Genomic DNA, 138,533 nt, shown 5'->3' with positions numbered 1-138,533 from the left:
ATAATATTTACCAACAGAACCCAGCAGATGCACCCAGAGATATTCCCTGTATTTAGGGTAGGAAATAACCCTGGTTTCTCAGGTACCAATGCCTGGATCTGACTGGAAAATGATTTAATTGTGCCCATTCCAAATGGAAAAGCCAAAAAGCTGCAGAAGGAGAAAAGGCTGTCCCAGCTGGAGGACAGTCTTAAGCTGGAAATGGGTGCGTGCTCCATGTCCATCTGTCAGAGCTGGGGCAGTTCTCTGCTGTCCATGGGGCAGTTTTTCCTTTATCTCTCCACAGCCAATCCTCCCTGCAGGAGATCTCTGCTGTCCATGGCCACTGAGTGTCCCTGCAGGGCTGATCCAATCCCATCATCCCATGGGGAGATGCTGCGCCCAGGGGAGGAGCCAAGCATTCCTACCTGGATCCAATCTGAGCTTTGGGACAGCACAGCAGCCTTTGCCCAGTGCATTGCCAGAGGAGCAGCTTCTGCTGCCCTGCATGGCCAGAGGGAGCCCAGGCCCATCTCCAGCAGCCCTGGAGCTGCAGAGGAAAACTCCCCCCTTGTGCAGGATCCCTGCTGCAGCAGAGCCACAGCTGGCACTGCAGGAGGGCTGAGCCCCCATGGGATGGGGCTGTGCCACCCCCTGACACACAGGGGACAGGGCATGGGCTGGCTCTGGCACTGTTGTTTTGTATTACTGCATTTTTTATTTATTTTATTTTATTTTATTTTATTTTATTTTATTTTATTTTATTTTATTTTATTTTATTTTTCTTCCTTAATAAAGAACTGTTATTCCTGCTCCCATATCTTTACCTGAGAGAATTATTATAATTTCAAAATTATAATAATTCAAAGGGAGGGGGGTTTGCATTTTCCATTTCAGGGGAGGCTCCTGCCTTCCTTAGCACACACCTGGCTTTTCAAACCAAGACAAGGACTCTTGGCTGAGCTGCACCAGGGGACACATCATGGGGGTTGGATTTATGGAGCACAAACCCCGCCAGGAACAGCAGCACGTGTGCCAGACTGGATTTCCATTCGTTGGGAATTCCACAGGCACACAGAGCACCCTCATCCTGCGTTCCCAGTTATCCAAGCTGTGCCACACCTCAGTGGCACCCTGAGCTCCACAGAGCCCTGGAACAAACACAAAATGGATTAAAACACAAAGGCAGGAGGGCTGGGAGCTGATGTGGTTTCCTAGCTCCCTGCAGGCACCAGGAGAAAGGAGCTGCTGGAGGAAGATGTGGTGGATGCAGAATTTAAAGGAGGAAGCTGAACTTCTCCCTCACTCAGATGCAGAAAATCCATCCCAGCACCTTCCTCTCCACCCTGATCTCCTTCAGCAGGATCCTGGCTGAAGGGTGTCCAAGCCCAAACCCTCCGAGCACAGCCCTGTTCCCAGACCCAGGGGAGCTCATTTGGATTCAGCAGGAGAACTCCTACAGCACTGCAGGAAGGGAGAGCTCAGGAGGGAGCTGGAAACTTGGAACAGAGATAATTCCATGGGGACATCCATCTTCTGGAGAAGGGAGCAGAGCCAGGCTGCTGCAGAGGCAGGTGGAGCTGCCCCACTGCTCCCAGTGCCCCTCGCTCTCCCCACAACTGTTCAGACCCACACCAACCTCTCCTAATCCCACCAGCATCCCAAATCCCCCTGCAACCCCCTTAGACATAAAAAATACCCCATCAAAACAACCAGGGCCAGCTTGGACGGGGCTTGGAGCACCTTGGGATGATGGGAGGTGTCCCTGCTCATGGCATGGGTGGGATGAGATGGGCTTTAAGGTCCCTCCCAGCCCAAACCAGTCTGAGATTCTGGGATTCCATGAACTCAAGTGGAATTAAACAGCGCACCCCATTGGGTTTGGTGGTTTGGGGTTGTTTTTTTTTTGAGCTCCCTGCTTACGATGCAAAAAGCCTTCAAACCCAAAATTGCAGTCCTGTTTCATCGGTTACATAATTACTCTGCTAGCACTAATTAGCAGCTGACTGTTAACATAACTTTCATCCCAGAAGACATTCCCTGTTCGGAGCGAGGCTGAAAATGCAAGTCAGGCCCTGCTCTGGTGCTCCTTCCAATGTGCTTAATAATCCTCAGCACTCGTCTGCCCATGCTCAGGAGGATTTATGGTGGCAAGGCAAGAGAAAAGCCAAACAATGTTCCATTGGAAATTAGGAGGAAAAGCAAATGCTGAGGGAAAATATGCTCGGATGGGCAAAAAAAAAGTGTACCTGGGCCAAAGAGTGACAAATTGCTCCTTTTTAGGAGACCTTTTTAGCAGAGGGAGGCACTGAAGAAATGCCATGTTCTACTCAGCAGAAAAATCAGAGATGGATGCAATTAAATCCCTGAAGGTCTGAGGGAAATGCAGCTGCAGGAATGGGAGCAAAGGGAGGGATCTGCCTGCAGATAATTAAATGTTCATTTTGGTGCCAGCGGGATTGGGGACCCAGACCTTGAAAAGTGGAAACTGGTGGGAATGCAGCGAGGTGGGGATGGAGACAGCCTTCCCTAAAAAAATAACTCACTCCCAAAAGCCCCTTTCCTTCATTTTCCATGAGGGATGGGGACAGCCTTCCCTAAAAATACAACTCACTCCCAAAAGCCCCTTTCCCTCATTTTCCATGAGGTCCTACATGGAACATGGGCTGGAACCTGCAGGAATCTCCCACCATGGAGAAGTGAGGTGGGAATGGCACTGCCAGGGATCCCACAAAAACCCTGTGTTCACACCTCCATCAACACCCCAAGAAGGGCTGAATTCCCAGGAATCGCTGTGGATCCAAGGGATAACATGGAGGAGTCATCTCATCCTGGGAAAAATGTTCCAGGGACCTCATGAAGCCTCGGCAGTGACCGGGCTCGGGGTAATTCCTGGAATCTTAAAAAAAAAATCATTGAGCAGAGGTGAGGGACAGGAGAATCCTTCTAATTAACCATTTAAATCCCAGGTGCACGACCCCAGAATTCCCTGCTGGAATATTCCCTGCCAAGCTCAACATCACTGCAAAGGGTTGATATGGTTTTTGCACCAAAAAAAGGCAATTATCCCTTAGCTTAGCATCACCCTCCAGGGATAAAACACCCAGAGTCCTGGGAGCTGGGTGATGGCATTGCCTGAAGATCCTGAATTAACCATTTCCTGAGGCCAACTTGAGCAAATTACTTCAGAACCCTTAAAAAAAAATACAAAGTTAAACCTGCCCAGAAACTTTCTGACTCAAAAGCACAGAAAATAATGTTCAAACTTCACCCAAAACTGGGAGGTTTCTTCCTCGTGCAAAATAAAAGGTTTAGGAACAGATCAAATAGAATTGATTGAAGGAAAGAGCAAGTTAATCAAATTGCTGGATTCAGCACAAATTTCCAGGAGAGGCTCCCCAGCCCCTCCCAAGGCATATCCCATTCCCCTGGATAACAACTCCAGAAGTCAAGCGGTTTTTAGGAACTGCAGTAACTTCCCAGCTTCTCCCAGAGAATCCTTGTCCTGGATTTCACCTCCAAAGTTCATTTCTAGACTGAATTTCATGGAGGTTTAAACTAATGCCAGTAGAAATTAAGATATTAATGAGAGAGGATTGCCACTGCCAAAGGGGCATTTTTGCTGGACTCAGGAAAGCCATAGGGAAAATCCTTCCTCTACCTGAGTCCAACTTTTGAGCCAAAGTGGACTGGAAGGAAATTCCCTGAGGATCAGTCATTAAAAACCACTTTGCTCCCAAAAATGGAGTCCTGGGCACATGGGATCTCCATCCTGTCCTGCTGGAAAGATGAGGTCAAGGAGCTGAACGTGCCGGGACTTCGGATGGGGAGTTCTGAAACCCCAGAAACTCCCAGAGATCCTCACCAGGCTGCTCTGCGGGGAGCTGCAAACCTGCATTTGCAATTTATGCCAGAAATTCCACCCAGAACACCTTCCCACAGCGCTGGGCACGGGGAGCAGATCCTGCAGCGGGATTTTCCCCGTTCCCTGAGCTCCAAGGACAGCGGGAGATGCTTTGAATATCAAAGGGCTTTGGGAGAGAGGCTGAGGATGCTCGGAGCTTTTCTCACCCAGTGATGCTGCCAGTGATTAATGAACCCACTCAGCCTCCTCTCCGAAGGTACCTGACCACAAGGCAGAGGTCACAAACGAACCATCCCAAAATCCCAGGAAAATGCAGATTTCTTTCCCCCTCAATGATCCAAGATGTGAAATTCCGCCCGGCAAAGGCTCGCCCAGAGCCAGGTTCTGCTTGGACTAATTATTTGCATCTTCCTCGCTTTGCAAACCTACAGAGAGAAGCCAGCTCACCGTTTTTCCATCCCAGGGTTTATTTTATTAATGAAAGCACCAGCAGAAGAATGACAAGTTGATTTTAATGATCCCAGCCCCTTAATTTCTGCGGTGCGCCGCGGATCTGCGGAGCAGCAAACGAACCTTGTGTGTGTGTGCAGCTTGTACATAGGGGCAGGAGCACTAACGAGCTTGATTTGCTGATCAGCAGATTTGGGAGTTATTTAAATTTCTCCACGGCTCTAATTTGTTTCGAGAAAAAAGAAAAATTAGGGATTTTCCCATCAGCATTTTCAGCCGACCCCTCACTCCCCTGCAGAAGCAACGGGAGAGGGAATTCAGGAGCCAGCAGGGAGCTGTGGGATGAAGATTTCAAATTTCAGGGAAGAATTAATCCCTGGAGCACCTGCACCCAGGCAGAAGCTGGAAAACACAGACCCAGCTGAGCTCCACCATCTGCCAAGGAGATTCAGCTCCTCCTTCCGAAGATGCCTCTCCCAGTTCATCCACAGCTTCATATTCCCAGTTCCTCACTCAAACCTCTTCCCAAACTTGTTCTCCTCCATCAGATCTCTAAATTTGGATATTTGGAATGTCCAAATACTCAACTTCGACTTGGAAATCTCAACTTTTTCCCCTCATGTATTTATCATTTCCATTGTGTGAGGGACGTGGCGGGCCCCGGGGCCCTGCAGAGCTCTGACAGAATCACAAGAAAAGGAAAATAGGATAAAAAGGATAAAAAGCTCCACAAGGGAAAGCTCCAACTTCCCAAACAGGCAGATTCAGTGAGGAGGAAAGTGGTGCCACTTGCAGCAGCTGTCAGGAAAACAAAAAAAGAAAACCAAAAAATATTAAAATACAGACACTGAAGAGAATGCTAACAAATGGGAAGATGTTTTCTTTAAACCGTGGTTATATTTTTTTTTCTGCTGTGATTTGTGTCACTCCTTCCTCTAGATTTATTCTCTCCCTCCCAAAAAAAGGCCAGAAGTTTTTATCAAGCAAAAGATGTTTCTCACATCCAAAGCTTTCCTTGGAAAACTTTGCTTTTCAGCCAATGTGAACTAAAAATAGCCAGGGGAGCTCGTTTCCCTTCATATGCTCAGCGTGACAGTCCCAGAGTTCCTCTGTCAGGGTTCTTCTTGGAAAATTCAGCGTTTCAGCTCAAACAGAGGCTGCTCCACCCATCCCAGAGACACAATCCCACCAGGAGCTCTCCAGGACAGGGAGATCCCACAGGATCCAGCATCTTCCACCTTCTGCACCTCCATCCCAACGCTTCTCCCTCCATCTGAACCCCCCAATTTCCCCCTCATCCTCCTCCTGCTGCTGCTGGATGATCTCCACAGGGAAGGACAAATCCCAGCCTCAATCCAGGCAGGAATTGCAGTGCCTGGTCTGCATCCCCAGGGGCTCCAGCCGTCACCTCCAAGCCATCACTCACAGCCAGCTCCCGCCTGGGGACCCCCGGCCCTTCTCCCTCAGCCTCCTCCTGCCTTAGCCTTGCTCTGAATTCCTGGAGCTGTTTCTTTTTCCCAAACATTCCTGCTGGTTTTTTTTTTCCATAATCATTCCAGAAGAAGCTGCAGAGCCAAGGTTACAATCACACACCAAGAGAAAGCTGCATTTTGGGCATTCCCAGCAATACCAACCCTGATCCGTGGTCACCAGGGAGGGAAGAAGGGCAGGGGTCCAGCACTGTCCAGCACTGAGGGGTTTGGGAAGTGCCTCATGGAAGGTGTTGCAGGCCCAAGGTTTGATTTCCAACTCCTCCATTTGGCTGAAATCCAGACAAACCAGAGGGATAAATCCCACTAAAATGCACTTGAATTGGTCTTTGCCCCGGGGGCTACACTCAAAAATGGACCATGGGTTTTCATACTTTTATAAATTGGTCCATTTGCATATTAGGACTTAATCTTCCATTACAGCTTCAGGTAATTAAGTCATTTACCCCAAGTTTGCTCCCCCCAACTCATTTTTGTTTAAATCTCTGGGGGCCTGAGGCAGTGATTGCCAGGCCTGGAGAGGAATTGTTGTGTCTGCCCAAAATGGGAAAGCAGCAGCTGACACTGGGTGTGGAGTTTGGAGTTACACACTAAAGAACTGCAGGATAAAAAATGTATGAAAGATATAAAAGCCAAAATCATAAGGCATGACAGTGTGAAAAATGCCAATCACTTGTTTTTTAAAAAATTTTAAAAGTTTAATAGTAATAAAATGGTTATAAAAATAGTAATATAATTACAGTAATAATAATTTGGAAAATTTGAATTAGAACAATATGAGACAATAGAAACAAAGAGTTACGGACATCTGGGTACCTTTTCTGGGCAAAATAAGCCTGGAAAAGGCCCCACAACAGAGGATTAACCCTTAAAAGCAACAGCCTGTTGCATATTCATACACCTCATCCATGATGCATAAATTCCGTTCAAACACAGGATTCTGTCTGGGCAGTGTCGGCTTCTTCCTCTGACTCCTGCCCAAGCAAGGCAGGAAGAAGTTTGTATCTCCTGATAATGGAGCAATAAATTCTCTTTCTCTGAAAGATTCAGGTGTCCTGTGGCTGCTGTCTCACTGCAAGCCCTTTCTTTAAAAAAACTATCCTACATAGCATAGTTTCTATTTTAACATTTTGTTATAACCTAAAACTATATTTAACACACTACTTAAGAGAATTAATACAGCATCACTTTCTAACACAACACATACAATATTCATTTGAATATTCACGAAAAGCCAATCATAAAATACACATTTTTCACAACAGGGAATGGGTGGAGCTGTGCCATGGAGGGTTATCCTGGATTTTAGGAACAGGTTCCCCTGGGAAAAGGATCACCACATGCAGAGCCCCCACAGCCTTTAGGCCTGGCCCAAACCACAGCACATCCTTTGCTCCCGTTTTAAGCCGAGCTCAGCGCTGTCACCGCTGGGGAAAGGTGGGAAAGCATTTGATTAAATAAATGATGCAATTCCAATTATGCACATGAAACATGAGTGCCCCGTGCAGGGAGGAGCAGCAGCAGCGTGTTCAGGGAAGCTGCTCTGTCAGGCTGGCTGAGGCAGCCAGGCACTGCCAGCATTCCCAGGGGAATGGCAGATGGAGAGAGCTGCAGTGTCCATCCCCATTAATCCAGCCTGGGCTCTGATCCCCACCTTCCTGCCAGCAACTGGGAGCCCTGTGAGAGGAGGCACGGAGCAGACGGTGTGAGCCTCACACGAGGAATGGCCCTGGAACACGGACGGTGAGGGTGGGAAAGCTCCTGGCAGAGCTCTGCCAGCGCCTCCCTGGCTGCTCCGGAGCTGTGACACTGCAGAGGTGGCACCTGGGCAGGGAGGGGTGAAGGGAGAGCAGCTGCACACACCCTGCCTGTGCTCTGCCCCAAGCAGCAGCTCAGATGTGAGCAGGAAAGAGCAGCTTTTCAAGCGTCTGCAGCTTTGCAGGGAGGTGTGAAGTGGACACAGAGCTCAAAGTGCTGTGAATTAATGCCCCAACACCCTGCAGGGTGAGAAGAGATGGGGAAAAGCTTTCGCTGTACCTTTATATCGTTCTTTTGTCACGTTTGTGCTGTTGGAGAGGGAACCCCAGAATGGGCTGGGATGGAAGGGACCTTAAAGCTCATCCAGTGTCAGCCCTGCCATGGCAGGGACACCTCCCACTATCCCAGACTGCTCCAAAACCATCCAGCCTGGCCTTGGGCACTTCAGGGATCCAGGGGCAGCCCCAGCTTCTCTGGGAATTCCATCCCAGGGCCTCCCCACCCTCCCAGCCAGGAATTCCCAATTCCCAATCTCCCATCCATCCCTGCCCTCTTACAGTGGGAGCCATTCTCTGGCTCCTGTCCCTCCAGCCCTTGTCCAAAATCCCTCTCCAGCTCCTCTGCTCACCCAACAGTCAAACTGGGTTAAATCTCTGGCAAATTTTTGGGCTGCTGCTCTCAGCCCCAGGTCAGCCTTTTTCCTGACAGAGCTGCCCCACACTCTGCAGAGAAGTGCTCCAGGGTCAGCTGTGAGCTGCACATTCAGAGCATTCCCATTCCCCCTCGGGAGAAAAGCAGCTGCAAAGATCCTCCTAAATTTGCTTTGAAAAGCATTTGTCAGGTTCCACATTCAGCCAAATCAATGAATCAGATTCCAGCAGAGAAACAGAGTGATGAAGGCAGGCTGATCCTGGCAGTTTCCTCCTCGGTGTTCCTTGAGGAGAAGGATTTTTCTTCACAGTTTTGTTTGCTTCAGCTTCTTTCTCCGTGAGGTGGTGACAGCCCCAGCCAGGGGTGACCCAGGACTTGGGACCATGCAGGTTCTTTGAAATCTCCCTTCAACATAAAAATATATTTCCCAAATAGCACAATTATGTCCAAAACAGCCCTGACACCGTGAGGGAGGAGGATGCCCCAGGGGCATCACTCAGGGACTGCAATGAGAGAAGGAAAACACCATCAGGAGTTTCCTGGAGTGGAAAAGGGTCAGAGGCCCCAGTGGACAGGCTCAGCTTTTGTTGCTTTAATGATTTCCTCGTTCTTTTCTTCTATTCGTGATTCCTTCCTCCCATGGAATTGTTTCTCTTCCTCGATCCAACAATGACAATATTCCTGAGACTGAGGTCTAAAAAACAAGGAAATCCCAAAGTTTGCTACTTCCTACAGTGTGGGATATCCATAGTGCAGCCTGGAACTGCCCAAGGCCAAGCTGGATGGGGCTTGGAGCTGCCTGGGATAGTGGAAGGTCTTCAAGGTTCCTTCCAACCCAAACCATTCCATGATTCCCTGATCCTGTGAGTGACCAGCAGCCTCCAATGGCTCATTTCTTAGCAATAAATAACAAAAATAAAGAGTGCCAGCAGCTTTTGTTGTCCTGTTTGTTCAGGGGTTTGAGCTCCATCTGCGTCACCGACTGCGGGGTCAGCACGATGTGTTTGGGGGAAGGGAAATGAGCAGCCTGTCTGGAATTCTTCCCTTTGCCACTTCAGTCTCATCAAGAGCACGTCCCTGCAGATGGAAACGCAGACTGGCAGGAGCCTGGGAGCTGCCACCGCTACCTTCTGTTCCCTCCGCCTTGCCAGGACGGATTCCATCCCCACACAGGCTGGAACTCATGCCAGTGGCAGACAGTCCCATTGGATTAGGCCTTCCCAGGTTCATGCCAGCAATTTGCAGGAAGATTTGCAGTTTGTTTCCCCAGTGCTCTGGGTCTGTCAGATCCGGATAAACCAGCCCACAGCAGGATGCTGGATTGCTGTTTATGGTTTTAATGGGGATGTGGGATATTAAGGTTCAATTTAAACAAGTGCTTTGACAAAAAGATCATCACATTTTCTGCAAGAAATTTCATGCCCCAAATGAGGGGCATGGGATGAGAACACTCAGCAAATAAAAGTTTATTGAACTCAACCTAATCCATCCCAAATTCCAAATCCCAGTAATTACCACTGCCTATTCCCCCATCCTCCAGCACATTGTACAAATGGAAAAATAAATTTCCATCTCCCAGCTCCAAGTGTCCTCACTAATGACCAAGAGGGAAAATAATGATCACAGCAAGGCAGCAAAACCAACATTTGGGCAGCGCTTCAACGTCGAGGGCAAACAAGGGGAGAATCCAAAAGGAGTGCAACTCCATCTTCCAGCCACTGGACTGAGGGACTCAAACCCAAAAAAAAAGGAGGAAAGTAGACAGGGAAGTGTAGCTGGTTGCCATGGAGACAGCAAGACATGAAAGCAAGAGCTGATGGAACCTTTACAGTTATTTAAATGCTTGTTATAACATTATGCAAAAAAGTGGAGGAAAGAAAGTGGAGTTAACGTGCTTAGAAGAAAAACAGTTGTTGTGGGATGAGCCAGGTAACAATTTAGGAGCCAGAAATAAGGTTTGGTTAAATGGAGCCATTTGGAATAATGAGGTAATAATGCCCTCCTAAATTAATGGGGAAATTTCGTTATGAGGAGCAGAGGAAGGAGAGAGAGGTCACTGGGCCGCAGGTTTGGGGTGAAATCATTTCTCACCAAGAGTCCTCCTCCAGCACCTCATCTTCATCCCCTCAGCCCCAGCCATCCCCAGGATCCAGGGAGACAGCTCATGGATGAGATCTGCTCCATACCAGAGTCTCACCGAGGTCCTTGGGCTTTGCATCGTTTCCCCATTTCCATCTCTGCTTTTCCTTCCAGCAGCAGCTCTGCTTGGAGCACTGGGAAGACTTGGGATGAACTGGGTCATACAGAAAGGCCAGGCAGGGATTTGGAACCTCTGAAACTCAAATTTGGTGCAGGAACTGGAGATTATCTCCCCTGTGACAAAAAGCAAACCAGGGGAGCAAGATCAGCACCCACAAAGCCCCACCGCGTCACCCTGTGCCAAAATACTCCCCCTCAAAAACTGCTCCGTTCTCACCTCTTCTGAAGGGCCTGAAGGATTTATTATCCTGCTTCCTGTGAGGTAAAAAATGGAAAAAAAATAAAGAGAGAACCTGTTCCTGCCCTGCAATTCCCCCAAACCTGGGGCAGGGCTGCCTGCTCCAGCCAGGCCGAGGGGAGTCAAGCGGAGTAAATCCCATTCCAGCCACACTCAGGCCTTTGGGCTCAGCTCCTTCCTGGAGCCGTTTGTCAAGTGCTTTTCATCTGAAACATGATTCGGGGATTCAATTACTTCACAAAGTCAATATTTTAGGTCACAGCTTATGCATCAACAAAGACATCTCATGGGATTAGAGCTGAGCGTGGTGGAGCTCTAAGTAATGTTCCCTGTGCTGCTCCAGCTGGAAAAGTCGATAAGATCAGTTTGTCTCCCCCACATTTCACCCTGAGAGGCTGCAAAAATGATTGTTCACTTCTGTAAATTTAAACCAGCGAGAAGGAGAAAATGTTTCTGGCTTCGTTATTTCCAGAGAGGTAAAACAGGATTGCTCCGGCAGATCCTCTCCGTGTGCTTGGCAAAGGCAGCCAAGAGAGGGATGAAAAACAACTCTTTGTGCTCAAAAACAATGTTAGCAAGGGAGAAATATCAGGATAAGCTGGTCCCAAACACAGCCAGGCTGGAAAATGAGGGAAAAGTCTAGAGGAGCTTTGAAAGGAAGAATAGGAGAGAGAGAGGTGTCTGCTGGGGTTTTTGGAATAGCAGAGAACTGGAGCTTCCCAGCCTCTGCTCCAGTATTACACTAAGCAGGGCAATTCTAATTATTCAGGGTTTTAATTAAAGGCTTCAGGAGAAAAACAAAAGGTTCCTCTCTCATTTGAGAAGAGGGTTTCTCCCTTCTTATGATGAAGCTTAACTCAATACTAAATTAAATATTTCAAACTGTTTTTCCCCCTGAAATCATCCAAACACTAAATTTATAGTCTTTCTTTAAGAGGGTATCTATTGATCTTTGCCAAGGCCATAGCATTTCCTAAATCTCTGCTGAAGTCAGGAAAGCATCAAGGAAAAAAAAAGGATTAGAAGTTTATACAACTCAGATCTCTTTCCCAGAAACATTTCCAAGGCCAGAGGTGTTTTCAGCAAAGAGCCCCTGTAGAAGCCTCCTGGCCCTGCTTGGGCACAGCAGAGCCCCTGGGGATCTTGAGATGGTCCAGGAGCAAATTCCTTGGTCCAAATCCAGGGATGGATTGCCAGGATGCAACACCAGGACTCACCCATGGTGGTGCAGCAACATTAAAAGGGCAGCAAAACATGTTAGATGAAGTCAGAGGCTAAAAGCTCTGCCAAAAACCCCAGGAAAGAGCTCCATGAGCAAACCGAGCCCCAGGAGCTGCTTCTGCCCCACAGGAACCTGATCCAGCCCCACAGGACAGCCCCAGGCAGCTGCTTCATCCCAGCAAAGGGAATCAGAGTCCTTGGGGTTGGAAAAACCCTCCAGGACCGAGTCCAACCATTCCCCAAGGCCACCCCTGTCCCATGTCCCCAAGTGCCACATCCACACAGAGTTTAAATCTCTGCAGGGATGGGGACTCTGATGCCTTGTGCAGGCTGCCCTAGAGCAGAGGCTGGATGGAGTTCCAGAATAAAGCAGGGATTGATTCAAAGCATCTCCTCCATGCATCCACCTTGGGCAGCACCAGAGCCCAGCCAGGCCTGCACCCAAGATGAACCAAAATGGCCCCAAAATGCACGGCCGGGCACGGGGTCTCTCCCTGGGATCAGTTCTGCTCCATTTGCACCTTGCAGTTCATTGTCCCATTCCAGCTTTAGCCCCTGCAGTCCCACCCTGCTTGTTTTTCTCTCTCCAGCCCACGGGGTTTGTGCTCTTGGGCTGAGGTTTGGATCATTTGTCCTTGGTGCCCAGCTGGAGCAGGAATTGTTTTGTCTCCCTGCCCTGTGCACAGAGCTCAGCATCCCCTGACATGGAGCCCAGACCCTCACACTAAAGCAGCACAGAACGTGAAAATAGAAAAGCTGAACCTGAGGCATCACAGCCTGGTCCAGAACCAGCAGCAGATCCCACCTGCCTCCCAAATTCCCTTCATCACATCCCAGCTCCCTCCTCATCCCAAAAGTGGAGCTCTTCCCTCTCTGCTGGTTCCATGGTGTCAGGATTTGTCCCAGCCCAGGTCATTCTCCTGCCCTGTGGTGCCATGGAAAAGATGGGAAGCCTGGTGGGAAACAGGAGGAGGAGCTGGGAACTTAGAGAGGGTAAAAGGTTCTTCCTGCAGCTCTGGGTGAGGGGTCCCCAGGAGTCAAAAGTGAGGGAATAAAGGCATCAGTGATACCTCAGGTTTGAGCTTTTCTATTTTCCAGACTCTTTAGTACTGCTTTAGTGTGAGGGTCTGGGCTCCATATCAGGGGATGGTTCTGATCGTGTGCAGTTCTGAGCTCTGGGCACAGAGCAGGGAGACAAAACAATTCCTGCTCCAGCTGGGCACCAAGGACAAATGATCCAAACCTCAGCCCCAGAGCACAAACCCCGTGGGCTGGAGAGAGAAAAACAAGCAGGGTGGGACTGCAGGGGCTAAAGCTGGAATGGGACAATGAACTGCAAGGTGCAAATGGAGCAGAACTGATCCCAGGGACAGACCCCGTGCCCGGCCGTGCATTTTGGGGCCATTTTGGTTCATCTTGGGTGCAGGCCTGGCTGGGCTCTGGTGCTGCCCAAGGTGGATGCATGGAGGAGATGCTTTGAATCAATCCCTGCTTTATTCTGGAACTCCATCCAGCCTCTGCTCTAGGGCAGCCTGCACAAGGCATCATCAGGATTTAATAGAAGCTTTAATTCTCATTAAAAGAAGGAGCTATTTAATAATTAAACTGTTTTTTATAAAATACCTAATTCTGGTTTTAGTAACTCAGGGGGAGACCCTGCAGCACATCCCAGACCCCAAACAGAGCCAGGCTTGGAACATCTGCATGAACACAGATTAATTAATCATTAATTCATCCCAGAATGTATTCCTGAGACCAGTTCCTCTCAGAAAAATCATGGATAGGTTTGGGAGCCACTCCTGCAGTATTTACAGGAATTAACCCCAGGCCCTGCAGGAATCTCTGCGTCCAGCAATGAAACAAAATAAATCCCACACCAATGGTTTGGATTGGAAAGGACCTTTAAACCCATCTCGTTCCAATGGGCAGGGACACCTTCTATTATCCCAGGTGCCCAGGCATGAGGCAATTATCCCAAAAACAAATCTGGGATACGGGAACAACCTTCAGGAAGCATCTGGATTGGGAAAACAAAAGGCTCAGCCCGAGAGCTGCAGTAAAAACCCCTTTATTCCTCCAAGAACATTTCCATCCATGCACCTTTCCAGGAGAACATCCCATCCCCATCTCCAGTGGTGCCTCTTGGAGCAAATTCCATTTTTTTTTTTTCTCCTGGCTGTGAGAACATTCCCCCCCCCCCCAAAAAAAAAAATAAATCCCCTTCTGCCAGAGGTTGTGTTTTGCCTGACAGCCCTGCCCACATCCAGAGCTGTCCAAACCCAAAAGTGCAAATGGAACCAGCAAGGAAGGGTTCCAAAATGGGAAAGGATGAATATTCATTGGAATATTTTGGTTGCATCCCATCTATCTTTGTAACAGACATTTTGCTCCAGCTCTGGCTGGAGCTCTGACGAGTGACAGCAAGAGGAAGCCTAATTAGCATAAAGGGTAATAATTAAGGATGCAAATGCAGTAGATGTCACTCGGTAATTTAACCAGGACTGGGCAAAGCACCACCAGATCCCTGGCTCAAGGAAAACAACCCCAGGAAAGGGATTTGAGGAGGGAAGAAGCAGGGAATGAACAGGGTTTTTTAAACAATAATTTAAAAAACCCCAATCCTGGAATTCAAGGAGGTTCAGGACATTTTAAAAACAGGGAATGGGTTGGAGTTTATGGGATTTTGTAGCAAAAGAGGGGAAAGAGGGAAAGCAGGAGGAAATAATCTCTTGGGAAGGCGTTTTGTGCAATACGAAAAAGGGACATCCACAGTATATCCATAGGTAAATCCACAGAAATCCCCCACACCACCAGCCTCAAACACATCCCTGAACTCACTGGGATCTCCCCAAGGGGCAGAACAGGGAGTTCAGTTCTGCTAAAAACAGCTCTGAGTTTTTCAGGATGTTGGAAGGAAAAAAAGTTTGGGTTGAGAGGGATTTTCAAGGGGTTTATTCCAACCCTACAGCCAGGGATAGGGACAATTCCCACTGGGATGAGGGATTTTTCCATCTCTCCTGTCCATCATTGATGTGGGGACAAACTTAACCTGTAAAAACCTTAAAAAATACTCAAGACATTGAATTAGGATCACAGAAAACCAGGCTGGACCTCGATCCCAAGGATCAGGGACCATTCCCAGATTATTTGCTGAAGAAAAGAATTCCAAACCTAAAATAAACAAACAGGTTCAGAATCTGCCAGACCTGGGGAAGCACTTTGAAAATCAGCCAAAATATTCCAGATTCTCTTAAACATGTGCAAAGCCTGGAACTAAAGAGCAGCACCTTTAAAATCCACCCAACCCCAAAGCCTTGTCCTATAAAAGCACTTCCCACACCATAAATGTGCTCCTGTAGGGTCTTTTGAAGCATTTTTCTTCCTATTTGTCACACAAAACGCGGCTTTTTGAGAGCACAGATCACTGATTTTTAATGTGGATTGGATTTTATGGCTCAGCTCCCAGGCTAGCACTCAGTGGTGAGGATTTCAGTGGGGCCATATTTCTGAGCACCATTAATTCACAGGAGTTCATCATCATCCCATAATGTGGAATTAGCAGCATCCAGCTTTTTCCAAGGGCTGCTAAAATATGGATCAGGCAAAGATCTGTGGCTGTGCCCCAGAGCAGAACCCCAAACAGCTTCAGTGGGGTGACATTGTTTGGGAGTGAGCTGAGAAAGGGGGAGAAAAGTTGGTGGAACAGAGGTGGAAAATGGATTTTTGGGTTTTTTTCCAGAATTGCCAGTGAGGAGTTAAATATCAGCTTGGAAAATCATGGAATTCCAGACTGGAATGGGTTGGAAGGGACCTTAAAGCTCAGCCAGTTCCACCTCCCACTGTCCCAGGCTGATCCAAGCCCTGTCCAGCCTGGCTTTGGACACTTCCAGGGATCCAGGGGCAGCCACAGCTGCTCTGGAAATTCTATTCCAGGGTCTCCCCACCCTCACAGGGAGGAATTCTTTCCCAATATCCCATCTAAACCTGTCCTCTGTCAGTTTGAATCCATTCCTCCTTGTCCTGTCCCTCCATCCCTGCAAATCCTCTCTCCCCATCTTTCCTGGAGCTCCTTCAGGCCATTCCAAAGCTTCTCTCCAGGTGAACATTCCCAACTTTTCCAGCCTTTCCTCCCAGCAGAGCTGCTCCATCCCTCAAATCCTGCTACTCCAGCAGCTCCACATCCTCCCTGTGCTGGAAGCAGGAAAAGCCAAGGAAAAACCTTGAATTTCCACAGGAAACCTTTCCATGGGAAGCTCCAGCCCCTCACTCATCCCTGGAAAATCCAGGTGCAGCTCCAAACCACGCAGATCCAGCAGCAGGGAGGGCTCAGCATCTCTTGGAAAAGTTTCTTCAACTCGGAAAAATCCTCTGCAGCCTTTCCTGGGATCCTTCTGGAACTTTATCCAGTGGGAGAAAACCCCCTCCAGTCTAGATTATCCCTTAAATGCCATTCCAAGAGGGAATCCTTGGGGAATGAAAGGCTCCCAGGACACGGGATCTTTCCAGAGGCCGGGAATCGCATCTGGCTGAGCTGGAAATGCCAGGAACCGTGAGCAAAGAGCTCCATCTACTGATCCCTGACATCCCTAAACTATAACCAAATCCTTCTCTAAAATCTCACCATCTCTGAGAATAATGTTTATCTAAGTAATAAATCATTCTTAACTCAAAAACAACCCCATCCCTTCATCGCTAACAAGGACAACACCACCAAGGAATCCTTGAGCAGGAGCATTCCCCATTTGCTGCTGCCATTTCCATGGTCCCTGCCTCCCAAGCCCCAGCCAGAGGCGTTCAGCATCCAGAGGTGCCAAACCCAGCTGGGTTTTCTGTTCTGTTTGGGGGGTGCCCCGTGGCAGGCAGGAATGATGCATCTGACCCCATGTTCTCAGAAGGCCCATTTGTTATTTTATGATCTATATTATATTACAGAATGCTAAACCAGCTCTCGGGGCTTCTGCTGCCCAGAGGGACTCTGAGATGTGTACAAGCCTCTTGTCCCAGCCCCGCAGTCAAAGAAAGAGTCAGAATTCTTCCATTTTTGTTCTCAAGGTTTTTTATTGTTTCTTTTCTATAAAATTTTAGCTCCAACCCGCCAAGGTCTGTCTGGCAGGTGGGGCTGAGGCACAGTGCCTGTCCTTGGGGCAGTGTTGTCTTTTTACACTAAAAACTACGTGTGCATTATTTACCATAACTTCCCAATACCCATCACCCATGTTAGACAGTGAGCTTCTACTCTAAAACAATCCCAAAGTGCCACCATCACAGCAGAAGATGGAAGCCAAGAAGAAGAAGGAGAAAGGACAGGACACGCCCAGATTCCTCCATCTTGGGTCCCCGAGCCCCATTAAAACCTCAAAAATCCATTTTCACCCCGTGACAAACTAACCATTGTTCTACTTAAACTCTCTCGACTTGTAATTCCTCATATAAAAATTGGTAATTGTTTTTTCCAAGGGCTAAATCAGAGGCACAGGGGTCTTGGGCTCTGTGCCAGGGTCTCTGAGCCCCCCGGGCAAGGGCTTGAGCCCTCCAGGGCAGCCAGAGGAATTTCCTGGGTTCTGATAACTATACCATACTAAAGAACACAGAAAGGATACAGACAGAAGGCTAAAAAGATAATAATGAAAACTCGTGACTCTTTCCAGAGCCCCGACACAGCTTGGCCCTGATTGGCCAAAAAGTTAACTCACATGAAACCAATGGAACAATCACCTGTGGGTAAAACAATCTCCAAACACATTCCAAAGCAGCAAAACACAGGAGAAGCAATCAGATAATTATTGTTCTCCTTTCTCTCTGAGGCTTCTCAGCTTCCCAGGAGAAGAATCCTGGGCAAAGGGGTTTTTCCAGAAAATGTGACAGTGACAATTTTCATCCCAGGCACGGCCCCTCACAGTCCCATGGGATGGGGGAGAAAATCAGGAGGGGGAAAAGTGGGAGGTGAAGATGCTTTTATAGGGAAAGGAAAAGCCAAATAATGTTGGAACCCTGGGAATTGCAGAGAATTTCAGCCTTTCTGTGCTGCCAGGCTCTGACCCCAAGAGAACACTGCACTGACCTGAGGCCCTGGAGAAGCTCCCAAAATGGAATGACAGAACTGAGATTGTGGGTGTGGGGTTTGAATAGAAAATGTGTGATATCACAGGGTGGGAAACTCAGAGTTTAAGGGTTTAGAATATAGTAATAGATATAAAGCAAGATGGAGGTTTTAGAGTGGTTGGTTCTTCTTCTTTACCTTCTTCTCCACCTTCTTCTCCATGGGTTTGGGTGGTTTTGTGTATTTGGATAAAAAAGTCCCCATTGCAGCCATGGGTGGTTGGGTATTGGGTGAAAAGTGAAAATAATTCAAGTGTAATTTCTTGATTGGACAGTTTATCCTTTAAAAGCCTTGTAGAAATAAATACAGCTCCTTTTTTTGAGTTTATTAAAATGAAGTTCTGTAGAACGCAGGGCTTGTGAGATTGTAACGTAGATAAAAACTAATAAACACCTAAGTCCAAACACAAAATACCATCTTGCACATTTAATCCCAACCCTGGCAAAAAGAAGACAAAAACTCAACACAGTGGTGCCCACATGTGAGGACACCCTGTCATCCCCCCTTTCATTCCCCCTTTCCTACAAATTGAAATCCCCACACCAGCTCTGGGGAGAAAATTTACTTTATCCCAGCCCCAGCCACACTTTCTCCACCCTCTACTCCACATTATTTATGCCAAGGCCTATCCATGACATCCTGATTTATTCCCACCACCCTTTCCATCCCTGGATGTAGCACCCCTCACTCTGTGGATCATTCCAATAAAATGTTTTAAATTCTGGGAACAGAACAAGCGTTTTGTGAGCAAATTCATGTCTGGGCAGAAAGGGGCATTTAAATATTGGATTTTAACAGAGAGAAATAAAGGAAGAAACTCTTTTTCTGCTGTGGTGGGTGAATTAAATCCATTGAAACGCTGCCAAAGCATCAAAACCAGCCCCGAACAATCTCAACAATTCCCCACCTGTCTGCTGAGCTGGAACTTTTCAAGGCAGAGCTATTTCCCAGCAAATTGTTGGATATTCCTGCTCCAGCAGCAGCAAGAGGGAGTTTGGATGAAATGGCTGCAATCCAAGGAAACACTGAAATAAGGAGAGAAAAGCAGCTGGTCCTACAAGAAGGGAAATCAGGATTTAAACCCTTCCCGTGGCAGAATTGTGGGCTGGGTTCATCCAGATGTTCCTGCTGCTCTCTGGAGCAGCTGGAGAGGGATGGATAAACCTCACAAGCAGGAAAAGCTGGGATTTTACACTCAGGAGAGCAGGAAATGGGGCTTGGAGCTGCCTGGGACAGCGGGAGGTTGTTGGGAAGGATGAGAGTTTGACAAGAAAGTCTCACAGATGTGTGTGTGCTTGGCAGAAAGATTTTTGAATGTAGAGTCTGAAGAAGGAATAGAGATGGAAGCAAGTTTTGATACAAAAGAAAAGAATTGCTGAGCCAGCCTCACTGGATAACCAAGGAGGCAAAGGGTGTGTTAGCCAGCAGTGTCAAGGCTCTGGAGAGAGTCACGAGTTTTTCATTATTATCTTGGTAAGGCTTCTGTAAGTATCCTTTCTGTAGTCTTTAGTATAGTTTAGTACAGTATTCCTTAATATAATATAGATCATAAAATAATAAATGGGCCTTCTGAGAACATGGAGTCAGATTCATCATTCCTGCCTGCCATGGGGGCCCCTGAAAATGCCACAGCACAGGAATGTCCTTTAAAGGTCCCTGTCCAAAGGACAGGCTCAGCCAAGTGTCCCCTCCTGGCAGGAGCTGTGCAGAGCCACAAGGGCCCCTGAGCCTCCTTTGCTCCAGGCTGAGCCCCTGCCCAGCTCCCTCAGGGATTCTGCAGCCCCTGCCCAGCTCCCTCAGGGATTCTGCAGCCCCTGCCCAGCTCCCTCAGGGATTCTGCAGCCCCTGCCCAGCTCCCTCAGGGATTCTCCAGCCCCTCCCCAGCTCCCTCAGGGATTCTGCAGCCCCTGCCCAGCTCCCTCAGGGATTCTGCAGCCCCTGCCCAGCTCCCTCAGCCCCTCCTCACAATTTCCATATGGAAAATATGGATTCCATAAGGAAAGAGGTGGAGATTTGCATAAAAAACCTCCTGGAATTCCTGCACCATCCCAAATCCAGGCCATGGGAGGTGGGTTTGGCCTTGCTGCTCTGTGTGTGCCTCTCCCAGGAACACCCAGAGATCCCTCCTGCCCTGAAAACCAAGCTGGGATCACTCACAGCTCAGACTCCATGATCTTGGAGCCTTTTCCAACAAAACCTGTTCTGTGACCTCACCCAGGTGGGGGAAACCCCATCAGCACCCCCTGCTCAGCCTTTTCAGGGAGCTTTCCCTCAGAATGACAATTCCTGAATGAGGAATGAGGAACGAGGAACGAGGAACGAGGAATGAGGAATGAGGAATGAGGTGAGGCAGCAGGGCTTTTACAGCTCAATCCAGGCTGAAAAGGCAGACTTGTGCCCCAAACCATCATTTTTGCATGGTTTTCCATAGAAAGAGTGATAAGGTTCTGGAGAGGTGGTGGAGTCCCCATCCCTGGGTGTGTTTAACAAAGCCTGGATGTGGCACTGGGTGCCAGGGTTGAGTTCAGCTGTGGGGGCTGGGTTGGACTCCATGATCTCAAAGGTCTCTCCCAACCCAGTGATTCTGTGAATTCTGTGAATTTTCCAGAGCTGCAGTTCCCAATCCAAGCCCAGCTGACCTTTGGCAGGGCAGGATTGCAGCTGCAGCTCCAGAAATGTCACTGATGCGCCTCATGCTGGGTTCCCATCCATCATCCCCACTGATCCCAGGGGCCAGGGGAGCACAGCCCCTCCAAGTGATCCCAGTTATTTATTCCTCATCATTCCCCTTGTTCCAGACTCTGCTAAACCCCAGCCCCTCCCTCCAGCCTGTCCTTTCCCTGGCCCTGCTTTAGGCCTGGAATTAATTAGGCAGGACCCAGCCCAGTGGCTCGGAGAGCGGCTTAGAGCAGCTTTAATTTTGATTAATATCTCCTCCTGCCTTTAAAACCATCTAGGCACGACTCCCTGCCCAGCCAGCCTTGTTAAAATCATAAATCAATCCATTCCCTTCCCTCCAGACGCTCCAAGACCTTTCCAGTTGCAGCCATCCAGCTCCTGCTGCCACAGACTTTTATTTACTGGGTTTGCTCTGCCTCTGCAGAGAGGAAAATCCACTCATCAAAGCCAAAAAAAACCCTGGAATTAGGATTTATTTTAAAGGAATTTAAGTTACCTGGTGAGGGCAGGACACTTTGGACTGGAGCAAAGAAAAGTCACCCCAGGATTCATTTCCTGAGATTTTGCCCATCCTTGGAATGTGCCTGGGAGGAAAAACCCACACCTGGACACGTGCTCATCTATTTACCTGATAAAAGTTCCCTCAGCTTTAATCACCAACCAATTCAGGTCCTCAAAATCCCATTTCAGAGCCCCAAACCAGCCCCTTTTATCCCTTCTTGATGCTCAGAGTCCTTCCCATCCCAGTCCCAGCCCATCCACTCAGCCCTGGAGGAGAAATCAGCCAGGAAAGTATGGGTGGGGACGGGAAAAACACCCAGGAAATTGTGGTTCTCCTAATTTTTTTGGTCTTTTATTCCCTTTTCTGGCACTCAAGGAACAGGTTTGGGGTTTGGACCTCCAGGTTGGGGTTTGGGGAAGGGGGGATCCCAGTTTGGCCACGCTGCAGGTGCTCTGTGGGGCTTTGGGACCTGCAGTCCCCCCAAAAGGAGAGGGGGACCCTTTTGGGGCAAAAATCTCCAAACTGGGAGTCCCATCATCTCTCTGAAGCCTCTTTGCAAACCTGGCCCTGGCAGGGATGAGCTAAACCTGCTGCTCTGGAATCACAGATTCAAAGGTTGGTTGTCAGTTCTTCACTCCTCAGCCCAAAAACTGAGTTTTTAGCCAAACTTTGATCAGTTCTCAGCCAGAAAAGGGAATTTTTGGTGTGTTTTGTGTGGATATTCACACTCTGAGCAGGCCCTTTGGGAAGGGAGGCATCACTCCCTCCTTCTCACCACCCTTCCCACTGTTTTTGTCCCAGGATTTTTGGGACAACCCCTCTGCAAACAAAACTGATCCCTTCATTTTTTTTTTCCCCTTCAGTTGCAAAGAGATAAATTAGAAATTCATGAAAGTTCAATTCCAAAGGCACATCAGGGCAGGTGTGGGGGCAGCAGGGAGCGTGGCCAATTCTGGAACAGAATGGAATCAGGGAATTCCAGACTGGAGGGGCTGGAAGGGAATTTAAATCCCTTTAAATCCCATTTCATCCCAGCCCTGCCATGGCAGGGACACTTCCCCTATCCCAGGCTGCTCCAAACTGGCCTTGGACACTTTTAGGGATGAGGAATTCTGTGCCAGCCCCTCCCCATTCCAACCACTCAAATCCAACCCAAACAACCCCAAAAATCCAGGAATCTCCCACATCCACCCAAAAACCATCAGGAGCCCAATTCCAGCAGGGGATGACAGAGCTGGGCACGGATTTTGTGTCAAACCCAAGGAATCACAGCAGTTTTACAGCTCCTGGGAGCACCCTGGTGCTCCAGACAAGGAGCCATAAACTCAGGACAGAATTCCAGAGGGATTTCTGCTCTCCCAAGCCACAGAGAATTTCCTTTCTGGGGTTTGGATGGTGTTTACCACCCTCAAAGCTGTGATGAATGATGCCTGCACACACTCACTAAAAATATTCTTTGTGTTCTCAGAGCTCAAAAAAAAATCAATTAAACCAAAAACAAAAAACAAACAAAAGAAAACAAAACAAAACAAAAAAAAACCACCACCACACAAAAGAAACCCAAAAATTAAAAACACACTAAAAATTTAAAAGATAAAATAATCCTGGGCAAAGCTAAACCCCAGGTAGGGCTGGCTCTAAAGAGAGCTAGTTTTTTTTCATGCTAGTTAAAGAGAATTAATCCATGAGATTAATTGTGGTGTGGGAGGATCCCAGGTGCTTGGTTAGGGGGGGATTTCTGCAGCACAGGTGAGATCCCAGCTGAAATCCTCCTATTTCCCGATGGAATCCCAGCTCTGCAGAGCCACCACAGGAGGAGGAGGATGGAGAGGAGCAAGGAGATGCTGCTGGAAAAGCAGAATCCCCTCTGCAAAGCAGGAAGCTTTAAGCAGGAGCAAGATTCCAGCTTTTTATGGGATGAAATCCAAGAAATCCCGGTTTTGGCATGGATTTCCCCACACCTGCAAACCCCCAGTGCTGGGGGAAGCATCCCAGCAGTGGGTCTGGAGCTGGATTCATTCACCAGCACAAGCAGGAGCTGCCAGGAGAGCAACAAGGGGCCCTCATTCCCAAAAATATCAACTTTAGGAGGCTGAGAAGCCTCTTCCAATCTCATGCCAGAAGAAAATGACACATATCCCAAATTTCCGGTTTATCATTTGATTTATTCCTTTAGCACAGTCCTTTGCTAAACTTTCCTGATCCCAGTGCTGGAGGGATCCAGAGGGAGCAGCTCAGCAGGGCTGTGGGATGAAGCTGGAGCTGCTCTGAGGGAGAGGAGGGGCAGCTTCAGCCTCTGCAGAGACGCCAGGTCCCAACAGGAGGGCACAGCCAGGAGGGGACATCCGGGCTCTGCTCCAGGGAACAGGGACAGGAGCAGAGGGAACGGCCTCAGGCTGGGCCAGGGCAGCTCAGGGTGGATTTTGGAACATTTGTCCGTGGAAAGGTTTGTCCAGCCCTGGCACAGCTGCCCAGGGCAGGGGGAAGCTAAGATGGAGTCCAACCATCCCCAGCAGTGCCAAGGCCACCCCTGCTCCGTGTCCCCAACATCCACATGGATTTAAATCCGTCCAGGAATGGGGACTCCAGCACTGCCTGCTCATCCCAGAATGGGTTGGGATGGGAGGGATCCTAAATCCCACCCCATCCCAGCCCTGCCATGGCAGGGACACCTTCTACCATCCCAGGCTGCTCCAGCCTGGCCTTGGGCACTGCCAGGGATCCAGGGGCAGCCACAGCTGCTCTGGGAACTCCATTCCAGCCTCTCCCCACCCTCCCAGCCAGGAATTCCTTCCCAATCTCCCACCTAAACCAACTCTCTCTGAGATTAAAGGTATAAATACACAGAGGCTCCTCGAGCTGGGATGATAATTCCACCATTATCCAATGCTGAGGCCTGGGAAACCACGGAAATCCTGCGGAAGGGGAAGCCACCAATTTGATTTTTAAGTTTGTTTAAAGCAGTTTTACCACTAAACAAGTAAACATTTATAACTGAATAAATACTTTTTCACTTTAGTCAAGGAGCATTCAGTGGCTGTTGGCATAAATATTCAGTTATGGAAATGTTTGGATGGAAATAGATTTTGCCATGCCATAAATAAACATTGTCTGCAAGGAACACACTCCCAACAAGAGGCGTGAATTAGAGCCACTGGTGCCTCCTGCCAGCCCTTGGGAATGTTTTATTTAGAAGCACTTCAGCCTGATCCCATCTGCCTGGATTTTCCTGGCTGTTTATCCCACCAGATTGTTAAAAACTTGGAGCAGAATCATGGAATCATCGAGTTGGAAAAAAATCTTTGGGATCATCCAGTCCCAGCTGTGCCCAATCCCCACCTTGTCCCCAGCCCAGAGCTCTGAGTGCCACCTCCAGGAATTCCTTGGGCACCTCAAGGGGTGGGGATTCCAAACCTTCCTGGGCAGCCAGCTCCAAGGCCTGAGCACCTTTTCCATGGGGAAATTTTTCCTGGAAAATTCTACCGGTGCCACACCCTGTGCTTGGGGGCTCACTCCAGTACTGGGATGGGGAAAGTCTAGCAGAGAACTGTGCTAAAGGAATAAATCAAATTATAAAGTGGGAATTTGGGATATGTGAGCATCACTGCAGTTCCAGCCTGGGGCTGGGAATCAGCAGGGGGAAATCCAGGGAGAAATTTTGGAGTCACCCCAAATCCATGGGAGTTACCCCAAATCCGTGGGAGTTACCATTCTCTGGTCCTGGATGCAGGAGATGCTTCCCTCGAGCTCAGCACAGCTTTTGGCCCCACAAAGTGACACCCTGAGTGTGACAGTCCCTGAGTTTGACTCTCCTGAAATGAATTTATGGATAAAAGCCCTGGGGGTCAGGAATATTCGTGGTCCCAGTGAGGATGAGGAGAGCTTGGCAAGGGCTGGTGAAGAAGCAGGAGGAAATCAGGGATAACCTGAGCAGGGATAAAGAGCACCTGCCTCCGTTGAGTGGGGTTTTAAACTTTTTGCCCAAAATGACAGAACGTGCAGGAGCAGAGCATGAGGGGAGGAAAGGAAAGAAAAAGGAAAAGGGGGAAAGGAAAAGGGGGAAGGAGGGGAAAAGGAAAAAGGAAAGGGGGAAAGGGCGCAACTGGAATTTTGGTTCCAGTGTCACACAGACTCAAGCAGGAGCAAGGAGAGCTCGGCTCTGCCCCAGTCCTGCTGTCCAGCAGCAAGGACACAAAATATTGGGATTTTTCAAACGAAAGCAAGGACAGGGAATCCGCAGGACAAATTCCTGCGTGCTGGGATTCACGGACACAGCAAGGAGAAGGAATCGCAGGCTGACGGTGCCATCTAGCTGCTGCTCCTGGAACGGGAATGCTGCACTGTCCCGGCGCCGGGAGCCATTCCCTGGCTCCTGTCCCTCCAGCCCTTGTCCCCAGTCCCTCTCCAGCTCTCCTGGAGCCCCTTCAGGCCCTGCCAGGGGCTCTGAGCTCTCCCTGGGGCCTTCTCCTCTCCAGGTGAGCACCCCCAGCTCTCCCAGCCTGGCTCCAGCCCTCGCTCTCCTCCAGGACAGGACTCAGTGCTGAGGTCACACCTCGGGGGCTGTGCCCAGCTCTGGCCCCTCAGTTTGGGAAGGACCTTGGGACACTGAGCACATCCAGAGGGGACAAGGAGGCTGGAGAGGGGCTGGGAACACAAACCCTGTGAGGAAGCCCTGAGGGAGCTGGGGGTGCTCAGCCTGGAGCAAAGGAGACTCAGGGCTGCCCCCATCACTCTCACAGCTCCTGAAAGGGGCCTGTGCTCAGCTGGGGCTGGGCTCTGTCTCCAGGACCTGACACAACCAGAGCACACAGCCTCGAGCTGTGCCAAGGGAAATACAGGCTGGATAGCAGGAAAAGGTTTTTACAGAAAGGGTGATAAAGTTCTGGAATGTTCTGCCCAGGGAGGTGGTGGAGTCCCCATGCCTGGGTGTGTTTAACAAAGCCTGGATGTGGCACTGGGTGCCAGGGGTGAGTTGAGCTGTTGGGGCTGGGTTGGACTCCATGATCCTCAAGGTCTCTCCCAACCCAGTGATTCTGTGAGTTTTCCCTGCTCTTCCTTTTATCACCAAGGTACTTTAGAAGTATTTTTATCACCCTTGATGGCCCAGGCCACATTTAACTCCCTCAGGGCTTTATCCTTCCCAATTCCTGTGTGCTTGGATAAATTCCCTGTATCCCCTCAGGCTGCCCGGCCCTGCTCCCACCCTCTGCAGGAGGTTTCCTTCCTTTTCATGGTTGAGTTTGTCCCGTTCATGCCCTAAAATCAGCGTCACTCCAAGCCCTAAAATCAGCACTTCAAGCATCACCTGCAGCCCCAAACCACCCCAGGTAGAGCTGGATCCCTGCAGGAACTGGGCCATGTCAGACTGGGAGGATCAGGCTGAAAGCTCATCCCGAGCTCACAGCTGGGGAATTCCTGATCCACGAGATTGGGATCTACCTGGGAGAAGGGAAAGAGCCCCAAGATCGCCCCCAGACTGGTCCCATAAAGCCAGGAGGATTCCCAGCAGGAGTGGGACTGCTTTCCTACAGAGCACCCTCAGCTTTTCCAGCCTCGGGATGAGCTCAGAAGCCAAAGTTTTCCCCAAAACCTGTGAAATTCCCTCCAGAGGCTGTGACAAGCACAGATCTTATCTGTGCATAATCCAATGCAATTCAGTGGCGTTTCAGCAGTGCAAATCCCCTATCTCAATGCCAGCACTTGGAAACTCCTCTCTCCCAAAGCACCACTATCTTTTCCTTGGCTCCGAGCAGGACATTTTTTATTTCCCTACAGGAAACCATTTATTAGTTGTTTATTATTAATACAAAGTCCTTGAAGTGGATTTTGATTTCACCTGTTCTTTGGGGGAATCAGAAGCTCTTTATAAATCACTTTGCATCCAAATAAGTTCCAGTTTCACATCCATGAACCTCCAGGGACTGGAGCCACCAGGAACAAAATGCAATTTCCACGCTGAGCTCGGGAAATTCAGGGTTTTGGCACCTCATCTTCGTTGGATATTGGGCAATAAATACCTGGTAGAGGCAGCAATGAGGTAAAAAGGAATTACAGCTTGTCCTGCACCACTTTCTCCCAGGGCTTAAATGATGGGAGCAACACAACAGGGAAAAGGCAATTGCCATTTTGTAATTTTACAAAATTAGGTGCCAACAGAGGTATTTGGATGTTTACATGGTAATTGAAAAACATATTTTAGCTTTGGTTTCAATAGGGATTTGCCTTGCAATTACCATCCCCAACTATTTGTTTTATTTATGTTTTCCATAATGAGAAAAAAAAAGTGTTCTGGCAGAGGCTTGGGGCCCAGATCCTCAGGGTAGCACAGAGAAAATTATCCCAAGTTCCTCTGACCATCAGGAAAGAGCTTTGCTCAGGAAAAAGGGACAAATATCCAGAATTCCCTCCCTGCCAGGCTTGATCAGGTCTTAGAACCCAAAAAATCCCAATCCTGCTGCCACTTCCAAGGCTCTCAGTGGTACCCAGCATGGAGAATCCTCCTGTGTCCAACATGTTGGGAAAAACACGGATTTCCCACTGGGAAGTGCCTCAGGCACCTCTGAGAGGCAGCAGGAGTTGGACAGAGCAGTGGGAGCTGCACAGACTCTCCCATCACCTTCTGCATCCTCACTGATTTTGTGTTCCCCTGAAATTTTACACCTCAGGTAAAACCCCCTAGAAATTCAGTATTTTGGTTAAAAAGGGAATGAGGGTTTTGTGGTTTTTCAGAACCACACTGAAGCCAAGCAAGCACATCCCACAGGATTCCCTTCCCTGTGTACATCAACAAAAACTGCGGAGAGGGGAAAAGCCCAAAACCACCACCAGAGCAACTGAAGATTTTTATTTTTTAGTGTAGAACCTTCACACTGAAGCACTTTCTGGTAAGGACCAGGATTTAACCATTTCTCACTCAAAACGAGAAGCCCAACCACCTCCTGGTGAGGAAAGCCAACCCTTCCCCAGGGCTCCCAGATGATGCCAAATCCTCATCCCTGTGCCAACATGGCAGGAGCTGCTTCCTCACCATCCAGTGCCCTGTCTGCCTGCCCAGGGCAGGGGACTGGAGTGGGCTTTAAGGTCCCTTCCAGCCCAAACCATCCCAAATTCTGTGATAACCCCACAGCTTTTCAGCCTTTGCTATAGGCGCACCTGGGTTTGCTCCCACTCCCTCCTCACACCTCATCTCATTGATGCCATAACCAGGGGGACAAAACAAAGGCTCCTGGGCATTCCCAAAGGATCTGCAGAGCACTCAGCTGGGAGAGAGCAGCATTTACCTGGTCAGTCCCCTCACAGCAGTGCCACTGCATAGCAGAAAAACACCCAGACACTTGGAATCTCAAAGGACTTGGAATTCCAGGGCCCTGGCACACTAAGATGTGCCTTTACCTCACTCCCTCCAGAGCAGCCATGGCTGCGCCAGATCCCCGCAAATGCCCCAGGCCAGGCTGGTCAGGGCTTGGAGCAGCCCGGGGCAGTGGAAGGTTGGGAAGCCGAGCACAGCAGGGCAGCCCCCGCACTTCGGGAGCAGCCCTGTACAAAGAACCCCCAGAGCCGCCAAAACCTGCACAGAAGGGAAACACGCACGGATCAGCTGGGTTAGGAGACCATTTATTAGGTAAGACTGAGCCGAGACGCTGCAGATGTGTCAGGGAGGCCCTGAGACGCTCCGGGAGCTCCTGGCTGTCGCCTCATCCTCTCGGCGCTCAGTCCAGCTGCAAGAGAGCGAGAGACACGAGGGGAGTCAGCGGGATCCGGCACCCACGAGCCCCTTCCCGCAGCCGCGGGGCTCACCTTGATGAAGCCGATGTCCTTAGCGTACTGGCGGAAGCACTGCCGGCACATGTTCAGCCCGTACTTGCGGATGAGGCCGTGGCGGTTGGAGCACACGCGGCTGTGAGGGAACAGAGAGAAGCGCGTGAGGGCGGGGAATGGCGCCGGGGAGGGGGAATGTGAGGGGAAAGCGGAGAGAGGCAGGGCGGTGAGACGGCAGCCACGACCCGGGGGGCGCAAGAGGCGGCACTGACCAAGAGCGAGAGCCCTGCCCGAACTTCCTGGGGTGGCTCCAGTAGAGCTGCTGGTGGCCCATGGCTGCGCGGTGCCGAGAGAAAGATGGCGGCGGCCGCCCGGCCTTATACCCCTCACGGCGCCTCCCGGCGTGCACCGCGCGGCGCCCGCTTCCCGCCCTGCGCCGCGGGCGGGGAAGCTCCGCCCACCCGTGACGTCAGCGCTGCCGAAGCTCGTATCGCTAACGGAGCAGAGTGTGAGCGCCGGGCGTAGTGGCGCGCGTCTGTAATCCTAGTTGTGGGGGAGGCTGAGTCGGGCGGATCGCTTGAGCCCGTGGTTCGGTGCTGCTGTGAGCTGTGTGGGACCTAAAGCCGGTATCGTATATGGTGACCCGTTGGAAAGGGCGCCGGGACGAGGCGCGAGCCGGCCGAGGCCATTTGATGGAGCAGGGAAGCTCCCGGGGGCGGTCAGTGAGGAACCGCACTTCTGACTAGCCACGCCAGCAAGACATGGGCAAGATAGAGAGACGACGACTCAACCTTTTGCCACACACTACTAATGAATAACACACCCTGAATACTCAACAAAAATCCCAAAACACCCCTTTCCACCCCAAACCACACACGAGCAACATACCGCCTCCTACTGAGCAAAAACCGCAACAACCGCTCAACTACACAACTCACCGCGCCGAGCAAATCTCAAACACCGATCCTACCCTCAAATAGTACATCTGCATAAACACCCAGCAGACGCCTCCCCGAGTTTGGTTGTTTTTTCTCCCAATGCCGTTTCTTGTGCTCAAAGCCCCTCATGGCGCCCACACCAAACCTGACCTGTCGCTTACCAAGCCTCAGCTGCTGCTGTCACACCCACCTGCCCTCAACTCCTGCCCTCAACGCCTCAGCTTCCCTGTCCCCTCAGCTCCTCTGTGTCCCTTCACCTCCTGTGTCCCCTCATCTCCTCCATGTCCCCTCCCTCGCACCTGCTGTCCCCTCCATGTCCTTACACAGAATTCTCTGGCCCTTCCTCTGCTTCCTCTTGCTCCTCGCACCACTCTCCCCTCTAACCCCTCTTTTCAATGCCAGCACATCACCACGTGTTTTATGCTTCAGTTGAAGTTTATGGAAAACTTTATATTTTATGTCCTCTGTGTCCTCCCTCAACTCCCCATGTTCCCTGACCCCCCATGTCCCTTCTTCACACCCTCCGTGTCCCCTCATCCTCCATGTCCCCTGACCCCCCGTGTCCCTTCACACCCTCCATGTCTCCTCATCCTCTATATCCCCTCAAACCCCCGTGTCCTCTCAGCTCCACGTCCATTCACAACCCCATGTTCTTCACACCTCCATGCACTCTCTCACATCCTCAGCAACCCCTCGTATCCTCAATGTTCCCTCAGACTCTGTGTCCTCTCATACACCCGTGTACGCTCACACCCACATCCTCTCAGGTCATCTATGTCCCCTCACACCTTGTGTCCCCTTACATTCTCTGTTGCTTCACATGCCGTGTCCCCTCACACTCCGTGTCCCCTCACACCCGGTGTCTCCTCACGCCCCATGTCCCCTCACACCCCGTGTCCCCTCACACTCTCTGTCTCCTCGCACTCCATGTCCCCTCACTCCCCGCCGCCTCTCTCCCTGTCCCGCCAAGCCGCACCAGCCGCCTCCAGCAGGAGGTGCCCGCGGCCCGCCCCGCGCGGACGGCGCTGCGCTGAGGGCCCGCGCTGGGGCTGCCCGCGGCTGCCGGTGCGGCCGCGGCCGCCGGTACACCGGAGCCACCGCCCTCCCCCCCCGCCCCGCGATCCCGCTGGCCGGGCAGCCCCGCGCCCCTCAGCGGGGAGCACCGGGCCGCGGCGGGCTGGCACCGCGTCGGGCAGGCAGCACAGCGGGCGCCTGTGCGCGCTCAGCGCGGGAGGCCCCCGGCGGCGCCGCCCGCCGTGCGCGGGCCGGGGCCGGTGCCGGTACCGGGGCCGGGCCGGGATGCGGCTGCAGTGCGAGGTGGAGGTGCTCAGCCGGCTCCTGCCCACCTGCGGGCTGCGGGGCCGCGGCCGCGCCGCGCGGGCGCTGCTGTCGCTCGGGCGCCCGCCCGGCGCTGCCGGTGCCGGGATTTACCTCATGGTGTGCACGGCGCGGGACCGCGGAGGGGCTCGGTACAAGGTGGGGACGGCGGCGGGGGCCGGGAGGCGGCGGGGGTGCCCCGGGGCGGCCGCTGAGCCCGCTGTGCCCGCAGGTGCAGCAGAACGTGGAGCGGCTCTTCACGCGCTTCGTGGAGGAGGGAAAGGCCACGGTGCGGCTGCGGGAGCCCGCGGTGGATCTGTGCCTCAGCAAGGTGGGACCGGCGCCGGGAACCGCACCGGGAACGGCGGCAGGGCCGCGGCTCACCGGGCTCTGACCCCCGCGCCAAGGCGGGAAGGGACCTTAAATCGCATCCCACCCCTGCCATGGGGACACCTCCACTGTCCCAGGCTGCTCCCAGCCCCAGTGTCCAGCCTGGCCTTGGCACTGCCAGGGATCCAGGGGCAGCCACAGCTGCTCTGGCAATTCCAGCCCAGCCAGGAATTCCCAATTTCCCACCCATCCCGGCCCTGTGGCAGTGGGGGCTATTCCCTCTTTTCTGGGTTGTGTTCTAACTCTCCTGAAATTCATTTTCATGCTTTGCTTCACAGCTTCTTTAGATAAAGCTTTTTTCAGCTCTCTGATGCAATGTTGGTGTTTGGCCTTAAATCCCGTGTTCCCTGAGCTCAATTTAATTCCCATGAAATTGTTGTTCCCTACAGTCTTTCTCATGGAAAAAAAACATGGAGAATCGTCTTGTTTTCATGGACAAAACCATCATTGTGCTCACCGTGGCTTTCAAAGCACACACAGAGCAGGGCACAGGCACCATCTCCCCTTATTTCAAATACCTCTGTATTTATTCACAGTTCCCACACTTTACAACATTTGTAAAGTGTTTTTAACGACACTAAACTCATAAGAAAAATCATATTATCACTAAATTCTCGTGTCCTTTTCTTCTGTGCCTGTTGCAGGAATCTTTTGTAGCCCTATAGGAGAGAAAAGTAAGACAGGCTTTTTATGATTTCTGAGTTCTTACCTAAAGCTTTAGAGTCAGGCTGTGTAAATAAGAGCAAATAATGTTGATTGGTAGAAAATCCTTTTTCCTTTCTGTTACCTAATTTTGAGGAAAGCAGCCTTCATTTTATGAACCTGTTAAAGGGTTAAATAGGAAGGGAGGACACCAAACCCAGTTATTTTTTTCCTGTTAGAAGCCAATGTGCTCTGTATTTTGGAAAAATTAAGGCTTTTGTATTAGATTCAGAATAACTTCTGCTTCCTTTACTCTGAATTTTTCTGTTGAAGACTGAGAAATCAAAAAGTTTATCTGAAAACATTACAGGTTCCTCTTAAGCTCTCCAACTCCAGAACCCAAACTTAAGATGTTTCATCCCTTTTCCGTAGTTTTCTGCCAGATTTTTATTGCTTCATTACAGCAAAGCTCCTTAACTCTCCAAGATGAACAAAAACTTTGTGGAAAAGAGATTTCCACAGACTGGAATATTGCTTCTGTGAAATCCCCCTGCTTGTGCTGTGCCAGGCACTGATTTGCTGCCCTCAGCCAGCTCAGGAATGGAGTTGGGAAACATCAGTGCAGAGCAGAAATAACAGATCCTGGCTGTTTTCTGGGGTTTGTTTCCCTTCAGCAGGTCTGAGCCTGCTTCCCTGGATCCACCTCAGCTCCAATTTCCTCAGAACTCTCACACTTGGGAGGCACCAACACAATTTAAACTCCTTTTCCAACATTGTCTGTGTGGCTGGGACTTCAGGCTTGGGGCAGGAAATTTCATCCTGAGCTCTTCCAAGTAATGATTTGTTTTCTTCTTTTTTCTTCAGGGTTTCTCAACAAGAGGTTTGGAGATTTCACATGGCCTTTGGGGAGGTCTGGTGGAGGGAATTGTGCTTTGTGCTTGTGAGCAAAGAAATCGTGTCTGTAACTTCATTCTGGTGTGCAGTATTGATTTCACTTGGTCCTTACAGATCTGGAGGACTTTTTGGACTTAATTCCCATTTTAGTGATCTTGGAAATGCCACAAATGAGCCTGGAATGAGGGGAAATTCTGTAGCTGAATGTGTGTGTTAGACTGGCTGAGATAATGAGGGCTGGTGGTCTCAGAATCCCAGGCTAGTTTGGGATAGAAGGGACCTTAAATCCCATCCCATCCCCCCCTTCCACCGTCCCAGGCTGCTCCAAGCCCCGTCCAGCCTGGCCTGGGACATTTCCAGGGATCCAGGGGCAGCCACAGCTGCTCTGGATAACCTTGGATCCAAAGGTGTTTGTTGTGCATCCTCCCCACCTCTGGAAGGTGGCACAGCAGGAGTTGTGCTTGGAATGCTTAAGGAAAATAATCATTCTAGTTTACACATGCAGTCAATTCAGTTTGACCTTTAATATCTTTATTTCTCCCACATTTCCATCCAGGATTATCTCCAGTATCTTTGTTTTCTTGTACTGGGTGCTCTAGTTCTGAACCCTCTCAAATTTGGTCTAAGTAAACACATTTAGGAGCAAAATTGTCTTTGAGGTGCAAAATGTGTCCCTGGGCTTGGGCAAGTGGCAGCTGGGAGCACAAGGGCAACCTCCGGGCTCTCAGTGAGTTCTTTTCCTTCTATGGTTGCAATGTGGCTTTTATTACAGAATTCACTTTCCAGCTCAGTGCCTGTCTGCTGCACATCAGCTCAAGCAGAGACTTGCTGGAAAATCTAGAAGAGAAAGATTTGGTCACAAACGTTCCTAGAAGTGAATCAAATCCATGCAACAGATGCATTTTGTTTTCTGGGGTTTTCTGGATCTTTATTTAAAATACAAATCTCTTGATACTCTGATACTGAGAGTTAGTGGGAGCCTTTAATGGCTTCCCACTGCCAGGGGGAATATGGGATGGGATATTGGGAAGGAATTGTTCCCTAAGAGGGTGGGGAGGCCCTGGGCTGGGATTGCCAGAGCAGCTGGGGCTGCCCCTGGATCCCTGGCAGTGCCCAAGGCCAGGCTGGGCACTGGGACTGGAGCAGCCTGGGACAGGGGGAGGTGTCCCTGCCATGGCAGGGGGTTGAAGAGGATGGGATTTAGGATCCCTTCCAACCCAAACTGTCCTGGGATTCTACTGCCAAACTATTGTATCCCAACTCAAGCATTATTTGGTCTTTGCCAAGAATTTGCCTCTTGCCTGCTGCTGCCACAGCCAGAGCTGTGTGTGGCCACTTCACCTGCCTTTTGCTGAATTCAACCCCAGCTTCCATCCTTTTCTTTCCTAGAAGCTTCCAGGAATTATTGCCTCAGGGTTTAGAGCTCTGCTTTCCCCATGTGTGTTTGTAACAGTCCTTTATCCTGGTGGATTTTTGGGAGCTCCCAGCGCATTGGGGTTTTTTTTCTGTACTTCATTTCCAGCTGTGGATTCAGTGCTTTGTTCCTTCCCTGGGTGCTGCAGCAGAGTCTGACCAGGACTATTCATAACAGAGCTGTTCCCCCTCCCATGAGTGACACCCACAGAACAGCTCCGAGAGTGTTAATGACCACGATAATGAACTTTTAACTCCAGCCTTGTGTTCCCCTGCAGGCGAATGTGATCAATTTAAAGACTTTCCTTTCAGCCGTGAGACTGGCTCACCAAGGCAACGACACCGGCGTCCTCCCTCTCTCACCTCTGGTCCCAGCAAAGAACTCCGACGTGGAGAAACCCAAAACCAAAATGATCATCACTTCCAGGAGGGATTATCCCCTCACCAAGAGCTTCCCTTTCTCCCTGGAGCACCTGCAGACCTCGTACTGCAAGCTGGCCAGGATCGACAGCAGGGTGCTGTGCCTGAGGAGGCTGCGCAAGCTGGACCTGAGCCACAACCACATCAAGCAGCTGCCGGCCACGCTGGGGGACCTGGTGTGCCTGCAGGAGCTCGACCTGCACGACAACCACCTGGAGGCCTTCAGCGGGGCCCTGTGCAGCTCGGGCCTGCAGAAATCCCTGCAGCTGCTGGACCTGAGCCAGAACCAGATCCAGGCGCTGCCGCTGGAGTTCTGCCAGCTGCGGGGGCTGGTGCAGCTGCGGCTGGACGACAACGCCCTGCTGCGCCTGCCCTGCCGCATCGGGCAGCTCAGCCGCCTGCGCTTCCTGTCGGCCGCGCGCAACAAGCTGCCCTTCCTGCCCTGGGACTTCAGGAACCTCTCCCTGGAGAACCTGGACCTCTTTGGGAATCCCTTTGAGCAGCCCAACCCGCTGGTTCCCAACATCCAGCTGAAGATCCCCCTGACTCTGCTGGAGTGTGCTGCCAGGGCTACAGTCAATCACAGGTAAGGGCAGGGAGGCACACCTGGCACTGCTCCTTCACGCCTGCCTCCCTCACCTGCTTCCCTCCTTTCCCCTCAGTGCCTGCTTTTGTCGTCATTACATTGCAAGGGTTCCATATTGCCAGAGTTTCGTGCCTCCTTGATGTTTCTCACGGGCAGCTCCTCCAGGCACTGACTCTTCCTTGTCCTCACAGCACCCAACTGACTGCAGGTCCCCTCAGCCAACCAATCCACTCTTGTATAACACTCTTCTTACTGGCTACAGCTGTGGCCTGTTAACATCAGGCCTGCTCCTAATCTTTAATAATCAACCCAGCTGCAACTCTTTAGGGGGTAAGATTGCTTTCTATACTATCTTTATTTACTTCTATTCTATCCACCTACATGCTTTCTCACCTATTAACTTCATGACATGAAAATTCCTTTGAATTCCCCTTGTGAAGTCATCAGGATAAGGCAGGGAATTGATGCCTTTGGAAGCATTTAAGGAAAGGCAGAGATTGAAGCGTTTTCATCCACCAAAGGGGGATGAACAGAATATTTTTGACCAACTTTGGGAAAAGAGAATCAGTTCTACAACCCTGGGCCACTTCTTCTGCAGGCTTTCCCCTGCCATAGGTTTTCCTTAAGCTCCTCATTTCCCTTGGTGTTGGAGTGAGGGTGTTCTGACTTACTCAGAGAGCCCAGCTCCTAGGTAATTTAAAAAAATATGATTTCACCAAGTAAATCCACCCTCCCAGGCTGCTGTTTGTTATCAGCTCTCTCCTCTTCCCCCATCCCTGGTCCTTCGTGTCCCAGGAGCCTCCAGGTACCAGCAGCTGCTGCTCTGGGTGGGAAGGGAGCACAAAAACAGAAATTTGGCACAGGGAGAGAGGAGAGAGAGGCTGGAAGTGTCCCTGATCTTCGTCCTGTGCCCATTCCTGCCTTGAGGGTGGGCAGTGCCCCATAAACCAGGGGTAATTGTGCAGAAATTTGCACCAAAGGCATCCACAGGCACACCCTGAAGGGAGCTGAGCCAACACATGTTCTGGCCAAATCACCCACTGCTGACCTTGCTGATTCTGTAATTAAACCCCACATGTCTCCTTTCCCAACTTTATATAAATTGCAGTGGGTTTGATGTAAATATTAAGGCTTTTTTCTACTTCTAGAAATCCCTCAGCACTGGTGAGATTTCAGTTACTGTAAAAACCTTGAGAAAGGAATGAAACAGGACAAGGTGCAAAAATAATGTTTGGAAATCAGTCTTCATTCTGGGAAAGTACCAGACTTCTTGATTATGTTTTTCCCAGAAAAAAAAAAAAAAGGCTGTTCTGAAATTAAGGTGGTGAAAAAGAAAACCCAGAGGAGTCTTAGCTGTGTGGAAAGATTTGGGAAGGTGTAGGTGGAGGCAGGATGTGAGTCAGTGGGATCTGTGCTGAGTCTGGAGTGCCAGCTGGGCAGTGTGAGCCCCACACCTCAGCCACCCCGACAGAATTCCTCAGGGGAGTTACTGACTGCGTCCCCCAAGCTCCACACTGCTCCTCTGTGAATTCCAAAAGGAGCAATTCCCCTTCCCAGCTCTGGGTGTCATTGCTGACACGGAGGATGGAGAGAGCTGGGGAGCAGGAGAACTTTTCATTTCATGCCTGCAGGGAGGGCAGTGCTGCTGCAAAAGGCTCCGTTTATCTCTCCTGCTTTCTCTGAGTTGAGTTTTAGCACTGCTGCTCCTCGGTGTAAGAGGGAGGAGTAAATGGTGGGTGCTGTGTCAGGCCAGGGTGAGGCACAGAGAGTGTGAGGGAAGAACAGAACGTGCCCAGTTGTCTCATTCTTCTTAATCTTCCTTTAGTTCTCTAATTCTCATTACTCTTAATCTTTCTAATTCCCTAGCTGGCTGTGGCCCAGGCTGCCAGGATTCTGTGAGCTCCCTGCTGGGTGTCTCCTGGAGTTCATGTCCTTAGGGCTGCCTTGGGAAGTGGCATTTCAGTCCTAAAATTGCCAATTTCATTCCTGAAATCTCAGGAAGTGGCATTTCAGTCCCAAATCTCAGGTTTTTCATGTCTGTGTGATGCCTGAAGAGGCTCCCTGGAACAGAGCTGGGCAGAGTTAAAGGAATAAAGCAGGAATTTATTAAAAGGCCTCACAGGACACACCTTGGGCAGTGCAAGAGCCCAGCCAGGGCTACACCCAAGATGGACTCAGAGTCACAAGTTTTCACAATTTTATCAGTTTTGGTCCCTTTCCATGTTGGGGTTCAGTGTCCAATCCCAGCTCCAGGTGATGCAGTCCCACCCTCCCAGATTGCTCTCCTCAATTCCCTGGTTTTACACTTTTTGGGCCTGAAGCTGCAGTGATGTCCTTGGTTCTGGGGCTGGAAAAGGATTGAGAGTGTCTGAGGAGAGGAAAGGATTGTTCTGTGGGAAAAGGATTGTTCTGTGGGACTGAGCTGTGAGGAGAGCTGCTACCACCTTATATGAAGTTCAAAGTTACATATGTGTGTGTGTGTGTATGACATATTTTATGAGTATATAATACACATATATGTGTATATATATGTGTGTGTGTGTATGTTACTGACATATTTTCTGAAAAAATCCCTTTGCCAGGATTTTTCTTCTGAGAAGCCAAGAAGGCTCAGAAAAGAAATGCAAACAATAATTATCTGATTGCTTGGAATGTGGTTTGGAGGTCGCTTACCAACAGGTGCATCTTTGATTGGTTCAGTGTGAATTGTTTTTAATTATTGACCAATCCCAGTCCAGCTGTGTCAGGACTCTGGTCAGTCATAGGGTTTTTATTAATATTTCTTTTCTAGCCTTCTGATGTCTCTTTTTCTTTAGTATACTTTTGGTATATCATTTTCATGTAATATAATATAACAATATAACACAACACAATATAACATAATATAACATAGTATAATATAGTATAACATAATGTAACAATATAACATAATACAACATAACAGATATGATATAATATAGTATAATAATATAATATATATAATATATAATAATATAACATAAAATTAACATAACATAATATAACAGATATTATATTATATAATATTATATATGAGATATAATATAATATACTATAATATAATACTATATAATAATATATCAGCCTTCTGAGAACTTAGAGTCAATTCTCATCTCTCACCTCTTCCTGAGGACCTCAAAACACCTCAACAATTAATAACCACATGTATATATTTTTTAATATGTATATAAATACTATATATATAAATACTATATATATAAATATATGTATGTATATATATATACAAATGTAAATATATATACATATATTTATGTGTATATATATAGATAGATGTGTATATATATAAAATATATACATTTAGAGATATATATTTTGTATATAGAGATACATATATATATATATATATCAAGAGATATATAGATATATGTGTATATATATATAAATATATATATATATATACTCACCAGTGCAGTGCAGAGTCTGGAAAACACAAAAGCTGAACCTGGAGTCATCGTGTGTCCTGGGAGTGGCTGGTGCCTGTGTGCTGTCCCTGCCTTTGAGTGACCCAGCTCCCTCTGTGCCGAGCTCACCCCGTCTCCTCCCGTCCCACAGGATCCCCTATGGCTGCCACCTGCTCCCTTCCCACCTGTGCAGGGATCTGGAGGTGGCCAAGACGTGTCGGTGCGGGAGCGCCTGCCTGAGCAGCTTCATCCAGATCACGGTGACCATGAACCTGCACCACGTGGCACACACCGTGGTGCTCGTGGACAACATGGGCGGCACCGACGCGCCCGTGCTCTGCTACTTCTGCTCCCTGCACTGCTACTCCCAGTTCCTGGACAGGCACCTCCAGAGCCACGGCTGATACCCGCCAGGATGGGCTGCCTGGCCATGGAGGAGCCTGGAGGTGGCACCTGCGGTGTCACCAGAGCTCCCTGCGGGGACAGATCCCTCTGGGAGGGAGGGGACACAGCCTGGCCTGGCCTGGCCTGGCTCTTCTCCCACTCTGGGAGGGAGGGGACACGGCCTGGCCTGGCCTGGCCTGGCTCTTCTGCCCCTTTGGGAGGGAGGGGACACAGCCCGGCCTGGCCTGGCTCTTCTCCTGCTCTGGGAAGGAGGGGACATGGCCTGGCCTGGCCTGGCCTGGCTCTTCTGCCCCTTTGGGAGGGAGGGAGGGGACACGGCCTGACCTGGCCTGGCCTGATCTCCTCCCCCTCTGGAATCTCCTCTGCCTGGAGCACAAGGCAGCGTTGAGCTGGAGAGAACCTTCCTTGGAATGTATTTCCCTTTTCCTGCGTGCTCGGGGCTTTCTGGGTTTGTGGGTAAGTGGTTTCTTCTTGGAAAGACAAAGGGAATTTGAATTTATCCCAGATTTCCCCACGTGAGCTCTGAGCTCTGCCAGGGCCAGCACTGCACTCCCCTCTTGCCAGTGGAGGAGAAATCACATCCAGAGCAGTTGTGGAATCCCAGGTGCTTCTTTTTTTAAAGGTTCTGTTACAACATTCCCACTCACAGCAGGGACCAGCATTGCTGGGTTTTTACCAGAACAAATGTTTGTTTTTGGGGTTTCTCTCTTTGTGATACCAGAAATGTCTTTTTTCTAAATATGTGCCTGAAACTTTGTTTCTTAATCCTTCTGTTTTAACCATTCTGGAATTTGTTTCACTGTGTTGACTGATTAAATTTTGAAAGCCTTCCATGCACGTGTGGATTGTGTTTTGTCTGAGGGGTTTTCCATCCAGCATTCTCCAGGAATTAACTGCTGGTATTTTTCTGGGGATGACACCAAAATGTTGAGCATATCCATCAATTCTTTTATTTTCTATCTTGTCAGCTGCTCCATGACTGGGAGATGGGAACAACAGGGAACAAATACTTGTGATTCTAGAATTAATTAATCTGAATTTTTGTAATTCTTACCATTCAAGAATGGGTTCATAATCCTAACCTTCCAAATCTAGAATTATTTTGAGAAGTTTTTAGGAATCCCATTCCCTGGAAGATGTGATGGCTTGGAGCACACTGAGTGCCAGCTGGGGGAGGTTTAGTTTGGATTTTGGGAAAATTTCTCCATGGAAAGGGGGGTTTGGCATGGGGCACTGATGGAGTCCCCATCCCTGCAGGAATCTGGGACGGTTTCCTTGTCTTGTTCTTGCAATTCTGGAATTATTTTACTCTTACATTAATGTTGAAAACTTTGGAGTCATTTTATACTTGTGACTCTAGAATTAATTAATCTGAATGTTTTAATTCTCACCATTCAAGAATGGGTTCATAATCCTAATCTTTCAAATCCAGAATTATTTTATTTTATTCTATAAATATTAGATTTTTTTTCTCTCAATCTTAGAGTTATTTTATCTAATTCTTTCAGTCCTACAGTGATTTTACCTTATTCCTGCATTTCTAGAATGATTTCTCACCTTATTCTTGTCATTGCAATGCTTGTCATTCCTTTTTAACGAGCTGTTTTTCAAACCTAGTATTGACTTGTTTTTTATGTTACTCCCGCGGATCCCGGCTGGTTTCCGTGTGTTTTCCTCGCATTTCCAGAGTTCTTTGCCCTTTTTTCCACAATCCCGAAGGATTTCGCTGCCCTTTCCCGCCCTCCCGTCACGCCTTGGCCCCGCCCCCTCCCAGCGCCGCCCAATCAGAGCGCGGTGCGGCTGCGGCGGCTGCGCGGCCCTCCCCTCGCGGCGGAAGCGCCGAGGAGTTGATTGACGGCTCCTCCGACCAATGGCGACGCCGCGGTCGCCGCAGCGGCGGCCAATGGGGCGCGGCGACGTGTGCGCGCGGGGCGGCGGCGGCGCGCGCGCGCTGGGAGCGGGAGCGGCGGCGGCGGCGGCGGGAGCGGCGGAGCGGGGCCGCCGCCGCCGGGACGATGCGGCTGCGCGTCTACAAGCGCAAGGTGCTGCTGCTGGCGCTGGCGCTGGCGCTCTGCGCCTTGGCGCTCTGGGGCACCGGCGGCGGCGGGCGGCGGCGGCAGCAGCAGCTGCAGCAGCAGCAGCAGCAGCAACGGGGCGGTCCCGGTAGCACCGGGGAGCCGCCGCGGGTCAGCGAGCCCCCGCCGCCGGTACCGCGCCGCCCCGCCGCCAACGCGTCGGCCGCCGTGGCGGCGGAGGTGCTGTCCGAGAACGCGACGCTGAGTTACCGCTCGCTCGTGTACCGCCTGAACTTCGACCAGCCGGTGCGGAACGCCGGGCGCTTCCCGGCGCGGCCCGACGTGGTGCTCGTGGTGCAGGTGCACGACCGCGCCGAGCACCTGCGGCTGCTGCTCGAGTCGCTGCGGCGGGCGCCGGGCGTGGAGAACGTGCTGCTGGTGCTGAGCCACGACCTGTGGGCCGAGGAGCTGAACCGGCTGGCGGCCCGCGTGGACTTCTGCCCGGTGCTGCAGGTGTTCTTCCCGTTCAGCATCCAGCTGTACCCGCGCGAGTTCCCGGGCCACGACCCCCGCGACTGCCCCCGCGACGTGGGCAAGGCGGCGGCGCTGCGGCTGGGCTGCATCAACGCCGAGTTCCCGGACTCGTTCGGGCACTACCGCGAGGCGCGCTTCGCGCAGACCAAGCACCACTGGTGGTGGAAGCTGCACTTCGTGTGGGAGCGCGTGCGGGCGCTGCGGGAGCACGCGGGGCCCGTGCTCTTCCTGGAGGAGGATCATTACCTGGCCCCCGACTTCTACCACGTCCTCAAGCGGCTCTGGGCGCTGCGCCAGCGGGAGTGCCCCGAGTGCCAGCTCGTGTCTCTGGGCACCTACAGCCCCGTGCGGGGCGGCTTCGCCGGCCGCGCCGACAAGGTGGAGATGAAGACGTGGAAGTCCACGGAGCACAACATGGGCATGGCCTTCGGCAGAGACACCTACCAGAAGCTCATCGAGTGCACGGACGCCTTCTGCACCTACGATGACTACAACTGGGACTGGACTCTGCAGCACTTGACTGTCTCTTGTCTTCCAAAGTTCTGGAAAGTGCTGGTTCCCGAAATCCCCAGGATTTTTCACACGGGGGACTGTGGCATGCACCACAAGAAATCCTGCAGACCGTCCACCCAGAGTGCCAAAATCGACTCTCTCTTGAACAGCAACCAACAGTACCTGTTTCCCGAGGCGATGAGTGTCAGTAAAAGGTACTCCATGGCTCCCCTGTCCCCTCACGTCAAGAACGGAGGGTGGGGAGACATCAGGGACCACGAACTCTGTAAGAGCTACCGCAGACTCCAGTGAGGATCCTCCTCGCAGCGCCTTTTCTCCTTGACTTGTTCCATTGTGTCCTTTGCAGGCACACACGTGTATAAACAGCATTTATGAGTTGGTTTCTGCTTTAATATGAATAAACATTCTTGTTAAAGGTGTCCCAAAATAGTAATCTCTCATGTTTGGCAACCACGTTTTGGAAACGGGTGACGCGCTGCAGCCCCTACGCAAAAAGTGACCTGCTGCTGTGTTTGCTGGGAGGAGGAGGAGGAGGAGGAGGAGGAGGAGGAGGAGAACACTTTTTAAGTGCATCTTTTTTGGTGCTTCAAAGCTCTGGTGGTGCCTGGGGTCCCACCCAGGGTCATCCCACGCCTGATCCCCGAGTCCCGGTTCGGTTGCGCCGTGTCGATGAATATATGAAGGATGAAAAGAAAATAAATCTCATTGTTTTTACTACGATGTAGATAAATATATGATTTTTTTAGTTCTGCCGAAATAAAAAATTCCGTTGTTTTGTATGCCTAGAGGAGTTCTTGATTGTCAGCAAAAAGGTGATGTCACCTCGTGTTCCTAAAAAGTCAGGATGGGAAGGAGGGGGGAGTTTCTCTTCTTTAATCCCGAGGGCTGGACCTGTGCCATCACTCCTTCCAGCAGTGTGCATTTAACTTCATTACATTTTTAATGATACTCATTAATTGAGGCAGAAAAGGGTAGCAAATTGGTGGCACAACACCTCTTTTGTTTGGATTTTTTTTTTTTTTTAAAAAGTTGTTTCAAATTAGCTGTGTGAAAACTGCTGCAGTGTGGTGGGAGCGGGGGCCACGGAGCCATCTGTGAATGCTCCAGCAGCTTCAGTGCCACTCCTCTGTGAACTCAGCTGTGGCAGAGGCACCTCAGCAGCTTTTGTAGAACACAGAAATATGTCAGAGAAAGAAAATGCTGCTTTTTTTCTTTTTCCAGGGGTTATTTAACCACAGTTTTGCAAGGTAACTGCTCCGTGTTCTGTTCCACTGGGTTGGGGCTGGTGCTGGAGCCTCACCCTCGGAGACCTCTCCCAAAAAGCTGAGGGGGTTAAGCTGAGCCCAGCAAAGCTCCAGCAGGATGTGCCACCAGGGAGGGCAGGGCAGGTGTTCTGGGCAGCTGTGGCTCCTGCTGAACTCTGAAACCACACACACAAACTGGAATGTGACAGCAGTGCCAGAGCAGCCCTGAAACGAGGCAAAATTAACTCTCCTCTAAAGCACCTCTCAAACTAAAACAGAAGTTGGTTCAGCAGCAGTGAGAAAGGGGAACAGGAAGTTTATTATTAGATGTGTTCTCCTGGTTATTCTGCTTTAGGGAGGTGAGAAATGCTGACACTCGAGGGAAACTGAGAAAAATAAATCTAAATCTGGCTAAAGAGAATCCATTTCACCAGTTGTAAATACTTCAGAGCAGACATGCACCCAGAGGATGTTCTTGTGCAATGGAATTTGTTCAGCTGGGGGATATCTGGGTGCTGCAGATCTGAAGCACAGCACTAGGATGGAATACAGGGTATAAATATTGATTATTTCTAGGAGACTAATTAGAACTTCTCTGGGTAATTAGAAATTTCATTTGATTGCTAAGAATCACTGTGAGTCTAATCCTGCAGTTATCACAAAATGAAAGGTTTGGAAAATGATGACTACTGCTCAATTCCCCAGGGAGCCATTAGACTGAGGATATATACAAATAATCCCTGAAACGTGGGAAGAGAATAAAAAATTTATGTAAACAATAAAGATACATTTTTTTTTTCCAGGAGCTCAGAGCCACCTCCAACTGCAACTCTTCTTACAAGTAAAATTATTGCAACAAATTGGGGAATTGATAAACTGTTAACCACGGAAAGTTTTGATGTTGCACCAGTTTCAGTGGGAACCCATGGCCTCCATGCCACCCACCAGCACATGGAAGTCAGAACAAGCATCAAACAAGAGAAGGAAACTCTAAAACAATGAAATCAATCCAGCTGGTAGAGCAGGGAGCTGTGGAACTGCACGGGGCAGTGCGTGCGGTGATGGCGCAGGATGCGCTCGCTGCCGTCCTCGGGGTTCACCTCCCTCAGGATGGGGCACCCTGCCCCCTGCCCATCCCCATGGAAGTCAGAACAAGCATCAAACAAGGAAGGAAACTCTAAAACAATGAAATCAATCCAGCTGGTAGAGCAGGGAGCTGTGGAAGTGCACGGGGCAGTGCGTGCGGTGATGGCGCAGGATGCGCTCGCTGCCGTCCTGGGGGTTCACCTCCCGCAGGATGGGGCACCCATCCCCATCCCCATCCCCATCCCCATGCCCAGCCCCGTCCCCACCCCCCTGCAGCCCTCCTGCTGCTCCCGGGGCTGTGGCTGTGCCTCCTGCTGCAGCAGCACTTTCTAAATCGGGCTCGGTTCTCTCAGATCCGCCGGCTGAGCTGGAGGCAGGAGGTTCAGGCTGCAAACAATGGGGTGAAGCACAGCCGGCTGCTGTTCCCATTGTTCCCGCTCTGGGAGCCGGGCTGGCTCCTGCAGCACCTCCCTCGGCTGCAGGACACTTTGTTTCTGCCTTTGTTTCGGGGTGGTTGCTGTCGGTCTGTCCAGCAAGGGCTCCCCCCGAGCTGCCAAGAGTTCCTCGTCCATCACGTTCCTGTGGCTGTCAAGGAAATAAATGAATTATTTCATAGCTGGAACAAACTGTGCACACAAAGACAGCAGAGGTTTGTTTGTCCAGCAGCTCAGCTCCACTGGGATAGTGGAAGGTGTCCCTTTGGAAGCAGATGATCCTTAAGGTTCCAAACCAGGCTGTGATTCCGTGATTCTCCTTGCAGGGTGGGTGCTGAGGTTTTCCTGCCCTTGTCTGGTGTGTGGGAATGAGGGGCAGGGAGCCCCTTCTGCTTCCCCAGGGTTTCCTGCTTTCCTTTTCAGCAGCAGCCACTCCCCACACCCAGCCTGATCCCAAATCCCCAAATCCCCAAATCCCAGAGGCCACAGAATCAGCCAGGGGATCTCAGCTCTTGCTGCAAGGTTGGAGCTTTGCAATTAGGGAAATTCCTGGCCTGTGGGGCTAATCTGGGAATTGCAGTTTGCCTCGGGAGAGCAGGAGCTGGGAGAGGTGCTGTCCAACCATTTCACCATTACTGGGAGTTTTGGCAAAAATCTGCTGGTAATTCACAGGTCCCTGTCAGGGGAGAGTCAGGATCAGGCAGGATCCACCCAAGAGCAGCTGGTTCATGGATCCAGGGACAGAGCCTCTTTCTAGCACCCCCAAAGCACAGGAAACCTGGGAAACACCAGTGAGTCCTTCCCAAACTGGGCAGTTGTCCCACAGGAACATGATCATGAGCTGGAAGGGACCCCCAGGAATCTCCAGCTCTGTGCTGCAGTTTGTATCAATGGGATGGGACTGCTGGGATGTGGGGTTTGAGTTTTATTGTGCTATTAGTCTTATGATATGGTTGAGATAATTGAAAGATGGTAATAGTTTATATCTTGTTAGTAGTGAAGATTTTTCTGTCACAGAACATTTTAAAAACTTTCTAGCCAATAGCATATTAAACATATTTTTCTACAATCTTAAAATCTATCTTAACCAAATCTAAAACTCAAACTATTACTTCATATCCTTACTTACTACACTATTATAACTTTTCTACTTTCCAACTTTACAACTAACTCTAAATTTCTACTCTTTCTATTTTTAAAGCCTAAAAACCTCCTCACCTTTACTGTACTTCCCACAAACTCAGCTCCTGGCCCCACACAGGAGCAGGAATGGGATCATTTAAGGTATCTCAGCTGCCCTAAGGCCCCCAAAGGGCCTCATCTGCTCCCCAACATTCAGAATTTCATTTTTTTGTGTCCAGCCCAGAGCAGCTGTGAAAGCTGAGCTGGATCCAGTATCTTTGGGAAGCTGCTCGTGCTCCAGCCCAGTTCCAGAGGTCATGTTCTTCCTCTGAACTTGGCTCCCAGTAACGCAGCTACACATTAACCCCAGCTGAGCCCCCAGTCCAGGCCCGCAGCAGGGACCTGCTTCTTCCTGCCTCTTATCTTCCCTTTAGGAAGAGTTTTATCTGAATTTTGGATGCAGCGCCTACCCAGGAATCCCAGTGAACGTGGGGGGGTTTATCTCACACTTTCCTCCTCACAAAATGAACATTTTGATTTCTTCATCTGCCCATCTATTTTGCCAAGGGAGGATGATTTAATCCCGTGGCAGATCCCAGAAACAGCCTGGCTTGTTCTAGGCAGAGGAAGGAGAGCCTGAATGAGGCCTCAGACTACAAGGATTGAATTTGAGACCAGTGTTTAAGATTAATAGCCTCATGTTTAATTATCTACACAACAGGAACCCACCAAGTATTCCAATACATGGACTGAATAAAGATGAGGCAGGATTCTTCCCAGACAAAACCCTCCAGGATTTCTCTACCTGTACAAGGCTGAGTGGGTGAGCTATCACTGCAAGGAAAAATCACTTTTTAAATGTCTGGAGCACAGTTCTGCACCTTCCAAATGAAACAGAGGAGGTTTCAATCCTTGGGTGACGTGAAATGGCACGAACACAAGTTTTACTTCTGAAAACTGACATTTACACTTGCAAATAACCCCAGTCCTGGGCTTCCCCAGGACAAAACAGGAACAAAGCTGTTTCAGTGGGATTTGATAGGATCTTTCAGAAGAACATAAATCAGCCTGGGCTGCTCCTGGGTCCTTACCTCCACCCTGATTTGAATTCTGTCCTCAGTAACATCCAGCACTTCAATTAATGGCTGCCTTTCCAGGGCTGATTGGGAGCAAGGGGAAGGGCACAAAGCAGCGCCTAGAAATCCATCAACGTTCTCCTCACTGACAAACAACCTCTCCTAAAGAAAAAGAGAGAAAACAGCAGGTTATGTTCTTTTTGTGCCACACTTCAGGGGTGCTGGGGCTAAAAACTCCCTGCAAAGAAAGCCAGGACAGCAATTCCCAAGCTTCACAGCACACTCAAGCCTTGACGGAGAAATTCTAAGCCAGACATTCAAAGAATGAGGTGAAATGAATTCAAACCAGTGCTTAGCTAATTTTGAAAGTACAAATCTGCATGGTATCAAATATAAAGGAAATATTTCTCTCTCTGGATGGGTGACTAATACAGAGATGCAGACTCTCTCTGGAAAATGATTTGTTGTCCCAGCCTCGTTCCACCTTCCCCACCTGTGTGAGCAGCAGGAAGGTGTCAGACTGCTGTGGGTTCGTCTCCTGGCTGCCTGCAGGAGAACACAAACACCTCCTTGGAGAGGCACTGCGGGATCCTCGCTCCAAGATCAGATCTGGAGCACTCAGGGCTGGATCCATTTCACACCCAGCCACTGAGGCTGCTCTGATCTCCGTGCAGACAAGCCAGTTGGAAAAACAAACAAAACCAAAGCAAGAAAAGGAGAGGTATCCACAGGCAGAGACACAGCCTGGGGTGTGTTTCCAGGCTGTTCATAAATAACCTCAAACGTGTTGCTACGGGTTCAGAGATTTACATCAGTTACAGGTAATTAAAGGTCCTCAAATATATCCTGGAGGGGCTGTTTGATAGCAACTGCAGAGCCTTCCCTGTCCTTGTGTTATTCACACATCATCTGTGCAGGCTGAGGGGAAGGACAGACAAAATCCAAACGGTCTGACCTAGAGGAGCAGCTTAGGTTCTGGGAATTACCTTCCTTATTTAATTGGAAATAACAGGGACAAGTTGCAAACCTTCCGCATTAAGTCACACTTTTAAATTTCTCGGTCCAGTTCAACCTTCCTGTCAATCCAATGAAAGTTAAATTCAATTATCGCTGACATCTTGCAGACCAAGAAGCAAAAAGGCAATTCTGCACATTTTTGGCCCCCTGTGGATGGAGCCTTATGCACAGCCAGATGTCACATTGTGTCTGAGGTACAAAATTTCACTGTCATCTTGAAAAAAAAAAAAAAAACCAAACAAGGATTGGAAAAATCAGCCAGAGTCCTATTTTTTCCACTAGTTAAATTAGAAATCACAATATGGAAAGTCATAACACACGAACTGTTGGTTTTCCAAGGCAGAGGATTGGATTCATTTTCTATCCAGCAAGATTACAATCCAGGCAAGGAGCCAGCACTGGATGCTGGGATGGTTTGGGGAGAGATTAAAGTGCAGCAGAGCTGCCCTGACTGAAAACCCTCTCAGAACATCCCTGCTTCTTGCATTTCTGCATGCAAAGCCTGAAAATTCTTATTCCCTGGTGCTGCATCCTCTGCTGCCTGCCAGAGAGGGATCAGCCAGAGCTCCAGGCTGTGGGAAAGCTCTGCAGAGTCCAGGGGAAGGTGTCAGAGCAAGGCAGGGGCTGCAGACACAAAATCTGTGCAGCACAGAACTCCCACAGGCTCCTGAACGCCAGCCCTGGGCAGCTCAGGAGGAGAATTCCCAGCTCTGCCCTGGACTCTTGGCCCACAGAGCCCAGCTCAGCCTCCTGGAGGAGATTTGGGATTTTGGTGCCTGCACTCCCAAGGAGAGCAAAGCACAACCCTCCTCAGAAAGAGGAGAAAAATCAAATTTTTCTCCCAGCAGAAAAATGGAAGCCAGGGAATCACAGCACAGTTTGGTTGCAGGGAACCTCACAGCTCATCTCATTCCTACCCCTGCCATGGGATGGATTTCAGGACCTTTAATTACCTTCCACTAGACCAGGTTGCACCAAGTCCCATCCTGCTTTTCCTCCATAAAAATAGGGAAAATAATCTCTTTTCCCTCTGAGTCTGCCTCTGGCACCCGTGGCTGTGTGAGGGACACCCTCTCCTCCCCAGAGCAATCAGGACTTTGCAATTTGGATACAAATGCCCTGAATCTTTCTGGAGAAATTCTTCCTGATTAAAAGCAAAAGAATTTGTTTTCTTCACAGAAAATACAGTTAAAAAAGAAGACCTGAATGGGAGGTCTATTATCAGGAAAGGTTCCACTACTCCAGAGGGTGCTGGCACTGCCCAGGCTCCCCAGGGAATGGGCACAGCCCCAGAGCTGCAGGAGCTGCCAGGGATGCCCAGGGTGGGAGTGTTGGGGGTCTGGGCAGGGCCAGGGGCTGCCCTGGATGATCCCTGTGATTCCATAATGATTTCATAATTCTGTGATTCATCAGTGCTTCAAAGGAGGGTAAAAAGGAACCCCTTGTGCTGTCGCTCCATTAATTCTGACTCACTGCACAAACCAATCTTACCAAGTTTCAGCCCAGCCCAGCACTGAATTCCCAGAAGTCTTTACCATTTCATCCCATCCCTACCCCATGGCCTGCCATAAATCATGGCCCTGGGGTGTGTTTGTTGTCAGGAAGGTGATTCTCATTAGCCTGCTCCACCAGGCACTGGAACTCAGACTTTGCATTCACGGGGAGCACTCACCGAGCCATTTATATTACTGCAGATGTTATCAGAGCACAGACCTTGGAAAAAAATGATCCAGGAATTTATTCTAAAGCCTGCTCTGCCTTCCAAGCCAGAGCAAACAGAGGACAACCATCTGCAGCTGATTTCAATGACCCTGTAAAATAATTCTTCAATTTAAGCCGTTTATTTTCTGGTATTTATGATGCTCTCTTAGCAACTTCGAATTTAATTTGTTTTTCCCTGCACACACTGTCATCTGCTGTTTGGTACACATTCATTCTTCCCTGTGACTAAACTGAGACCAAATTAACATAAACCTTAGCAGGGATGACTTTGGTTTCTGGAACATTCATCATTCAAACCCGTCCCTGTGTCTCCCAGCACCGGGAGCTCCCCTCCCGGCTGCCCCCAGCTCTCAGATGGGCTCATTCTGCTTTCATTTCTCACACTGAAGACACTTTCCATCCAGAGTTACCTCCCACGCAGCCTGCAAGTTTGAAAAGCAGGACAGATTTCAAGCTTAAATTATTTTGGTGGTTCCTGTAATGAGTGGATCAGGGAATCTCAGAATGGCTTGGCTTGGGAGGGGATTTAAATCCCATAGAATTCCAACCCTTCCACTGTCCCAGGCTGCTCCAAACCCCATCCAAGCTGGCTTTGGGCACTTCCAGGGATGGGGCAACCACAACCTCTCTCATCCAAACCCAACAACTGATGGGAAAGGACCTGGATTTCCTGACCTCTGCATTTGTGGGATCCCAGCACAAAGCAGCTCTGAGAGCTGAGAATTTGAAAGTACCCGGAGTGAAATGAAAACTTTTCTGAGGTGCTCATGACTGCAAAGATGAAACAGCTCCAAAGAAGCTTTGATGAGCTTCATCAGCAGGTTAATAATGTTTCCTGACATAACTGTTTTGTGTAGTCATGGTATTCCCAAAATGCAGCTACCAATTAAAGACTATTCAGAAATTAGTTTGTTTTATAGCAGAAGCAAACTAATTATGGTCCTTAATGTAGCTTGGGAAAGGGATTACTTTGAAAAATGTGAAATAATAAGTTTGTTGTGTTCTCCTTCTTTGTCCTTCTCTGACCTCCCAAAAAAACTTGCCAAGAGTCTTGAAATGCTGAGCACAGAATTAACTGAACCAAAAATAAACTGTTGGAGGATTACATTCAACAGCCCCAGTTTCCAGCAGCATCTTCTTAGAAGTAACCCCTGACTATTACAATAAGTCTTTATAGTAGCTTGGAAATGGAAAATTATAACTCCAAATAGCTTGGAAATGAGAGCAAAGCAGCTCTCCAGGATGGATTTCTCCATGAAAGGTGGGAAAGGTTTAAAACATCCATGTCTGACACGTCCCAACACAGCTCTCAAGGCTTCGTGCTTGGCTGACTCTCCAACCAAGGAACACTTTCACCCACAAGAGCCCAAATTCTGAGCACAGCAGGAACAAAAGGACAGCCCAGCATGGCCCAAGGGGACATTTCCAGCCCTTGGGGGCACATCCAGCCCTTGGGGGCACTTCCAGCCCTTGGCCCTTTCCACATGGGCCCAGTGCCAGGAGCAACAGAACTCTGGCACCTCCAGCCCCACACAGGTGATGTTGGGAAATGTAGATGGGATTTTGGGAATTGGGAATTCCTGGCTGGGAGGGTGGGCAGGCCCTGGCACAGGTGCCCAGAGCAGCTGGGGCTGCCCCTGGATCCCTGGCAGTGCCCAGGGCCAGGCTGGATCAGCCCAGATCACCTGACCAGGCCTCAGCCTCCTCTAGGGGCACTTGTCCCAGAATCCCAGAATGGTTTGGATGGGAAGGGAACTTAAATCCCACCCAGTGCCACCTCTGGGACACCTCCCACTGTCCCAGGGTGCCCCAGTGTCCAGCCTGGCCTTGGGCACTGCCAGGGATCCAGGGGCAGCCACAGCTGCTCTGGCAATTCCAGCCCAGCCAGGAATTCCCAATTCCCAATCTCCCACCCATCCCTGCCCTCCGGCACTGGGAGCCATTCCCTGTGTCCTGTCCCTCCATCCCTTGTCCCCAGTCCCTCTCCAGCTCTCCTGGAGCCCCTTCAGGCCCTGCCAGGGGCTCTGAGCTCTGCCTGGAGCCTTCTCCTCTCCAGGGGAACATTCCCAGCTCTCCCAGCCTGGCTCCAGCCTTGGAGCAGCTCTGTGGCCTCTCTGGACTTGCTCCAACAGCTCCACTTTTTTTTTTTACCAGCTGCTTTCTGAAGGAAAAAGCACCAGGAGCCTCCAAAGGGTCTCCTTCCCAAGGCACTGGTGGCTGTGCCCAGCAGAAAAATCACATCCCTGTAGAACACCCTGCATGGAGGCCTCAACACTCCCAGAAAAGTTAAACAAAACTTCCCTATCTCTGAGCAATTCCCATTTGGATCCCTCACACACAGCCTAACTCAGACCCAGCTCCAACCATGAACTCCTCAGGAATGTTCAATATAATCTTTTTCAGCCTGTAAATGTGAAAAAAAAAAATGCATAGGAAAGCAGAGGAAATATTTCCTCTGTTTTCCTCTGCTCCCTGCTGCTCTCTGGAGCCCCGGGGGGGGTTTGTGTGAGTTAAATCTGAATATTCTCCACAAGATCTGAAGGGGGCTTTTAGGAAAGGGATGGGCTGGCTGCAATTCCCTGCCCAGCACGGGGGGGAATGGCCAGAGGAATGAGCACACATCCTCTGAACAAACCCACTGCAGGCCCCTGAGAAGGGCAGGAAGGGTGGGGATCAGCCCAAACGGGAATTCCTGCACGAACCAGGCTTTTTCTAATCCCATGAAAACGAGCAGACACGACCCCAAAACTGCAGAATTCACTCCCTGCCAGTTGTGTTTCACATGCTCCAAGAAGTGAGCCCCCAAGTCTGAGCAGCTCAATACACCCCCAGAAAACTGCTTTTTATTTCTGTTAGGAATGGAGCATTTAACCCCAGCAGGCCAAACACTCCCAGACATTCCAAGTGCTTTCCAAAGGCACAATTTCCATAATTGCCCAGCTCCAGCACTACCATAAACCAGGACACACTGGGACGTGTTCTCAGAATCCCTGCCTGGCAGGCTTACAAATTGTATTCATGGTTATTTAACTCCCAACCCTTCTCCTTCGTCATTTTCTCCCCAGGCTGTGTTGTCTGGAAATGAAAGGGAAATTCTCTGATGCAGGAGTTTCCCAGGCCTGAATTCCCAGGATTTAAGCACAAGGTGTAGAAGGTTATGGAGGGTGAACTGCAATGAAGAGCAATGGGGAGAGCACAGCCCATGGCTGGAATTTTGAGGCAAAAAGCAGGGATTTTGGGAGTGGGGAAATCAGGCAGCTTCCTCAGGTTAGGAAATTATTCCCTGGAAAAAATGGGCCTGAAGAAGGATCAGCACTGTGGTCTCTGCTGCAGTGACTGAGCAGCAGGGCAGTGACAAAAGGTGGCTTTTAGACCCCTGAAATGTGTGACCCTACGCTCACAACGCTCACAGTTATGGAATCTTTCTTCTTTAGAGGATTTCTGGTCACCATAACCAGTCATGGAACCAAGAGGATGGAAAAGATCTCCGAGATCATCAAGTCCAGCTTTAGCCTGGACATTCTGCTTTGGCCAAGGAGGCCAAACTGCTCACAGTGAAGGTCCAGGGAGGAGCAGGGCACTGTAGAGATTTCCTGGAAAGAGGCACTTGCTGGGGTGGGAATTCCAAGTGCTCAGCATCCCTGGAAACTGAGCTCTAAATAGATCCCTCTTCCAGCACAGGGATTCAGCCACTGCTGACTGCAAAAGGAAAAGCAGCTCCTCAAGTTCTGTTTCAAGCATGGTGCTCTAAGGATGAGCCCAACTCATTCTTCTACCAGCACGTGGATCAGACCAGATTCCAGGGAGGAACTGGAATTTAATGGGAATGATCTGGGCAGGCACTAAAAAGCCATCATGGCATGGAAGAGCAGCCTCTGAACTAAGCCAGGGAGGGATCTGCTCCATGGAACAGCACAGCAACCCCCAGCCTCCACCAACCTCCCAAAATGGAGCAGAGCAGGAATTCCAGAGCTGTTAAAAACATTGGACAGGACTTGGAGCAACCTGGGACAGGGAAAGGAGTCCCTGCCTGTGGAAATGGTTGAGCTTTAAGATCCCTCCCAACCCAAACCACTCCATGATTCACTTTTGCCAGGCACCATCCTCTGGAGAGAGGAGATGGCCAACAAGCAGATTGGGAGGTGCAGGATAAGATTTCTGGATCCAGGATAAAATTCCCGCTCCAGAATGAAATTCCCACTCCAGGATAAGATTCCAGATCCAGGATAAAATTCCTGCTCCAGGATGAAATTCCTGCTCCAGGATGAAATTCCTGCTCCAGGATAAAATTTCTGGATCCAGGATAAAATTCCTGCTCCAGGATGAAATTCCTGTTCCAGGATGAAATTCCTGCTCCAGGACAAGATTCCTGCTCCAGGATAAAATTTGTGCTCCAGAATGAAATTCCTGCTCCAGGATAAAATTCCTGGATCCAGAATGATTCCTGGTCTAGGATAAAATTCCTGCTCCAGGATAATATTTCTGCTCTAGGATAAAATTCCTGCTCCAGGATGAAATTCCTGCTCCAGGATAAGATTCCTGCTCCAGGATGAAATTCCTGCCCCAGGATAAGATTCCTGCTGGCCTCAGCCCCAAAGCTCCTTCAGGCCCTGGCACTGCTCTGCACTCTGCAGTGACTGATGTGACTCCTTACAGGTCTCAGTGCAAGAACCACAGCTCTGATTTATAGAATGAGACTCGAGGCAGGAAAACCCCCAAGGTGGCACCAGACAAATTGAAGGAATCAACTTAAGTAGAAGAAAAGCGACCAGGAACAAATGGTTAATGGCCAGAAGGCAGCAAGTAATAGTGGCTCTAATTAAATATTCATTTTTCTCCCTTCACTCTGAGCAGCTCTCAGGCACTTTGGGGAAATAGCACAGATTTAAAAAGAAAAGCAAACAGGACAAATTGCTTCAGTTTATTTCTCCTGCTTCAGTTTGCAGGCCCAGTGTCCAACAGGACTGGAGGCCAGGAGAATCTCTTGGAGTCTGCTGTGAATGAATGGCCAGGAAGCTGATGACTAATGCCCAACCTCTTTCTCCTACTCCACCCAAAACATTTTGCAATATATAATAAAATCAGCACATTCAAGGGGTTTTTGTAACTCACAAAGCCAAAAATCTCATTACTGGGTGGCCTTTTAAAACCTTTCAATCACAAAATGTTCCTCCAACTGCAATAACAAATCCATATCCCAAACTTGCAGCCTCCACCATGCTCACCACTAACCCATGTTCTCAAGTGCCACATCCACAGGTTTTCTGAGCATTCCCAGGGATGGGGACTCCACCAGTGCCCTGGGCAGCCTCAGGACCTGCACAGAAACCAGGCAGGAGTTTACACAGTGGCTTTTCTGACGTGGCAGCAGCAGGCAGTGCCAGATCACAGCAGTGAACAGCAGCACTGAGTGTTCTGTGGCCCCACTTGCACAGACTTGCAGGCTCCTGCTCCGGTAAAAGCAAAGGAAATGCTCTGCAAACAGCTCAGCGTGGGTGGCTCTCCATAAATTCATCATCTTTGATACTTTCCCCGAAATGATCAGCTCCTCCTTCACAGGAATTGGTGCTGTAGAAGGTGTGTGGCTGCTAAATGGCAAAAACTCGACGTGGTTTCAGCTGCACTAACACTAATTGGATAAATATCTCTCAAAACCATGCACAAGCCATTTCTAGTTGGAGGGATGGAGCAATTAAGCTGCTCCAAGCCAAGTCCATCCCAGTGGATGTGCCTGAAGCCTGCCAGCTTCCTGGACGTGCAATCCCGCTGCACGTGATCCAGACTGCAGAGGATTTTATTGCTCTCAGCTCCAGCCAAACTCCAAATCCCATGGCTACAAGGTTGCACAAGAACTGTGCAGCTTTAATCCCTGCTCATGAGGAACTGTCTGCAAGTCTGAGCTCACAGAGGAACGTGGCTCTCCACAAAACTTCTCTGAGTGGCTCTGGACAAAGAGTGTCTCAAGGTGGGCATCCCTTTGGGGACACTGGATGCAGCCACCTCACTTCCTCCCACCACGGGAGCACCACTGCCCAACAACCCATAAAATCTGAAAATACTAAATTAGAATCACATTCAGACAGAGGTGGTGAAGATTTATCCCAGCAAAGTGGGACAGCTCATAGCTGCTGCTTGCTGTTCTTCTGCTCTGGTTGAACTAATGGGGGTTTCTGTGGCTGTAAATGGGAATTCTGTCCCAAAACACAGACACAGGGACACTCCCCCTACACTTCATGATAGTGTGTGTAAGCCTGGTGGATCATAAAGAGCTTTCTTTGTGTGAACAGGCTGCACGAGCAATTTACAGGGCTTTAAAAGCGAGCACTAAGGACATAGAGGACAGAGGCACCGTTTTCATTCATCACCAGAATTTCCCTTAGAAAAAAAGAATTGTATGGGAGGCAGAAGTCATTCCAATTCCAAGGATGAAGGTGTCAGCTCCGCGGTGTGACCTTGTACAAGACTCGCACAAATCAGGTCACGGCACTGACATCCGGGAGCAGCTCTGGGAGGAAGCAGCAGCTCCGAGCTGCTCCTCGCACCTCCGTGAGCCAGCGCTCGGCAAACAGCAGGCACACCCAGCCAGCATCGGGCAGTGACACCCCACGCGTTACCTGCAGAGCCGAGGGCTCGGGGCCGAAGCTGAAGCTGTCCCAGAGCCCGGTGCTGCCGGGGGCCTTGGCCAGCCCCACCACGGCGTTGTGGGCAGAGATGCTGACGCTGCTCTCGGGGCTCAGCAGCGCTGCGGAGGGAGGGAAGCGCAGGAACAGGGCGAAGGCAGCGCCGTCGGTGCGGAAGCGGAGACTGTAGTGGTGGGTGCCCAAATCCCCGCGGAGGCTCTGGGGCCGAATGCCGGGCACCAGCAGGAGCAGCGTGAGGGACACCTCGTCCTGCCGGGCACGGAACGGAGGGCATGTGGCCGTCTCCATGGGAGGGCCCGCGGAGGCCGGCGGAGAGGGGTCCCCGGTGGGCATGGCTGGATCGGGGATGGCGATGGGGGAAGCGGCACCGGAGCAAGGCAGGGCCGGGGGCTCGGTGGGGGATTCTGCGGGGGGATCAGCGGCGGTGAAGGGCTCAGAGCGGGGGTCAGAGGTTGGACCAGGGGCAGGTTCAGTGGGGGCTTCAGAGGTTGGATCAGTAGCAGGTTCAGAGGTTGGATCAGTGGCTGGTTCAGAGGGTGGATCAGTAGCAGATTCAGCGGGGTGTTCAGAGTTTGGATCAGTGGCAGGTTCAGAGGTTGGATCAGTGGCTGGTTCAGAGGTTGGATCAGTGGCAGATTCAGCGGGGTGTTCAGAGTTTGGATCAGTGGCAGGTTCAGAGGTTGGATCAGTGGCTGGTTCAGCGGGGTGTTCAGAGTTTGGATCAGTGGCAGGTTCAGAGGTTGGATCAGTGGCTGGTTCAGAGGTTGGATCAGTGGCTGGTTCAGCGGGGTGTTCAGAGTTTGGATCAGTGGCAGGTTCAGAGGTTGGATCAGGGGCAGTTTCACAGGTTGGATCAGTAGCAGGTTTAGCAGGGGGTGCAGAGGTTGGATCAGGGGCAGGTTCACCCGAGGGTTCAGCGGGTGGGTCACAGAGTGGCTCTAGGGGTGGTTCAGCGAGGGGCTCGGCAGACGGAGCAGCGGGAGGATCACCAAGTGGGTCAGGATCAGCCGGGGGTTCGGTGAGCGGATCACCGGGCTCCCCGCCGCCACACGTGCCCCGGGCCGCGCCGCCAGGCCCGAGTTCCGGGGGAGGAGCCGCTCCACCGCCCGCCTCTGCCGGCCCTGCCTCCGCCTCCGCCGGCCCCTCGGCCTCCTCCAGCCGCTCCCCGGCCGGGCCCGGCGGTTCCCGCGGGCCGGGCGGCAGCACCACGGGCAGCGTGACCTGCAGCTGCCGCTGGGCCCGGTTGAAGGCGGCCCGGCCGCCGCTCTCGTTCACGTCGTAGGGGAGGCGGAGGCGCAGGCGGTAGGCGGGACACTGCGAGTCCAGCCGCAGCTCCCGCCCGCGGATCTCCAGCTCCGCCTGCTCTGCGGAGCGCAGCAGCGGCAGCTCCACCGTCACCACCAGCTCCCGGGGCACCGGGCTGGGCGCTGAGTCGCGGCTGTGCCGGTAGTCCTGCAGGTCCACGTAGGAGCGGTGCCGGATGCTCCAGCGCGGCGTGGTGGGGCCGGAGGGCGGCGGGGGCGCGGCGGGCGCGGAGCCTCGGGCGGCGGCGGCGGGCGGCGGGGCGGCGGCGGGCGGGAAGGGGAAGGGCGGCAGCGGGGACTCGCCGTCGTCGGGCGGCTTCGGGGCGCCGCCGGGCAGCGGGGAGCGGATGACGGGCGCCTGCGGGATGCCCTTGTAGGAGACTCCTCGCAGGACGGCGGCGTTGTTGCGGTCCAGCCGCACTCCGCACTGGCTCTCCACGGCCTCCAGCGCCGTGTCGCGGAGCAGGCGGCGGAAGCGGGCGCTGCGGGCGGCCAGGCGCAGCGCCGCGGGGTGGAACACCACGTCGTACAGGAGGCGGCGGCGGCCGGCGGGGCGCAGCTCCTCGCGGCCCGGGGCCAGGCTGTAGGGCAGCTCCCAGCGCTGCCCGCCGCGCTCGGCGCGGGCCCGCGGCTCCCCCATCAGAGGGTTGCTGCAGACATTGATGTAGCAGCGGCGGGAGCCCTCCTGGCTGGTCCTCAGAACAAAGCCCGGCGTCGGGTGCACGAAGCGCACCTCCACGCCGCGCTCCCGTTCCAGCGCCGCCACCTCCTCCTCGTACAGCCGCCGCTGCTCGGGGTCGGTGAGCTCGGCCGCGAACTCCGCGAACAGAGCGCGGAACTGCTCGTCGCGGAAGGCGCGCCGAAGCCGCTCCGCCTCCTCGGCGCTGAGGTCCAGGTCGTGCAGCCGCCCCGCGCTCGCCATGGCCCCGGCACGGCTCGGCTCGGCCCGGCCGGGAGCGCTGCTATGGGGACGCCGAACAAGATGGCGGGCGTTGCCGTGGTGACGGTAAACAATATGGCGGCGCCGGGGCGGCGGTTGCTATGGAGACGGCAAACAGCATGGCGGGCTGTCCCTCAGGGCCCAGGCCTCGCCGTCCCGGCCTCGCCTTTCTCTCCCTCAGCGGCTTCCAGCCAGCACCCCTGGCATCAGCAGGGCTCGTTTCCCACCGTCATCTCGTCATCCTTCTGCAAAGTGTATGTTCCTCCCCATGCCACAGCTCCGAGCTCCACTGCCATCCCCTCACAGCAGTTTTAAATCCTCAGCAGGCCCAGCTTCCCTCAGAGCCCGTATCCTGCTGAGCCTCCTCCTTCCTGCTGTGAAAAACCAGGTTCACTCTCCTGGTAAAGTTCAGAAGTTTCATACAGGACAGTAGGATACAAAAATAAAGCAAAGGTAACAGCTGTGTGCTTGGCATTCAGCCAAGAGCACTCCTATTTTGGAGAACCCTTTACTATTATACTTTTACTATAAACCTTTTCTGTTGCATCAGCCTACTGCATATTCAGCATTATGCATATTTAAACTTTTCCCCACAGTAGTTTACATGTTCTAAGAAGTGTTTAGCATCGGGTCCACCTTTTTCAGAGCATTTCTTGGCTGTGGTTTTAGTCCATTGTTATCATCACCTCAGTCTGTATTTTGGTCTATAATTTTTACAGGCAGGTGTTGATAGCAGTAGGGGTCTTCATCACACATTCACTGGGTGTTATCCCAACTAAGTAGGCAGTTCAATTATCACCAGCATAACTGTGTCAGCTGTTTCACTACCATGTCTAAGTTTAGTTAATAGCACAATAAAAACTGTATAGCAAAGTTACTTTCAGATTATACATATAGAATCCAATTAAGTATTAGTGAAAAGCCAATATTATGATATGTATTTGTAACCCTGCCCTGGGCAGTGCCAGCACAGCAGGCAGGGCTGTGACACAGCTCCTGTGCCAGGGGTCCCCTCTGTGGGCACTTTGGGGTGCCCCCCCTGCTCTCCATGCCCACAAACACCTGGAGCAGGTTTGGGCTCAGTTTCACTCTTTTCCCCCACCAAGATTTCCTCCTCCCAGCCTTCTCCAGAAATTCTAAAGGATCATGTCCTTGATTTTACCACTCCTTGTCCTGTCTGCATAACAGCATCCCCAAATGGCTGCTGCTATAATAAAACACCTCACAGATCTGGCCTGGGCATTTCCCAGACAAGGAAACATCCTACTCCCATTTCCAGGCTCCTTGCAGATAACCAGCTATCCAAGTTCTCCTTATCTTTAATTCTTTTTTTTTTTAAATGCTCCTTTCCTGTTTGATACAGCTTGTTCCTCCATTTAACCTTTTTTTAATGCTTTGCCAGTTATTTTTCACTCTGACTTTACAATTTATCTAAACTGACACCAGTGTCTTTTCCTGTAAAAGTTTATTTGTGTACAAAACAAATCAGTTCTGACTTTTGACATTCTTTATAAAAAGTCCATGATATATCACAAAACTAAGGCATGTAAATAAAAAAAAAATACAGTTGGCTTCCCATGGGTTCACTGCCTTTTTCAGTGCCACAGAAATTCAGAGTCCTTGAAGCTTGCTGAAAATACCAAAGAAAAACAGTATTTTAAAGGTTTATTTTAAAAATAGTTCATAATGTTCCTCTATTTCTTTATCTAGGAAAGCCTTGATAATGTTTTGAACTATTTAAAGACCTAAAGTATCTCATGGTGTAGTATTTTTTATATTCAAATAGAAGTTAAATGGGCTGACCCATTATTAATTCCCTGAGAGGGCTTCTCCAACAAGGAGAAGATAAATTTATTCTTTTCCTAATGGGTTATACTATCATTATTTCAAACAGGTAAATTTTCGTCCATTTTAAGCCCTTTGATACATTTTAATACTTTTTTGGTGTTGCAACTGGTTTTTCTCCAGTCAGTGGAATGAACAAGTGCAGATTTAAAAATATGTGAAATCCAAGCCTGAAAGTGGCTCCTGGGCTTGATGATTATCACAAAATGAAGCAAAAACTGGTCCTAAATTTCATTAATTTATGTAACAACCATCATCCCCAGAAACAAATCTGCTCCCCAATTAGTTCTCTATCACTGAAAATCAGGCAGTGCAATCATCTCCTTTCACTTCTGAATTGTGCTTCCCATCACTGATATTTGAAATTTCTCCATTTATTGCTTTAGTTCTGGCCATTTGGATTTGTTGCACTGCCTAAGTATGAAGTGTGAGTTAAGCTGCTGGAACATTCAAATATTACAAATTTTATGTGGTTTTTATCTTATTTTTATGATAATCAGAAACTCAGCACATAGGAAAAACCCATTTACCTGTCTTCAACTGTCTTGTTGGAGGGGTAGAACACCTTGAAGCAAAACCCACTTCTGGGAAACGAGCCCTGTGAAGGAAAAAGCGGGGGAAAAACCCCCATTAGCGTGAGGGGAAAGGCAGTGCAGGGCTGAGGAGGGCGGCAGGGCTGCTCACTCACGGGGTTGATGCAGAGGCAGTCGCTGCTGGTGACAGTGAAGGGGTCGTGCTTGTCAGCGGTGACCAGCAGGTCTGGCAGCGGATAAACCCTCAGGGCGTAATCGTAGGCCCAGAACACGGGGCTGACGAACAGCGGCAGCGGGCTCAGGTGGGCCTGGGACAGAATGGTCTTCACAAACTGCAGCAACGAAAACATAACCCATAAACGCTTGGTTAGAAACATCACACCTGGCATAAAATGGGCTTCACAAACTGAAACAATGACAACATAACCCACAACCGCTTGGTTTGAAACATCACACCTGGCATAAAATGGGCTTCACAAACTGAAACAATGACAACATAACCCACAAACGCTTGGTTTGAACCATTACACCTGGGGTAAAATGGGCTTCAAAAACTCAACAACAGACCCACAAACGCTTGGTTTGAACCATTACACCTGGGATAAATGGGCTTCACAAACTGAAACAATGACAACATAACCCACAAACGCTTGGTTTGAACCATTACACCTGGCATAAATGGGCTTCACAAACTGAAACAATGACAACATAACCCATAAACACTTGGTTTGAACCATTACACCTGGGATAAAATGGGCTTCACAAACTGAAACAACAAAAACATAACCCATAAACATTTGGTTTGAAACATATGAAGCATTTATCTCCTGGGATAAAATGGGCTTCACAAACTGCAACAACAACAACAACAACAACAAAAAAACGAAATAAAAACGGAAACAAAAATAAAAACCAACCAAAAAAAAATCTCAAAAAAAACCAATGACAAATACTTGGTTTTAAGCATTATGCCTGGGATAGAATGGTCCTCACAAATTGTAACAAAAAACCCCATAAACAATTGGTTTTAAGCATTACTCCTGGGATAAAACAAGTCTTCACAAACTGCAAAAAAAACCCCCCACAAATATTTGGTTTTAAGCATTTTAAGCATTACTCCTGGGATAAAATGGTCTTTACAAACTGCAACCAAAAAACAAAAACAAAAGGAAACAAAAAAATAAACTAAAATACAAACAAAACAAAAAATCCAAAAAAAACCAACAACAAACACTTGGTTTTAGGGATTACACCTGGGATAAAATGGTCCTCACAAATTGTAACAAAAAACCCCACAAACACTTGGTTTTAAGCATTACTCCTGGGATAAAATGGTCTTTACAAACTGCAACCAAAAAAAAAAAAAAAAAACCCAAACCAAAAGCAAACAAACCAAAAAAAAAACCAAAACCCCAAAAAACCCCAAAAAAAATCCCAAAAAAACACAATGACAAACACTTGGTTTTAAGGATTACACCTGGGATAAAATGATCTTCACAAACTGCAACAAAAAAAAAACCCCAAAACCAAACAAAAAATAAAACAAAAAAACCCCAACCCCACAAACACTTGGTTTTAAGCATTACCCCTGGGATAGAATGGTCCTCACAAATTGTAACAAAAAACCCCACAAACAATTGGTTTTAAGCATTTATCCCTTGGGATAAAATGGTCTTCACAAACTGCAACCAAAAAACAAAAACAAACAAAAAACCCCATAAACACCTGGTTTTAAGCATTACCCCTGGGATAAAATGGTCTTTACAAACTGCAACAAAAACAAACCCACAAACATTTGGTTTGAAACATATGAAGCATTTTTCTCCTGGGATGAAATGGTCTTCACAAACTGCAGCAAAAACAAACAAACAAACAAAAACAAACAAACAAACAATTAAAGAAAAACCCAAAAAACCCAAACACTTGGTTTTAAGCATTACCCCTGGGGTAAAACAAGTCTTCACAAACTACAAAAAAAAAAAAACCACCCACAAATATTTGATTTTAAGGATTACACCTGGGATAAAATGGTCGTCACAAATTGTAACAAAAAACCCCACAAAGAATTGGTTTTAAGCATTTATCCCTTGGGATAAATTGGTCTCTACAAACTGCACCAAAAAACCCCACAAACACTTGGTTTGAACCATTTGAAGCATTTATCCCCTGGGATGAAATGACCATCACAAACTGCAAATAAAACCCCACAAACTCTTGGTTTGAAGCATTTGCTGCACGCTCAGTTCAGCCCTGCACCTGTGGGTTAATAAGGAGCCTTTTTGAACCTGGAAATGTTTGGGGGTTTCTGTATCTCATTCCTGCTGATCATGAATGATTTCTGGAGTAAAGCAGTGAGCTGCTCTTTCCCTTCTTCAGTTGGGAGGTTTTGAATACACAAAAGCCTTTCTAAAGGCCAGCATTTGAAGATGCCACAATTACCTCCTCAACCAGATTCTCCAGGAGAATCTCCTTACCTGCTCCTCCAGCCCAGAAAGTACCAACACTGCTACAACTCTCATTTTTTTGTTTGTATTTTCCTTATTGCTTTCCAGTTAACCACAAGACTCACATTTAAAAAGTCTTTTCTCCCTGAACTGAAGAAACAATTTGATTCCCAGATGATTTTCCTTTCTTTGTGATAAAATTTCCCTCTTTCTTGTTTGTTTTACACTGATGGCTAAATTAAAATAGGCAAAAAAGGCAGAGCAAAAGTGGAGTATGCAAAAAACAACCAGCAGAAATTGCTGCAATTCTACATTTCCTTCCTGGAAAGCCCTGGACGAGGACAGGGAAGTGTCAGGAATGCAAATTCCACAAAACCAAGGTCCCTCAGTGTCCACGGGGTGCGCACAGAGACCCTGAGCTCAAACACCTTCCTGAGGCAAACAAACACCAAAACTCCTGCAAAACAAATAAAACCTGACTCCATCCATCACTGCAAGGAGCCAGCACCACCTGGATGGTTCTCATCCCATTATTTCAGCAAATCCCATCAGCTCCTGCTGTGCATTCCTCTAGTGGAACCACAACCCTGAGCTCACTGCTGATGGCTGAGAAGCAGAATTTCAGTTTCAGCTGAGGAGACAAAACAAGCAGGTGAATTTTAGAGCAAGTGAGGAAGTGACCTGCTGCTTTACTGCAAATGGCACTGGGTAACCAGTCAGATCTTGGAAAAATGGTAATTTCCATTAAAATTTGCCTTTAGGAATCAGTGATTCTTGGCAGGACATTGAGGGCTGGCTGCTGCTATGAAGTTCTGTGTTCAAGGGCAGCTCCAGTGTGACAGAATGACCCCATCCCACCTTAAACTATCATGGTTTGAGTTATTTTGCTGTCAAAATGTAAAGAAAAATAAGAATACTAAATGCATAAATCCTTCTTACAGCCCCTCTGGGTTACTCATGCAGTGTGGCACAAGAATGAAGATCAGAGCCCCCAAAATCCAGCCCTGCTGATCAATAAAATCAAAAATCTTGGCAAAAATTGGTGAATTCAGCTCACTCACATGGTTGGGAATGTCCATGGTGCTGCTTGGGAAGCGAACACAGTTCCTGCACATTTTGTTGACCAAATCTTCCCGAAAAATAATGATTTCTTGGGTGCAGTACTGAACCCTGAGTGAAAACAGCAGTGAAATTCATTAAGGTTAACCCAAAAATGAGGAAGATGCATTAGAAGGTTGATCTCCCTCTAATACAGACAACTGAATGAAAATAATACTTTCCCTTAAGATGGTTTTCAGCAGGATTTTTATATTAAATATCCTTTTTTTAGCACTACTTCCTTTCTTCACTGATTTTTTCATGTCTTAGTGTATTTAAAACTAGTTACAATTCATGCAAGTGAAGAATTCTATTAATCTGAAAAATTTAAGGCAAATTTTCCCCAAAATCTGTAGGCTTTGAAAATTATATTTGCACATAATTTAGTTTAAAAAGATTAAAAAAAAAAAATAGCAGTTACATGGTTACCTGCAGGGATTTGTGGTGAAAACTGAAAATGGCACCAGCTGTCTGAATTCCTGAGTGATATTTTCAGCCAGGGGAGGTCTAAAATAAATAACAGAGGTATCAACAAAGACTCTTAACATCTTTAACTCAAATTTCACTCAAAATTCCAAGATGTGAGGAAGGGAAGCAAACTGACCTTGGTAAAATAGAACCAGGCCCAGGATCTTCAGGGCCAGGGACAAACACAAATCGACTACTGCAAAAAAAACCCAAAAAAAAGAAGTTTAACAAATCTCCTTTGTATAAACTGATCCTAAAAACTGGGTCTGATGTTCTGAATTCAGAGAGCAGGAGCCAGGGAAGTATCCCAGGGAGAGACCTTGGCTCCCTCATTAGCACTTTCCATGCCCAAGCTGTTTTAGATAAAATCAAACTCACCCTGCTCCCAAACAAACCTGCAGGCCTGTTACAAAAGCAGCTTTTTATCTGATCACAGCTGCCTCACACCACAGAGAAAATAGGGTAACTCTCAGCTTCTACAAGCAATTAAAGGCTTCACAAAATAAACAGATTCCCCCTTGCTCTGTACCTTTTGTGGATGCTGGGATATTCACATATAATATCTGCCAGAGCCTTCAAAGAACCTGGGCAAAACAGGGCACAAGACCTGGTTAGAAATGAACACACCTTGGGTCAACCCCCCCTCTGCTGCAGTGCACTTAAAACAAAACAAAAAAGGATTTATTTTCTGCTCTCTTCATTTGTTTGCCATCATTATTTTAATTCAGTGCACAAGGACCTCACCTTTCAGGGACTGGATTTGATTTTTGCCATATGGTGCAGATGAAAAATTTCCACAGAAGAAAAAGCAGGTGGGAGGTGCAGAGGAATAACCTGGGAAAAGAGAGGATCTGTGAGTGTACCCATCCACTCCAGCACCTCCCAGCACTCAGCGCATCCCAGGAAAAGCAGGAACTGAAACAGCACTTCAGGCTCTGCTGCTATTCATACACCGGACTGACTTTCTTGATCCAGGCTGTTTTTAGCTCAGGAAGGGGATGGCAATGTACAAATGTCACTTTGAGGGAGCCCTGTGGCATTTACAGGCTGAGCTCCAGCAGTGTTTGTGTGCCTCCAACTCCTGCCCCAGCCACAGAATTACACCAAGTGCAATTATAAGAAATAATGCCATTTTTAAATGTATTATTGCCTTCAAGAGGAAAACAGCAAGCAGGCAGCACTGGGTTGCTATTAACCTCCCTGATCATTCCAATTTAAGGACTCTCCCAACATCCAATTCCCCCCCTGGCATTATAAAGCAACAGTAACTGGAACTGCCTGAGCAGTTTGAGAATCTGATGAGTGCTCACAACCTCACCCATTAACTGCTTCAAAGCAAAGTGGGGGGAAAAAAGAAACCTGATTCCCATCCCTGAAATAAAAATAGAAACAGCTACTCAGGCATTCATCTCACATCCCAGTTCCTCTCCATTTTCCTGACACACAGAATCACACTCGGATTTACTTCACTGCTTTTCAAAGGGCTGGTAAATGGAACAGAATTGCTTATCCCAGAGAAATGGCTCATCAATATTTTTTTCCCTTGCTCTCCCCCACAGCTGCTCGTTTAGCTGATAATTAAGAAGGTTATTACTTGCCTGTGAAAGTCTCAAAATAGCAAATGCAAGGTGTGCACCTCTGCCAGGTGAGCTCAGCACACAAACCTCCCTGACCAAGGTCCCTTCCTGCCCCCAGCACCTGCAGGCCTGGCTCAAGCCCCGTTTGCCCAGCTCTGATCCAGACACTGAACTGGTTTTGTAACTCCTGCATGACTCTGCTCATTTGTGTCCAGCTCCCTTTTGGTGAGGAGCAGCTTCCCACCCTGAATTCTGGGCTGTTTTTAAACTCACACTTCCACTGTGCCCCAGGCAGGAGGGACAAGCTGTTCCCAACCTGCTGCAATGCAAAGGAGCCATTCATAAATGCTCCTTTATGTTGCATAAATGTTTTATCCAGTGCTGTCCCCATTACTGACCCCAGGATCCTGGAATGAGTTGGGTTGGAAGGGACATTCAATCCCATCCCATCCCAGCCCTTTTCCATGGCAGGGACACCTCCCCCTGTCCCAGGTGCTCCCAGCCCTGTCCAGCCTGGCCTTGGGCACTGCCAGGGATCCAGGGGCAGCCACAGCTGCTCTGGCAATTCCAGCCCAGACCCTCCCAGGCAGGAATTCCCAATTCCCAATCTCCCATCTGGCAGTGGGCAGCAATGCTCATCTCTCTGAACTAAGGAATTAGCCCAGGAGGAACTTTCAGGAGCAAGGGAAACATTTTTTATCACAGCCCAGAAAATGGCTCCTGGTCTAACCACTGTTTGTATTGAGAATTTATGGAAATAAATCAGGCAGACAAGGTTTAGAGTGAAAGCAGCTCTCACCTACCTGAAAACATCATGTGAAGCTTTTCCAGCACCTCTGCTTGGTCCAGCCACACGTCAGACACAAACACAAACATGGCATCCTCATTCTCTTCCTCCAGCTGCTTCAGCTTTGCAGAAGCCTTCACTGATGTTGAGGAAGGGCCTCCAAAGAAGTTGATGTTCCCATAGAAGGCTCTGCATCATTAAAATGCTCCAGTCAGGATCCCAGCATGGTTTGGGTTCAAAGGGACTTTAAAGCTCATCCCACTCCAGTGGGATGGGATCCATTCCACTTCCACTGTCCCAGGGATCCACTCTCTCAGCAACAAGGAATTTATGATTCCCGTGGAACAGTTACCTGGCTTGGCCATTGAGAAGGGTTTACATCCCAATTTCCATGAATAAGCACAACCCAAAGGCTTTTGGAAGGGTTTTTGTGCCAACACTGCAGTGCCTCTGAGCCCAGAACTGCTTCCTTAAAGTGGTATTTATTTTAAAGCATTTGGGGAGGAGGAAGAACAACATACTTGAATGTCAGAGAAATTACAAAATAACAATGCTCTCACTTAGAAAGCCCTAGGAAAACATGGAGTGAGGCTGCCAAAAGTCACTTTTGTACCTGGTGGTAGCAGAAGGCTCGGTGGGCGGAAATCCAAAAGCGTTCACATGAAAAACTTCATCCTCATACCAGCCTAGGAGGTTTTGGAAGAGCAGAACAGCAAAAGAACCCTTGAGTTTTTCTAACAGCCTCATGTCCTAGACATTACTCAGAGCTGGCAGCCCCAGCCTCCATCAATCCCTCTCTTGTGGCAGCTCCACACAACCAGAGCAGGGAATGGGCTGGGTGGAAAAAGGGCTGAGAAGGAAAATCAGCTTTTGTTTTAAAGCCCAGCCACTTCTGTGAGTGGATTTGGTGCACAGCCACAGAACAAGCCCCTGGAGCACACAAGGACTGCCTGAGTTTGCTGGCCCCATCCCACTGCTCCTTGTCTCAAACCCCACTGTTGAGAACAGAAGGAACTTGGTGATTTCTTTCTTTATTTATTTATTCATCCCCGCTCTCATTTCTGCTCCCAACTTCTTCTTACAAGCATAAAACAGCCCAGAAAACAGACTGAGACTGTGCATCTTGCACAGAGGAACATTCCACATACAGAAATAGCCTTTTTTTTTTTTTTTTTTTGCTAAAACAAGGCTCCAGAACTGCAAGCTCTTACATCATCCTAATGAGAAGCCTCATTAAAAAGCTTTGCCAGCACACAGCAGTATTTTCAGATCATTAAATCATTTCTCTGCTTATTCCAGGCTGTCTTCCTAATCCAGTCATAACTTCTCCAAGCGTGCTGGGGCCAATCCTCAAAGCTGCTCACGTTCCCCAAAACCCCCAGATTCCTCCTCTCTGCCTCCAGAGTCACAGCAAAAGCTGCAGGCCAAAAATCTCAGTCCCAAACTCACTGTTGGTCACCGAAATGAGACCTCTCTGCTCAGCCACAGCTTGAACAGAATAATTTATTACAAGCTAAAAAATAAACCCAGGCTGCTTTACCTTCTGCCAGAACAAAGGAGGATTCAGTGTATAACCCACTGTGGAACTGGTGCAGGAAGGTTAAGGAATGGATTTTTCTTAGATTCAAAGTAGGTTTTTGAACCAAAATTTGCTTTCCAGCTGGTGTAACAGATTTGGACAGCACTGAAAGTTCACAGGCTGCCTGAAGAGCCTGGAAATTCCCTGGTCCCTGAGCAGGTAAGCCCAGAGAGAGCCCAGGAACTGGAACAGGCTCTGCTTCCATGGGGAGGGAAAGTCACCATGTCCAAGGGAAAGGCAGGACAAGGAATTGCAAACAAAGGAGAAAGCCAGAGCTGCAGCTCTCAGTATGGAATTCTGAATGGCCAGCACTGATTTGCTGTTCAATTTCAAATCCTGCAGGTCTACAGGAAACTCCTCCAGCTCTTCCCTCACAACAAAAGGATATTGCTTTACTAAGGTCTAGCTGGACCACTCCTGTGGGGTCTTCTAGGAAAAATTTCCCCTACAAAACAGGATTCATTAATAAAGCAAAATATACCAAACACACAAATGCTTCAATCACAAACATCTATCAGGCAGCATTTAGAAATGTTTTGGCTGGGTTTAATGTTTTAAGCTGGCAAGAACTGAAAATAATGTCATTTATAGAAAATGTATCTCAGCAGCTTCCCTGGGAGCTGCTGCAGTCGGGATTGCTGGTGCTCCCCTCCCTAAAATCACAGTCCAGGGCATTGGCAAGTCCAAACTCAGCCACTGGAAGCCCCAGCCCCTCAAGAAGGGACAAGCCAAAAAACCCTAACTGCTTCTGGTTGCTGACATAAAAATTTTATAGTGGGAAGGCAAAGAAAGACATTTCCACACACACTGGCACTGAATGCTTGTGGAAAAGTCTCTCAGAATGGGTCAGTGTGAGATATTTAAGTTTTCTCATTTTTAATGTATTACAGCACTGAATGAGCAGTGATGAGAGACCCCACAACAAAAAGGACCTCACCTCCTTGAGCTGAGTGATCATCCCAAGCACAATCACTTCTCCCACTTTAGCTGGGCTGCCCAGGAGAGTCTCTACTGTCTTCAGCTGGGGTCAAAGGCAAAGAATCCAATCAGAGTCAAATCAAACTGTCCAAACTCAAACTCCCCTGCTTGCTTTTCCCCCCAGAGCCCCACACAGGACATGGCTGTACATGAACACACAGCTGAGCCAGAGGATACAGGCTCATCACCAAAATCAGAGCCTTATTTCTGAATGTGCCTGAGGAGAAGGTTCCCAATAGTGGCTGCTAGCACAAAGAACTGCTGTCATTATTTGGGTTAAAACTGGAAAGAACTCCCATTTTTTTACCTGGAATTTGTTCTTGCTGTCATCAGGATGAGCATCAATTGGTGAAGGAGTGAACAGCTCATGTCTGTGAGTCCTCTGCACAAACCAGAATGGAAGTGATTCAGTTTAAAAAGCAATGAGCACTGCCAAAGAGCCAGTTTGCTACAAGCACTAAGCAAAACACTTCAGAAAGTTCTTACTCCATCCAACAACTTTTAATAATTCAGTCCTTTCGACAAGAATTTACTTCCAAGAAACAGATGATCAATAACACCAGATCATAAAACTAAGCCTAAAAAATACACCGGGTAATAAAGCCTAAAAAAAGTGTCATGGAAGCATCTGTAAGGCTGCTGACGAAGTTATTTGTGACAAGCTGGAAGGCAGAGGGTTTCTGAGGCAGAGAGCAGGGTGTATTTTTGGAAGGAGAAGCGGGATCCATCCATCCCTGAGGATTCCTGACCTGCTGCAGGATGGAGTAGCGCTCGCGGAACAGCTCGGCCTTGTCCCGGGCAGTCCCAAATAAACTGGGCCTGGGCAGGTCAGTCATGGGCAGGCTGCAAGGAAATAACACAAGCACAGTGTCAGAAGGGACACTGCCCACATCAAGATGAGTTATTGATCTAAAAACTCTGGGAGGCTGCAAAAGCTGCACCATGATTTAGGTACATTCCTGCTCAGGATCCTGTGCTTCTGCATTTCCGCCTCCATTTCACTCCCCTCTAACTCCCAGGCCTTGAGATTTATCTTTCCACCCAAAGAGACCTCTGCAGAAATCCATTTTTAAAAAAACAGTTATGCCTTTAAGCAGTTGTGGACAAAAGCATTATTCCTCCAGTTTCTCACCAGCTGCTCCTAATTTTTCTTTGTTACTGTTTGGAGCTCTCCTTAGAAACCCCCCAGGGCTTCAGGGAGCTGCAAGATACAGACTAAGAAATAAATACAGGCAACAGGCAGATCAAATTTATTAAAAAAATAAATTTAAACAGCCCAATGTGAGAAAAAAATAACCCCAAACTACCTTTGGTGATGTATGACCTTAGCCTTGCTGTCTTTTTTATTCATTAGGTGGAATAAACTTGGTTTATGGTCTTAAACTTTTATTACTTTTCTCACTCAGGCTTCAGCTGAACAGAGCCAAGAGGGAAAGATTAAAACCAGACTTATCTTACAGAAATAGAGGCTTTGTTCTTAAAACAGAAAGTGCTTGAAATTTAAAATATGGGGGACTTACGGCAGAAACTTCTTTCTTTCTGAATTATAAATAAAACGTGGAATGTCAAAGGCTCCAATAATGTTGAAAACATTTTCTCTGAAATAAGAACAGAGACAGCATTGAGTGAATGTTACCTTCCAAGCAAAACCATTCTGTGATTCCATGAAGTGGGTGAAACAAACTGACAAATATGTTGGCTAAAATGACATTTTTTTTGTTCAGTATCATCACCATTTCTCTTTCTATTTTATATTCTATTTTCTAGTCTATTTTCTCCTTCATCTTTTAGTTAAATAATGACAAAGACTTGTCCCTGTGATCTGAAGAGCGTTTCCCTTCAGGACCCAGCACTGAGAATCTGTACATATGGATTTCTCTTCACTTCTGGAGCAGAAAATACCTACATTAAGTATAAAAAAGTACCACAAGGAAAAGCCACACTCACAGCATCTGCATCATAAAGATTCCAATGGCAAGAATTAAACCCAAATTTTCTTCACCCTGAGAGGCTGGGGGATGACAGGATCTAATTGACATGCCCAGCAAACAATCTCTTTTCATGCTTGGCATCAATGATGTGAACAGGAAAGGAAACACATCCATCAGCATCACCAAGTTCTCAGAAACTCCAGTAATTGCTCCACACTTTGTTATCACAGAAGGGAAATCAATCAGGGCTTCAAAAAACTAAACAAGAAAGCAGGAGCAGGCACCCCAGAGGAAAACTCTTCCAAAGTGCTCTCAGAAAAGAAAGGAACAAAAGCAACTTGAGACAACTTTCATCTAGAGCAAAGCAAATAAAGCATGGCCAGAAGTGCTGGTTAATATTCCACCTGCAGCACACCCAACACACAACCCCAGCAGCTGAATTCCAGAATTCCAGAATTCCAGGTTCTGTTCAGGGCCCCCTGGAGGCCCAGCCATGAGAACAAACACTCCAAGGAGCAACCTGGTGATGCCTTGTGCAGGCTGCCCTAGAGCAGAGGCTGGATGGAGTTCCAGAATAAAGCAGGGATTGATTCAAAGCATCTCCTCCATGCATCCACCTTGGGCAGCACCAGAGCCCAGCCAGGGCTGCACCCAAGATGAACCAAAACGGCCCCAAAATGCACGGCCGGGCACGGGGTCTGTCCCTGGGATCAGTTCTGCTCCATTTGCACCTTGCAGTTCATTGTCCCATCCCAGCTTTAGCCCCTGCAGTCCCACCCTGCTTGTTTTTCTCTCTCCAGCCCACGGGGTTTGTGCTCTTGGGCTGAGGTTTGGATCATTTGTCCTTGGTGCCCAGCTGGAGCAGGAATTGTTTTGTCTCCCTGCTCTGTGTACAGAGCTCAGAACTGCACAGCATCAGAACCATCCCCTGATATGGAGCCCAGACCCACCCACTAAAACAGCACAGAACCTGAAAATACAAAAGCTCAAACCTGAGGCATCAACTCCACCCCTGCCCTGGGTAACTTTTCCATGAAGAAATGTTCCCAATATCCATCCAAACCTGCCCTGGCCCAGCCTGAGGCCGTTCCCTCTGCTCCTGTCCCTGTGCCCTGGAGCAGAGCCCGACCCCCCCGGCTGTCCCCTCCTGACAGGAGCTGTGCAGAGCCACAAGGGCCCCTGAGCCTCCTTTGCTCCAGGCTGAGCCCCTGCCCAGCTCCCTCAGGGATTCTGCAGCCCCTGCCCAGCTCCCTCAGGGATTCTGCAGCCCCTGCCCAGCTCCTCAGCCTCTCCTGGGGCTCCCTGTCTCAAGCTGTGCCAAGGGAGATTCAGGTTGGATATCAGAAGAAGTTTTTTACAGAAAGGGTCATAAAGCTCTGGAATGTTCTGCCCGGGGAGGTGGTGGAGTCCCCATCCCTGGGTGTGTTTAACAAAGCCTGGATGTGGCACTGGGTGCCAGGGGTGAGTTGTTGTCTCCCTGCTCTGTGCACAGAGCTCACCATCCCATAATGTGAAGCCCAGACCCACCCACTAAAGAAAGCAGCACAGAATGTGAAAAATAGAAAAGCAGAACCCTGAGGCATCACTGGAGCAAAGGCAGCAGCGGGAGGGCAAAAGCACAACAGAGCAATGACTGCAGACAGTGCCTGGCACTCCTGTCCCCAGGAGGAACAAGGAAATGCCAGCAGCTCCCAGAAGTCCCCAGATCATTTCTAATGTCACCCTACATGGCCTCATCCGGGGCCCGGCTGCATTCCTGGACCGCTGCTTCCACCAGGGGCTGCTCAATCATGTTGGATGACACTGGAAAGAAAAATCCCAAGGATTAAACCTGCAGCAAGGAAGGAAGTGAGTCTCCAGTATTTCACATTAAATGGCTGAGTCTCCTCCCAGGAACACACACAAATAATTCATGTAATGAATTTTCTGTAATGACACACAGATGGATCACTTAATATTGCCACCAAAAGGACACATTCCTGGGGAAAAAATACCCCAAACATGGAGAACAAGACAATTATAGTTGATGCAAAGCTGCCAAATATATCACAAATGTGTTAGAGCTGAGCTCTCACATTCTGGAGGTTAATTTGGTTCCAGAACAGTATCACAAGGATTGCTGCCTTAAGTATTCCAACACAGTTCTGGAGACAGGCACATTGTTGTTTTCATTAATTTAAACTGATAACTGAAATGAGTTTGAAGGCTTCCCCGTCCTAACAGGTAAAAATTCCTTCCAAATAGTCCATCAAAATATTCCTTCAAAATTATTCCATTAAAATATTCCTTCGAAATATTCCTTCAAAGTCTCCCATCCATCCCTGCCCTCTGGCAGTGGGAAGCCATTCCCTGTGTCCTGTCACTCCATGTGTAAATAGCCACTTCTCTCCACTTTAACATTTAAAATTACAGTTCCAACTACAAAGATGTCCAGACAAACTTTTAGTAACTGTCACTGAGAAATGTCACTACTCTTGGAAAAGTCAGGATATTCTGCACTGCCAGCTCTTTATATGGCACAAATGTGTGCTGACAATGAAAACCTCAGTGTTTAACCAAAATAAAAGGCCAAAAAATACATTTATCTCAGTCAACCCTTTACACTACCAAGACACCTCAGTGCCTCTGCTGCCAGTCACTGTTTTTGTCTTGATGGCATCAGGAATGCCAGGAAAATTGGCTCAAGAAAAAGAAATTGTTTACTTACAAGGCTGTTTTTCAACTGCATCGATGACATTTTCAATTATATCATCAAGTTCTCCCTCACTGGTGGACTGGAAAGCTTCAGTGAGATACTTCAGGGCATCCCTAATCCCAGAGGAGAAAGCACAAAAAGCAATTAATGTTCAATAGTTGACACAAACTGTGCTGATTTTAGCAGGTGTGCACATCATCACCACATGGTTTGTGGTTAAAAAGCAGAAATAATTAGCTCTGCATAATAGCACCTTGGTTCAAGTCAAAGAAAAAAATCATTGGGATTGAAAATATCAGGGAAAAGATGTGGAGAACCTCAGCCTCACACAAAAAATTCCATGTGGGAAGGGAATTCTGGAGACCCTGTGGTTGAACCTTCTCCTGAAAGCAGGGTTTGGGTTGCGCTGTCCAGGGCCCTGTGCAGCCAAGCCTTGGGAGCTTCCAGTGGGGGAGATTCCAGCACTTCTCTACTCCATCAACTTCCAAGTTTAATTACAATTTCAGTGAAGAATTAAATGTCTCTTGTCCTGTCACTGTGCATCCTTGAGAACACTTCTCATTTTTAGGAAAACTGGGATTAGCTCCTCATGAATTTTCCCTTCTTGAGGCTAAATCAACCCAAATCCTTCACATCCTCCCCATGCCAGGTTCTCTGACCTTCTAATCATGGAATCCCAAATTGGTTTGGGTTGGAAGGGTCCTTAAACCCCATCCCATTCCAACCCCCTGCCATGGCAGGGACACGTCCCACTGTCCCAGGGTGTCCCAGTGTCCAGCCTGGCCTTGGGCACTGCCAGGGATCCAGGGGCAGCCACAGCTGCTCTGGCAATTCCAGCCCAGCCAGGAATTCCCAATTCCCAATCTCCCACCCATCCCTGCCCTCTGGCACTGGGAGCCATTCTCTGGCTCCTGTCCCTCCATCCCTTGGCCCCAGTCCCTCTCCAGCTCTCCTGGAGCCCCTTCAGGCCCTGCCAGGGGCTCTGAGCTCTCCCTGGATGCTTTTCTTCTCCAGGTGAACATTCCCAGCTCCCCCAGCCTGGCTCCAGAGCAGAGGGGTCCCAGCCCTGGAGCAGCTCCATGGATTCCTCTGGACTCACTCCAGCAGCTCCACATCCCTCATTTTGGACTCCAAATCCGGGTGCAGCCCTGAAGCTGGGATGTCACCAGAGCAGAGCTTCCAGCTCTTGCAGCCCCTTGTGCTTCCCCACAGCCTCTAGCCCAGGACCACCTCAACAGCCCCCACAGGACCTGCTCCAGTTTAGCAATATATTTGAAATAGAAGTTATTTTAATTCTCAATAACACAAGATTTGGAAATCCAGTTCTCCCCTCAACCTTAGACAAGAGTCTCACATTAAAGATAACAATTTTCTTACTCATGTTATCTGCTGGCCAACCAAACTGGCATTTTGGTGATCAGCCTGACCTTCAAAGTGTCTCAGCTCATGGAACTGTGGAGTCAGGAGTTCTGCACTTGTGCCCCTCTCTAATGAAAGTATCAGGGCACTGTCCAAAATAATCACATTCCCATCCATGACAGAGAGAGAATTTAATTGATATTAACACACACCAGAAAGAAAGGGAAAGTAAGAGCAATGGGAGACCCAGTTACTTATAGATCATGACACCTTCCACTGCAAGCACGAATCCCTTTTCCTTGGCATCCCTAAATAACACATCCTATTATACTGGAAATACACCATTCCTGTCTTTGGAAATGCCATTCCTTCCTCTAGCAAAGAGTGCTGAGCACAAGACTGGCAAGTGGAACTCAGATCCCAGGGCTGTCAGGGTCAGAGGCTGACAAAAAACCCCAACCAAACACCCGGCACCAGCATCAGGGAGGGCTCCAAGGGGAGACCATGGGCAGCCTTTGGTGGCACCCAGGGTCATGAGAGGGACGGATGGACGGACGGAAGGACGGACGGATGGAAGGAAGGGGCCCGCAGCAGCAGGACAGGCTAAAGATAGCTTTGGAGGAGCCCTCAGAGGCCTCGATGCGGGGGAAGGAGGAGGAGGTGGGAAAGGCAGCCCCGGCCGCGAGGGACGGGGAGCGGCCCCGGCCCCATCCCGCACCGGCGCTCCCCGGGCCCGATCCCCGCAGGTCCGCGGCCAGAGCAGGGCCCGGGACCGGAGCAGGGCCCGGGGCAGTGTCCGGGACCGGAGCAGGGTCCAGGACCGGAGCAGGGTCGGGCCCGGCGCTACTCACGGGCGCAGGACGAGCCCCCGCAGCCGGAACGCGGAGCTGAGGCGGCGCCGCAGCCGCTCGGGCTCCATGGCGGCGATGGCGCCAAACGCGGCCGGGCCGCCCCCTCAGACCGGGCCGGCCCCGCCGCGGGAGGAGCCGGGCACGGCCCCGCTCTGCCCGGCTGGAGACAGCGCCAGAGCCGGACCCGGCTTGGAGCAGGGATTCTGCCCTGAGCTGGCACTGATGGGCACCGCCGGTCCTGAGGGCAGCTCCGGGTCCCTCTTGACAGGAGACATGGAGGGGCTGGAGCGGGTCTGGAGAAGGGAGCGGAGCTGGAGCTCCAGGAGAGGTTGAGGGAGCTGGAAAGGGGCTGGAGAATCCCTGAGGGAGCTGTGAAGGGGCTGGAGAAGTCCTGAGGGAGCTGGGCAGGGGCTGCAGAATCCCTGAGGGAGCTGGGAAGGGGCTGCAGAATCTCTGAGGGAGCTGGGCAGGGGCTGCAGAATCTCTGAGGGAGCTGGGCAGGGGCTGCAGAATCCCTGAGGGAGCCGGGCAGGGGCTGCAGAATCCCTGAGGGAGCTGGGAAGGGGCTGCAGAATCTCTGAGGGAGCTGGGCAGGGGCTGCAGAATCCCTGAGGGAGCTGGGCAGGGGCTGCAGAATCCCTGAGGGAGCTGGGCAGGGGCTGCAGAATCTCTGAGGGAGCTGGGCAGGGGCTGCAGAATCCCTGAGGGAGCCGGGCAGGGGCTGCAGAATCCCTGAGGGAGCTGGGCAGGGGCTGCAGAATCCCTGAGGGAGCTGGGCAGGGGCTCAGCCTGGAGCAAAGGAGGCTCAGGGGCCCTTGTGGCTCTGCACAGCTCCTGCCAGGAGGGCACAGCCGGGGGGGTCGGGCTCTGCTCCAGGGCACAGGGACAGGAGCAGAGGGAACGGCCTCAGGCTGGGCCAGGGCAGCTCAGGGTGGGCACAGCAGGAATTTCCCCATGGAAAGGTTTGTCCAGCCCTGGCACAGGCTTCCAGGGCAGTGGTGGAGTCTCCATCCTTGGAAAGCTTTAAACACCGTGTGGATGTGGCATATGGGGACATGGGGCAGTGGTGGCCTTGGCAGACTCCACATTTACAGAGGGCTTTTCGTACCTCAACAATTCCCTGATTCCATAAAACACTTGCTGTGACTGACACAAGTTACAATTATCCACACTATCACTTTGTTCCTTTGTAGCTCACAATATTTCTCCCTGCTCTTTCCCTGTAGGCTCAGCACAGGCTCCTCTGCATCTCCAGTTCTCCAGAGTCTCTCACTTCAGATTTTCTTGGCACAAAACATCCATCAAACACATCTGACTGTGAATTGGTTCTGTGAGCACAGGATGCTCTCCAGGGCTGTTTTTACATAATCACAGCATCCCAGAATGGTATGGATGAGAAGAGGTTTTAAAACTCATCTCATCCCACCCCCTGCCATGGCAGGGACACTTTCCACTGTCCCAGGTTGCTCCAAGCCTCATCCAAGCTGGCCTTGGATACTGCCAGGAATCCAGGGACAGCCACAGTTCCAGGATTGTGGAGCAGCTGCCTTCTCTCCAGATGGAAAACACCTGATATTTCATTCAAACACTCATCCCCATCTTTCAAAGTACAGCTTTGATTCCACAGAAGGCTCACAAAGCAACTCTTGAAAGAGTTTGATCGAAAGACTGCAGGGATTTGAAGACAGACAGAAAATGTCAGCTATTTTCTGTAGCCCATTCTCAACTGCATAATTTATAATTGCTCCTCATCGGGGAGTGAGCTCATGGGTGAAGCTGCTGCTACTCTCTTCAGACAAAGAGCTGCCATCTGACAGGTCTCAGCTATTTTGGCAGGAAATATGATTCATTTTTTGTCACAGGCATGCAGCTAGGTGCACATTATAAGCCCAATTCTTACATAAGTACCTTCATTTGCTAAAATTACTGCTTATTCTCCTTCTAAGAAAACCTGATCCTGCCATTCAGCTCCTGTCTCGCCACATGAAGGAAGGTGCACCTGGAGAAGGGATGTGCCCCTTGTCCAAAAATAGTTTTCTTTGAAGCTATGACCAACCAGGGAATGCAAAGCACACTCCTACAGCATCCTGCTGGATTTGGGGGCTCTCTTAGCTTGCCTGGAGCCTCCCACCAGAGATATAAAAGTATTCCAGCGTGAGCTGCAGCCTTGTGTTCCACTGAGCCATCTGCAGCTCTGCAGACCATGCCCAGATCTTTGTCTCTGTCACCTCCTGTGGCTTTGCTAGACATCACAGCAGCTGGAGAGGGACTGGAGGGAGCCCAGTGCTCCAGGATCAGCCAGCATGGATCTGCCTGGATCCATGGAATTGTTTTGTTACACTGACAAACAGCTCATTTCCAGGTCTGTCACTGCTCCACTGGCAAAATCCCATCTCCTGAGACAGCACAAGGCAGCTCTACCTGACCTAGAGATCTGTGGATAGGGTTTGTCTGCTTCCATGGCTTTTTTACCTCTTCCAAATGCTGACTCCTGCATTTTAACCACCATCCCAATGCACCAACAGTAGCTTGCCTCATTTTAAGAGTTCAGGACAGGTCCTGATCTCTGTGTCACCACTGACAGAATACCTGGAGCTGTGCCAGGGCAGGTTTGGGTTGGATTTCAGGAAAGGTTCCTCCCCCAGAGGGTGCTGGCACTGCCCAGGCTCCCCAGGGAATGGGCACAGCCCCAGAGCTCCAGGAGCTGCCAGGGATGCCCAGGGTGGGAGTGTTGGGGGTCTGGGCAGGGCCAGGAGCTGCCCTGGGTGATCCCTGGGGGTCCCTTCCAATTCAGGAGAGTCTGTGATTAATATTACCAGTTTATCAATGTGGATAATTAACATCTTCCCTCCTAGATCCAACAGAGGATGTGTGTGTCCTACTCTCACAAGAAAATCCTGACAATTACTTTCTGATGCCCTTTTATAAGGTGCTAAAGTGCGCGTTTCTCCCAAGTTCTACTCTACTATTTCTTAAGAGCTGTGCCTGTTTTATTTTGAAATCCATTCATTCAGCTGGACACAGAGTTCAGCTGGAACTGACTCAGTTGTTGATAAAACAGAGTAAGAACTGGAACTGTCCAGCTGTTTAATTACTATCAGGTACTATTTCATAGCTGCCGCTTCTGGCTTGTCTCACCTTCAGAGAGACAGGGAGTTCTGCTGTGCTTGCCTGATCACAGAATCCACAGGATCACGGAATGCTTTGGGTTGAAGTGGACATTAAAATCAATTTCATTCCACCCCTGCCATGGCAGGGACACCTCCCCCTGTCCCAGGTGCTCCAAGCCCCAGTGTCCAACCTGGCCTTGGGCACTGCCAGGGATCCAGGGGCAGCCACAGCTGCTCTGGCAATTCCATTCCAGAACCTCCCCACCCTCCCAGGGAGGAATTCCCAATTCCCAATCTCCCACCCATCCCTGCCCTCTGGCACTTTGAAGCCGTTCCCCCTTGTCCATCACCCCGTGCCCTTGCCCGGAGCCTTAAACCCCGTCCCGCTTTGGGACCCAGCTCCTCCTTCCCTTCTCGCCCTGTGGTTTGCGTTTAGCTCTCCTATTCCCGGTGCTTCCTTCCTCCTCTCGCGCCCATTATTCACATCCTCCCGCATTATTCACATCCTCCCGCACGGTTTATTCCGCCTCACGCCTCAGCCCGGCACGGCCGCCCGGCACCGGGGCCAGCGCGCTCTCCCCGTCCGCTCCCACCCCGACGCGCGCCGGGTGCCGCCCCACACTTTGGACCCTCCTCGCTTCCCGTCCGCCCCAGGGGAGCGACCGGCGGCGGAGCCGCAGCTTCACCCGGAGGAGGCGGTGGCGGGACGCGAGCCCTGAGGCGGCCGAGCCGCTTCCTCCTCCTCCTCCCTCCTCCTCCTCTTCTTCCTCCCCCCCAAGATGGCGGCGGACCCAGCGGATCAGTTCTGCGTGGCCGAGGAGCGCAGCGGTCACTGCGCCGTGGTGGACGGCAACTTTCTCTATGTGTGGGGAGGATACGTGGTAAGGCGGGCGGCGGAGCCGGCAAGGAGCGGCGGGAGCGGGCTCGGGGCGCGGGGAGCGGAGCTCCGGGCGGGGCAGGGCAGGGCAGGGGGGGTCCCCCCGCCGGCCCTCAGCCCTCGGCGGGCGCCCGGGGCTGTGGCGCGGGCGCTGATTGGCTGCGGCGGCCGCGCGCCGTTCGAATGGCGGCGGGGACGGCGCTGAGGGGACAGCGCTGAGGGGACGGACGGCGCTGAGGGGACGGACGGCACTGAGGGGACAGCACTGAGGGGACAGCACTGAGGGGACGGACGGCGCTGAGGGGACGGCACTGAGGGGACGGCGCTGAGGGGACGGACGGCGCTGAGGGGACGGACGGCACTGAGGGGACGGCGGGGCCGCTCCGATCGCCTCGTCCCGCAGCCTTTCCCTGCGCGATCAGCGCCCTCCTCCTGCCCCGCTCGCCCGTGTGGGGCAGGGCTGGTGGAGCCGGTTCGCTCCTTCCAAGCCGCCCTTCCTTCGCTCCTCAGCGCGTCTCCCTTCAAAGTTTGACGCTGTAATTTGCGGCTCAGTTTTTCCAGGGTGTCATTCGTGTTCTCGCTGCTGAGTCCCCGTGTTTTTTATTTTTTAGTAGTTGTGTGGTGCTTACAGCGCGTTTTCCTCCCGTAGAAAGCGCTGCTGTCACCTCAAAAACAAGCTGGTGGCAGGCTGAAACGCACCCACAATTTTATTTATTTTTTTTTTTTCATAAAAAGAACACTTCTGGTTCTGTCATAAATAAGTTTAACTCTATGAATACGACCCAAAAAGGAGATAAGAATGATACTACATCAAATACGTCCACTTAGTTTTACCTGTTGTTTTTCTGTTTATATTTATCTGTTCATCTTGCCTGGCTGTGCACATTGGCCATGAAATTGCAAATACCTGTGCTTGGTGTAATTCCTGGTCTTGATCAGGTGGAAACTGTTATTTCTGTAAAGAGATTTCATATTCCATATATATTCTCTCAATATATAGAATATATATATATTGAATACTTAATATTCTATTTATAAATTTTCTATAATATTTTATATATCTATTCTATATAAAATATCCTATATATATTTTTCATGGTCTAAGGTAACTTTAAAGTGTTCAAAGTTTATCCTTGCGTACTCAAGCAAAGAACTCTAGTGGGAAACTCCTGGATTGAAACTCCATAATATTCTGTAGAATTAAATATCCCCATAATCACTTTAATCTTTAGTAGTTTTTAGGCTCTAGTCTTTAAAACTGTGCTCATTTGAGCTAATGAGCACAATGTTTTCAAAGGTTTTCTAATACAAAATTGTGTATTCGTGGCACACTCAAAACAGAAAGCGTACATGAAGTTTAGCAGAGAAACTTTACAAGTGTTCTTAGTAGTTTTACATGTTTATCTATTGAAAATATTATGAAAATTGTTGCTCTGTAAGCAGCCCTTTCCCCAGATAAATAATTTTTCTCGTGTTGCTGCTGGACTCCTGCCCAGCAAACTCTATTTTTGGCATCAGTGTGTTTGCTCAGGGCTGGTTCAGGAGCAGGTGCTCGACCTCTGACATCTGCAGATGAAATTGAGACAACTTGTGCTGCTTGCAGAGGCTGCCAGGGCCGTGCAACAGCAGAGCAGAGGTGCCTGGCACAATAAATCACCAAAAATAGGATGAACCTGGCACCTTTCACAGGGAGGAATTCATAAACATCATGTGCAGGCAAGTCATCAATATCAGTAGCTGGATTGTCACTAATTAAGTTTCAGTTTTGTATTTAACTTGCCCACATTGGTTTAATTTTGAGCCCGTTTTTATTTGTTTACTGGCTCTGGCTGCTTACTCACTGCCAGGCTTTCATTTCCTCCTGGTGCCAAGGCAGTAATTAATGCTGTAGTTCTTACTCACTGCATTTTTTTGGGCTTCCTCTACTCTTTGTTGTTTTTCCTCATCATTATTTCCCAAATTATTTATCTTTCTTAATGACCTCTGTTCAGGACTCTTCATAAAGCTTTTTTTCCACAGAAGAATTCATTTTCTCCTTTATATTTGACACCTTGGTCTTTCAAGTTACTGCTGCAAGTAACTTTTTGTGTTTCCAGTCCATTTTCATATTCTATTTTCTATTTTCCTCTATGCCAATGGAAATAGCTCCTGATAAAAAGTACCTAAATGAGTTTTAATTCAGGAGCTTCAAATCTGCTTGATGTTGTTACACATCTTTTCTTGGCAAAAATGTGAAGCTGTTCAATGTGTGCCTTTATTGAGAGGTCCTGAGGAGGAATGAGCTGTTTCTTTTTAACATAAATTGATTTTCTGATCACAGCAGGAACACTGGGGTGTGACTTCTGATTTCCTTGAGATCCTTCAGTGTTGCCAAGTAACCTGGCTTGGCATTTCATGTGCAAACACGCAGAGCAGAGCTGATTGAACATTTGAATGTTCTCCTTTCAGTCCATTGAAGAAAATGAAGTTTATCTGCCCAGTGATGAGCTCTGGATCTATGACATGGACAGTGGGCTGTGGTGAGTGCACCATTTATATGGAATTACCCCCTCAAGGTGATTTCTGTCACTGATCTGCAGGGAAGAGCCTTCAGGGCCCTTGGTCATGTTAAACAGCAGCTGCTGAATGTCAGCACTGAGGGACAGCCCTGGCTGGCAGGTGAACTCCAGGACACAAAGCCCTGCTGAGGGTTAATTAATGGTGGTGTGCAAGGGACTGGTGGCTCCAGGCTCTGTCAGCTTGGGATTTTACATTCACTTTATGGTAGAACAGTCAGACACTGGCTACTCGAGCTCTTATCCAGTTACAGTTACACATTTGTTCTTTTTGGTATTAATTCCATGTACACTGCAACTCAGAACTAACTCAGAACTTCCCCTTTTGCTCTTTGCTTCCACTTTCTTTTTTCCTCCCAAAAATAACTCAGAACTTCCCCTTTTTCCTTCCACTTTGTTTATTCCTGCTTTTTTTCTCTTTCCCTCCGCTTTCCTTCATCCCCCCCCTTTTTTGTTTTCTTCTTCCCCCCTTCTTTTGTTTGTTTCCTTCTTTTGTTTGTTTCCTTCTTTTGTTTGTTTCCTTCTTTTGTTTGTTTCCCTCTTCTCTTCTCTTCTCTTCTCTTCTCTTCTCTTCTCTTCTCTTCTCTTCTCTTCTCTTCTCTTCTCTTCTCTTCTCTTCTCTTCTCTTCTCTTCTCTTCTCTTCTCTTCCCTCCCCTCCCCTCCCCTCCCCTCCCCTCCCCTCCCCTCCCCTCCCCTCCCCTCTCCTCTCCTCTCCTCTCCTCTTCATCTTCTCTCCCCTTTTGCCCCTTTCCTCTCCTGCCCTTTCTTCCCTTTTCCTCCATTCTCTTGCCCCATTTTTCCCCTTTCTTTCTCTTGCCCCATTTTTTCCCCTTTCTCTCCCTTGCCCCATTTTTCCCCTTTCTTTCTCTTGCCCCATTTTTTCCCCTTTCTCTCTCCTGCCACTTTTCTCCCATTTCTTTCCCCCTATGACCACAATTTGCTTTTTCCCTTTTTGGTTTTCCTTCCTGTGCTCCCAGGGATCAGGAACAGGATCTGGGTTAAACAGAATTTTCCAGGTTCTGTTTAACCAGAATCTCCTGGCCTGCCTGAGCTCTTCTCAGTTTTCCATTTCTGCCCTCCCAGCACTGCCAGATTCTCATTTCAGCAGTTCCTGGAGTTAATAATATTTCCACATTCTGAATAATCAATATTTCAGCTCTCCTGAAGCTCTCCCAATGTGAATCTCAGCTCCAGAAAAATCAAGATACTTTAGAAAACACAATATCCACCTGGAAGTTCTCTTCCACCACAGGAGCCCAGCTTCACCTGCAGCTCCCACTCCTACTCCTGGCCCAAACTGTATTTTCACCTTTAAGTCTAAAATTTCTGAATAAATCCTGTTGGGATTGTTACAGTTGGGCAGGTTGGAAGGGGTTTCATGTATTTATTTTCTTTTAATTGCAGGACAATGCACCTGATGGAAGGGGAGTTACCCACCTCCATGTCAGGCAGCTGTGGGGCCAGCATCAATGGGAAGCTGTACATTTTTGGGGGATTTGATGATAAAGGATACAGCAATAGGGTATTGTAGTCTTTTTTCCCCCATAACACTGTATTTTAATAAGTACTAATACTGTTTATCTGGTGTGGTTTTATTGGAATTAAAGAGAAATTTTTATTTATTTAAACCTCCTGTATTTATGCCACTGCTTTCCCAATTGGTTTTTAAAAATATTTTGACAACCTTAATTGAGACCAATCTCTGAACATCACTTTTCTTTTTGCTCTTTGATAGCAATTCACTGCTTTAAGTGATCAGGTAATAATTCAGGTTAAAATAGAGCTGCCAGCTTTTCTTAAAACTGAAAACTGAATTAAGGAAATGGATTAAATCAGTTGTTTTATCATTGAATATAAATGAAGTCAGAGTTGACTCCTGACTAGAAAGTCTGGGAAATGGAGCCTCTGCTGAAACTTTCTGCCCATTCTCCACTTTAACTTCATTTTTGTGGTGTATTTCCCATTTTAAACTCACTGCCACTTCCTCTTTTACCTCCAGGCTTCTGGGGGTGGTGGGTTGTTTTTTCTGGTGATGATTTGTGGTTTTTTCTGAAACATTGTCATTTTTTCTTTCCTTTCAAGCTGTATTATGTCAATTTGAGAACAAAAACCGGAACCTACAGGTGGAAAAAAATCACAAATTTTAAAGGTCAACCTCCCACACCTCGGGACAAACTTTCCTGCTGGGTGTACAAAAACAGGTACAAAAATATTGAAAATATTACAAAGATTTAATCTGTGTTCATTGCAGAGAGAAGAGGTTAAAAAGTGAAGAGAACTCAGGTTTGGGATGGAGGAAACTGATTTTTAGCTTGACTTGCTGGGGGATTTTGTAACTTTGTACAGGAGTTTCCTCACATGTGAGCTGAACTAATGGTAAATAAAACCCCACTTTAGGAGAGGGCTGGGAGATTTGGGCTAAATTTGTGGAATGTTTTATACTTTAGAAAGCAATCACCCATCTAGTATATGATTTTAACCCATTAAAAACAGTATAAAATTACTTTCTCTGCCATATTCATTATTTTAAGCATTAAATTTACCTGCAATAAATCCATTTGGTGGATTCCCAAGGATTTGAACAGTTGCAGAGGCATTTCAGGGATTATCTTTATCTTGCCAGGGCTGAGTCAGCCTGGACATTTGTGTTGGGAAAGTGGCTTAAGTGTGTTTAGAAAACAGAAATACCCCAGGTTTCCTGTTTATGATGGCAAATGTCTGGGTAATGAAGCAGAAGTGATCACAAGCAGTGATTTGTTATTAAGTGTGTTACAAACAGGTCAGAGTGTGATTCATGGTCAGATGGAAATGATTCCTTTCTCCCTGCACTCCACATCTAAAGAGCTTTTGCATAAGCTGTGCAATGGCCCTGGGTGCCAGATCTTGGGTTTGGAATTCTAATTTAACTTCTAATTTAACTAAGAGATAGGAAAATGCAGATATTTGAACAACTGCCTAGCTGTTAGCACAAGATTATTCAAAATTAAATGCATTTATTCAAAGCATTGTGTCACCTGCATGCTGAGAAGATCACCTGGGTTAGATGATAAAATGGAACCTTTGGATGGGAAAAAGATCCTTTATGAATAGCCCTTTCCTGGGTGGAATATTGGCCTGGCAGGTGTGTGAGGATCCTTCAGTAGTGCTTGGTTGAAAATTTTTATTTGAAGCCAAAAAAGAGACTTTTTGTGTCCTGTGGGACAAAGCTTGGGAACATTTCTTGCCAAAAATTGGACACAAAAGGTAAAAAATGCAGCAGGAGCACAGGAACCTCACTAGGGAAGGGCAGAGGAGGAGGCATTTCACTGCCCTGGGTTTTATTTCCCATTTTTGCCTGAAAACAGCCCTGGAAATAAACTTCTGGGGAGAGGAGCAGGGCCTTTGAAGTGTCTTGAATCATTTCCTTGCGTGGGTTTCAGTGGGGTTTGCTGAGGGCTGTGACCTTCACCTCGTTTGGGTTTGCATCATCAGGTGCAACACAAAATATTCTCATTGCTTGTATCACTGCTAGTGCAGCATGACCCAAAATATTCATTAGTGCAGCTTCTTGGTTTTCATCTTGTTTCCAAAAGAGTGAACTGCTTTTGTTGTTCCAGGCTGGTTTATTTTGGAGGTTACGGCTGCAGGAAGCACAACGAGCTCAGTGATTGCTTCGATGTCCACGATGCATTTTGGGTGAGAGATTTGCCCCCATTCCCACTGATTTCTGATTTAAAACCAAAAAAGATCCTTTGTATCATCCTTGATGAGCATGAAAATCTGATTTTTCTTTTATTTATAGCATCAGCAGAAATGCAAATTTGGAATCTGTTTAGGTTGGAAGTTCCAGATGCTGCACGTTGGGAGTGGTGGTTGTTCCAATATTCCAAGTTCCCAGTGCTGGCCTTGGAGTGCAGTGAATTAAATGCTGTCAAAGCAGCAGAATGCTGGATTTTATTCTGAAGGCATATTTTAAAGCTGAAAATCACAGAAAATTTATTTAAATTTCATAATTAAATGTAATAATTCTTATAGTTCATTTTTTGAAGAAACATTAGGGAATTTATAACTTCCCAAGTCTGGCTGACAAAAACTCTGAGTGAATTTATTGAGTTTATTTTCCAGAAAGATGCCTGGATTATCAGCTTTCCTACAGTAATTTCTTATAATTAATACAAAGATGATTGAGCAGAGCATTGACAGGAAGCTCCTGACATCAAATGCTCAAGACTGACACCCAAGAATGGTTTTTCACAATCTCTTAATTTCCCAGTGTGTTACAAGGAAATTTAGAAGGTGAAATTTGCTGCAGTGTCTGATGTTGGGGCCCAAAGCCAATTTTCAGGTGTCACAGCCTGAACATCCCTGGGTGCTGCTGACCTTCAAGTGAATCTAAGCTGCTGCAGCATTCTTTAAAAATCACCCCACATTTTCATGAAATTGGTGTATTTGGTGTATTTTTGTGTATTTTAGTGAATCTAAGCTGCTGCAGCATTCTTAAAAAAATCACCCCACATTTTCATGAAATTGCTGTATTTGGTGTATTTTAGTGAATCTAAGCTGCTGCAGCATTCTTTAAAAATCACCCCACATTTTCATGAAATTGCCTATTTTACTGCATTTTCTGTTTGGACAGATTCCCTTGCAGGTTTGTATCCTTCAATAAGCAGCGAGATTTTAAAATAAAAGATGTATTTCTAAATATTTCTTCTTTTTTTTTTAGGAAGGACAGATATTCTGGGGATGGCACAATGATGTTCATGTTTTTGATACAACCACACAGACCTGGTCTCAGCCCACAATTCGAGTGAGTGGTTTTTGATCTCACATCCTGACACAATTGGGATTTTACTGACTTTTGAATCATTACTGTGCTCCAGAAACTGGGGACACCTCCCCCTGTCCCAGGCTGCTCCAGTCCCTGTCCTGCCTGGCCTTGGGCACTGCCAGGGGCAGCCACAGCAAACCTGGGAATTCCCAGTTCCCAATGTCCCACCCATCCCTGCCCTCTGGCACTGGGAGCCATTCCCTGGCTCCTGTCCCTCCATGCCTTGGCCCCAGTCCCTCTCCAGCTCTCCCTGGAGCCTTCTCCAGGTGAACATTCCCAGTTTTCCCTGGAGCAGAGGGGCTCCAGCCCTCTGGAAATCTGTATCCATGTATAATTCCCATGGAAAACCTCTCACAGGAGGGCTCTGCCTTATTGAGATGAAAATATTCTCTAAAGTTCCTAAAACCCAGGTGAGTTTCTGTAAGGTTTTTCTAACTCAGCAGAAGTTGTATGTTTTAAAGAGTGTCTGGCAGCTGTTTATGGTCTGTACAAGATGTTCTAAAATCCCTCTAAATGCAGAATGTAAAACGACCATTGCAAAGTAACAGCCAGCTTGGCCACCTTCAGTTCTGGTTTACACAGGGAGGACGTTTTGGCACTGGATACAACATCAAATTTTAAGATGTGATTTCCAGGGGTTTCAGTAGCAGTTCCTGATGATTTGTAGGTCAGGAAACCAAAGTGGCCAGGAGGTTTTGTGGTGTTCTGAAGGATTCTTTTGGTTCTTTCAGGGTGGAGATCCACCTCAGCCTCGAGCAGCTCACACCTGTGCTGTGCTGGGAAATAAAGGTTACATCTTTGGAGGACGAGTGCTGGTAATTCAATATTTTCTTAGCAGTCATATTATTCTCTTGGCAGTTTTGTTTTTCTTTTTTCTTCTCATTTTGTAGTAAGAAAAAAAAAAATCCCAAATGTTTTTGGCCTAACCTGGATGTTCAGGGCTCTGTATCCAGCATGCTGCTTGTCATCACCCTCTCCAAAAAGAAGAATATTTTTGTCTGTAATATTAATGATTGTCCCAAAAAAGGTAAACCACAGATGATTGTGTGGTAAATAACAGATTTGAGTTGGCTTTCTAATTGAATTTTTCCACTTTTTGCACATAAGTGACTGAAGTAGAGATGTCTGGAAGAGGTCATAGACAAAAGGATGTAATCTGTGCATAAATAATTTAGGGCTGGATTGTGCCTGTGTAATTTTTACTCTTCCTGACTCTTTTTAACTGAAACAAGCCAGAGGCACCACCCCCCTGATTAAAGCAGGGAGATACTCAAACCTCTCAGCAGCACTTGGAATTTCTCCAGTGCTAATTAAAGGAGATTTTCTCCTCAGTTCCTCTCTGCTGAAGCACTGATGTGAGAAACAGATCCTGTAAGGCAAGTTAAAAACCCTCCCAATTCCAGTGACTGTGCACTCTTGTGTTTTATTTTAATTGAAGTTTTTAGCTCTTTTCACTGCAGCTGATTTAGATCCTTTAATCCTACTCAGCTAGAGGATGAGCCTGGATGTTTTCTATCTCCAAAACTGACAGTGAAGAAGCTTCTGAGAGCCCCCAGTGCTGTGTTCCTGTAGTTGTGGTCTGAAAAAGAGAAGGAATTAGTTTGGGAATGAACATATTCCAGCTCCAGCTTGGAAAGCTGCCACAGCCTCAGCCCTGTAATCCCAAATCCTGGCAAACAAAGCAGTGTAAAACTGCACTTTGTTCCCCATTCCCTGATCTTCCTGCTGCAACATTCCTTTGGCTAATCTGCACCCCTTCCACTCCTGCTGCTCACATTGACCACACCATGGCCAGCCACTTCCCCACCTGCAGGAAGTTTTTATTTAAGTGCCTTTCCAGAGCAAACAAAAAAAGAAAAGAATTCAAATGGCCCCTGTTTGTTCCTGCCATGATGTGAGCTTTGGTTCAGGATCTCTGGAATTGTTCCTCAAGCCTGAGAGAGCTGCACTCAGCACCTCCCAGAGCTGTGGGTTTGATAAAGTGGCTTTGCAGATACCTGAAGGAAATCAAGAGATCTGAGGGGAGTGGAAGATCAGCGTTATGCACACCCTGAGTGAGCCCTGTGCCCTGTCCTGTGTGCTCACAGCTGACCACAGCCAAGTCCTGCTCCTCCCTCAGGGAGCTGAGAGGGAAAAGCCCCAATGTGGGGGTGTCAAGGTCCCTTGGATGGTTTGGTGCTGCCCTGGCAGTTCCTCCTGAGCACACAGAGCTCCTTGCCCAGGGCTCTGCCAGGGAGGGCTCTGTGCCCACCTCTGTGCCCCTCTCAGCCCAGCTGGGCTCCCACGCAGCCTCTGCCACTGCAGTTCCCATTTAGCTGCAGCCCAGCTCTCATCCCTGCACTGCCCTCTGAGGAGTTACCCTCAGCCTTCTGGTTAACTCTGTTTGACTGCAGCATTCTGATCTTAAAAGGGTTTTTTTTCTCCTTCAGCTTCCCTAAAATCTTGCTAAATTTCAGTGAAACCACTTGGGAAGCCGTGTCAGAGAAGAGTGAAATTGTGGAAAAAGCTGTGTTTAATTCTGTAGGAGAGCAGCAAGTGTAATTTTCATTATTGATCCATTTTCTGTCCTAGGAATAAATGGAAGGAAACATAAAAAAGGTGAGGGAGCATTCAGTGGGGTTTGAGGAATTAATGTAAGTCATGAAAAGAAAAAGCTAAAGACAGCAGAAAACCACTCAATTTCCTGACGCCAGGAATAATTCCTCCCCAAAGGATGAAGTTTTGCTTTTCTCCAGAAATTGAGGAGCAAACACGGGGTTGCTCTGCTCCTCCTTCTCCTTCTAGTTCACCATAATACAAATCTTCCCAGGGAAAAGGCTCTGCAAGGAACCAGAAAGGGCCAGGAAGTGTCATGAGGCTTCTCCTATTCATCTTTCTGGGAGGAAAGGGCACCTTTTTCCAAACTTGGAGCTAGAACTGGTAAAAGAAGATGATGATGATGATGGTGATGATGATGATGAGAATCAGTTGTACCAGGAATCATTTGAAAACAGGCTCAGAAGTGTTATGTGGACTCAGTTCCTTCAGGTAAGCCCCTGGAAAAACAGAAATGGGAGAAAGTGGGAAGGAAGGAGAGTTAGTCCAGAAGTTGATGTGAGTCTTATGTTTGATTTAAGTGGAAAAGTTGTGTGTTGAGAATGAAGTGAATAAACCAAAGTCTTTGCAGCAGCTCTTCACACATCTGGTGCCTTCATGTAAGCATGTTTGTATTTCCTGTCAGCAAAGCTCAGAAGATCCATGGAGCTGCAATCCTTCTCTTGGCAAAGCTTGGAGCTGGAACAGCTTTTGCTTGTAAATCCAGGAGGCAGAGCTGCAGAGTTCCCTGTGCCACAGGGAGCTGGGAATAATGGCACCCTTAAAGCCTCTCTCTGTGCTAATCCTGAGACCAAGCAGCTCCTGCCTAACCTGCCCTGGGCTGCCAAGAAATCAACTTGCAGAGATGAGCAGAGTGTCTCAGGAGCCCTTGGAGCTCCAAGGGAAATTCCAGCCCTCTTAGGAGGCTTGGTGCTTTTAAGCCAATTAAAAATCATTTTAGGATTGGCAGCAGAATGATGAAATCATAGAGCAGGCCAGAGAAGCCATGAGGAGCTGCAGGAGAGCTGTGGCAGGTGATGCTCCTGTAGAGCTCTGTGTGCTTCCAGCTTCCCAGGGAGGGCTGGGCCAGAAGGGTGCTTGTATTTGTTCAAGGCCTCAGTCTTGGACAGTTGATGGTGTTTTGAATTCAAAATGAGGTTGCTGTAATGCTGCATCTGCCCAGCTGGTGAATCATGAGAATGCCAAGATTTTTTGATTTCCCAGGGAGCAGGAAAGAGAATTTCTCCATCTTCTGCCTAATGCCCAGGAAAGGAAAGTCAGCGAGGAGGTTTTGAACAGGATCCTCTTGAAACCTTAATTTTCACCAGAACAGCAACTCTTTGATAGATATCCTTTATATCCAATTGTATTACTCCAACAGGATTGAGTATTTCCAGTTGTAGAGGCCAGGATGTTGGGTTTGCCCCCAGAAGATCCCAACTGCATTTTTGCTTTCTGCTTGGATGATTTGATCCCCTCTTGATTTCAAAGGAAGGAGTAGGAAACTGGAGAGAGGAGTCATGAAGACAGATCTGTTCCCCTGGCTGTCACCTGGACCACACTTGGTTGGTTTTAGGTTGTTTTTAGGCAATGTCTCAAACCCTCACAATCTGCTTGTGTTGATCCTGTGTCCCTCCCCAAAATGCTGCTCCCCGTTCCCCTCCTAGCCCAGCAGGGTTAGCAGTGCTTGGCAGAGGAGGTTGTGGCATTCCTGAAATGCCTGGGAGACTTCCAGAGCTCTGCTGGGCAGCTCTGGGGTGTCTCAGCCTCCCTCCTTCCAGCCTAGCTCTGCCTCAGAGGATCTGCCACCTGGAGAAAAATCCTTTTGCTAATAGATCTATGGACTGCCCAGGGAGAAAAGGAGTTGGAAGGTAAGGCAAGAAACATTTCCCTACTTCCCAGCTGGTTTTTGTAGTTCCCAGGGGAATCCCAGCTCCCAGGCAAGCAGAGAAATCCTTTTCTCAGCTTCTGCACCAGCCCCAGGCAGGCAGAGAGTTCCTCATCTCAAACCCAGGCAGATGAGCAAGAGCAAAGATTTCCCATTTGATTTGATGGCAAATGCTAAAGGGTCCTGAATAAAACCTTGCTGGTGGTCACTGTGAAAGGAAAAGAGGGAAAAGCACAAATGATGGACATTTCTGGGAATAGCCAGAGTACAGCACTACCAGGATACTCCAAGGAGTAGTGACAGACAGGAGGATCCAAACTTCTGATCACAAAGCCAAGGAAAGGAACAGCAGGCAACAATAGGAGAGTAAAACACCTTCTGCACTGCCCTGCCAGGAGTTCTGTGGATGGAAATTAAAAACATTGGCAGGAACTGGATAGAATCCCACAAAGTTCTTCACTTTTAGAAGCTAAAATTGGCCCCATAGTGCTGTTGCATGACTGGAAATATTTCTGCCAGGCACTTTCCTGAGTGTTGCATGGTTTTTGTGAGGAGAAAAGCTTTTCTTCTGCCACATAATTCAGATTTATATTAAGGCAAGTGGGTACAGATTTCTTCAAACTATTGGTACTTGGAATATTCTGTCCCAAGAAGGCCTCACTGAAATATTTTGTTTATTGTTTGCTCAAAATAACCCGAGTGGGATTTTATTTCTTTGTTTTAGCAAACCAGAATGAATGATTTGCACTGCCTGAATTTAGACACTTGGACTTGGTCTGGAAGGTAGGTTTGCTTTTGTAACACTTCCAACTGAATTTAGAAGATGGAAACATATTGTGAAATAGTTCCAGAGCTATTCCTGCAGCTTTTCCAAGAGGAGAATGAGGGTTTGGGGAGCCCTGACAGCTGCTGGCTTGTGATTTCAATGGAATTGAATTTTGATAGTGGTTACTGAGCTTTTCCTGCTCTGCACCAGAGCTTTGATGGTGCTGTTTAAAGCACAGCATGGAGTGATTTAACACCCTCATTTTCAGCCTGGCTCCATTTATCCAGATGGAATTCCAGATTTTAGGGCTTTTTGAATGCTGGGTTTAATGTCTGCAGTTACAGCACAAATTGGGGAAAGGTCTCTTCCATAAAAGGCCATGAAATCCTTAAAAAATGAAGATTTTTCCAAAATTCAAGTTATTTCCATATTGTGATCCAAGAAAAGCTCATAAGATTTGTCCATTATTTAGTATAGTGTGTGTGTGTGTGTATATATATATATATATATATATATGTATAGGATCACTGTACATTTATATATTAAATATATAAACATTCATATTTATATATTGAATCACTGTAAATTTATATTTTAAATATATAAATATTTATATACTTATATATTGGATCACTGTAAATTTAGGAATCTTCTGTTCAGCTCTTGCAGCACCTCTGCAGAGTCTTTTAGAAACTGAAAAAAAGACTCAGATATTGGTGGAAAAAAAAAGGGTTTTCACAGGGTCTGCTGCTGTTGGCACCTCACAGGAGATAAAATGTTTGTATTTATTCACTCTCATTTATTCCTCTGATCACAGAGGGAGCCAATGATTATTTATTAATGAATAATGATTGTATTTACTAAACAGTCCAGTGTTTTCCCTTACCCAACTCTGCCCAGCTTTCTTAAGGAATTGCAGCAGATGAACCTGCTAACCCAGGTTAGCATCCAGCAGAGATTGCAAAATCCATTTCAGCTGCCACTGCCCAGAAGTTGCTTTCCCTGCCTTGAGCTGTGCTAAACTCATTCAGTATTTGGTTATTTCTGGTACTGAGATCTTTCCTTGTGCATGAAAATTGAAATGTTATCAATTATCAGTATCTGTGTGATATTTCTTTAACCATCAAAGGCCAGGCTGCCCCTTGGCCAATTTTAGAAGCTTCTTTTCTTCACTTGGATTCAAACAAATCTTGCAGCTTGGCCTTGAGTGCCAAATTGAGCAGGGCACTCTGCAATCCCTGGTTAATTCTCTCTGATCAGCTGGGTTTGGGATATCAGGATCTTTACTGTTCACATGCTCAAGCAAACCCAACTAAAATAAAATCAATTTCAATACAGCTCAGCTGAAACAGATTTCAAATGAGATTTTACCAATAATAAATTTCCATCTGTTCTGTACTTAAGAATTCCCCTTTTTACTAATATTTATTCCAAAGTCTGGGTGAGCCCCAGCTTGAAGAGGTGGTAGCTTTTGGATCAGAGGTAAAGCCACAATCCTTGTGTCATTTCAAATGATTTTCCTTGGAGTGGAGAGCCTGGAGCCCCTCAGGATTCATCAATTTGATCCCAATTAACCATTTCCCTACGTGTACATGGAATTTATTTGGGTATTTAATCTCTTTTTTCCCTGGGAAAACACCCAAGGTGGTTCTAGGACAACCTGAAATTTTCTGCCAAATTCATTTAAATGAAACAATTCAACAATTTCAGCATTGTTTGAAGATTTGGGGGTTTTGTTTCTTTGTTTCCCCCAGGATTAATATCAGTGGAGAGAAGCCCAGAGATCGCTCCTGGCACACGCTGACCCCCATAGGGGAGGACAGACTTTTCCTTTTTGGAGGACTAAGCTCTGATAATGTTCCTTTGAGTGAGTAATTAAAAGTAAAAATGTAATTCTAATTTGTAATTCTAATTCTCTTGTGCATTTCAGGTCACACAAACAGGGGCTGGGGTGGCTGACAGGAGCTGCTTTTGTAGAAAAGGCAATTTTTTCCATGAAAAAACCTGAACTTAGCAAAAATAATTTGAAGATAAACAATAATTTCACAGACAAATCCACTGGGAGGAGATGATTTCCTCAGTTTACCCAAAAGAAAGGGACTGGGGGTGTTTTAACTCCAGATTCCAGTGCAGGGAGGGTTCTGGGACAACATTAAATCACCAAGAGTGAAGAGATGCAGCTTCATGGAGTGCTGATGTTTCTGCTACCTCATAAACATGCTCTTGGAGCTGCTTGTGTGAACACAGAGTGAACTTTTTATCCCAAAAGTGTCGGGTCTGTCTGTCTGTCTGTCTCTGCCCCGACACGGGTAGGGTGGTTCTTGGGTGGCACGCGTTCCAAAGGACGAGTCTGGACTCTTCAGCTTTTCCATCTTCACATTGTTTATTGTTTCTTATCTACAGAATTTTCTGTCTGCCCAACAGAGGTCTGATCTGCAAGGCAGCCAAGGGCACTCTGACCACCCACGAGGCGGTCATGTCTTTTTATACTAAAATCTATTACATGATATTTACCTTTATTTTCCAATGCTTTTCACCCATGTTAGCAAGTGCACCTTCACCATAAACCAGGGGCAGTCATGTCTTTTTATACTAAAATCTATTACATGATATTTACCTTTATTTCCCAATACTTTTCACCCATGTTAGCAAGTGCACCCTCACCATAAACCAATCCCCAAGTGCCAACATCACCACAGGAGATGGAGGACAAGAAGAGGAAAGAAGAAGGACGAGACACGCCCTGATCCCTCCATCTTGTCTCCATAACCCCCCTGTACCAAAAACCTTAAAGTCTATATTTCACCCTCTAAATGTGTCCCTTTTACACCCTTCACTCTAAAGTGATTCTCATGTCCTCAAACTCTTGTTATTTCTGTGGATGGATCAAAATCAAGGCACCAAACACTCCTGGCAACATTCCAGGATTTCCGAGACCCCCAAGGGTTCTCCTGGCATCTCTGGACATCGGGAGCGATGTGCTGAGATCCCACACAAAAGCCCCACCAATAGGCTTTATAATAATAATTATTATAATAATAATAATAATTCTGCCATTGCAGGTGATGGTTGGATCCACAGCATTGCAACAAATGGATGGAAGCAGCTCACCCACCTGCCCAAGAGCAGGCCCAGGTACACAAACTGAAATCCTGAAATGGAATCCTTCCTCAAAATGAACCAGTTTTTCAAGTCTTGAGCAGTAGTTTTACAGAATATTTTAGAATATTCATGCAGTGTGGTTGAATAGTTTGCTTTAACACCTTTTTTGCTTTTATACCTCATTTTAATTTCTGTATTTGATGCTTATTTTGTTATTTTGTGGTGAAGGATCTGGGTGTCCAGCTGACCTGGGACTCTGTAGCCAAATTATTATTCTATTAAAAAAAATAGAAAAATTGGAGGAATAAATAACCAAGGAGAATAATAAAAGCTCATTAATATCTATAAATTATTAGAAACAGGGGAGACCATGAAAAACTTGATTCCTCTTTCAGGGTTCAAAAGCAAAATTGAGTGTTAACCCAGTGTTTGAAGCATTATCTGTGTTTCTAGGTTAAAAATGATTGAACTGATTTGCTGAAGATAATAAATATTCAGATTTTCATTGAATTCATTCCCTGCATTCACCCAGGAACTCCCAGCACAATTTTATATCATAATATCAATCACAATGGGCTTTTTTATTACAATATTTATATTATAATAGATCACAATTGTTCATCCTTTTGTTCTGATACAGAAATGTCCAGTTCTGCTCTGCTCCCTGTCCTGTTACTGAATTAATTCATTTTCTTCCTGTGTATCCTATTCTGGGCTGTCTCTCAAACACAACAGCCACAACCAAAGCAACTTTTCTGCCTTTTACCCTTCAAACTCTTCCAAGCCCAAATAACCTCAGCCCTCAGCCTCAGCAGATACTCAGTTTATGATCACTGATATTTTTATGCTATTTCAGCCCTGAGGAGTCTTTAACCACAGCCCAGCAGGAGCAGCCAGGGCTCTGGGCTCAGCTCTGGAGTCTCCTGAGCCTTCCCTGGGCTGGGAGTTTTGCTGGGATGTGCTGGAATATTCTTCCCTTCTGTGCTGGGAGGGGCAGGGATCCCTGAGCCCAGGGGCTTTTGGGATTTGGGCTCTAGGGCTGAGGACCTTTCCTGAACCTAAATCTTCCTAAACTAAAGGGCCTCCCCTCCTTCAAGCAAAGCCCAGAACTTCATGGATTTTTCCAGGAAACCATGGATTTTTCCAGGAAACCATGGATTTTTCCCAGGAAACCATGGATTTTTCCAGGAAACCATGGATTTTCCCAGGAAACCATGGATTTTTCCAGGAAACCATGGATTTTTCCAGGAAACCATGGATTTTTCCAGGAAACCATGGATTTTTCCAGGAAACCATGGATTTTTCCAGGAAGTCCCAGAATTGTTAGGGTTGGAAGGGAGCTCTGGAGATGCCCCAGGGCAGGGCCACCTGCAGCAGGTGACACTGGGATGTGTGGGTAAAAGGAGCCTCACCAAAAGCCTGTCCATACACTGAACTGTTTAAGGGTCAAGTATTTGTGCCATAACTCTGTTTTCTGCAGCAGGAAAAGCTTTAAATCAGTCCAGCTGCTCTTCAAATGCAGAGCAGTAACACATCAATATATCTGTGTGTACTTCTGTTATTCCTTTCTCTTACTTTGTAATGAAATTTATTGGTGTCTTTTCCTGATGCTTCTGCAACTCTGATTCCCTCCCTAAATTCTGTAGAGAATAATTTCCTTCAACCTTCACTTTTAGCAGTTTCTTAAAAATTGCCTTCTCAGGTGATCCTGAATTGGTAGAAAATGCTATTCCTCCCTCTGTCTAGCAATTTTAGTTTTGCATGCTGGGTTGAAATAAAATACAAATTTTAACCCCTGGGTTCCCAATGTTTTCATTCCCATAACTGGTAGAAAATATTGTTCCTTTTCCCTTTTTTGAATACAGTTCTATTCAGCCAATATTTTGCATGTTGGGTTGAACTAGAGAACAAGTGTTTAACCTCTGGATTCCCCATGTTTTCATTCCCAAAATTGGTAGAAAATCCTGTTTCTCCCTCTATCACTTTTAGTTGTGCATGCTGGGTTGAATAGAGCCCAAAGTGTTTAACCTCTGGATTCCCAATGTTTTCATTCCCATAACTGTAGAAAATTCTGTTCCTTTTCCTGTCCATTAGTTTTATTCAGCCAACGTTTTGCATGCTGGGTTGAAATAAAATACAAATTTTAACTCCTGGATTCCCCATATTTTCATTCCCAAAATTGGTAGAAAATCCTGTTCCTCCCTCTATCAATTTTAGTTTTGCATGCTGGGTTGAATTCCTGGATTCCCCATATTTTCATTCCCATAACTGTAGAAAATCCTGTCCCTCTCTCCATCACTTTCAGTTGTGCATGCTGGGTTGAACAGAGCCCCAAGTGTTTAACCCCTGGATTCCCCATGTTTTCATTCCCAAAATTGCAGAAAATCCTGTTCCTCCCTCTGTCCATGAATTTCAGTTGTGCATGCTGGGTTGAACAGAGCCCCAAGTGTGTAACCCCTGGGTTCCCAATGTTCCCGTTGCCATGTGATGCTGTTGCTGTGCTGGAAGAGCCCTGTGTGATTGAATAACATGCTTTGTTAGAATGTTTAGGTGATAAGTTAGAGCAGCCCATGGGAGGCCAGGAGCTCTCAGGCAGTAGGAAAAGCCTCAGGTTTCAAGCTAGGATGTCAGCAGAGCCCAGGCAGGAAAGGCTTCCCCGTGTTCTCCGTGACCAAGCCCAGATTTCCCTAATGCAGAGCAGGCAGAGACAGATCTGGCACAGGTATGAGGAAGGGAAAAGGTGAGGAACCTGCTAAGGACTGATGAGAGAAAGTGGGAACGTTGATTTTTGCATGAAACTTCAGTGGTGTGTTTGATTTTGCTTCAGTGGCTCTAAAGTCCATCAGCAGTGGTGACAGAGCAGAAAAATCTAATCCTGAAAAATCAAATCCCCACCCAGGGGTGGCTGCTGAAGGGGCAGGATCTTTCTGAAAGTTATAAAGTCAGGATTTGGTTCTGTGGGGTCTTCATGATAAAACTTCCTTGGTGTGCTGGAAGTTACTGACTGACAGAGAGTGATCCCAGTGAAGGGTAAGACTGGAACAGGAGAACTGGAGATCCAAGTGGCAGCACTGAGAACCCCCCAGGCTGAAAGCCACGAGCAAATTGTACTTCTGAACCAAAGAAAGTGGAAAATTGCAAAAGGAAAAGTTGGCAAAAGCTGGGTTTGTAGAGTTGCCAAAAAAATTTTCCACTGTGGTGATAAATAAGACAAAGTTGAAATGCCCAGAATACAGAAAAGTCAAATAATGCCAAAATATATTGGTCTGTATGAAAATAACTCTCATGAGCTGGGGAGTTAGATTGCTCTCTTATTTTATATTACTGAACAAACAAGTAATAAATGTTAAGGTGTTATTTTTTACCTCTGAAATCATGGTTTTGTCTTGCTGCTTGGGCACTCACTGTGTCTGTGTTTGATTTGCAGGTTGTGGCACACAGCCTGCCTTGGGCAGGAGGGAGAGGTGATGGTGTTTGGGGGCAGCAAAGATGATCTGCTTTTTATGGACACGGTCAGTAAACTGAGAAACAAATCTCATCCCTGGCATAATTATAATTAATATCAAATGATGGGATGGTTGCAGCTGGGAGGGGCCCTAAAGCCCATTTAATCCACCCCTGCCTGGGCAGGGACACCTCCCAATATCCCAGGTTGCTCCAAGCATCATCCAGCCTGGCCTTGGACACTGCCACAGATGGGGAGTCTAAAACCTCTGGCCAAATAAATAAATAAATAAATAATATATTAATAAATCTATTAATTGAAGAAAATTAATTGAACTTGGAAGAAAAAGCTGCAACATCACCTGGTCTCTATAGGAAAACTTCAGTGTATAAATATATTAATTGATTGATTTAAATTTTTCAATTAAAATTCAGTTTAAAACCAAATCAGATTGAATTTGGCTCAAACAATTTGCTCAAATTGGTAACTGAAACCATTACAAATTACACACCACTGAGGAAATCATTATAATTTACACAGCTCAGATTATAAATTAATTATAGTTTACACACTACTGAGGAATCCCCACCTGAGGCTTTCTTGACTGACAGAATAAAAAGGAATTTGTAATTCAGGTTCCTTATAAATACTCAAGGAGAGTGTTTCTAAATGATGCACGTGGCAGTAAATGTGACATAATGTGGAGGATTGCTGAGGTGGGGAAGTTGTTTGCCATTCTCATGGCTCTTTCCTTCTCTTGCTCAGGGTCACTGCAGTGACTTGTTGATATTTCAGACTCAGCCTTACTCCCTGCTCAGGTGAGTTGGAGTTACAGAACCCAGGGTGGTTTGGGCTGGGCTGAAATCCCATCCTGTGCCATGGGCAGGGCACCTCCCCCTAGCCCAGGTGTTGTTTCAGCACCTGCTCCTGCAGAAATGGGGTGAAATTCCCAATTTCCTCCTCAGGAAATCCCTGAACCCTTCAGTGTGTGGTGCTGTGTAATTCCCTGCACCTGTAATTACCACCTGTAATTAATGCACATCAGCTTTTGCTAGATGTCATTTGTTAGAATAGAAACCATTTACTTGCATTTTTTAAATTTTTTTTCCTATTTCCCTTCCTCAGGCTGTGTCTCGACTGCATTGGGAAGAACGCAGCTCTCTTGGAGAAGCAAATTCCCTGTTTGCCACCCAAACTTGTGCAGGAAGTGCTGAAAAAAATCACCTTTTGGGCTGCCATGACCCACAGGCAGGAGAGGAAGGCTGAGACTGAGAGACAAAGCCAGCTGCACTGCACATGAGGCAGGGCAGGGACACCTCCCAGGCTCTGTTCAGAGCTTGGTGCTCTGCTGCATTTCTGAGGGAAGTTAGACAACAAATCCTTTTTTTAGGAATCTCTCCTTTCCTGCGTTGTGGAAAACTGACCCAACTTCATTTCTAGATAATTGTTCACCTCTGCTCTCGTGGTTTTGGCCACACAGCCCTGACAACCTTTTGTTCTTTTGGAAGGATCCATTTCAGCTGGATAAAATATGGTTTCAGTTTAAAAACCCTCCTTGGCCTTACCTTCATCAGTCTTCCCAAAAAGATAAATTCACCTCGGTGTCTTGGGGACATTCACACTTTGTCAGTCTCAAAGGTAACAAATTTACCACCCCCAAATGTTGCTTCCACCAGGCTCTGACCAAAATCCAACCCTGGAGCCTCACACCTCACTCTCCAAGTAGGAAAATCCACCTGGGAATTGTGGAACTTGGAAGAAGAAGCTGCAACATCACCTGGTCTCTATAGGAAAACTTCAGTTCATCACCTGCTTTGACTGGTTCTGTCATCAGGAAATCCTTTTGGAAATAAGCTGTATATTGTATTTTGGATGTGCAAAGTTTATATTTCATTCTTGTTAAAAAAAACAACAACAACAACAAAGTTGCTTATTTATTGTTTAAAAACAGAGCAAATGTAGTACTGGTTATTTTTCTGTTTCAAATATTTACTTAACAGGAGCACAGTCATTAAAATTTTATAGAGAGTTGAAGCAAGAGGCATTTGGACACATTTCTGATGGTTTTAAAGTCTGCAAAAATTAATTATTTGGGGAAAAGAGCTTTGTGGGGAGCAAATTTGTTTCAAAAAGGAAGTTTGGTGATTTGTTATTTTAACAGCCTCATTTTATGTGCTGAACTCCCCTCCTTTTTGGGAGGGGGAGTTCAGATGCCCCCTGAGCCCCAAGGTGTGATTCTGGGGGACTCAGGGTGCCCCCCAAGGTCTGATTTTGGAGGTTTGGGATTGGCTTGGTGGATTCAGATACCTCCAGGGTTAATTTGCAGGGGCTCAGGTGCCCCCCAGGGTTCATTTTGTTGGCTTCAAGTGCTGCCAGGGTTAATTCTGGGAGGGCTGAGGTGCCCCCCATGGTTCATCTGGGGCTTTCAGATGCCCCCTGTGGGAATTTTGCTGGGTTCAGGCGCCCCCATTGTGAATTTACAAGGTTCAAGTGCCCCTGAGGTTAATTTTGGGGTGGTTCTGATGCCCCAAGGTAAATTTTTGGCGTGGTTCAGGTGCCCTCATGGTTGGTTTTGCTCCCAGTGATGATTTTGGGAGGTTCAGATGTCTCCAGTGTAAATTTGGGATGGTTTGGGATGTTAATTTTGGGGTTATTCAGGTGCCCCCAATGTTCATTTGGGATAGTTCAGATACCTCCAGTGTTCATTTTGGAATGCCCGTGTGCCCCTAGGGCCAATTCTGGGGTTGTTCAGGTGCCCTCACGGTGATTTTGTGGTGGTTCAGGTACCCCCTGGGTGAATTTTTGGGTGCCTGGTGCCCCCAGAGTAATTTTTGGGATGGTTCAGGTGCCCTCAGGGTGAATTCTGGGGTATTTCAGATGCTCCCCGTGCTAATTTCGGGGCGGTTCAGATGCTCTCAATGTTAATTTTGGGGCAGTTTGGGTGTTCCAAGGTGAATTTCAGAGTGCCTGAGTGCCCCAGTGTTAATTCTGGACCGGTTCAGAAGCTCCAAGGGTTAATTTTGGGGTGCCCTCAGGGTGAATTCTGGGGTATTTCAGATGCTCCCAGTGTTAATTTTGGGGCGGTTTGGGTGCCCTCAGGGTGAATTTCGGCGTGCCTGGGTGCTCCAGTGTTGATTTTGGGGCGGTTTGGGTGCCCTCAGGGTGAATTTCGGCGTGCCTGGGTGCTCCAGTGTTGATTTTGGGGCGGTTCAGACGCTCCCAGTGCTAATTCTGGGGTGTCCGGTGCCCTCAGGGTGAATTTGGGGGTGGTTCAGGTGCTCCCAGTGTTAATTTGGGGGCAGTTCAGGCACTCGCAGCGTTAACCCTGGGGTGCCCCGTGCCCTCAGGGTGAATTCTGGGGCACCTCAGACGCTCACAGTGTTAATTCCGGGGTGCCCCATGCCCTCAGGGTGAATTCTGGGGTATTTCAGATGCTCTCAGGGTGAATTTTGGGGCACCTCAGGCACTCGCAGTGTTAATCCCGGGGTGCCCGGTGCCCCCGGGCTGAGTTCGGGGGTATTTCAGATGCTCTCAGGGAGTATCTGAACTGTGGGGTAGTTCAGATACTCCCAGTGTTAATTTTGGGCCGGTTCGGGTGCCCTCAGGGTGAATTTCAGCCTGCCCAGGTGCTCCAGTGTTAATTTAGAGGCAGTTCAGACGCTGCCAGGGTTAATTCTGGGGTGCCGGTGCTTTGAGGGTGAATTGTGGGGCACCTCAGGCACTCGCAGCGTTAATTTTGGGGTGCCCGGTGCCCTCAGGGTGAATTTGGGGGCACTTCAGACGCTCGCAGTGTTAATCCCGGGGTGCCCGGTGCCCCGGCCTGGGTTCGGGGGTATTTGGGGTGAATTTGGGGGCACTTCAGGCACTCGCAGTGTTAACCTCGGGGTGCCCGGTGCCCTCAGGGTGAATTCTGGGGTATTTCAGATGCTCTCAGGGGGAATTTCGGGGCAGTTCAGACGCTCGCAGTGTTAATCCCGGGGTGCTCGGTGCCCTCAGGGTGAATTGTGGGGTATTTCAGATGCTCTCAGGGTGAATTTGGGGGCAGTTCAGACGCTCGCAGCATTAATCCCGGGGTGCTCGGTGCCCCGGCTGGGTTCGGGGGTATTTGGGGTGAATTTGGGGGCAGTTCAGACGCTCGCAGTGTTAATCCCGGGGTGCCCGGTGCCCCGGGCTGGGTTGGGGTATATTTAGGGTGAATTTGGGGGCAGTTCAGACGCTCGCAGCGTTAATCCCGGGGTGCCCGGCGCCCCCGGCTGGGTTCGGGGTGCCGGAGCCTGCGCGCTGCCGCCGGAAGGTGCCGCCCGCCCGGCGGATGTTGCGCCGGGGCCGCGGCTGAGGGAGGGAGGGAGGCAGGGCCGGCGGAGCGGCAGCGGCGGGGCCGCGGTAGGAGCGGGACGGGCCCGGGGCCGCGGGGGGCTCGGGGGGCTCTGAGGGGACGCGGGGCGGGCTCGGGCCGGGCCGGTAACGGCGGCGGGCGGCGCTCGGACGGCCGTGATGTCGCGACAGTTGAGCGTGTCGTGAGGAGCCCGCCGGGCCCACCCTGCGTTCAGGCATGTCGCGACAGGAGAAGGTGTCGTGAGGAGCCCTCGGCTGCGGTGTGTGAGGGCGGTGGGCAGAGCCGCACGGCTGAGGGGAGCTGAGGGGGAAATGGCCGAAGGGACGCGGCCCAGCGTGTCTGAGAGGCAAAATGAATAACAGAATATTGTACATACCTATTATAGATAAATATTATATCGGTGTTATTTCTCCGAGGCGGTGAAGACACCGCTAGCTCGAAGCAGGCAGGTTTCACGGGGTTGTGGGCAAGGCTTGCTAATCTAAATTAGAAATCGTAATTAAAGCTCACAGATAACCCCCCGGAGGTGGTGCAGCGTCTCCGTGGCGGGAGTGACTAAAATTAAACAGCAAAAACCCCTCAGGAGCGGTGTATGGGAACGGCAGAGTATCCAACCTGGAGTGCAGGGTGTGATTGTCCCACTGAGGTCCTTTTCCCTGGATTTGGATGCACAAATTTGGGCTGTTTGGCTTCCCCGGGCTTTGGATCTGTGTTTTCCCAGCAGTGTCTGGGGTTTGGAGCAGGGACATTGGCTCTGTGGGATTTTGTGTAGGACGGGTGACACTGTCCTGCACTGTGCCGCCGTGGGAAGACACTGAAAAGCTCCAGAATTTGCTGCTATTGTGGGCAAAGCTGTCAAATTTATTCCCCTTTGGATTGTTTTTTTTGACATCATGGGTTTTTCTGACATGGTGTGGGTTGGAAGGGACCTTAATGCTCATCTTGTCCATGGGCAGGGACACCTTTCACTGTCCCAGGCTGCTCCAAGCTGGCCTTGGACGCTTCCAGGGATCCAGGGGCAGCCACAGCTGCTCTGGGCAAATCAATCTTATCTTATAGATAAGATTTTAAATATTTTTGAAAACGGACACTTTGGCACACTTTGGACACTTTGCCACACTGGCAGCTGTAACCATTACAAACCGTGCACCATTGAGTCCCTACGTGGAACATTTCTGATTCCAGCCGTGTGTAGCCCATCCTGGCTTTTCCAAGCCCCACGCTGTGTCAGGGGAGGGTCAGGATCTCCGGGAAAGCTCCCACTATTCCAGAGGGTGCTGGCACTGCCCAGGCTCCCCGGGGAACGGGCGCAGCCCCGAGGCTGCCAGAGCTGCAGGAGCCTTTGGGATGCGCGGGGTGGGATTGCCGGGGGTCTGTGCCGGGCCCTGGCTGACCCCGCGGAGGGAATTCCGTGTCGCTGTGCCTGCAGCACGTCCCGACATGGCCGATGAGAACGAGGAGCTGCCGGCGGACGAGGAGCTGCCGGCGCCGGCCGAGGAGGGCTTCGAGCAGCTGGAGAACGACAGCCCCGCCGAGCGCAGCGGGCACGTGGCCGTCACCGACGGGCGCTGCATGTACGTCTGGGGAGGATACAAGGTACAGCTGCCCCAGCCCGGGAACCGCGTCCCGTCCGTCCACCCGGGCCGCACTCCGGGCAATTATTCCTCCCCCGGAACGCGGCAGCAGCCCCAGCGAGCAAATTTGTAACGCGCGGCCCTCGGGGGTGTTTTGCAACGCCGGGATAAATCACTGGGTGTTAAAAGCTTGGCAGCTACACGGATTTTTGGGGTGTCGTTTGCCTTTGGCAAAAGGTGAAGGGAGTATTGTCTGATTGGAGTTGTGCACCCTGGGAGTGGTGATTTTATTTGCACAACTGTATTTTTGGGTGGTAATTGGTAATTTGTAATTACGTTTTGTAATTGTAATTTGTACTTTTGGGTGGTAATAATTTTTTGGGGCGGTAAGGATGCCACGTTTGTTGTTGTCACACTGTGTGCTGCAGCACCACAAAATCATTTCAGTGACAAAATGAACTCAGTAAATAAACTCCTGTCATGGAGGGGGTGGGGGAGGGAAAAAGGAGCTCTTGGCTCATTTCTGCTCCCTGGCTCAGGCTGTAAAACAGAGGTTTAACCTCCATTTAGCCCTGTGTGGCTCTGTGGGAGCTGACTGTCCCCAGCAGGTGCTGAAGCAGGCTGATTGCTGCTCTCCGTGCAGGTGGGAGGCACAGGAGTGTGGGAAGTACAGGCACTGCTCCTGCTGTGATCTGTGCTGGGATTCTGTCCCAGAGGGGGTGCAAACCTTCCCAGGAGTCTGAAATTCCCTGTGTCAAACACCCTTCTAACCCTGCCTTTCCTTCTGCAGAATGCCCAGGTCCGGGGCTTTTATGACTTCTACCTGCCTAGGGATGAAATATGGATCTACAACATGGAAACTGGAAGATGGTACAGTAAATCATTAATTTGGGGAAGAAATCTGATAAATCCTTGAATTGGTATGGAAAGGGCCTGAGCAGGGACAGAATTCCCTGATCTCTTTGTTCCCAGCTATCAAACTCTTGCAAAAGTGGGTCAAATATTTCAGGTTTGGGGTCAAATATTTCAGGTGAAAGCATCCAAAATGTTTTCCCAGGATGAAGTAGGAGAGGCAGCTGAGGCAGGCAGCCTGGACAGGAGTGTGGGTTGTTTTGGGATTCCTGGGACAGGACAGAGCAGCTGGAACTTGTGTTTGTACCACTTTTGATGCCCGTGCTGGTCAGGGAATCCCTGTTGAGTTCAGGAGTTGTTTTTCAGGGCTGATGCAGCCAAAGGAGCTGCTCAGTGCTGTGCAGGAAATGGGATTTCAGGTGTGCCCCAGCCCTCCCTGGGGTCAGGGACAGCCTGGGGCACGGGCTGGAATCTCCTCTCTGTGGTTATGGTGTTTGCAAACAGGAAAAATCCAGGAGCAGAGTGGAAACCTGCAGTTTACACAGGTGAATCCTCTCTGCCTGAGGATTCTGAGCATTCCAAACCCCTGAGCTGGGCAGATGGGATTCCTAACCCCCAAAAAAACCCATGTATTAACTAAAGTGCCTTTTCCTCACCCCTCCATCATAACAGAGAATAATTCTGTGAATTATTACATCTGAAAAGGTGGGAGGAACAGGCTTGAATATCCACAGTGAGCTGTGGTAACCAGAACCCTCCAGGTAAGGCCATCCCTGCTGGCTGGGAGCAGGTGAAGGATGCCAGCCTGGTTTTGCAGGAAGAAGAGCAAGACTGAGGGAGATGTTCCCCCCTCCATGTCTGGCAGCTGTGCCGTGTGTGTGGACAGAGTTCTGTACCTCTTCGGGGGGCACCACGCCCGGGGCAACACCAACAAGGTCAGCAATGCCTTTCTCATGGAATAACACAGCACCAGAATCATCATCATCATCAAATAGAATCCCTTCCCGTGGGCTTGTGCCCTGGAGGCTTCACAGCACTGCAGGAACAGCCCGAGCTGGCACCAGCTGTGTCCTTGTGCAATTCCCCTCAGCTGCTCGATTGTGTCCCTGCCTTTGAGTTTGCTGATTTTAAAAGATGGGAGTTGCCAGAGTTGCCTGAATAATATCAGGAGCTGATCTGGAATTGATCTGGGGTGGCTTGAAGTGTTTCTGTTCCCTCGAGTCTCTGGTAATCCCAGAATCCCAAAATCATTTAGGTTGGAAAGGTCCTCCAAGATCACTGCCCCATCCCCACCCCTTCAACTAGAACTAATTAATGATCTTTTCTGATAGTCTGGCAATGGGGTTTATATTAAGTAGTTTTGGTCTATATAAATATGTAGTTTATGTATTTGAATATAAGATCATCGATTTCTCATGTAAATATAAACTCAAAGGAGTTGGAAGGAGCTTTTGCAGACAATTTGAAACAAACCTCATTGTAAGGTGTGATTTCTTCCCCTCCTGCTGTGGCATTCTTACATTTCAGTTTTGGGTGTAAGTGCAGCAGCTGGTTCTCTTCCTGTACAATTATATAAATGCAGAGAAGGGGTAATCCTGTAAAAAAAGTCACTTTGCAAACTCCTGAACAATTTTTTAGTTGTAAGACAATTGTGCTCTGTACACACCTTCAGTGTATCCCACAGCAGCTTTTGGATGCTGAAGCTCAGTGCCCAGAACCCTGTTAGTGCTGCAAAAGGTGTTTGAGTCTGAAAAAGGTCAGGACTTTTTGATTTGTGAATCCATCTTTTGTTACAAAATATTTCCAGTGCTCTTCTTTTCAGCTAGGAAAAGAACTTTTCAGTTATTGCTATTTCTATACCAACACATGTTCATTTAAAGTTGCTATTTTAACAGCAGATTTAAGCTCGAAGCTGATGATGTGAGTTTAAAAAAACCTCTTTATTTTCCCAGTTCTACATGTTAAATGCCAGATCCACGGACAAAGTGCTGCAGTGGGTGAGAGTGGAGTGCCAGGGGGTGCCCCCCTCGTCCAAGGACAAGCTGGGGGTGTGGGTGCACAAGAACAGGTGAGGCCCCAGCGAGGCTCTGCTCCCTCTTGGCTTCTCCCTCCTCTTCCTCCTCCTCCCTCTCCTTGGGGAGAGCTGGGAATGCTCCCCTGGAGAGGAGAAGGCTCCAGGGAGAGCTCAGAGCCCCTGGCAGGGCCTGGAGGGGCTCCAGGAGAGCTGGAGAGGGACTGGGGACAAGGGATGGAGGGACAGGAGCCAGGGAATGGCTCCCAGTGCCAGAGGGCAGGGATGGATGGGAGATTGGGAATTCCTGGCTGGGCTGGGATTGCCAGAGCAGCTGTGGCTGCCCCTGGATCCCTGGCAGTGCCCAAGGCCAGGCTGGACACTGGGGCACCCTGGGACAGTGGGAGGTGTCCCTGCCATGGCAGGGGTGGCTCTGGGTGGGATTTAGGGTCCCTTCCACCCAAACCATTCTGGGGTTTTGGAGTTTAACTCTTGTGCTGCCTTGGCCACTCCATGGAGGAACTCCCAGCTCTCTCTGTGATTTGCTGGGGATTTGCTGCAGAGACTCAGGGAATGTGGGAGCCCCTGAGTGTCCCTGCAGCTGGGGATGCTCCCTGCTTCTGTGGCCTTGCCCTCAGTGCTGCCTCTTCAGCTCCTTGGTGTGGGGAGTGAGCTCCTCATCAGCACAGCCGACAGCATCAGCTCAGCTGGCAACCCGTGCAGGGCTGCACCTGTGGGTGGTTAATGAGGTGCTGCACCTTGGTTCTGGCACTCCATAATCCTGTAGGAATTTCTGGCAAAGCCCTGCCAGTTCCTAACACAGGCTAAACCCCAAAGGCAAAACCTGGGGGTAATTCCCACTTCAGCTCCAGGAGAACAACGTGGCAAAGGCCAAAGTGCAGTGACCGGGCTGCACATCCTGCCAGCCTCAGAGATCTGCAGGTGGAGCAGAGCTTGGGAGCCTGAGGCTGGAAACTGCTCCAGGGGGATTCAGGGGGGCAGCAAACAGAGCCCTCTCCTGGAAAACCAAAGGAGCTTCCCTGGTTTTCTGAGCACAGAATTTACAGTTCTGGTTATATTTATATTTAAAAATTATATTTAATAATTATATTTAATAGTTATACTTTATATTTATGATAGCAGAATTTCTCACAGCTCTTGCTCCATGTTTTCCTGCAGGCTGATATTTTTTGGAGGCTATGGCTATTTTCCTGAAGGGAAGCAACGTGGAACATTTGAATTTGATGAAACTTCTTTTTGGGTAAGTAACCCTGGAAGCCATTTCTGCTTCAACTTTTAATATTTCATCGCTGCTTGTTAAAACTTGTTGCTTCTTTGTGTTGTTGGTTTTGGTTTTTTTTTAAGAATTCAGGCCTTCCTAGAGGATGGAATGACCACGTGCACGTTCTGGACCTTGAAACTTTCACTTGGAGCCAGCCCATAACTACGGTAATTAATGCTTTCCTGTCATTTAATTAAGTCACAGCTCAGTAATGGTATTTAGGAGTGTTCATTTAGACAGTGGATCTGTCTAAATGAATTTAAACTATTCATTTAGACAGATCCACTCTGCAAAAAGAGGAAATTTTGATTTGTTTTATTTTGATTTGTCTTCATGCATTTTTTCCTGTTGCTTGCTTTGGGTGATGCTGCAGCTGCAGGGCAGTGGGGTTTGCTGTCACCCTCAGTGCCAGGGCATGCCTGGTTCCTGTCCCTGGGGGGCTGAGTGTGCTCAGGAGACAATGAATTAAACACTGCTAATTGCAAATACACACATTTGGAGTGTGCAGGAACAGGGAAATGGGCTGGGGTTGCCACAGGGTTGGGGGAATTGAAATGTGAGACGAGGAGCTGCAGATTGCCAAAGAATTGCTCTGATTGCTCCATTCAGGTCTCATTGGTTCAGAAACTCAAGGAAAATGGAAATGGTGTTTAATGGGATCCCAGAGTGGTTTGGGTGGGAAGGGACCTTAAAACTCATCCAGTGCCACCCCTGCCATGGGCAGAGACACCTTCCTCTATCCCAGACTGTCCACCCTAGCCTTGCACACTTCCATGGTTTATGAATTTAAGGATTTATTATGTCACTGTCTCATTTACAGTTTGTCTTCTGTGGCTGAACCCTGTGCTAAAAGCAGAATTTATAAACCCCATTTTTAATGAGTTCCCTGACCTTCCATCCATCAAAAAACCGCACACAGGGGGATTTACTGGCTGTGTTTTTTCACTCTGATCCTTGCTGGCCTTAAATCTGAGTTGAGCTGGGGCTCTCTTGTCCTCTGGTGCCTGATCTGTGCTGTCCCCGTCCCCTCCCAGGGCAAGACCCCGTCGCCCCGCGCCGCCCACGCCTGCGCCACGGTTGGGAACAGGGGCTACGTGTTCGGAGGCAGATACAGGGTAAGGCCAGGCTGCCCCAGCTGTGCTGAGCCCAGAGCTGAGCAGGGCCTGAGCTGTGAGCCACGCTCTGCTCTCTTGCAGGAGTCCAGAATGAACGACTTCTACTGCCTGAACCTGGACACGTGGGAGTGGAACGAAATGTGGGTGCTCAGGCTCGATTTCTTCTTGTGACTGAAGAAATTCCTGTTGTCCTTGGGTCACTGCAGTATCCTGCAGATAGCTGATCAGGAAACAGAGAGGGATTTTGCTGTCCCTGTGGTGATTTGGGTGTTTTTCTTGCAATCCAGACTCACCCAAGGCATCTGCCCCGTGGGCCGATCGTGGCATTCCTTAACACCAATTTCCTCGGATCACCTCTTCCTCTTTGGAGGCTTCACCACGAACAAGCAGCCCCTGAGTAAGTCATTCCAGAGGGATTTGGTGGTGGCTTTTTGTGCTCTGGAGCAGCTCTGCACAGGAGCTTTCATGATTGCCTTGAATTCCTTCTAAATTCCTCCAACTCCTCGTTCCACAGAGCAGGAGCTGCTGAGGGTGTGGAGACACCACAACTTCCAGCAACTGATCTGCTCTAAAATTGTATCTAAAAGTGCCAATTGCAATTGGTGACAGCTTTACAATTCTCCACCTTCACCCCCATAAATCTCTGTTACATTGAACACCTGTTGTCAAACAGGAGCCAATGTTTTATAAGGTTTTTCCTAAAATATTTGATTTATCTAAGGACAGAAATAGGATGTGCTACACCAGAGTATTTGTATATTGCAGCAGCTTCCAGAACTGACAGAATCCTGATTTTATCTGGGATTTTCAGGTGATGCCTGGATTTACTGCATCAGCAAGAACGAGTGGGTGCAGTTTGAGCATAACTACTCTGAGAAGCCAAGGTATGGCAGACAATTCCCTGGAAACGGGGACAGAGGGGCTGTGGAAGCACCTGGTGGTGGCTGTCAGGGAGGAGCCTGGTTCCTCCTCCCTGCTCTCCTTTCACATGCCCCAGAGTGCAGTGGGTGTGTGCCCCAGAATTCCAGGGCAGGCAGCCTGGGAAACAGCAGGAAGCACAGAATTGAGGGTTTGATCCTCAGATTTGGGGTTTGACCTTGGGATTTAGGGTTTGACCTCAGGATTTAGGGTTTGATCCTCAGATTTGGGGTTTGACCTCAGGGTTTAGGGTTTGATCCTCGAGATTTAGGGTTTGATCTCAGGGTTTAGGGTTTGATCCTCAGGATTTAGGGTTTGATCCTCGGGATTTAGGGTTTGATCCTCAGGATTTAGGGTTTGCTCCTCGAGATTTAGGGTTTGATCCTCAGGATTTAGGGTTTGCTCCTCGAGATTTAGGGTTTGATCCTCGGGATTTAGGGTTTGATCTCAGGGTTTAGGGTTTGATCCTCGGGATTTAGGGTTTGATCCTCGGATTTAGGGTTTGATCTCAGGGTTTAGGGTTTGATCTCAGGATTTAGGGTTTGACCTCGGGATTTAGGGTTTGATCTCAGGGTTTAGGGTTTGATCTCAGGGTTTAGGGTTTGATCTCAGGGTTTAGGGTTTGACCTCGGGATTTAGGGTTTGATCTCAGGGTTTAGGGTTTGATCTCAGGGTTTAGGGTTTGATCTCAGGGTTTAGGGTTTGATCTGGCTGCAGAGGACTCCGAGCTGCGCGTGCCAGCAGCAGAGCTGACTGGGGCCGGTGTCCTTGCTCTGCCACCCCCAGGCAGGGGCTGGTGTCACCAAGGCCCTGCCCGAGGCTCATCCCGTGCACACCCAGGGCTGTTCTTGGCTTCCTGCTGTGGAACAGGGGTTGGTGACCTGCAGTTTGAAGCCCCTGTGATGCACTCATGGGGAACATGAGTCTTCCTCCCTCTGCTCAGGGAAGTGCCCTGAGCCAGGTCAGGGGGTTAAAGCTCTGCTGCTTCCTGGTTTTCTCCTGGCCTGGCTGGGATGAGGAGGGGCCTTCCCAGCGCTGGGGTTTGGGTTAATGCAGGGCTGCTCTCTGTTCCCAGGCTGTGGCACACGGCCTGTGCCAGCGAGGAGGGCGAGGTCATCATCTTTGGGGGCTGTGCCAACAACCTGCTGGCCCATTCCAAAGCTGTGAGTTGGTTTTGAGCTTCCCCTTCCCGTGGGGTCTGCACTGCTGATCTCGTGGGGATCACAAAGGTGCAGGGACAAAGCCTGAGGGGGAAATGCTTTGCTCCTGCCCCAAGTCCCTCAAGGCTGGGAACCCTGAAGGCTTCCTCCAGCATCCCTGCCCAGGGCAGGCTGGAATGGGATGAGCTTTGAGCTCCTTCCAGCCCAGCATTCTGGGGTTCCCTGGTTGTGTTCCCTGGGCTGCTCTGGCTCCTGCTGGGATCCCACAGAACCAATTTTCTATCTCTGTCCTCCTTCAGGCTCACAGTAATGAAATCCTGGTATTCTCCCTCCAGCCAAGATCTCTTGTAAGGTAAGAGAGCAGGAGTTCAGCATGGAACTGTCTGTCCCAGCTTAGCTGGCAGGGGGACATTCCTGGGAGGGTGGGGAACGGCTGTGGCTGCCCCTGGATCCCTGGAAGTGTCCAGGGCCAGGTTGGACAGGCCTTGGAGCACTGGGATGGTGAGAGGTGTCCCTGCCCATAGAAAAAGGGTGGAATGGGATGGGATTTAAGGTCCTTCCAACCCAAACCATTTTGGGATTCTAAGACAAATGAGGCAGGGGTTACCATTAGACCTGTTCATGTTCCTAAAATACTGGAAACCATTTCTGCCTCCAAACGCTGCCAGAGCAGCAGCCAGGGCTGAGCATGGAGCATTCCCCTCCCTCAGCACCTCTGGCACGAGCTGCCAGTGCAGCCTGTCCCTGCTGACAGAGCCCCAGGATCCCAGTGCAGCCTGTCCCTGCTGACAGAGCCCCAGGATCCCAGTGCAGCCTGTCCCTGCTGACAGAGCCCCAGGATCCCAGTGCAGCCTGTCCCTGCTGGCACAGCCCTGTGTGTGTTGGGGCTCCCAGTGCAGCCTGTCCCTGCTGGCACAGCCCTGTGTGTGTTGGGGCTCCCAGTGCAGCCTGTCCCTGTGTTGCAGGCTGTGCCTGGAGGCCGTCATTTGCTTCAAGGAGCTGTTGGCCAGCTCGTGGCACTGCCTGCCCAAGCACCTGCTGCACAGCGTGAACCAGCGCTTCGGCAGCAACAACACCTCGGGCTCCTGAGCCCCGGGGCACGGCCCGTGCCCCACCCTCTGTGTGTAGGTAGTTGCTTCTCGCCCTCCCGTGCATGTGAATGGCCTAGAGAGAACCTATTTTTGTGTGAGATGTTCCAATAAATGTGTTTGATGCCAGAGGAGATGAGCCTGAGCTTCAGCTGTGACCAGGTGTGGGGTTGTGCACCCCGAGAGCAGGGGGGGATGTCCTTGGGGGCAGAGCTGGGAATGCTGAGCACACCACGGCTCTGAGTGTTGCTTTGGTGGTGTTTAGCCCACAGCTCCACGTTTTGCCACAGATGTTTCAGGTCAGAGAAGCAGGATGTGGAAGTTAGGAGCAGGATCTGGAAGTTGTCCCGTTGTCAGTTGATAAACTGTCGTAAACCTAGAGATGTTAAAGCACCACTACTCTCTGCTTGGCTGTAGTTTGGTTTTGTTTTTGGTTTTGTTTTTTTTTTTTTTTTTTTTTAATTTTTATGTTGTGGAACTTCAGTTGTGAACCTTAGGTAGCAGATATTCTGCCCTGTGAGTGTAACTGGGAGTGTTTGTGCCTGTTGCCAGCCCTGTGGAGCTCCCCTGCCCCTGGAGCAGCCCCAGGGATGTCCCCTGGCTGCAGGGACATGGAGAGGGGACACGGGGGACAGGGCCAGGCTGTGCTGCTGTGGGGAAGGGGGGGGAATCATGTTTTAAGCTGTCTTCAAAAACTGATTAAAAACGTTGACTTGTAGAACAATTCCTGTGCTGTAATTCCTGAGAGACCCCGGGGGTTTTCCTGACTCCCAGCCCTGCTTTTCCTCCCCTCCACAGGGTCCTGGCACAGCTGGGCTGGGGGAAACTGGGCCTGCACCTTCCCTCTCTCCACAGCCAGGGAATGTCTGGGGGAGACAATTCCACCTTCCCAAAGGAAGCTTTCTCCACTGGCACAGCCCTCCTGGAGGCTCTGGGATTGAACCCCCTGGAATTCCAGAGCCTTGGCCCAGCAGTGGGGAACGAGTGCTTGAACAGAAGCAGCAGCAGCAGGGGAGGACATTCCTGACCAAATGCCAGCAATTTAATTCCACATTTATCTGCAATTTGTATCAGAGTCCAGCTAAACCACCAGGAATCTCTGGGTGCAGGGATTCAGTCCTGGTTGTGGGTCTGTGTCCGTCTGTCCCAGCCCCTGGTCCGGTCTGGGCCCAGAGACCCCGGCATGGAATCACTTCCTCTTCATGTTCTGGAGGTGAGGTGCAGACACTTTCACCTTCCCAGGAATATTTCTGGACAGATCAGTGTCCTAGGGAACATGGCAGAGGAGAGGGTGACCACAGCAGCAAAGCCTTTCTGGAGCACTGGGATCATCCTGTCCTTGGCCCTGGTGAGCACCAGGACAGCTCCAGCCTCAACTCCCAGTGCCAGCTGAGGCTCAGGTTCTCATGGTCCCTCCCAGCCTGGGCAGCAGAGCTGGGCAGTGTCCAAGGCCAGCCTGGATGGGGCTTGGAGCAGCCTGGGATAGTGGGAAATGTCCCTGCCCATGGATTTCTAAGATCCTTTCCACCCCAAACCATTGCAGGACTCTCTGACCTTCCCCAGGAGCACAGACAAACTCCACTGCTCACAAACCAGCAGCAGCCTCAGTCTGGCAGCATTTCCTCCCACAATGGCACCTGGGGACCCTGCGGGCCAGGCTCACCTTGACGCTGCGGAACAGATCCTTCTCTCGGGCACTGGCCTCCTTGGACTGCATGAAATTGTGCAAGGCAATCTTGGCAGCTGGAAAAAGCCAGGGAAGAGTGAAAGGGCCTGGAAAGCACCCAGGCTGCAGCAGGCAGAGCACAGCAGGGGACTCGGGGCTCTCACCCTACCTTTGCCCTTCTTCTGGGTGCCCGGAGTGAGCTTGACTTTATACCTGCCCAAAGGAAAGGGTTCTGTCAGTGAAACAAAACCCCAGCACCTGCCCTCCCAGGAAGGGGCTGCCACTCACTTGTAGTTGGTCATGGCTGTGTAGGGAGCACAGATGGGGACAGCAAAGAGCAGGATGTCCTCGGGATGGGGCTGGCCCGTCAGGGAGTCCAGCAGGGCCTCGCTCTCCTGGGACACAGCAGAGCTGCACTGGGCCTGTGCTCAGCCCTGCTGGAGCCACAGGGCGTGGGGACAGGCAGCCTCGAAGGGCCCTTCCAACCAAACCATTCCAGGGTTCCATGAGCATGGAACTGCCATGGGATGCCCAAGCCAGGGTTTGTGACTGATCCTGTTTCATCACTAAAATCACATCCTTGGCTGGATCTTGGTTTTGGGCCAAGGGTCACCCAAAGCTCCCCCAGCAGACACCCTTATCCTCCTCCATGGAGGAATTTAAAGGAATTCACTTACTCCCAGCCCTGGGCAACACCCACAGCCTGTAATTACACAGAAGTAATTACAGAAAAGTTTGAAGCAATTTGATATGTAAATAAACTTCAAACTAAAGAAGAACCTGCACTGCTCACTGTGTCATCCTCCAGCCCAGAGCCACCAAGGCAAAAACCAAGGTCAAACATCCTTGGAGCCAGCTCTGGGTTTATGGAGGATGTGGAGATGAGCTGAGCAGGCATGGAGGTTAATTTTAATGAGATTAATTTTTAAAATACAATTAAGGTGGGTTCAAACAGTCCTGGAGGGGTCCCCCATGTCCCAGTCCCAGCAGGAGCACAGCCCCACCTCAGCCCTTACAGAACTGAGCTTTACCTCCAGTCCTGGCTGCTCCTGGTCCTGCTCCTCCTGCACACACAAAGAGAGACACATCAGGCCTGCAGAAACCAGAGCTGCTCCTGCCTCCCCTGGCCCCGAGAAACTCTCTAAGGAGCAGCCTCAGAAAGCCCCATTGTCCCTGCACAGAGAACCGAGCTGGTTTCACAAGCAAGGTGAGAGCAGCGCTGCCGTGGGTGGGAGGGTGGAGGTTTCTTTCCAACCTCTCATTTGCCTGGCACACGCCGAGCTGGGAGGAGGAGATTTGCTCCGAGATAGCGAATCCCAGCAGCAGGGCTGGGAGCTGGGAGCTGGGCACGCCCGGTGAGGGGGCGGTGCTGGGTGAACCCGAGCCTCGGGGCTGCGCCGAGCCCCAGTTCTGCCTGTGCTGGCAACAGGACGAGCACAGGGATCGCTGCAGGGCTCTGGGCTGCTCTGGGAATTCAGTGGGATCCCCGAGCCCTGGCAGCAGACACAGAGCTCTCTCTCCACTGTGCCCAGGATCCAAGGGGAGCTGCTCAGCCTCCCGGGCGGGAGAGCTACACAGAGCCAGGACAGACACATGGGAGAGCTGCTCACCTTCCCCTGCTGCTGCTCCACCCTCCCATCCCACTGCTCACCTTGTCCTCCTGCAGCTCATCCAGGGCTGCCTCCTGTGCCTCGTGCAGCACAATTCCTGCTGGCAGGGTCTCCTTGCCCCCTCCTGCTGCACGACGCTGGGGTTTGGGTTTCTGCTGTTGCTTCTTTGCTGCCTCTTCTTTTGTCTTCCCCTTCTTCCCTTTTTTCCCTTTGTCCTCCCTGTTGGAGCCTGCAGACTGTGGTGGCACAGGTGGTCAGGGCTGGTGAGCAGAGCCCCCACACCCCGGGCAGGGCACAGCTCCCCCCTCACCCCCAGCAGCTTCATGATGAGCTCCCTGTCCTCCTCGTCCTGGTCCCTGTACTTCTCCTTCATCTTCTTCATTTTACTCTGCAGGAGGAAACACCAACAGCTTCAGAAATGACAACTCTTAGCAGAGTGTTTGCAACCACAGATGCTCCTTCCTTCCCAGTATCCCAGACTTTCAGAGCAGGTCACCAGTAAGCAAGGCACTGGTTCTAACTGTGCTAACCCCCAGCACCACCATCTGAGACTGCCCAAAGCACACAAGGCAGCCATGGGTGTCTGGGACGTCTGGCATTGCTGTCCCTGTTTCCATGGCCCCTGGTCCCTGCCCACCTTCTGGCCCCTCTTGATGGGCTGAGGGGCTGGAGCTGCCTTGGGGCAGTTGGGAGCAGCCACAGGTTGGGTCTCTGGCTCTGCCTCCTTCTGCTTCTCCTCAGACAGCTCCGAGTTCTCAGAGTTGTTCTGCTGCTTCTTTTTCTTCATTTCCCTAAGGAGAACAATCCCAGCACCCCCGTTTGTTGTGATGAGAGAGGCTGCTGCTCTCCTGACAGCATTCCCAGGACCCAGAGCAACACTGGACACAGCCTCTCTCAGAAAAACCTCCCCAGCCCAGCAGCACAACTGTTCCCAGGCAGCATTCCCAAAGCCCAGGGGCAGCACCTGCCCTGGAAATGCAGGATGGACAATGGGCAGGGACTGGGTACAGATGTGCCCAGGACATGGGGAGGGAATGAGGAAGAAGCATCTACCCAGAGCAGCTGTGGCTGCCCCAGGGCCAGGCTGGACAGGGCTTGGAGCAGCCTGGGATGGTGGAAGTGTCCCTGTTCATGGCAGGGGTGGAATGGGATGGGATTTAAGGTCCCTTCCAACCCAAACCATGCTGGGATTCCCTGGAACAGCCAGTGGCTCTCACCTCCTCTCCTTGGCAGAGAGATGCCTCCGGCCCTGGGCCCTGCTGTCACCCTGAGGAGGCAAAGGCAGTTCAGGGCAGATCCTGCCCAGCAGCTCCCACTGCTCTGGGCCACCCACGGCAGCTGGGACCTTACCAAGCTGGGCTCCTCCTCTTTGGGGATGATTTTCTGCAGGGATCTGTGGGGAGATGCAAAAGGAGCTCACCATGGACACACCAACCGCTTCAGACTGCCCAGACTTCAGCAGCCTGGCCCTAACTTCCAGCTTTCAGAGCTTGGCAATCCCAGCTTTGCTGACTGGAAAAGGCAGGAACCCTGGGATTCACTTTAGAAAACAATCCTAGCCTCTGCCAGCTCCTCTCTCACACACACAAGCACCAAACACAGCCTGGGCACTGAGGGAGCCCCAGTGTGCAGCTTCCCATGAGCCTCACCCAATGCCTGCTCCCTGCAGCCTCCAAGGAGTCCCAGGCACTGCAGGGAGCTGAGCTCATCCCACAGCCCGAGCAGAGCAGAGGCAGCTCAGGCTCAGCTTCTCAGCATTGCCACTGCTGAGCATGGAAGGAAGGGAGGGATGGCAACACATCCCAGCCTTGTCCTGGCAGTGTTTTAGGAGACCCTCAGGTGCCCCAGCTGCTGCTTCTCTCACCTCTGGGGCTGAAGGTGTGACAGGTCGATTGTGGTGTCTGGATAATTCACCTCCTCCTCCTTCACTTCCCCCTTGGGCTCTGGATGCTCCTCCTCAGAGTCTCCATCGTCCTCCTCGGAGTCAGCCTCTGGAGCAGGAGTGTTCCCTCCTCCCTGCTCACCCTGGGTGCTCTCAGCTGTGGCTTCCACATCCTCTGCGGCTTCCACATCCTCTGCAGCTTCCACATCCTCTGCAGCTTCCTCACCTTCTGCAGCTTCCTCACCTTCTGCAGCTTCCACATCCTCTGCAGCTTCCTCACCTTCTGCAGCTGCCTCAGCTTTTTCCTCCTCACTGCTGCTGTCTCCTCCATCTGGGGCCCCCAGGGCAGGGAAACACAGGAACACCAAACTGATCCATCATCCCAGGATGGTTTGGGTTGGAAGGGACATCAAAGCCCATCCAGTGCCACCCACACCTCCCACTGTCCCAGGCTGCTCCAAGCCCTGTCCAGCCTGGCCTTGGGCACTGCCAGGGACCCAGGGGCAGCCACAGCTGCTCTGGGCACCTGTGCCAGGCCTGCCCACCCTCCCAGCCAGGAACTCCACCCCAGTATCCCACCCATCCCTGGCCTGTGTCAGTGTGAGACCATTCCCCTTTGTCCTATCAGTGACCCAAACTGGGATCCCCCAGCAGCCCCCAGTGTCCCCCTGTACCTAAGAGCTCCAGCTCCTCAGCCACCAGCTCACTGGCACTGCTGGAAACCGTGTCCAGCTCCTCATCCTGGACCTTGACCTTCCTCTCCTCGCGGTGCCTCCAGACACAGCTCTCATCCACCTGGAAATGAGGAGCCTCTGGGTCAGGCCTGGCAGTGCTCACACAACACCTCCCTCAGCTTCTCCTTCCCTTTTTAACACTTCCTGCCATCAAAAGGCAGGAAAATGAAACCAGAGCCAAGTGTGCCAAGCCCACAGAAACGTTCAGATTCCAAAGAGAGCTGGGAGGGCAGCCCTGGCAGAGGCAGGAAGGTGCAGAGTCTGTCTGGAATGCAGACACAGCACACTGCTTCCATTTCCATCTCTGCCCTGAGTCATTATCAGCAAGAGGCTCTTTATGGGATTTTTCCCAGTGGGAAAAGAAGTAATTGGGAATATACTGATAAGCAAGATGCAGAAAATAAACCTCCTGCAGCTCAAAGCAAATTACAAAAGCCAGCAGGAGCTGCATGGGAAAAGCTGTACCTTAAACAAGAAGCTGAAGCCCATCATCAGATAGGAAGGTGGAAGGAAATTCTTTTTCCCTGAAAAACAAAGGGAGAGTCTCATGAGGAGGTTTAGCAGCCATGCTGCAGGATGTATTTCCAAAATTCATTTTTATTAGAGGCTTTAGGCTACCAAAAAATTACACTGGGGGTTTTTATCTCTGGGATGAGAACAGGAGAGCTCAAAACAGCTGAGTTAATGAACTTCTGCCCAGGGCTCAGCTCAAACTGCTGCAGCAGCTGCCTGATACTCAGACTGAGCCATTCCCAACAGATTTCTGGGAGAAGGGTGGGATCTGCTGCCACTGCAGGACACCCCAGCACCTTTGGGAAAACATCCCACTGCCACTGCTCCCCTGTGCCTCACCTCGGATCATGAAGCTGCCAGTAGTGAGATATTCTCCCGTGGGGGCAGTTTTAGAAACCTAAAAGAAAACCACAAGAAACTGTAAAAAATCTCTGTGACAGAATGCCAACATCAGGTGACAACAGCACCAAGAGAAACACTGGCTCAACAGGAGCTGAACTCCTGGGAACAGCTCTGCAGGACTCCCTATCCCAGGGGCTCTTCCTCTCCTTTGCAGGGAGTTTTCCTAAGGGATGCTTCAACCCAATCACACCCTACCAGCACTGAGTTTTAGGAGTCCTGGGTGAGCAACCCAGGAAATAAATCCAGGATCTACTCAGGAGCATTCAGGGGACAATGATGCCTTGTGCAGGCTGCCCTAGAGCAGAGGCTGGATGGAGTTCCAGAATAAAGCAGGGATTGATTCAAAGCATCTCCTCCATGCATCCACCTTGGGCAGCAGCAGAGCCCAGCCAGGCCTGCACCCAAGATGAACCAAAATGGCCCCAAAATGCACGGCCGGGCACGGGGTCTGTCCCTGGGATCAGTTCTGCTCCATTTGCACCTTGCAGTTCATTGTCCCATTCCAGCTTTAGCCCCTGCAGTCCCACCCTGCTTGTTTTTCTCTCTCCAGCCCACGGGGTTTGTGCTCTGGGGCTGAGGTTTGGATCATTTGTCCTTGGTGCCCAGCTGGAGCAGGAATTGTTTTGTCTCCCTGCTCTGTTCACAGAGCTCAGAACTGCACACGATCAGAACCATCCCTGATATGGAGCCCAGACCCTCACACTAAGGCAGCAGAGAATGTGAAAATACAAAAACTCAAACCTGAGGCATCAACAAAACCAGCACACCTTTGGTGTGATCTCCACACCCTCACACAGAAGTCTGACCCACAGCCATGGGCTCGTGTCTGGGGTGCCGTGCCAGCCCCCTGGGCCCTGTGCCAGTGCAGCCTGCAGTGCTCACCTGGCTGTGGGACACCCACCAGGCGCTGGTGACCACGCGGGCGTCCCAGGCAGCGCTGTAGCACAGGGCCATGGTCCCCGCCTCCGTCAGCGTCCGCGGCGGGATGGGCTCACCTGGAACACCCAGAGCCGTCAGATCCTGCCCTGAGCCAGCCTGGCAGCCTCCCAGCAAGGACTGATACCCATCCCAAGGGAAGGCACTGCCAGCTCCTGTCCCCAGGGCTCCACAGGTACCTGAGGGGTTCTTGATGACGCAGCTGGTGGCTCCGTGCAGATCCGCGTGCACGTAGATGTCCCCTGGCAAACAGAGAGTCCCCTCAGACCCACACAGCCCTGGAGCCAGGGAATCTCTAAGGTTAGATGGAAATGCCTGCTCTGGCTGCAAGGGGCAGGGTGGGGACACAGAAGTGTAGCCATGAAATTTTCTGAAAAATCCCTTTGCCAGGACTTGTCTCCTGAGAAGCTGAGAGGCCTCAGAAATGAAATGCAAACATTGATTATCTGCTGCTGTGGGATGCAACAGGGGCATCTGGGATTGGTCTCATGTGATTGTTTTTAATTAATGGCCAATCACACTCAGCTGGCTTGGACTCTCTGGTCAGCCACAAGATTTTATGATCATTCTTTCCCTATTCCTTTCAAGCCTTCTGATGAAATCCTTTCTTCTATTCCTTTAGTATAGTTTTAATATATCATTTTCTTTTCATATAATATATATAATAAAATAATAAATCAGCTTTCTGAAACATGGAGTCAAGATTCTCATCTCTTCCTCATCCTGGGACCCTGTGAACACCAGCACACACCCTTTTAGCCCATCCCTGTCCCAGGGGGAATCAGCTCCTGAGGGGAGCCCATCCAAGCTGCTCTCGCCCCATGGCCCCAGAGGAACTCCCACCACCAAAATTCCCTCTTGGATCCAAGGCCCAGCTCAAGGACAAGGCAGAGGGACCTTGCCCTGTCACTCCTGGACACTGCCAGAAGTGGGACAGAGGAGGAAGCCCCCCATGGGCTCACCTGGTTTGAGGTAGCGCTTCACGATCAGCTCGTTCTGCTGCTGATCCCTGCCAGCAATCACCAGGTAATTCTCAGAGCTGATGAACCACAGGAACTTCTCAAACCTGCCAAATTCCAGCAAATCCACAGTGTGAGTAACACCTGGAACTAACAGGACATTGCACAGGTGGTTTTTGATACCAAACTCAGAATATCCCCCTCAGCACCTACAATTTATGAGACTGAAAATGTTTTTACTTCCATCCACAGGCCTGGGACATAAAAACAAGGCATGGGACAACTACAGCATCCCTGGCAGGGAGATCTGGAGATGGAACAAGAAGCACAGTCCTCCTATTTGTTTTTATTTTAATAATTAAAAGCATTGAGGTTTTGTTTCATTTGTTTGTTGCTTTTTAAAGCACAGAAGCCCAGAATGGTCTGGTTTGGAAGGGACTTTAAAGATGATCCAGTCCCCCTGGACCACACCTTCCACTGTCCCAGGCTGCTCCAAGCCCCATCCAGCCTGGCCTTGGACACTTCCAGGGATGTGGCAGCCACAGCTGCTCTGGGCTGCTGTCCCTGGGAACCATTCTGGGATCCTCTGACTCTTTAGGAGACTCCATGCAAAGTGCAGAGCTCAGAAATCCCAAAGAGCTCCACTCCTAAACCAGGGGAGAAGGACAATGGAGCTGTACTTGCCAATAGACCTTTCTGGCCTTCTGGATGGTGGTGACAGTCTGAACTTCCCTCAGGGTTTGCTTTGTCTTCTTCTCAGCTGATTTAAAAGCCTGTTTGGACAGAAAGCACCCTCACCAACCTGCAGGAATCCCAGAATTCCCCACTGAACACTGGGAAAGTTGGGAGGAAATGGCCTGGACTTGATCACAGTGCAGGCTCCACCCAGCCCTGCTCTCAGAACTCCACCCTGGAGAGCTGCTCCCTGCAATGATCAGCCCTTGGATGGGAAGGATTCCCACTGATTTTCCCCTCTCACTCCTGGTCTGTCAGTGCCTCCACCTGCTCTGAATATTCCCAATGCTACTGGAGAAGGAGGATCCATCAGGGACCTGCATTCCTCCACGAGCTCCAAATGTCAGGAATAAAACAATTCTGGGTGATTGTTTTTCCCTTTCATGTTTTGTTAGGGCTGCTCAGATCAGCTCAGGATTTCCCACTGAGGAGTAGCAGGGATCTTCCTTTTAATTATCTTCTAAAATCCAAGAGAAAAAAGTACCTTTTCTGCAGCTTCCACTGTCTTCTGAGTTTTCTTGGCCGCGTGTCTTTTGTGGTCATAGTACCTGTGAAAAACAAGTGTGTGTCCTGAAAGCCCAGCAGATCCACTCCTCCATCCCCATCCCACTCACCCAGGCCTCTGCCTTTCGTTCCATGGGCAGAACTGGAGAATTCAATCAGTGTGAGCCACAGAGCAGCTGCTCTGCAGCAGGGAATTCCCATCCCAGAGCTCAGGACAAGCTGCTATTTCAATTTTTAACTCTTATTTTTTACAACACATCCCAAAACCCTTCCTCCTGCAATATTATCACCAACAACTGCACACCCAGAGAAATTTCTGCTTCAAAAAACAAACATTTTTTTACTGAAAAATCTTACTTTTTGGCATTGGCATAGGCAGACAAATTGAGATCAACATCAATCAATAAGGGTTTGTTTTTCTGAGGTTTCTTCAGCTGTTTGGTTTTATTCTTTTTCTTTTTTCCCTTTGGTTCTTCTGTTTCTTCCTTCTCTACATCAGCATCATCCTCCTCCTCTTCCTCTTCAGATAACACATAGGGGTTCCTAAAAACACATGAGATCATAAGATTAAGGTAACAGAACTGGTTCATTTTTAATCCTTGGTGCAATGTGCTCTTCATTTCATTCTCTCAGAAGTTTACAAACGGCCCAAGGAGCCTCTGAGCCATTCCCAATTGGAGACACAGGAAGCTTCGTGTGCCAACCCTTTTTTGTCCTGGAGTCAGCCAAATATGGGGAGAAAAAGAAACAAAAGCAGAAGATAAAGAGCCCAATTCTTCCAATCCAAGGAACTGACTGAAAACAAGTTTATTCTATAAACTGCTACTTCTGAAAGCGAGGGAACCAAAAATTCACTGATTAACTTTGCCACGTCCCAGCTTTTACACCACAACTTCTGGGTACAGAAAAGCTGTTTTGGGGTATTTTTAAATCTCTGGGCTCCTGCTGCAGTGCACTCACCTCAGCAGCATGGTGATGTGGTTTGTCTGCAGCTTTAACTCTTTGATTGCCGTGGCCACGGGGTCCCCGTGGGCCTGGGCCTCCTTGACGATGGCGCCGATCTCGCTCCAGTCGATCTGGTTGGCCAGGGCGCTGCGCACCACCTGGATGGCCCTGTCCACCACCTCCAGGTTCATCTCTATCAGCTCCCCCTTCAGCTTATCAGCTTCCTTGGGAAAGGAGCAGCTTGGAGCAGTGCAGCCCAACACTCGGCTCAGTGCTCAGCAGGAGGTGTTACAGAAATGGAAGCAGCGGTGAAGAAATGCAAGGAGGGACTGGAGTGGTGGCACGGGAGAAGGTCCAACCCCAGTGCTGCCAACCCCTGGGTGGTGGAAGGTGTCCCTGCCCCTGGAGCTGGGTGGGATTGAAGTCCCCTCCCAAGCAAACCATCCCATGGTGGTGTGATCATGCACCTTTTTAATTAAAACCCAAAATCTGCCTTACCTGAGCCTGCTGGAGAGCTTCCAGTCTATGCTCGTGGTCCCTACGGACATTTTCAAGTTTCTTCAACGCTTGTTTCTCCTTTTAAATAAAAGATATAAGTAAAAATATTTCTATTAAAATATATTTCTATTAAAATATATTTCTATTAAATATATTTCTATTAAATATATTGATATTAAAATATATTTCTATTTCTATTTAATCTTGCAGTGATTATCTGATGCCATTACCAAATGGCATCAGGTAATCAGTGGAAGAAGCAAGAGAAGCCTCTGGAGATGTGGGAGCCATCCCAGCTGCCCAGCCTGGATCAGGACTCACCTGCTGCAAGGCCTTCAGATCAATCTTCTGCCCCTCCAGCTTGGAGTAGAACTCATCTGTAGCCTGCAGGAGAGAGTCAGGCTGGAGAATCCCCAGGCTGGCCCGACTCAGGGCAGGCACAGGAGGGGCCCTGCAGAGAAGGGGCTGCAAAGCACCAAAAGAGGCTGAAACACCTCCAGGAGCTTTCCCCATTTCCCTTCCCATGGGAGGAGTCCAGCAGGACACTCAGGGCTGAGTCTCACTGCAAACACAGAAGGAAAAAGTGCCCAAGCAATGGCTCACCTGCTTTGGTAAGGAATGATGGAAAAGCTGCTTTGGTTCAGATTAAATGGCTGCACAGGCAGATGTGTCTGCCCTGAATCCCTGCTGCTTCACTGGGTCAGTTAAACAAGCACAAAGACCCAGAGTGCCAGAGAACTGCTCCTGGTGTTCCAACTGTGCTTAAAGCACGAGGTGAGGAAGGTTTGGGGCTGTTTAGATCATCAGAGGGACTGGGGACAAGGCATGGAGGGACAGGAGCCAGGGAATGGCTCCCAGTGCCAGAGGGCAGGGATGGGTGAGAGATTGGGAATTGGGAATTCCTGGCTGGGCTGGAATTGCCAGAGCAGCTGGGGCTGCCCCTGGATCCCAGGTTGGACACTGGGCTTGGAGCAGCCTGGGGCACTGGAAGTGTCCCTGCCATGGCAGGGGTGGCACTGGGTGGGCTCTGAGTCCCTTCCACTCTGGGGTTCTGTGATCACTGAAGGAAATGACAGAAATTCAGGCAGGAAGCAGGGCAGGAGCGTGGAGTGGGAATTCTGGAGCTCAAGGTCAAGAATAAGAGGCAATTAATGACTCCAGATGTTAATGAGTCGAGGAGCAGAGAGGACAATGCCCAAGGAAACACCAAATAAGAGGCCTGAGGCTTGCAGAGCAGGAGCAGAGGTGTAAATGTGATGTCTGCCACAACTGTTACTCCAGGCACAACTCAGACTCCAGCTCTGCAGAACAAAACATTTGGGGTTCTCTGAGAGGAGCCTCCACCTCCCTCACTGCAGGGCCTGAGCTCAGGAGCCAGCACTGCCCAGCTGCAGCCCAAAGGCCCTGCTGGGGGTGGCTTCTTCTCATCAAGCATTCACCCATGAAATGATTCATCCCTTCCAGGGTCTCTGCTTCCATTAACAAGCACCTGTTTTAATTACTGCACCATGTTTGAATTACTCTTTTTAGCAGCAGTCAATTCAAGCACTCAAGTACAGCATCAGCAAAAGCACTGTACCTTATTGAATGAGTCAAATTCCAAGTAGGGACATTTTGAATGTTGAGAAAACAAGAAAGGATGAAATTCCTCATATCTGTAAAATACACATTTGATATTATCACCTGAAAACTAATTTCTGTCATGCAGACTAGTAGAAATACTTCAAATATTTACGTGTAGATATCTTCTGCTGGTTTGTCTGGTTTCAGACTGGGCTTTTTCTCCCTTTTCTGGATAACATAACCCTGCAAGAAAACAAAAATATCATTTGTCTGTGGAAAGGTTTAGGTATCAATAAATAATTCCAGCAGGGAACATTGTGCCTGACCCACTGGCTTGTCTTGACTCCAATTCCTTCTGGAAAAAGAAGTGAACTTCTTCCAACCCTCAGGACTATCCCATAAATGCAGAGTTTCTGTGCAGGATTTATTGCAGAACCTACTAAAACCCAAGTGCAAATCTCCCAGGATTCACACAATCTGCCTGTGCATTATTCAGTTGCTGCCCAGCTTGTGGAAAGAAGCAATTTTAATTCCACATCAGCATCTGACACCCAGGAATAAAATGCAGAGCTGGGAAGAGCAGGAATTGGGAATTCCTGAGGAATCCCTGCTTGCCAGTTTCACTCTGCAATTCCAAATCCCTGATAACCCACCCAGACCCACCTTTCCACTGAAGTTGTCAGTGAGGGCCATGTATTCTTCTGCTTTCTCTAGAGCTGAAAGAACCTTTTCAAGGTTTTCTGAAGAGAAAACAGCAGAAATATTTCATCCCTGCAATTACTGCTCATTTTCAACAGGAGGCTAAGTTTACATCTGGGAAATTTTTAATATAAAAATTTATTTAGATGCTTTTAGCACATAATTATTCAAGTTTCAGGAGGAAAAAAAAGACCCCACAAATATCAGCACTTTATGAAATTAAAGCTGCAGAGGTAAAGCATAAACCAGAAGCTGTGAGAAGTTATTTTTTACTGCACAGTAGGAAGGAAAAAACCCTCTGGATTTATGGGAAATATAAAACACATGAGGAAAATAAGACTGCAGGAAAATATTTTCTGATTTTATTACCCAAATCTTTAATTTCCCAATAAATGTAAAGCTGCTGCTTTACCAAATCCCCAATGTTTGCTACAAATAAAGACTTGGATATTAATTCTTCTTGTCAAGCACCCAGAACTCACCTCATGGGTGAGGTGGTGTCAGTATAAAATTATTTAGATACAGGAACAATCTGACATTTTATCTCTAATTTATGCACAAATCAACAGTTTTAATGCAAACAAGGATGGTCCCCAAGCTAAAAATATTAAAAAATAAAACCACATGGTCAGAACCACAGGTTCACTCATCGCTTTGGGAAAAAAAAACCACTACAGAGACATAAAACTCCCCATGTTTGTGGCCCAGCCTTTAAAATATTACACCTTTATTTTCCAGATGTTGATCTATTTTGACAGCTCCAGAAAATCCAGCTTCTATAAGGCAGTGCTCAATGAGAGTGGCCCCATAAGCTGTTAAAAAAAAAAAAAGAAATAGTGAAGGATCATCTGTAGAAAATATTCACAATTTGCATTAAAAAAAACCCAACAAAACTGGACATAAGAGTGTGAGAAGAGGGAGAAGCACCAAAAATCAGGGAAGGGGCAGGAGGGATGGGTGGGTAAGGAGGAGGGTGAGAAACAGCCAAAATTGCCAAAAAGGGGAAAATGGTGGGGATTTTAGTGGAGTAGCTGTGCCTGGTGACTGGATCAGTTACACCAAGTGAGGCCAAGGTTTCCTACACGACAGGATCAGAAACACCAAATTCCAGCATGGATACAGCACAACTGGGATCAGTGGGGGACACTAATTAGCAATTATACATTATTACTACTACTATTATTAGTATTATTCATTATTATTATTATAATCATTATCATTTAGAAATTATTTAAGAGAGCAGGGTAGAGAAAGAGAGAGAAAAGGATGGTGAAAAAGAAAATCAAGAGATGGGGAAAGTCATGCTCAGGTGTGATTTGAGCTGCTCAGGAAATTCTCTGCTTGAGCAGCATTGGCAGGTCAGGAGGAAATCCAATTTTGTTCTGATGACCTCAAACATGACAAATTTGGTTCTGGGCTCAGGAAAACCTGACTTGGCACTTGCAGCTCCTGTGTGGTACCAGGATGGTGCAAAATGCCCCAAGGCAGAGCCACTGCCAGGGCTCATCACTGCACCAGGGCAGGCTCAGCTCCGTGGAGACGCCTTGGAATCACCAAATCCCCGTTTCCCAAGGCAGCCTGGCAGGGTGGAAGGTGTCTCTGCCCAAGGCAGGGGTGGAAGGAGATGATGGGATTTAAGGTTCCAAACCCCAGCCAAACCACTCCAGGGTCTGTGATAAGTTATTGTCCCAGATTGCCAGGCAAGATGTGTCCTATCACCATCTGTGTGGCAGTTGGCTTCTGTTCATTGGGCAGTTTTTCCTTATCTCTTCCACACTCACTCCTCCCTCTGGGGACACACCTGCTGATAAGAGCCATGGAATGTCCCTGCATGGCTGATAAGAACTACAGCATCCCATTGGGAGATGTGAGCCCAGAGGGAGGAGCCAAGCATTCCTGCCTGGATATAATCTGGAGATTCTGGAACACCAGCACGGCTTCTGCACTGGATTGCCCAGAGGAGCAGCAGCTGCCTCTCCTTCCCCTGGATCTGCAGAGGAAGACTCCACCCTTCTCCAGGATCCCTGCTCCAGCAGAGCCACCCCTGGCACTGCAGGAGGGCTGAGCCACAATTCCAATGGGGCTGCTGCCAGCACCCTGACCCACAGGGTGTCAGGCTGGGCTCTGACTCTGGCACTGTTGGTTTGGTCACTGCATTGTTTATTTTACCCTTTTATTTTCTTCCCTATTAAAGAACTGCTATTTCCTGCTCCTATATTTTTGCCTGAGAGCCCCTTAATGTAAAATTTATAACAAAGGGGGGGGGTTTCACATTCTCCATTTCAGGGGAGGCTCCTGCCTTCCTCAACAGACACCTGGCTTTCCAAACCAAGGCTGTTATTGCAGTTTTCCAGCATGGCAGAGCACACACTGAGTGACCTCACCCCATCTCCTGACAAAGGCCAATCACTTACGAAGGAGTGGGTTGAGAACCCTCTTCAGCTGCTCCCCTTTGGGTGCATTTGATATGATTTCAGTTAACCTGCAGGAGAAAATAAAAAGTTGCAATTCCAAAGAATAATGTGTTTTAAAACAACATTGCATTGCTTAGAAGTTACAAAACATTTCCAGCCTTAAAAAAATGAAACTAAAAATGGTCTGGAATAAAATTCCCAGAGATTTTCATAGCTCTGACAAATTGGATTTGTCCCAGTAAATACACAATTTATGAGCTCTGAAATTCATGGGGATTTTTGAAGGAGTTTTGAAGGAGTTAGAGATGGGACCTCTGAGATTTTAGATTCTGTGATTTATTTTCCTATCTTGTACAGGAAGGGTGAGTTGGGCTCACATCTTCACTGCGTGGCTCAGAAGGTCACAAGACCCCCAGGTACAAGACCTTTTAAGGATTTATTGACCAATAAAACACCACCAACAAGGATCTTTATGTTTTTCACCCAATCCTTAAATATTTCATCTTATGGACCCCTGCTACACTGTGAGCTTTCTTAGCCACTCCTGTTATGGCACACAAACCCACAGTGCTGCATTCTAAACTCCTTGTTTCCTTCTGGAACTACTTTTATTTTTATATCTTAAACTCTAAAACTCTAAACTTTCCTTTACTTAGCTTAATGTGTCTCTGCTTTAAACTACAAATCCACATTCTCACTTCTAGCACCTCAGTTTGGGAGCCTTTTCCAAGGCCTCAGATGAAATCCTGTGTTTAATTCTAAACTTTGCCTTACAGGCTCAAAGTTCTGAGAATTCCCTGCATTTCAGATTCCAACAGTAATTGGAGTTACCTGTCCAATGTGGGCAGGGGCACAGCAGCTTTGGCTCTGGCCACAATAAATATATCATTTATGAGTTGTGAAATTGGAATTACCTGTCCAAGGTGGGCAGGGGCACGGCAGCTTTGGCGCTCTCCACCGGGTACCGCTCCCTCACGGCAAACCGGACGTCGTCGGCGCCGTCGGTGCGGAACCTCAGGATGTTGAGGATCAGGTACTCGTGGTCGGTGAGGACAACGTTGCCCTGTGAGCACAGGGACCCTGAGCAAGGCCAGCACGGTGTCCCTGCCCCGGGGGACACTGGCAGCCTGTGGGAACCCAGGAAATTCCTCTGGCTGCCCTGGAGGACTCAAGACCCAGACCCCTGTGTCTTTGATCTAGCCCTTGGAAAAAATTACCAACCTCATATGAGCATTTACAAGCCACTAGAGTTAAAGCAGAATGACAGTTAGTTTGTCACAGGGTGAAAAGTAGATCAGAATGGGGGCTCAGGGTCCCAAGATGGAGAAATTTGGGCGTGCCTTGTCCTTTTTTCTCCTTCTTCAATTTTTTGGGTGATGGTGGCACTTTTGGATTGGTTTAGGGTACAGATGGACTGTCTAACATAGTGATGGGTATTGGCAAATTATTGTAAATAAAGTACACGTAGTTTTTAGTATAAAAAGTAGTAGGTTTAGAATAAACAGTAGTAGGTTTAGAATAAACAGTAGTAGGTTTAGAATAAACAGTAGTAGTTTTTAGTAGTTTTTAGTATAAAAAGACAACACTGCCCTGAGGGTGGGGAGTGTGCCACTGACTGACCTGCTGGACAGACCTCAGCAGGCCAGGGAAAGGACGTTACAGAGCACAGAAAATGACCTTGAGAAGCAGAACAGAAGAATGCAGAGCGCCGAGAGCCCGAGGGCAGGCTGGCTCACCCTGTCATAGAGCTCCAGGATCAGGTGGTAGGCAGCCTGCTCGCTGCCGAACTGCAGGTCCACGATGCGATCCACGCCCAGCTGCCGCACGCTCACCAAGCGCCGCGTCCTCAGGTGCTTCCGGCACTGCGGGGAGGCGCAGGTTGGAGCTTCCGTGGTTTTCAACTCAGGCCTGCCTCAGGGGGGAACTCTACAACTCTCTCAGCTGCTGCTCCCTCCTGCTCTATGCAGATAAAATGATTCCACTCTAGGCCTGAAACTCAAGGATGCCTCACTGGCTCAGGGCCCGAAAAACGTAACCAGCAGTGAATGAATAACAATCAGTGAATTATTTTGTTGTTTAATATTGTTCTTTTTGTTTGTTTGGTTTTGTGCTGGTGAATGCTTTGCCTGTGAAATAAACAGCTTTTTCCACTTTTCTCCAAGGAAGTGTTTTTCCTGAACCGCTTGGGTTGAATTGAATCTGCTTTTTGAATCTGCAATTGAATCTGCTTTCTATAGAAACCTATTGAGAGGTTCTCTCCCAAATTTGCCCTAAACCAGGACAGGGGGCAAACTTGGAGTAAGTGACTTCATTACCTGAAGGTATAACTGGACAATTAACCTCTGATATGCGAATGGACCAAACTTTCATCTGTCTGAAAAACTCGTGATTGTTGTCCCACCTGGGTGTGGCCTCTGCAGGACTCCTGCCTGCCCAGGGTGTGCCCTTTGAAAGCCTTTCAATAAATATCGACCTTCATCCTTTAACTCTGTCCAGCCTCTGCTCTAGGCAGCCTCTCCAGGCATCAGAGGAGTGAGGAAAACATCTGGGAAACATCTGAAAACACCTGGGAATGGCTTGGCTATAGAGCCCTCCTGTGGCACCAACTGCTTCCCATTTAACTCAAATACCACAAGAGTAAAAATGCTGGTGCTCATCAAACAGTTCATTGTTATAATTATAAATATAATTGAGCCCAAATCTTAACATTAAGATATTTTTTCCATGTTGTTTGTTTAGCTCAAAGGAGCAGCTGGTTCAAATTCTAAGAGTTTATTTGTAAAGAGAACTGGGATTATCCCTGCATTCATCTCTGCTGTGGAAAGCCACCCTGGAAATCGCTGCTGAGTCACTTCTGGCTGCACCCAGAGGTTAAAGAGATCCATGGGAGTCATCCCAGGCTGTATCCCCATGGATCCACCCATGGATGCACCTGCAGGAGCCCAGCCTAAGAGCCTGGAGCAAGGCCTGAACCCCCAGAGCTCAGCAGACTGAACAGAGAACTCTTGAGCACAGGGTGCTGCATCCTAAAAATTCACACAATCCAACTGGAATGACAAGGACTTCACCGGGGCAACATTCCAGAAGGAATTTATAAATAAAGTTTATAAAAAAACTATAAGTAAAGTTTATTAAAAGTCTATAAATATTGACTCTTTCAGGCACTGAACACAGTGATGTGAGCCCAAGCCCACGTTTGCTCTTCCCTTGTCCTCAGCCACCTGCAGGACCAGGATTCACTGGGATAACCCTTCCCTAATTTCCTGCCTCCAAGGACAGAAGGTGAGCACTCCTTCCTGATGTGCAGACACTTTCTAAAACCCAAGCCCTGCAGGACTCACCTTCATGGCAAAGCTGGATGGCATCATGTTCTTTGGCCACTCAAACTCCGTCAGGTGGATGCGGATCCCCGACTCCAGCAGCAGCGTGGCCTTGCACTCTGGCCTGGGAGACAAACAGGGCAGCTGCACCCCAAAACCCCCAGCTGCACCCCGAAATCCCCAGCTGCACCCCAAAACCCACAGCTGCACCCCAAAATCTCCAGCTTCACCCCAAAACCCCCAGCTGCACCCCGAAATCCCCAGCTTCACCCCAAAACCCCCAGCTTCACCCCAAAATCTCCAGCTGCACCCCAAAACCCCCAGCTGCACCCTGAAATCCCCAGCTGCACACCAAAACCCCCAGCTGCACCCCGAAACCCACAGCTGCACCCCAAAACCCCCAGCTTCACCCCAAAACCCACAGCTGCACCCCAAAACCCACAGCTGCACCCCAAAACCCCCAGCTTCACCCCAAAACCCACAGCTGCACCCCGAAACCCACAGCTGCACCCCAAAACCCCCAGCTGCACCCCCTCCAAATGAGGACATTCTGGGATCCCACGTGTCACAGGAGCAGCCACCCCACCACTCACCCATCTACACAGGGTTTTCCCATTTCCTAAGAACTTTCTGGGTAAAAATTACTGCATTTTACCAAAAAACAGCAGAATTTCACTGGAAACAAGTCAGAAATTACTGCAGACAATTTAAAAAATCTGGTTTTCACACAGCATTTCTAAAGAATTTGTAAGTAAAGACATTTAAAGCTCTTACTTTTGCAGGCGAATGAGATAGGTCTTGTTATCCACATCATAAACATTGTTCACTCTCATTCCCAACAAGCTGCCAAAAGGAAAACAAGGAATGCCTTAGAGAACCCAAAACACAACTGGCTGGGAAAAATCCCAGTGGCAATTAAAGCACACAGAAGAGCAAGTTATGATAAATTACCATGTTATATAAATTACCAAGTTATGATAAATTACCAAGGAGTAACCGAAAGGGCAGCAAAGGAAGATTAATGGAATGAGCTGGAAGCAACAACCATGGAGAGATGGAGAAACTGCTCTTAAGACACAGCAATTAAGAGAGGGAGAAAATTAGATGGAGAAATTTATATTAATGGATAAAATGGAGAAAGCTGCCAGGTCCTGCCCGTGCTCCTCTTTGTGGCAGGGATGTAAAATGAAACGGTGATAGTGGAGCTCCTGGGCCTGCACAGGGCACCAGTAATCCCAGTATGGGCACTGAACTGGCCTGGGGGTGTCAGTCACTCCCTTCAGAGCAGGGATGGACACCAGGAATGTGTCAGGAGTTTCCAAACTGGGAAACTGGGGGTGTTCCCCTGGAGAGGAGAAGGCTCCAGGGAGAGCTCAGAGCCCCTGGCAGGGCCTGAAGGGGCTCCAGGAGAGCTGGAGAGGGACTGGGGACAAGGGATGGAGGGACAGGACACAGGGAATGGCTCCCAGTGCCAGAGGGCAGGGATGGGTGGGAGATTGGGAATTGGGAATTCCTGGCTGGGCTGGAATTGCCAGAGCAGCTGTGGCTGCCCCTGGATCCCTGGCAGTGCCCAAGGCCAGGCTGGACAGGGCTTGGAGCAACCTGCCCATGGCAGGGGTGGGATGGGATGGGATGGGATGGGATGGAAGCGGGGCTGAGGGGGTTCTGTGCTGAGGGGCAGAGCTGTGACAGCGGGACACGATGGAGCAGCAGAGCCCCCACAGCCCTGAGACTACGGCCGGGACCAGGACCACGGCCAGAAGGAGGAGAGGGGACAGAACCAAAACCAAAACCAGAACCAGGGGCCAGGAGCGGGACGCGGGGCAGGACCAGGTCCCACCGGGCCGGGCCCCGCTCCCGGAGCCGCACAGGCGGGGAGTGCCGGTACCTCTGCCGCAGCTCGGCGAGCACCGCGCGGATGTCGACGGTGCTGAAGCGGGACTTCATGGCGCCGGCGCCGCCCGCCGAGACCCACAGGGATCCCGGCCCGCGGCCCCTCTCAGCTCCTCACGGCTCCCGGCGCTCCGCGGCCGCCCCGCGCCTGCGCCCACAGCCGCTACGGGTCGCGCCCGGTGCCAATCCCCGGCGCTCCGCGGCCGCGCAGCTGCCGAACCAAGCGGGGCGGCGCCGCGCGCGACCGGCAGGAGGTGCTGTGAGCGAGGGGGCGCTGAGGGAGCGGGCGGCGAGCGGGGCCCTGCCGTGACAGAAAAGGGTCTAGGAGTGACAGAAAAGGGCCCATGAATGACAAAAAAGACTCCGGGAGTGACAAAAAAGGGTCCGTGTATAACTAAGGGGCTCCGGGAGAGGGCGGCGAAAGGGGGACAGAAAGGGGAGCGAGAGGGTCCCGTGTGTGGGAAAAGGGTCCGTGGTGAGAGGGGCAGGAAAGCGCCCCGCGTCCCTCTGTGCTGAGCAGGGCAAAGGAGCCCAGATGTGTCCGTGTCCGGCAGCAAAGGGATCAGCGGGACCCTTTCATGAGTGTTTGTCCACATTTACTATTTCAGGGCTGATTTGGCTTCAAAATGTGCTTGGAGCTGAGAATTTAGTGATTGAGCGGCGCGGCGTTGTTGCGGCGTTTGGCCAGTAGGAGGCGGTGTTTGCGTGTCTGTGTTTGGGGCAAAAAGGGGATTTTTGGGGGGTTTTGGGGTGTGTTATTAGCGCAGTGGGGCAAAAGGGGAGCCCGCGTGTCTCTGTATTGCCCAGGCTACGCTGGCGTGGCTATTCACAGGCGCGATCCCGCTACTGACCGCCACGGGAGCTTTGACCTGCTCCGTCTCCGACCTGGGCCGGTTCACCCCTCCTTAGTCAACCTGGTGTCCCGCAGCTCCCCGCGGGTCACCATATTGATGGCGGCCTTAGCTTGGACGCCCGCTCGGCACAGCGCACGGCAGCCCAGAACTCCTGGGCTCAAGCGATCCGTCGAGCTCAGCCTCCCCAGCAGCTGGGATTACAGACGCGCGCCACCGCGCCCGGCGGTAGCAGCTCGCTCCGACAGCGGTACGGTTTGTGTGGAGCCGCCCCGCTCCGCCCCCGACCCGCCTCCCGCTGCTCCTGATCCTCCTCCTCCTCCTGATCCTCCTCCTCCCGCTGCCTCTGCTGTTCCCGCTCCTCCCTCCTGTTTGGCCTGCTCCTCCTCCTTCTCCTCCTTCTCCACCTTCTTCTCCGCCTTGTCGTCCTCCTCTTTCTCCTTATTCTCCTTCTTAATTTCCTTCTCTTCCTCCTCCTTCTTCTTCTCCTTCCTTCCCTTTATCCTTTTCCCCCTTCTCCTCCCCTCCTTTCCCCTTTTCTTTTCCCCTTCCCATTCCTCCTTCCTTTCCCCCCTTTCTCCCTTTCTCTTCCTCCTTTTCTTTCCCCATTTCCCTTCCCATTTCCTTTCTTCCCCCTTCTCTTTTTCCTTATCCCTTCCCATTCACCTTTCTCCTTCCCCTTTCCCCTTTGCCACTTTCACCTTCTTCCCCATTTTTCCTTACCCCTTCCCCTTCTTCCTGTTAAAAACGCCAATCACTTGTTTCCAAAATTTTCAAAGTTTAATAGTAATAAAATGGTTATAAAAATAGAAATACAATTAGAGTAATAATAATTTGGACAAACTGAATTAGGACGATATGAGACAATAAAGACAAAGAGTTACGGACGTCCGGGTACCTGTTGCATATTCATACACTTCATACATTATGCAGAAATTCCATTCAAATACAGGATTCTGTCTGGTCATCGTCAACTTCTTCCTCCAAATCCTAATAGCGCCTTCGAGGCGGGAAGAAGTTCGTTTCTTCTGATAAGAGGGCAATAAATTCTTCTTCTCTGAAAGAATTAGGTGTCCTGTGGCTGCTATCTCACTGCGAGTCCTTTCTTTTTAAAAAAAGTATCCTACATAGCATCATTTCTATTTTAACAATTTTTTTATAACTTAAAACTATATTTAATACAGTACTTAAGAAAACTAATACAGCATTACTTTCTAACACAACACATATAATATTCATTTTAATATTTGCAAAAAGCCAATCATAAAATACATGTGTTTTTCACATTCCTCTCATCTTTTCCCCTTCTCCTTTCCCATTCTCTTTCCCCTTTCCCCTTCTGCTTTCCCTCCTCCCTCCCTTCCTATTTCCCCTTTCCCTCCATCCCTGTCTCACCCCAGCACACAGTTCAGTTTTCCCTGCTGAGGAAGCAGCCAGGCCAAGGACAGAGCTTCCCCCTCCCCATCCTTAGCACAAACTTCACTTCCTACACAATCTGGGCGTTGTTCCCAGAGATTCACGATGGGATTTTGGGATCATATCCACACTGAACTTCCACCAGCACAACAACCGCAGCCCAAAATCCCAACCTCAGCACTCGGATCCCAGAAACCACCAGATCCATCCATTCTGGAGATTCCTGCCACCCGCGCTGTGCGAGCTCTGCCTGGCCACACAGTGGCAGTGAGGAACCGAGGGAACGTCCTTGAGCTCCCTCTGCTTTATGCTCCAAACCGCTTGGAATGGGTTTTGGGGAGGTT

General features: G+C 49.1%; 8 protein-coding genes across 9 annotated transcripts; 4 read left to right on the top strand and 4 right to left on the bottom strand.

Annotated features, from left to right (window-relative positions):
* Window positions 1-28,790: 28,790 nt before the first annotated feature.
* RPS29 (ribosomal protein S29) lies at window positions 28,791-29,357 on the bottom strand. Its single transcript, XM_036384379.2, has 3 exons — window positions 29,223-29,357; window positions 28,990-29,089; window positions 28,791-28,910 (listed from the first exon to the last, which is right to left on the bottom strand). The coding sequence occupies exons 1-3, from the start codon at window positions 29,282-29,284 to the stop codon at window positions 28,902-28,904; spliced, it is 171 nt and encodes a 56-aa protein (XP_036240272.1). The 5' UTR covers window positions 29,285-29,357; the 3' UTR covers window positions 28,791-28,901.
* A 1,773-nt stretch (window positions 29,358-31,130) lies between these two features.
* Window positions 31,131-40,228, top strand: LRR1 (leucine rich repeat protein 1). Its single transcript, XM_036384797.2, has 4 exons — window positions 31,131-31,364; window positions 31,438-31,536; window positions 34,823-35,550; window positions 39,142-40,228. Exons 1-4 carry the CDS (start codon window positions 31,188-31,190, stop codon window positions 39,392-39,394), a joined length of 1,257 nt encoding a protein of 418 aa, XP_036240690.1. The 5' UTR covers window positions 31,131-31,187; the 3' UTR covers window positions 39,395-40,228.
* Window positions 40,229-41,390: 1,162 nt separating this feature from the next.
* Window positions 41,391-43,236, top strand: MGAT2 (alpha-1,6-mannosyl-glycoprotein 2-beta-N-acetylglucosaminyltransferase). Its single transcript, XM_036385126.2, has one exon. It carries the CDS (start codon window positions 41,411-41,413, stop codon window positions 42,746-42,748), a length of 1,338 nt encoding a protein of 445 aa, XP_036241019.1. The 5' UTR covers window positions 41,391-41,410; the 3' UTR covers window positions 42,749-43,236.
* A 1,537-nt stretch (window positions 43,237-44,773) lies between these two features.
* On the bottom strand, window positions 44,774-59,115 carry DNAAF2 (dynein axonemal assembly factor 2). Its single transcript, XM_054515283.1, has 3 exons — window positions 56,773-59,115; window positions 47,435-47,581; window positions 44,774-45,372 (listed from the first exon to the last, which is right to left on the bottom strand). Exons 1-3 carry the CDS (start codon window positions 59,023-59,025, stop codon window positions 44,893-44,895), a joined length of 2,880 nt encoding a protein of 959 aa, XP_054371258.1. The 5' UTR covers window positions 59,026-59,115; the 3' UTR covers window positions 44,774-44,892.
* A 1,376-nt stretch (window positions 59,116-60,491) lies between these two features.
* On the bottom strand, window positions 60,492-77,274 carry POLE2 (DNA polymerase epsilon 2, accessory subunit). 2 transcript variants are annotated; one of them, XM_036384124.2, is made up of 19 exons: window positions 77,189-77,274; window positions 74,991-75,091; window positions 74,011-74,086; window positions 71,873-71,950; window positions 71,102-71,195; window positions 70,660-70,734; window positions 70,312-70,395; window positions 69,763-69,819; window positions 69,336-69,384; window positions 68,409-68,481; window positions 67,812-67,984; window positions 66,176-66,265; window positions 65,961-66,015; window positions 65,568-65,627; window positions 65,393-65,470; window positions 64,927-65,035; window positions 61,577-61,753; window positions 61,419-61,486; window positions 60,492-60,673 (listed from the first exon to the last, which is right to left on the bottom strand). In XM_036384124.2, the coding sequence occupies exons 1-19, from the start codon at window positions 77,254-77,256 to the stop codon at window positions 60,655-60,657; spliced, it is 1,584 nt and encodes a 527-aa protein (XP_036240017.1). In that variant the 5' UTR covers window positions 77,257-77,274; the 3' UTR covers window positions 60,492-60,654. The 2 variants fall into 2 exon arrangements, with proteins under 2 accessions (XP_036240017.1, XP_036240016.1); XM_036384123.2 differs by having other exon boundaries at window positions 61,419-61,753.
* Window positions 77,275-80,801: 3,527 nt separating this feature from the next.
* On the top strand, window positions 80,802-102,347 carry KLHDC1 (kelch domain containing 1). Its single transcript, XM_036383868.2, has 13 exons — window positions 80,802-81,179; window positions 83,624-83,694; window positions 85,136-85,253; window positions 85,814-85,932; window positions 87,328-87,406; window positions 88,434-88,517; window positions 89,270-89,353; window positions 93,725-93,783; window positions 95,521-95,633; window positions 96,829-96,901; window positions 100,296-100,380; window positions 101,079-101,131; window positions 101,439-102,347. The coding sequence occupies exons 1-13, from the start codon at window positions 81,078-81,080 to the stop codon at window positions 101,611-101,613; spliced, it is 1,215 nt and encodes a 404-aa protein (XP_036239761.1). The 5' UTR covers window positions 80,802-81,077; the 3' UTR covers window positions 101,614-102,347.
* Window positions 102,348-104,624: 2,277 nt separating this feature from the next.
* On the top strand, window positions 104,625-114,783 carry KLHDC2 (kelch domain containing 2). Its single transcript, XM_036383706.2, has 14 exons — window positions 104,625-104,696; window positions 106,079-106,245; window positions 107,014-107,093; window positions 107,893-108,010; window positions 109,028-109,143; window positions 110,266-110,347; window positions 110,452-110,535; window positions 111,403-111,483; window positions 111,565-111,623; window positions 111,771-111,880; window positions 112,295-112,367; window positions 113,477-113,564; window positions 113,861-113,913; window positions 114,527-114,783. Exons 2-14 carry the CDS (start codon window positions 106,090-106,092, stop codon window positions 114,648-114,650), a joined length of 1,224 nt encoding a protein of 407 aa, XP_036239599.1. The 5' UTR covers window positions 104,625-104,696; window positions 106,079-106,089; the 3' UTR covers window positions 114,651-114,783.
* An 886-nt stretch (window positions 114,784-115,669) lies between these two features.
* NEMF (nuclear export mediator factor) lies at window positions 115,670-136,029 on the bottom strand. Its single transcript, XM_036383705.2, has 33 exons — window positions 135,918-136,029; window positions 134,804-134,872; window positions 134,051-134,153; window positions 132,446-132,571; window positions 131,624-131,772; window positions 130,710-130,777; window positions 129,021-129,107; window positions 128,260-128,336; window positions 127,769-127,839; window positions 127,613-127,688; window positions 126,355-126,417; window positions 126,034-126,111; window positions 125,551-125,759; window positions 124,948-125,133; window positions 124,571-124,634; window positions 124,036-124,124; window positions 123,355-123,458; window positions 122,572-122,634; window positions 122,339-122,451; window positions 121,394-121,451; window positions 121,007-121,065; window positions 120,482-120,602; window positions 119,790-120,138; window positions 119,276-119,318; window positions 119,143-119,192; window positions 118,563-118,716; window positions 118,236-118,313; window positions 117,967-118,161; window positions 117,347-117,379; window positions 116,604-116,710; window positions 116,485-116,528; window positions 116,313-116,392; window positions 115,670-115,916 (listed from the first exon to the last, which is right to left on the bottom strand). Exons 1-33 carry the CDS (start codon window positions 135,974-135,976, stop codon window positions 115,839-115,841), a joined length of 3,303 nt encoding a protein of 1,100 aa, XP_036239598.1. The 5' UTR covers window positions 135,977-136,029; the 3' UTR covers window positions 115,670-115,838.
* Window positions 136,030-138,533: the final 2,504 nt, after the last annotated feature.

The sequence above is a fragment of the Molothrus ater genome, chromosome 6 (assembly GCF_012460135.2).
Source record: "Molothrus ater isolate BHLD 08-10-18 breed brown headed cowbird chromosome 6, BPBGC_Mater_1.1, whole genome shotgun sequence".
NCBI classification, from domain to species: Eukaryota; Metazoa; Chordata; class Aves; order Passeriformes; family Icteridae; genus Molothrus; species Molothrus ater.
This window is presented reverse-complemented; position numbering and strand designations above follow the sequence as displayed.

Coding starts and splice junctions, on each gene's coding strand:
- RPS29 (XM_036384379.2), bottom strand. CDS start 29,284: ATGGGCCACCAGCAGCTCTACTGGAGCCACCCCAGGAAGTTCGGGCAG. Junction 29,090..29,222: donor GGGCAGGGCTCTCGCTCTTG/GTCAGTGCCGCC, acceptor GTTCCCTCACAG/CCGCGTGTGCTCCAACCGCC.
- MGAT2 (XM_036385126.2), top strand. CDS start 41,411: ATGCGGCTGCGCGTCTACAAGCGCAAGGTGCTGCTGCTGGCGCTGGCG.
- POLE2 (XM_036384123.2), bottom strand. CDS start 77,256: ATGGAGCCCGAGCGGCTGCGGCGCCGCCTCAGCTCCGCGTTCCGGCTG. Junction 65,628..65,960: donor TATCCCAGCATCCACAAAAG/GTACAGAGCAAG, acceptor TTTTTTTTGCAG/TAGTCGATTTGTGTTTGTCC. Junction 65,471..65,567: donor CCTGGTTCTATTTTACCAAG/GTCAGTTTGCTT, acceptor TATTTATTTTAG/ACCTCCCCTGGCTGAAAATA.
- LRR1 (XM_036384797.2), top strand. CDS start 31,188: ATGCGGCTGCAGTGCGAGGTGGAGGTGCTCAGCCGGCTCCTGCCCACC. Junction 31,365..31,437: donor GCGGAGGGGCTCGGTACAAG/GTGGGGACGGCG, acceptor CTGTGCCCGCAG/GTGCAGCAGAACGTGGAGCG. Junction 35,551..39,141: donor AGGGCTACAGTCAATCACAG/GTAAGGGCAGGG, acceptor CCCGTCCCACAG/GATCCCCTATGGCTGCCACC.
- KLHDC1 (XM_036383868.2), top strand. CDS start 81,078: ATGGCGGCGGACCCAGCGGATCAGTTCTGCGTGGCCGAGGAGCGCAGC. Junction 83,695..85,135: donor GACATGGACAGTGGGCTGTG/GTGAGTGCACCA, acceptor TTTTAATTGCAG/GACAATGCACCTGATGGAAG. Junction 89,354..93,724: donor TCTTTGGAGGACGAGTGCTG/GTAATTCAATAT, acceptor TCTTTGTTTTAG/CAAACCAGAATGAATGATTT.
- NEMF (XM_036383705.2), bottom strand. CDS start 135,976: ATGAAGTCCCGCTTCAGCACCGTCGACATCCGCGCGGTGCTCGCCGAG. Junction 125,134..125,550: donor CACATCACCATGCTGCTGAG/GTGAGTGCACTG, acceptor ATGTGTTTTTAG/GAACCCCTATGTGTTATCTG. Junction 120,139..120,481: donor TGAGGAGCTGGAGCTCTTAG/GTACAGGGGGAC, acceptor TGGGGGCCCCAG/ATGGAGGAGACAGCAGCAGT.
- DNAAF2 (XM_054515283.1), bottom strand. CDS start 59,025: ATGGCGAGCGCGGGGCGGCTGCACGACCTGGACCTCAGCGCCGAGGAG. Junction 47,582..56,772: donor CCGAGCCCTCGGCTCTGCAG/GTAACGCGTGGG, acceptor CTTTTTCTTTAG/GAGAGGTTGTTTGTCAGTGA. Junction 45,373..47,434: donor GAATTCAAATCAGGGTGGAG/GTAAGGACCCAG, acceptor TTTCCTTGACAG/CCACAGGAACGTGATGGACG.
- KLHDC2 (XM_036383706.2), top strand. CDS start 106,090: ATGGCCGATGAGAACGAGGAGCTGCCGGCGGACGAGGAGCTGCCGGCG. Junction 111,484..111,564: donor TGTTCGGAGGCAGATACAGG/GTAAGGCCAGGC, acceptor GCTCTCTTGCAG/GAGTCCAGAATGAACGACTT. Junction 112,368..113,476: donor AACTACTCTGAGAAGCCAAG/GTATGGCAGACA, acceptor CTCTGTTCCCAG/GCTGTGGCACACGGCCTGTG.